A 144,179-nucleotide genomic window follows, 5' to 3' on the forward strand; every position below is an offset into this window, starting at 1 on the left:
ATATAAAAAGAGATAGTAAATGTCCACCCATAGAAACTTACACATTTTGAGATTAATCTCAGAAATCTTCTATTAAAAGAAACTTGGATATTATATATATATATATACTGTATATACATCTATTTTCTAACAGCCTTGTCCTATCTCAACCATGCACACACTCGTACCTAGGGAGAATTTGGAGAGACCACCAAACAGTCATGTTTTTGGACTGTGAGAGGAAGCCGGAGTGCCCAGAGAGAACCCACGCATCCACAGGGAGAACATGCAAACTCCGTGCAGAATCGAACCCAGGACCTTCTTGCTGCAAGGCAACAGTGCTACCAACTGTGCCACTGTGCAGCCCATTTATATATATATATATATATATATATATATATATATATGAATTTCTATAATTTTATAGACAAAACCTTTCTTTTAAAAAAATGTACAGAAAAGAATCCCAGTTTTTTATCGACATAAAAGTTGATAAAAAATTATTGACTTTTCAAGCAATAAATTTTTAAAAATTAAAATAATGTTAAAACTTCTGAGATTTTTTTCTTGCAAATTTTAAAACTCGAAAATGTCAATTTTTTCTACATTTCTGAGAATAATCTCTAAATTTCTGAGTTTCTCACATTTTTAAGTTTTTAAACTCAAAAACTCAAAAATTTCCAATTTTTTCTAGATAATAGATAATTTCTGAGATCAATCTTAAAATGTCTGTTTTTTGTCTCAGCAAACTTTTGACTTTTCAAACAGAAATTTTCTCGTTTATTTTAGGAAATTTACTGCATTTTTTCTATCTACAATGGCCCTAACATACACCGTTGTACCTTAACCCTTATTTTCTGACTAGTCTTTATGTATGACTAATAGTCAATTAGTGGTTTATTAGTTAGAATCAATTAACTGTAATGTCGGCTTAGACGTAATTTCAGTGCTGTAGTTTGGCCGCCACGCAGCAGAGGGCGCCGCTGGTCATTCTTAAGTGGAGTCAGCGATGAGCCATACCAGAACGGAAAAGAGAAACAGTCGACCGGAGTCCGATGTGGGATGAAAAATTCACATTTTGCGATTATGTTTAGAAATATAAACTCTCGACAAACTGCCTTAAGTTTCACTTTAGTAGCGCTTCATTCAGCCGAGCTGCGTATGAACATCTCGGTCTCACACATTTCAGTTCTTTTCGTCTTTTTTGAAACTTAAGTAGCAACCATACTGCTTTGCATTAACAACATTTTCCTTCCTAAACTTTATTTTGAGTAAAGTCAAAGAACTTTTGTTACAGTTCGCTTTAATAATGTTTTAATCTGTTTTCTTAAGTTCTCCACCGAGTGTTGCTTTGAAAGCCGGTAATTATCCGTCCACCAGGGCCTCATTTTGACACAACGTCCCATTAACGGAGCCCTCCAAAGATATCTGCCTGCATCTAAAATTGGCAGAAGGATCCATTCTTCCTCACCTCCACGGCGGAGGTGACGAGGGACAAAGTAGGCCAAGGACTCAGAAAGTAGGCTGAGAACCACAGAGGAGCTGGATCATCCGGGGAAAGAACAGGAAATGGGAAAGAATGTGGGCCAGCGCTGATCCTGGAAATTTAGACAGAGAGAAATCAAATTACACAGGAAAACCAGCGGGGAAGAGACATCTTTAAGCTTTTTACCAATAATATGTTTATTTTCTTGCATTTAATGTTAGAGTTGGGCATTCTTACTACGCAGTACTTTTTACTTTTACTTGAGTAATTTTATTATGAAGTATTTCTTCTTTTGCTTGAGTAAAATTTATGGATTTTCTACCCACTGAATGAAAAACAAACATGTTTTAATCAAAAATTCACCAGACACACCTGCAGTTTTTGTTAAAGTTTCCTAAGTTTTTTTATTGAAAGAAACTGGTTTGGACAATTTTTCTTTTGCCTGATTGTCATTTTTTGTTTTGTATAAATTGTCATTTTGGTCCTTAAAATATCAAAATATCCACATAATATAACTCGATGATGTAATTTTAAATATTTTGATATTTCAGTACTTTGAATTAACTTTTTACCAAATAATTTTTTACTCTTATTTGATTAGTAGTGCTACTTTTACTTGAGTACATTTTCTGGGTACTCTACACACCTCTGATGTTAATTCAATTCAGCTCAGGTCAGTTTATATAAAACTGTCGGTATTATATACAAATTTAATTTAATCAACATCATTTTCTTCATTTATTAAGCAACACATTAAAAAAAAATTAATTTCAGGAATGTTTTGTACTCCAGAATATGTAAAAATTTGCAATTATTTGAGTTTTGGTACCCAATTTCTTTTTTATCTCAAGTAGAATAGCACAACTTCAAGATATATTTTACTCAAGAAAAATTTTAAAGCAATCGCAATAAAAAATACTCAAAGAATAAAAAATTTTTGGTAAAAAGGCGACTCAGGTACTCATCAAAACAGTCAATATTTAATCAGGTATTTAAAAAAATGTTTTTACAGTATTATTCTCAAATTTTGTCTATTTTCAAACCCATCATGAAAAAGAAAAACAAACACTTTAATTTTGAATATTTAAAATGATTTGTTTTGGTTGCACTGCCCCCATGTGGTTACAATCTGTTACTACACAATAATCAGAAAGACACAATCATTTTGAAAACAGTCGCACAACCTTTATTTACAGTTACTTGCATGAAAAAACAAAACCATTAAAATCAACAAAAACAGAATAAACACATTTTGATGAGGTACAAGAGTTACACCCTCATTCTATGGCAGGAAAACTCCAAACAAAACCAGGAGGTTCCCTTTAACCAAGAATGCTGTGGGAAGTTTATGACACATTTCACCTCATTTAGGATTAAAAACAAAAAATGAGCGCTGTAGTGCCAAGAAGAGAAAAAAAACAAACAGATTTCCATTCTTTAAAACATCCAAATGACCAATAAAGAGAGAATCTTTATTTGGGGAAACAAAAAAATCCTGGACAGATTCAGGAGAATCTCAACCAACATGGGAATAGTCTGTTTTTTTTTTTTTTTTTTACAAAAACTGAACTCATTTTGTTCAAATAGGGCTCAGAATGATGTAAACACACATTTTATTAGGTAGATCAGCTTGTTTACTGTTGAATTAAAGCATTAACTACTAACTTTACTGCTAACAAAAAACACTCAGGTCAGGTTTCGTTTGGTTTTCTAACAGTCAAAACAACAAATTCAACTCCATAAATTAGAATACAATCGCAAATTTATCAGTTTTAAAAAGTGAAACGGTTTAGTTTTAATTATTTCTTATATTTTAATAATTGTGTTGTACTTTCCTTTATTTTATATTTACTGTTCAGAAAATGTGTGCTAGTTTGGTCATTTTAATGTTATTTTGTGTAACTATTGTTTGTTTTTAGCAGAACAGATGAAAAAATAGCCCTTTGGCTAATTCTAGTGCATTTACAGACATGCTAATGTGTACTGCCCCTGCCAAATAAAGAAATAAAAATATATATATATATGATTCATCCTTCAAGATTTATTCCTGCTTGTTTATTACATCAGAGCAATAAAAGAAGATTTTAATCTTTTAGTATGTTATCAGAAATCCATCAAACAAGCTACTAAAGCTAACTTGCTAAAGAAAACAATTGCTGTATTAACATATCAGTGGAAAGTTGAGTGGAAGGAAAAAATCCAACTTATACGTATTCGTGAGAGGATGAAGCATTGGAGTTTTTTTTGATGAATTACTGCGTAAAAACAACAATAAATAGATTTGATGTAATATTTCAAGCTATAGTCACCAAACAATCTATACAAGTTCCACTTTTTAGAGCTGAAATAAATCAACGTTTCAATCATATTCTAATTTAAAGAGATGAAAATGTTTCTGGAATCAAAAATAATTATTTTCTTCACTTTGACACAAGAGACATTTTTCCCAATGATGCAAAAGGGAAAGAAAATAAAGAAATTGCATTTTTCTGGTGAAAATCAACAGCCAAGTTGCCTCATTTAGATCCAATAAACAATAAAAAAAGTTTGGAAAACAAGTTTAGAAAAAGCCAGAAAAGAATCTTGATTCTAATCTCTTCTCCGTCTTTTGTTCTGGGATCAGATCTGCTGCTGATCCTTGAGAATAAACTGAAAAGCCTAAAATTAAAAATAAAAATTGAAAAGTCTAAACAAAATTCAGCTCTCCACTGACTTACGTGGCGCAGCAGGAAGTGGCTACTTCCGTTTCACAGCAGCAGCAGAATCCTCTTCCTTCAGGACAAACTTTTTCCTCAGAGCTTCAGAAATCAGCGTGGCGGAGTCTTCCTCTCTGAGCGACGTGCAACCGCGGCTGTACCTGGGAGACAACGCATCGGAGACAACGCATCGTCAGCGCAGGCGGCGGCGGCGGCGCGGGAAAAAAACCTGATTTTATTCATGCAAGACTCATTTTGATCCACCTGTGTACCAGATCTTATTGTAATTTTTTTTCATACCACGTCCAATTTTGATCTTTTTTTTTTCGTACAAGATACAATTTGGATCGACTTTTATTTTTTGTGCCAGACCTGATAATTTTTTTTTCATACTAGATACAATTGCAATCAATTTCTTTTGATCCCAGATTTAAATCGGATCTTGTACAAAAAAAATTGATAGAATAAAATTTTTTGTACCAGATTTGATTTAATCATTTTCATCCCAATTACGGTTTTAATCAATTTTTTTTTACACCTAATCAGATTTTAGATCCGTTTCTCATAAAAATCCGAATGATTTTTTTCGTACCAGATTAGATTTTAATCGATTTTCTTCCATCTAGGTTTGATTTTAATTATTTTTTTTCTGGTTTCTTTTTAAGAAATAAATTAGAAGTGACAGAAAATATTTTCTAAAACTTTTTTTAGTCTCTCCTGCTGTTTGCTGTATGACAGAGTATCAGAGCCCTGCAATGAGAATTTTGGTTTAATTATGAGAAAACAGTCATAATATCAGAATAAAGACAATTTTACCAGAATAACATCTTAAAATTATGAGGAAAAATGTGTTTTAATGAGAAGAAAAGGTTTGATAATGAATTCAGTAAATTTTCATGTTGGACTTCCTGCTCATTATTTTCTAATATTAAAGTTTTATTCTTGCGTTATTTCACCTGTATCGGTCTGGTTTTATTCTGGAGAACAAACAGGAAGCTGCAGGTGAGCTCTGCGCGTTCCTCACCTGTCTTTGCTCATCTTCATCTTGTTCATGTCCTTCAGGATGTCCATGACGTCGGCGAAACTCGTCGACTTGGACAGCGACACCGTGTCTTCCTCCGCCTCCCTGAACTCCATGCTGGGCCGGTCCAGGTCGAAGGTCGCCGACGCCGTCATGGAAACCGGCGGCAGCGGGTCGGGCAGCAGCTCCGACACGACGGAGACCACGTCCTTCTCATCTTCCTCCACTGGCTCTTCGTCGTCCTCCTCCTCTTCCTCCTCAGTGACGTCGCTGATGACGAAGGAAGCGGGAGCGGCGGCGGCGGCCGCCGGCTGGAAGGAGGCGGCCTCGAACGGCGCCATGGAGAACGCCATGCTGGTGTCGTCGGGGGAGAGAAGTTCAGGGGTCAGCGGGTTGGAGTCTGGAGGGAGAAGATCAGATCGCGCCGGTTGGTCACTTATTACTGATTAGAGGAACTTTAAAAAGATCAAAAAAAATTTTCACATATTTCTGTTTCTACTAAAAACAACAACACAGGTATAATTTTTGGACAATAAGTTTTAATGTTTTGTAGATCGGGTTAAAAAAACCTCTGGAATGTAACCAATCAGCAGGCGCTGCGCCGTTACCTAGCAACCAAAGCAGAACTCCAGCATGTTTGGTCAGATTATTTGGATTTAAAGTGACAGAGACTCTAAAAAACAGCTGAAAATATCTAGAACTGGGCAGAGTAAAATCTCATTATCTAATCAGGATTTTGTGCTAAAAATGTAAAACATAAACTGAGACTAAGCTGTTCTAGGAAGCATAAAAGGTCAAATTTAAACCTGGGAAAATAAGACCAATTTAAGCTAAACGTCATTTATGGACAAACATTACTTTTTTGAGGTAAAAATTGCATATTTTTACTCATGGTGGAACTCAATCATAATTTTTCATTAAGTTAATTGCAGGGTCTGTAATTAAGGAATCAAAGACTTTGCTGAAAAGTTGCTTTTTAATTTAGTTTCGTCTTATTTCAAGTAAACCTAATATTTGTACTAGAAATTAGACAAAAATACTTGGCAAGATTTTGTGTTTTTGCAGTGTACTTAAAACTGCATTTAATCATATTTTTAATCACATTTTTGAATTTATTGACATTTATTGGTGCTCTCATGGAACAAACTGAAGACTTCAGATCAGATTTCAAACTTTGTTTTGATCCGATCCAATTTTAATCTATCTTTTTGTACTAGATCCATAAATAAAAATAACATTTTAGATATCAGCTTATTTTTTATTTAAAGTCATTAATTGAAATTTATTGAGTAAACAAAATCTAAATTCTTATCCTGATATGAAGTTTTTGATGATAAATGATAAAAGCCCAGCAATAATTGTCATTTAGTGCAATTAGAGGAATTTTAATGAGTACAGGCTTTAAAAAATAATAGACAGAAACTGGAAGAAAGCAGGTAAACAAGCCGACCAATGAATGGAGATACGGATCTTTTTAGGACAAAACTGGGAATATGATACGGAAGTACAAACATTTTTCCTAAAACTTTTTTTTCTGGAACTGAAAACTAAGTCAAATTCTTCCAGGAACCTTTTATACAAATCAACCAGAAAACTTTGAAGAGAAAATGTTTTAAATTATCTGTCATGTGATGTGCAGCTGCCACAGAACGGCGAGGATAATCTTCCATCGCGGACCTACAAACCGTTATGAGCCTCTAAAAACCGGCGCCGAGTCACCAAACCACCAAACGGCTTACAGGGAATCAGGGCGGCTGACTGGGCAGCAGCACAGAGAGTCACATGAAGGCTCAGCTACAGGCAAGAAGAAAAACTAACAAGAAGAAATGAGTTGTGAGCCTCTAAAAACTGAGTTATCAGCCTCTAAACACCGAGGTATCAGCCTCTAAACACCGAGGTATCAGCCTCTAAACACCGAGGTATCAGCCTCTAAACACCGAGGTATCAGCCTCTAAACACCGAGGTATCAGCCTCTAAACACCGAGGTATCAGTTTCTAAAAACTGAGTTATCAGCCTCTAAACACCGAGGTATCAGCCTCTAAACACCGAGGTATCAGCCTCTAAACACCGAGGTATCAGCCTCTAAACACCGAGATTATTTCATTTAACAAAAATGTTTTCTCAGCTTCAGTTTTTGTTATTTTTGCTAGTATTATTTAACTATAATAACTCTGTTCTGGAGTTACTGACCCGAGTCGCTGGCAACGATCTTGGCGATCTGCGCTCTGAGGCGGCTCAGCTCCTCCTGCAGCGCCGTGGTTCGGTTTAGCGCCGTCACGCCCGGCTTCCTCAGACCCTCCATCCGCTTCCCCTCCCGCCGGAAGTTCGGCACGGACGAGTTCCTGTGCAGAACGAGGAGCGGCGTGGGCCGCCACTCGTGTTTCAGGGGCCGCGAGTCGCTTCTGCACAGAGAACGGAGGTTACTTTTAAAAAGCAGCTGAAGACATGTTTGTTTTAATTTGTTTTACGTTCCACATACACTGTTTTATCTTTCCCTCTGTTTTATTTGATGTTTAATTTTTTGTAAAGCACATCAAAAAGGAAGCAAAGTTTATCACATAAAACCTCCGATTTAACGTATCTCAGTTGAACAAAGAAGTTCCAAAAAATGAACATTTGGTTGGCAAAAAGTTTGAGAGGTAGAGTTTAATTAAATATAACTTTACTGTCACAATATCAAGGTTTATAAACTTTCTCCACAGTAAAATTCAAACACTTTTCAACCATTTTCAAGATAAGTCTTCAAACTTTTCCATCACTGCACTTTGGAGATAAGAACAATACAAAATAATCTAAAAAAGAAAAAAAAAGACAGCTTAACTTCCTGTTATATATAATTTATTACTGCTGTTAATGATGCTCATGATGGTATTCTACAGCAGGAATGAGGTAAACTAAAGTTTTACATTTTAAAATGTAAAACACTCACACTCTGCACACCTGACTGGTCTGAGAACAAAAACACAAATTTGACAACTTTAACATATAAAAAATAATCCAACTTGTATTTCAATTGCACAAATCAATAACTAATTTATCCATTAGGATGATTAAATATTCAAAATTAAATTTAAAAAAAAGTTCTTGTTAAGTTTTCTCTCATTTAGCAAATATGAATAATTTTGGTACCTGAAGAAACATTTAGTCTGATTTCAGTTCAAAAATGGAGAAGAAAAATGTGTATGTCTTTTTCTTAAGTGTGTAAAAATATCTGGCTTCAACTGTAACATTATTAATTTGGGCTTTTAATCAAACATTAGATTGTACTATATTGCAAAACTGTGCAGTTTGAATATTAATATATACTCTAAACTCTGAGTATAGAGTTTCAAGGACTCTATACAGAAATCAATCACTTTCTAAATCTTGAAAACTTCTAATTTTCAAGGATTTTGTACTTTTATGCTGGTTTCTCAGAACCAGATTTGGATTTCGGACCTGACTCTGGCATACGTCTCCTCCTCGTCTGCGACGATCCAGGCGATGTCAGCCAAGGTCGGAACCGACGGGCCGTCGAGCGGACGGAGCGAGGGCAGACCGGGCAGCTCCTGGTGGAGCAAGACGCGCCATTTTTACTCATCCAGAAGTGGTTTTATTGGTTAAAAACAGCAAAACACAGATTCAATAAGCATCCCAATAATAAAGGACAATATTTTAGTTCTATTTTAATAAAAAAAAAAACCCAACTAAAAGAGGTTTTTAATTAATAAAAGAGGATCTCACCTGATATTACGCAGAATATTTGGCATATATAACAGATGTGGGAATTGGAGTTAAATATCCTGATAGAGGATCCAGTATGGGGAAGAATTTGACTGGAAATTAAAAGTTAGGTATTTTTACACCCCCTCTTATCATTTCTAATTTGTAAAGGAACCGTCGACTGCATGTAACTGGACAAAATGTGTAGAGATCAAAGACAATACGCACATATTCTGGGAATGCCCAGTTATCAAAAAATATTGGAGAAATATTAAGGTGGAGTAGAAAAAACACACAGTGCAACTCAGGATGTGAAGCGTACCTGAAAACATGCCCTCTGTGGAGGCTTTAGAGGAAGAGTGGAGCCTATCCTTCTGACGACGCTGCGGGCGGCTCCGTGGGGCTTATTCTGCCAGATGGGAATCATTTCCTGCAGAATTAAAAATAAATAAAAACACTCCTGATCTCTCCTCATCGTGTATACCTGCTTTTTGCACAACTTTCCCACAGCGGCATACTCTTACTGTCTCTGTTTCCATGGTGACGGTGTGTCGGCCTCATTCGTCGCAAACCAAATCTTGGTGCAAGTTTTGTCTGAAGAAGGAGCAGCTCAGTAAACTGATGTCATGTTGCTGCGAATGCTAATTCCTGGGATTAAACACAAAACTCGCTGAGGTCAAATTCAAACAAATAATTAAAAAAAAAAACTGTTACAAGTGTTTTCAGTTAAAATGATCTTTCCAATGTTTCATTAATCCATTGAAACTTTTCCCAAATGAGGCAATTTTAAGTAATTGCAGTATTTTTACAAAACAAAAAAAACTGCTTAAATGTGAAGTTTTATTTCAATTACCTAGGCATTAAAAAAATTAATAAAAACTATGCAAAATCTTTGTAACTAAGCTAAAAATATTTATATATAGACGGTTAATGTTTTTATGACCTGCAGACTGAACATAGTAACGATATATTCTAACGTGAGTCGCTTTCGGTGATGCCAGAAAAAGATATTCACCAGAGAAAAGTGTTCGTTGCGATAAATATTTCAACCGTTGGTAGAAAGTACCAACAGCCCCGGCCGGGTGGCTAGGCTAGCATTAGGAACCCACAGTTAGCATTCACCGCACTGACACCGAGAACCCGGTTGACCTAAAGGGTTTCTTTACTCGGTAAACTAAACACTTCTGTCTAAAATTTATTCTAAATCAAGAGAACAACTTACGGGATATAAAAGCTGAATCGTGAGAGGCTAACGCACAACTGCCTCTGAGAGTAACCGCTTCTCCTCTGTTGACGTTTGTTAGGCCGGAAACCTGCGTCTCCCTGTCCTGTAATCTGATTGGCTGCACCAGAGAGGTCTGTGAGAATCTGTCCCCCTTGTGTCGGGAGCGCGCATTGCAGCCAGAGAGGCGGATCTGGCCATTTTCACGGCTCTTCTGATCGATTTCTCATTAAAACAACTCAGTTAATCATGTCAAGGTTGTAACATTCAGTTTAATCGGCAGATGTTGTTTTAAAAAGAAGCAATAACAAAATTGTAAAATAAATAAATAAACGAGGTCTTTTTACCCTGTTTTGTGTTGTTATTTTAAACGCTAAGAGAATCGGTCTTTTTCCAACTTTTGTCACTTAAGTCTGACAAATAAAAGTAAGTCACCAAACACAGTTTTCCAACACGTTGTGTGTATTTATAATTTTTCATTGCTGATATAAGAGGATGGAAGCTGCTGATAGCAGGGCACAAAAATGAAGACTTCCTGAAAATATGAGAGTGTAGACTTTCTGGTAAATCCCTTTCTAATTTAAAATATGACAGATTACTGGAGTAAGGAACTTTATAGTATACTACATGCTATCACACATAACATTTTTTGAGAATTTGGAAACAGTTGCTCTTTATTTCCCAAAGTTATGGGGAAAGGAGAGGAGAGATTATTTCAGCTGCCTGAAATAATCCTTTCCCCCTCCATAACATGGGAACAAATTAATTTTCCAGAAAATCTTTAACTGTGCTTATTCCTCTCTTCATCAACAACGAATCCTGTGGATTTGAAAACATTTGCTTCTTAATTGACAAAGTTATGAGGGGGGAATCATATATTATAGCTGTCTGAAATAATCCGTTCCCCCTCCATAACATGGGAACAAATTAATTTACCAACAAGTCTTTAACTGTGTCTGTTCCTCTCATTATCAACAACAGATCCTGTGGATTTGGTGACATTTAATCATTATTTGCCAAAGTTATGAGGGGGGAACCACATATTTTAGCCATCTGAAATAATCCGTTCCTTCTCCATAACATGGGAACAAATTAATTCACCTGCAAGTATTTAGCTCTGTTTATTCCTCTATTCATCAACAATAAATCATGTAGGTTTGAAAACATTTGCTCATTATTTGCCAAAGTTATGAGGGGGAACCACATATTTTAGCTGCCTGAAATACCATGTTCCCCATACATAACATGGGAGATGATTATTTTTCTCACAATCTCTTTAACTGTTCTTAGTTTTTCTCTTCATCAGCAACAAATCCTGTGGATTTGGTGACATTTGATTATTATTTGCCAAAGTTAAAGGAGGGGAACCAAATATTTGAACCACCTGATATAATCCGTTCCCACTCTATAACATGGGAACAAATGAATTTACCAGCAAGTCTTTAACTGTGTTTTGGAAACATTTGCTCTTCATTTCACAAAGGCAATGGGCCTTGGGATTTAAACTATCTTTCCATAGCTACTTTATATTAAAGTCCTGTAAGGATAAATATCAAACATATTTTTCAAAATGTAATTTATTAACCATTATACAACATACATAAAACAACACACCACAGCAAACTCAGAAGCCTAAGGCAAACACGCAAAGCACTGATAAGTTTTTTCAATTGGTTTTATTTTTTGCCTAATAGATGACATTGTTGGTTTTTTTTGCCCCTGTTTTATTTATTTTTCTGCAGGCTGAGGTTGATGCTGCTGTCCAGCTGCTACTGCAGCTGAAAATGGACTACAAACAGATGACTGGTCAGGACTACAAAGCAGGATGTCCACCGTCAGTGAACGATGCTGCGCCGAACAACGGCCCGGCAGCGGATGGAGCCGGTGAGGACGACACAGTGGATCCATGGACCGTTTCAACCACCAACGCCACGGGAGTCGATTATGACAAATTAATAGGTGAGAGTCCAGTTAGCTTTAAGTCTGAGGGGAGGGATAATCCATTATGGCGGATTGATAAACATTGCTTTCTCTTATTTTATTTATTTTTAGTGAGGTTTGGCAGCAGTAAAATCGACCAGGAGCTGGTGGACAGAATAGAGAAGGTTTGTGGACAGAAGCCCCATCACTTCCTACGAAGAGGAGTTTTCTTCTCACACAGGTGTTTGTTCTTCCAACTAATAACTGACATATTAATCATATTAATACAAAACTTTTCACATTGTAATTATGAACTTCAGAATGCTCTATTTTATTGCATAATTTAGCATAATTTTTCACATCTTTTGGAAATAAAAATGATTTCCGATTGATTTCAGCTCCCTCACTGCAAAAGCACAAAATCTCACCAAGTAGTTTTGGTTTAGTTTATTGTGCAAACATCTTAGTGCACTTAAGATAAGACACAACTAACTTATGAGTAACTTTTCAGAAAGATAAAGGAGCTTGTTTTAAATCAGTGATTCCTTAATATTGATGAAAAAATACTAGTTCCACTGGCAGATTATTTCACTTATGACTGGGGAAAATGTTTTGTTGTAAATATCATATTCTGTCAATGGAACTAATAATTCTTCAGCAATTTTAAGGAATATCTTGCTTAAAAGTTGCTCATTAGTCAGTTTTGTCTTATTTTAAGTGTACTAAGATATTTTCACTAGAAACTGGTCAAAAAAAATACTTGGTAAAATTTTGCCGTCAAAATTCAACTTTACTGAGCCCAAAGGGAAATGAAACGTTGTTGTAACTCATGTAGATTTGGTTAATGATAACATTACCCAAACCACAAATTTCAGTAATTACATTCAAACTAATCAAACTCAATTTCTCAGAAAATAATCCTAAATAATAACTAATTAAAATTAATTTTAAACACCAAAATAGTCTAATTATGGTAAGGCTGAACAATATTACAATATCATGAAATTAATGTCTTATATCTGTATCAATAATTTTTTGTTAGTTTTTCTGTTTTAAATATTTGGAATACTTTCTTGTTTTATCCATAGTTTTCACACCACAATGCTTTTTAATGTCTTTTTTTATTTCTAAGCAATTATGAGGAATGCAGGCAAAACCAGAAACTGCTGCTGCGCAAGTGACTCAACATGCTGTTGCTAGGTAACCAAAGAATGAGTGAGTTGCTAAGTAACCAAAGAGTGAGAACATTATTTGATTCCACCAACCTTTCTTAGCTAGAGAGAGGTTGAGCCATAGACATAATAAAAGAATAGGCGCCTCATGGACCGCTCTTGCCTACTGTCACCGACGTGACGTAGGGCCGCCATCTTGGAGTGGTCGCCCGCTCCACTCAGCGTTGTACGTTTGACGCACAATTAAGTGTTAGCGCATTTAATTAATTATAACTAGTTAAATCCTAAACAGATTTTTATGCTTTTTTACTAGAAACCTTATTCAAACAACTACCATAGCTACATTTACAAGGAAAATATATTTTTTTAAGTATTAAAAGTAAGTGCCGATTTCAGCCTTGGTGATATATTACCAGCTGAATTTTCTCCAATAGCCGTCAGCTAAGCCGAGCTGCATTCGGCCGCAAAGTTTGTTTTTATTCAAACTTCAGCAGTTTTCTAGCTGTTCTGCTGAGGTAGTGACATCAATTTGTGACATCACGCAAACTGATGTCACAAAGACCCTCCGCTTTGTGGAGCTAGAATGCATCACAAAGCTGCATTCTTGAATTCTGGTCATAACCATTGCAGAAGAGAGCGAGAGAGCAACTAGAAGGATTTTTTCCCAACAAGAGATTGAAATCGAAAGCTTTTCAAGATAAAAAGACAAATCCTAACAAACAAATAAAAGAAAACATTGAGCAGTTTTTGGATTTGTTCATACAATAGGGATAAACAATGAGTCAGAGCAGTAAGGCATCAACTTCTGTTTCTGAGAATGAAAATATTCAACAGACCTTAGCTAAAGAGACACAGAAGCTCCATGGTGTCTTGAAAGAAATTTGCATGATGTCTATTGAGAGACAGACTCTAATTAAAGGAAACTGAGGAGCTGAAAATTCAAGTTATAAGCTTAGAAAAAGCTGCACTTGAAAAGGACAAGCTGCTCCAGGACAAAGACGAGGAATTACAAAAACTATTCGACGTGAACAGAACTATAAAGGAGGATAACACTACCCTGGAGCAGATAACACCGCCCTCAAGCAGGAAAACACCAACTTGGGTCAGAAAAACACTTCATTGGAACAGGAAAAAAGCGCCTTGGAGCAAAAAAATAGCACCTTGGAAAAGGAAAAAAATACTATGAAGCAGGAAAATACTGCCTTGAAGCAAATAAACACCCCTTTGGAGAATAAAAGCACCACCCAGGAGCAAGTAAACACCGCCCTGAAGAAGGAAAAAGCTATCCTGGAGAAGGAAAAGACTGCTCTGGTGGAGAAAAGCACCACCCTGGAGAAGGAAAAAGCTATTCTGGAGAAGGAAAAGACTGCTCTGGTGGAGAAAAGCACCACCCAGGAGCAAGTAAACACCACCCTGAAGAAGGAAAAAGCTATCCTGGAGAAGGAAAAGACTGCTCTGGTGGAGAAAAGCACCACCCTGGAGCAAATAAACACCGCCCTGGAGAAGGAAAAGACTGCTCTGGTGGAGAAAAGCACCACCCTGGAGCAAGTAAACACTATTATGGAGAAGGAAAAGACTGCTCTGGTGGAGAAAAGCACCACCCTGGAGCAAGTAAACACTGCCCTGGAAAAGGAAAAAGCTATCCTGGAGAAGGAAAGACTGCTCTGGTGGAGAAAAGCACCACCCTGGAGCAAGTAAACACCTCCCTGGAAAAGGAAAAAGCTATCCTGGAGAAGGAAAAGACTGCTCTGGTGGAGAAAAGCACCACCTTGGAGCAAGTAAACACTGCCCTGGAAAAGGAAAAAGCTATCCTGGAGAAGGAAAAGACTGCTCTGGTGGAGAAAAGCACCACCCTGGAGCAAGTAAACACCTCCCTGGAAAAGGAAAAAGCTATCCTGGAGAAGGAAAAGACTGCTCTGGTGGAGAAAAGCACCACCCTGGAGAAGGAAAAAGCTATCCTGGAGAAGGAAAAGACTGCTCTGGTGGAGAAAAGCACCACCCTGGAGCAAGTAAACACCACCCCGAAGAAGGAAAAAACTGCTCTGGTGGAGAAAAGCACCACCCTGGAGCAAGTAAACACTGCCCTGGAAAAGGAAAAAGCTATCCTGGAGAAGGAAAAGACTGCTCTGGTGGAGAAAAGCACCACCCTGGAGCAAGTAAACACCACCCTGAAGAAGGAAAAAACTGCTCTGGTGGAGAAAAGCACCACCCTGGAGCAAGTAAACACCACCCTGAAGAAGGAAAAGACTGCTCTGGTGGAGAAAAGCACCACCCTGGAGAAGGAAAAAGCTATCCTGGAGAAGGAAAAGACTGCTCTGGTGGAGAAAAGCACCACCCTGGAGCAAGTAAACACCGCCCTGGAGAAGGAAAAAGCTATCCTGGAGAAGGAAAAGACTGCTCTGGTGGAGAAAAGCACCACCCTGGAGCAAGTAAACACCGCCCTGGAGAAGGAAAAAGTTATCCTGGAGAAGGAAAAGACTGCTCTGGTGGAGAAAAGCACCACCCTGGAGCAAATAAACACCACCCTGGAGAAGGAAAAGACTGCTCTGGTGGAGAAAAGCACCACCCTGGAGCAAATAAACACCACCCTGGAGAAGGAAAAGACTGCTCTGGTGGAGAAAAGCACCACCCTGGAGCAAGTAACCACCGCCCTGGAGAAGGAAAAAGCTATCCACGAGAAGGAAAAGACTGCTCTGGCGGAGAAAAGCACCATCCTGGAGCAGAATACCACTGCCTTGGAGAAGAAAAATACCGCCCTGAAGCAGGAAAAAAATACCCTGGAGCAAATAAACACTGCCCTGGAGCAGGAAAGCACCGCCCTGGGTCAGACAAACATAGCCCAGGAGAAGGAACAAAATATCCTGGAGCAGAAAAACACTGCTCTGGAGCAAAAAAGTACCACCGTTGAGCAGAAAATCACCACCCTGCAGCACATGAACACCGACTTTGAGCAGGAAAACACCGACCTGCAGCTTGACGTGGAACAGCAGAACCAGCAGCCATTTGAAGAAGAAACCCACGAAGCCAGCCAGTGGGTTTCAGACCAGCCACGGAATCAGTCGCCTGTATGCAGTCGTGGGACCAGAGGCTTCTCCAATACACTTCTGAAAATGTACCAGACAGACACTCTCAGGTACTGGGTTGAAAGATGGTACTTCTAAATTAAGAAGTACCATGAGGGCTCCAAGCTTCATGCTTGATCATCAGTAGCAGAAAAGATTGAGGACAACAGGACTGCGGAGCTTGACACCTGGGGCCTGATGGCGGAAGAGCTTAACCCTTGAAAGTTGTTGGCAGGAGAGCTTGAGGCCCGCAGGACTGCGGTGCCATGGGAACTTGAGACCATCGTACTCAGATCTCCTTCATCACCAGACGATTCCTTTGTCGCCAGGTCATCAGACACTTATTTATATTATGAACTCTAGTTTTGTTTTTATTTTAGTTAGGCTTCGGATGAGGAGCTTGGGGCCAGCAGTGCCTCCCGGCCTGCCTCTAGGGCTTTGTGGCGAGTCCTTTGGTCTCCGGGCTGACCTCCAGGGCTTGGTGGCGAGTCCTTTGGTCTCCGGGCTGACCTCCAGGGCTTGGTGGCGAGTCCTTTGGTGTCCGGGCTGACCTCTAGGGCTTCATAGTGAGTCCCGTTGGTCTCCGGGCTGACCTCTAGGGCTTCATAGCAAGTCCCGTTGGTCTCCGGGCTGACCTCCAGGGCTTCATAGCGAGTCTTGTTGGTCTCCTGCTCGACCTCCAGGGCTTCATAGCAAGTCTTGTTGGTCTCCGGACTGACCTCCAGGGCTTCATAGCGAGTCCCTTTGGTCTCCAGACTGACCTCCAGGGCTTGGTGGCGAGTCCCGTTGGTCTCTTGGCTGACCTCCAGGGCTTGGTGGCGAGTCCCGTTGGTCTCCCGGCTGACCTCCAGGGCTTGGTGGCGAGTCCTTTGGTCTCCGGGCTGACCTCCAGGGCTTCATAGCGAGTCCCGTTGGTCTCCTGCCTGACCTCCAGGGCTTGGTGGCGAGTCCCGTTGGTCTCCCGGCTGACCTCCAGGGCTTCATAGTGAGTCCTGTCGGTCTTCTGCCCGACCTCCAGGGCTTCATAGTGAGTCCTGTCGGTCTCCCGGCCTGCCTCCAGGGCTTCATAGTGAGTCCCATTGGTTTCCTGCCCGACTTCCAGGGCTTCATAGCGAGTCTTGTCGGTCTTCTGCCCGACCTCCAGGGCTTCATAGCGAGTCTTGTTGGTCTCCGGACTGACCTCCAGGGCTTCATACTGAGTCTTGTTGGTCTCCGGACTGACCTCCAAGGCTTCATTGAGGGTCCTATCATCCACCGGAGCTTCGTCGTGGGTCCCATTGGCCTCCAGGTTCCTGCTCTTCTGACGGCAGGTACTTGCTCCTCTGCCAGTGTTGCCGGTCCCATCGACCTCCCAGCCAGGTCAGGAGGTCGGCTGGGAGGTCAACAGGACCTGCAACAAGGCTCAGGAGGTCAGCCAGGAATGGGACACATCCCCAAGGTTCCCGCTCTGCCGCCAGCGTCCCCCAAGGTTTCTACTCTGCTGCCGGCGTTCTCCTCAGATTCCTCTGTTCCTTAGTTGTTTCCATTTAACTCTGCGTTGTTTTCCACATCTGTTCTTCATTGGTGATTCAAATTATGTTTATTTCTTGTTTCTAGTTATTTTCGTGTGTTTTAATTAGGTTTCTTTAGTCTACTTACTCCTTTGTGTTTGTATTTTGGTTATTTCCCCTTGTGATCCTCCAGCAGTTGGAAAATAAGGGAATCTAAAATGATTGATTGTATATTATAATTGTAAAGACATATTTTTTCTAAAAAGAAAGCCTTATATTTTTGGTTTCTTTCCTAGATCCAGTGTGACATGTGCCTGAGGTGGTTCCATCAGGCATGTGTGGGAAGCCCACCAATTGAAAAAACTTATCAGTGTCAGGAACAGACACAGTTAAAGACTTGCTGATAAATTAATTTATTCCCATGTTATAGAGTGGGAACGGATTATATCAGGTGGCTAAAATATTTGGTTCCCTTTTTTAACTTTGGCAAATAATTTCAGGCATTATATGGATATTCAGCTGAAATATCCATTCTCTCCTCTCCTTCCCCCATAACTTTGGGAAATAAAGAGCAACTGTTTCCAAATTCTCAAAAAATGCTATGTGTGATAGCATGTAGTATACTATAAATTTCCTTACTCCAGTAATCTGTCATATTTTACATTAGAACGGGATTTACCAGAAAGTCTACACTCTCATATTTTCAGGAAGTCTTCATTTTTGTGCCCTGCTATCAGCAGCTTCCATCCTCTTATATCAGCAATGAAAAATTATAAATACACACAACGTGTTGGAAAACTGTGTTTGGTGACTTACTTTTATTTGTCAGACTTAAGTGACAAAAGTTGGAAAAAGACCGATTCTCTTAGCGTTTAAAATAACAACACAAAACAGGGTAAAAAGACCTCGTTTATTTATTTATTTTACAATTTTATTATTACTTCTTTTTAAAACAACATCTGCCGATTAAACTGAATGTTACAACCTTGACATGATTAACTGAGTTGTTTTAATGAGAAATCGATCATATCTTAGTGATTCTTTAATTTTCTAATGTATTTTTTCCATTTGCTTTTTATGTTGTGTGTTCTTTATACATGTTACCAAACATTAAAAATCATCTTTAGATGTACATTTGTGCAGGCTTAGTTCAACTTATTTAGTTATATATCACAAAATTACAATAACAACAACAAAAAACCTGACCTTGTTTTAAGGCCATATTTTATTAACTAATTTTATGGAGCCAAATATTTTAATTACTTGTATTATAATTGATTGTAATTTCTGTTTGTTTTTAGCAAAACAATCAAACAAAACAAAGAAGATCTCTAGTAAATGAGATCTTGAATCTTAAAGTTCAAAAAACAAAATCCTACAGAATAGACAAAAACTAATGTAAACATATGGGTTTCATGAAGGTAATTAGAAAAATAAAGCCAAAATTGTGTCTGAAAGTATTTTTTGTAAACAAGGGAAATGTGAGCGAGTGAATAAACTTAATTTGTCTTATCAGATAGCATATGCAAATATTAGGGTGTTTTTTGCTGTATAAATAGGAAACAGAATGGACTGAAACACTGAGCCTTGCAGTATTCCATAAATATCTGGTAAGACGAACAAACGGGACAAACATGAACTTATTTTCAACAATAATTTGTGAAATAATTTCAGTCACTGCTAAATTATGATTTATCTCGACTATTTATTTCAGTTCGTATAATATTCCACATGATTAGAACTTAGTGCTGAAACATTTAGTCTAAAAATAACCATAATATTAATTGTTTTCTTTCTTACTTTTCCTTTCAAAGGTATTTGAATCTACAAGATGCATCACTCCCATCTGCTTTAGTGCGCATGTCTAGAAGGGGAGGGGAACTATCTTGACAAATGGCGGAGTCGGCGCTCCTGACAGGGAGGAGCCTGAACTTGTTTCTGTTGTCTGCAGTGACATCATAACCCTGCAACATGAAGGTGCGCTCATGTGACAGCCGCTCATCCCGTCCTCAGGCTGGACTCAGGTCAGTAGATCACGTTCCCTCTCTGTTCCCGTTTGTTGTCATTCTGCTCGCTGCTGGGTGTCGCTTGTTTCTGCAGCAGCTGCTCTCTAGATCATTCTGTGTGATGTCGTCTGAATTGCTCACTTCCTCCACAGCGATCATGTTAACACCAGCTTTTACAGGAAACAAGTTCTTGCGTGATCTCAACAGTATGACTGAAGAATGGAGGGAAATTACTAAGCGTGTTTTGGTTACACTCTGTTGCCTAATAAACCACCTCACAGAGGGATGTGACCCCGGAATACCAAATGAGGGCTGCAGTCTAATGTTTATTATATTGTTATTATTGGCTCTTATTTAACTGAACCATATTATTCGAAACATATTCGACGATTAGGCTTATGGTCGAGTAATGCTGTTGTTCAAAACAACAATGACTCTTCCATTAGCTCCACTTGACCCCTGAGGGTGTGCTGATGTTTAGGTTATGAGGTAGGGCCTCCCCTCACCGGACTGGTTTAGGCAGCAAATCCCTCACATTCTCGACTGGATTTATATCTGAGGAATTTCAGGGCCATGTTAGCAGTTAAGCTAGTTGTTGTGCTTTAGAAGTGCTAAAATTCACAGTATCTTTGCACAGGAGTTCAGCTACGTACTTTCTGAAGTGTATGCAGATACATTATAGGTAATTATATGTTTATAGCACAAGCAGCTGTAAAATGCAGACAACAAATATTTTTCCATCATCTGGCGCCCGCTCTAGTAGCGCCCCCTAAGCGTCATATAGTATATATATATTTTTTGCACCACTGTCTCTGCAGGATGACTTTTCTTACATGTTCCCCAATGAAGTGACTTGGTCATGTAACAATTAATCAAATTAATCGTGATGAAAATAATCCTCAGCTAATTACTAGTCAATTAATCGTTAACTGGAGTATAGAGACTCAAAAAAGGGAATTTTTCTGAAAGAACAACACAAATATAAACATTTTGCATTTAAGATGAAAACCCAGAACTCCTTACCTGGCAGTTTTAGCTTCACTTGGTTCAGATTATGTAAAAAAAAAAAAAATCTCCTATCAGGCACCTTTTGCTATCCAATTGTCAATGCATCAGCTCAACAGTAGTGATGCTAAGTCAAGAAGAAAGGGCTGTCTGTGCTACAAATGATCAAGCATTAACTAAAAGAATGCTATGCTATTGCATTTTAGGCAAGAAAATGTTTATTTTCTAATTTAAAAAGGAACTGAATGCCTTTATTATTGGCATTTTAACGTATTTCTAATGTTATATAAAATAATCTAAAGTGGTTAGCAAAAAAATGATTAATCGTCAGAATAAAATAATTGTTTTCTGTAACCCCATAGACATGCATGATATCTTTGTCAAAATACGATGCATACATTTAGGTACCAAACTAAAATAGTTTGCCCTGCGACAGACTGGCGACCTGTCCAGGGCGACCCCGCCTCTCCCCCGGAACGTAGCTGGAGATGGACACCGGCACCCCTCCCGACCCCATTAAGGGACAAAGGGTGAACAGAAAATGGATGGATGGCTGGACTAAAATAGTTCTGTAATTTTGCAGAATTGTTTTAATTCAGCCACTTTCTAGCATTTAAGGTCCTGTCATGATTTCAATCAGATTAATTATAAGCCTCCAGGATCTTACAAAACCTTCATTTTAGTGTTTAAGCCGTTCAGACGTGGATTTTCTGGTGCTTTGGATCATTTTCCTGCTGAAAAACTCCCAACTTGATGGTCAGACGTTTTCTCTCTTGATTTTCTGATAGAAATTGCAACAAATCATCCAGATTCTGGGTGATTTGTTGATGCATTATTTGAGTAACTTTGGTTACTCCGGTTAATCCTGAAAAGTTTCCCAACTGTTCTGTGTTTTTGTGGATAACGGTGCTCACTGTGATTGCTTGGAGATCCAAACCCTCAGAAAAAAGCTTTGTACCACTTTCAGAGTTAAAGAGTCACTGTCATCAATTTGATTCAGTTAAATTCACAACATTTAAAGGGAATTTTACAAGCAGAACCAGAACAAGTGGAGAAAAACTACAAAGAAAACAAAACACTGATAGTTGAAATAACAGTAAATAATACAAATTGTAGAGCAGAAGAAGAAGAAGAAGAAAGTGAGAATAAGTGTTCAGTTTGACCTCCAGTAGCCTCAGCTTATGGCAGCGTAATTACAGAGATAGATCAGAATAACTGAACTGTCAACTTTATCAAAAAGGAAAGAATTAAAGAGGAAGTATTATGCAAAATGATTTTTTTTGAGCTTTACATCGTGTTATACTGTTTCTCCCTCATTTAAAACAAACCTGGAGTGTTGCTTTGATTTTTTTCATGCATGTTTGAGGAATCCTTTAATCTCCATGGCAACCATTCAACTGTGCAAAACGCCTGGGTGGACCTAGCCCCGCCTTCAAGGATGAAACTCCTCCCCCACACAGCTCCTTCAGACTAGCCAGCAGTAATTAGGAAACGCCTGGTGGAGCAACTGAGCTCATTATAGGAGCTACTTCTCAGTGAAATGCTGATAAAAACATTGATGAAGGGTTAATAAAGGAGCAGTGTTGTTATTTAGATCAGGACATGATTGTGTTGCTTTTTTACCTGCTTCATGTTGTCACACAGGTTCTATTGAACTCATTTCTTTATTCTTGCAGCAGTCAGACCCATAAAATAGTTGAATCATGGTTCAAAGAAGGGAGCAGGTTGGTTTTTGCAGCGGCCTTGGGCTACAAGCTCATATTGATTGCCAGGCTTACGAACTAATGACATGGGATGATTGGCAGTTTTGCTGAATTGAACGGCTGCCTCGGTTATTCTGACGAGCGTCTGGCTCACGTCCTCCTGCCTGGTGAATGCAGGTAAAGATCAGCTCACATTGTCTGACTCTCCCATCTCCTGCAGGTGCAGTAACAGGGGCTAAACAGTTAGCATGGGGAACAAAAGGAGGAAGGACGCCAGCTGAGCTCCTGCACCAAACCAGAAAAACAAAAATGGCTCAATCAGTGAGACGGCCGGAGACGTTAGGAGCCGTCAAACTCAAACCTCAGGCGGATAAAACCAGGAGCGGCTACTTCTGCAACGTGAAGAGCAGGTATCTAAGACAACTGACTGGCTGGTTGAAACCCTAATAAATGTTTCCAGAGGTCATTAAAGGTCAACTAAGCCTGTCCCACGTTCCCAAAATCTAACAAAATTGATGCCAGTCAACTCAATTATGTTTTGTTTGTGCAGGAAACATTTTCGTTTGTGCTGCCTTTTTCTTTGAAGATATTAATGAAAGTTTAAAGGTCAAAAGGTCAGCCAGCCCCACCCACATAAACCAAATCTAACAAAATTGGTGTCAAGTGTTTGGGCTGTAAAAACGGTTTTGTTTGTGCTGCTTTTGCTTTGAAGATATTTGATCATATCTTATGGAAACCTTTTTATTAATACTTTTAAAACAACAGCAGCACAAATAAAAAAATTCCTGCACAAACATTTGACACCAGTTTTGTTAGATTTGAGGAGGGTGGGGGGCCGACTGCTCTGGGCCTCCATGCAGCATCATGTGGGTGAGAGGAGCCCCATCTTGGCAGGAAGTGTTCGGCGGCTCCCACTCCACTATAAATAACTCAGCAGACTGCGGATGCTACACTGCTCACACTTTGGTTCTCCAAGTCCGAAATCCTTGAAGCTGCGCCTCAAAATAAAATCTGTGAAAGAAGAGAGTCGAAAAAAATGAAAAGATACATGAAATCAAGCAAATATTGTCCAATCTTTGTTCTTTTTTGATGCTATTTATTGTAGATCCAAAACTTAGAAAGGATTTTCCACCGTTGCTGCATAAAAAATCGGCGTCTCGTTTTCAAATTCTTTTGGCTTTAAATGTATTTTCAGTCATAAGAACAGGATTTGGGTTTTCCTGGGACAATTTGTCATCCAGGAAAATTTGTTATCTTGACATTTATCAAAATCTTTTCATTTTTTTGCGTTCTCCACCTTTCCATGCTTAAGTGTACAAAATAAATTGTCCAGTTTTCCATAAATTCCCTTAATAATTTCCTCCATGAAACAGAAAACTCAATTTTCATCCTAATCAGCTCAGAAAATTAAGTTTGAAACTTGGACTACACCCTAAAAGTAGTCCAATGTGGATCAGAGGAAAGTATTCGTAGTGTAAATTTCCACAATGGAGCTTTATGAATGCAAACTAATTGTGTGGCACATTGCCCAGGTCTTGAACTGTTACACTGGTAACAGATCAATTTATATTGGTAATAAATCAGTTTATATTGGTAATAGATCCAGTTATATTGGTAATAGATCAGTTTGTGTCTCAGGTTAGGATCCAAGCTGCCTGCCGGTGTTTCTCAGCCTCCACGGTTCGCTAAGCCTCCCTGGGAGAATCAACCTCAATCCCACATCATGCAGAACGCCGCGGCCGGCGCTGCGCATAGCAATGACCCCGTCGCCATGGGCCGACCTCTCGACCACGTCCCCCACATCAGGAACCCAAAGCTGAGGCAGTACTACCTGCAAGGTGCTGCTGGGCCGCATGACTTCAAATTTACTTCAATTTTTTTTTTAAACTACTTTGAATAATTAACTGTATGGGTGGATAACTGAGATTAGTTGGAATGTGTGTTGGACGGAACCGAGATTATTATTATTACTTTTCTGAAAGCGCTTTGAGACGACATTAAACAAAATCCTGGTTTCAGCTTCACGGAGAGGAACAAAGCCATTGAAAAAAAGAAATTTGGACTTTTTACTCATAATTCTGATTTTAGATTAGATTTTAATTTGTCACTGTACACAACAATAATCTCAGAATGTTTTTTCTTTTGTTTTATTTTAGAATTTTGATTTTATTTTCAGACTTTTTACCCTTTTTTGGAATGTAGATTTTTTTTCAGAAATATGACTTTTTATCATATTTTAGACTTTTTTCAGAATTTTGACTTTTTTATGGAATTTAGATTTTTTTTCTGAAAAAAGTCAGAATTTTGAAATTTTTCTGAGAATTTTTTCTTTCAGAATTTTGACTTTGTCAGTATTGTGATTTTCTTTTCTCAAATTCTGATTTTAATCTCAGTTATCTCACTTTTATCTTTCTCCAGAATAATGTTAGAATTTATTTTTTTAGTGGACCTTATCCTCTTCCATACAGCTTTGTGGCCTAAGCACAGTTTTTACCCAGAGTATCTTTAAAAATTGAAACAAGTTTAATGTTTTCCCTCACAGGAACTGCGTGGGAGCTCAGCACCACCGTAGCGACTGCGGAGCGCGTTGGTTTACCAGCAGATGGCAGCACAGTGAGTCACCGTTCCTCATCACATCCAGTGGTTGTTACAGCAGCTCCTGATGAGCGAACTGATACCTGGGACATTTATGTAACATCTCTGCATAAATGGACTTTTGGTTTTGAAATGCATCTTGAGTTTTATGGGCCAGTAAGTGTTACATAGGACGTGTCCAAGGTTCAGAGTTACGATTCAGGTTCAGCAGTTCTGCGACACCATGGGGAGAACAAGTCTGTTTAAGAACTTCTACAGTAAATACAGTCGAAGGAACGCACTTTCAGGCTTTTACTCCAAGGTACCTATCAGTTTAACTTTTATAATATACTTATATTGTATTTATGAGTTAAAAATGGGAAGCTTGGATTGATTTTTTATGTCTGGTGTGATAAATCTCATATTCTCACACATTTAGAAATTGAATTAATAGTTATTAGAGCTGTAAAACATTATATTTTGCTTCTTTGAACCTCTACTGACCTAGCAGTAACATCTGATAACATCTGAAAATCTGAGCTATATCTTGCTCTTATAAAGCAAGATATAGGAGTTTGCTTTAATTAAATAACTAATTAAAATTGCAGAAAAAGTTATAAGTGAAATCTGCCAATAGAACAAGACATTTTTCCCATCTTATAGAAATACAAATTACTTTGACATACGCTAAAAAAGGCAATAAAATTAATATATTTAAAAACTACAAAACAGCTTAAATCACACTGAGTTTAAAAGTCTGTTATTATAAGTAAAATTTTCCACTGGCAGATTATTTCACTTATAACTAGAACTTTTTCATCAGTATTAAGGAAAACAAGGTTTTAAGGTAACAATAGTTGAAAAGTTGTTCAAAAGTTACTTCTAAGTTAGTTTTGTCTTATTTCAAAAGAACTAAAATATTTGCACTAGAAACTAGACCAAAAATACTTGTTAAGTTTTTGTGTTTTTGCAGTGCGTTGTATCGTTTACAGTTGAATGCTTTTGGAGAATAATTTGCAGGCACTTTGCGGCGCTCATGAATGTTCTTATTATTAATTATTTACCACTGCAGTGTATGTTGAACGGAGATATGTCATAAGAGTGTTGCAGGGCGGTAACTTTCTGTTTTAACTTGTCAGGGAATAGAAAACTGATTCACTGCATCAGTTAGTCACTGACTGACACTCACTGACCGCCGTATTTAAACCACCTGCAGATGTTTTACATTTTCTTTTTATTTGCCTCCCAGCACCAATGAATTGCATAACACTTCAGATAATGAATTGTGATGATTGACGACATTCACAATAAAAGATAATACATGACTTTTATTGTCTTTCAACTGAAAACGAACTGTTATTTATTGCATTAGCAAAGAGGAACATGCGAAGTGTTTGAACATTAGGTGATAAAAACCGACCGGAAACCATTTTGCTGCTGCTCGTTGCAGGGTCTCCCCGGGGACACAGTGTTCAGCGTTTCGTCTACGTTCAGCAGCGATGGATCCTCAGGAGACAAGAGCAAAAGTTCAACGCAACTCAGCTCTGATACCAACGTAATAAAAGAGGTATGAGCCAGCTGTTAGCATCTGATGTCCGCAGAAATGTGGCTTGTGTCGATTTGTAATGCAAACTAGCACTTCCCCCGCTCTTATGACTAAAATATTCAGCAGGAAGTTACTCCCTTAGTTTCCAGGCCTCACTCAGAACATTCAACTTATAAATAAAAGCTAGTACTATTTTAAAGGGAACATGTAATGCAAAATTCACATTTTGCACATTTTTGTGGTTCCATTCGGGATTCTACTGCTTCTAAAAACAAACCAAGCGATTAAAAAACCCACCCAGCTGTTTTTTGGTAAGAAATTGTTGCTTTTTGGTGATTTGAAAACAAACCGTTTCAAAACTTCTCAAATGTAACATCACAAATCAGCAGGCAGTGAGCTATGACCTGGTAACCCCAGGGAAGCCCAGCCCGTTGCCTGGCAACCCCAGCAGAGTTCTGCCCGTTACCTAGCAAACCCAGCAGAGTTCCGCCCGTTACCTAGCAACCCTAGGAGAATTCAAGGACATTTGGTCAGCAGGTTTTACAAAAAGACAAGGTCTTTGTTGTTGACTTTCCATCCAGAAACTACTTGCTGCATTCTTGTTGGTTGTGTAAGAGTATGGAGCTAAATTGGGGCCATAAAGAAAAGAAAAAAAAATTAAACTCATAAAAGAAAAATTTTACTGAAAATTATATTGAAACTGAAAACACATCTAAAATTAAAAAAAAACACTTTTGAATCTAAAAAGTAGATTTTAACTTTTTTTATTTTCTGTTTCAAAACGGTTTTCAGTTTCAGTTTCAATTTTATTTGTTTTTTTTTTTTTTTTACAAATTTATCGCTCCAATTTCGCTCCATACAGGAGGCTCCACCTCTGCTTTTCAAAGCAGAGATAGACGTTTGTGTAATTGCACATCTGTTTGCAGCCATTTTCAGGTGGGAGAGTAAAGTTGAGTAGGGGGCGTGGCCAACAGAAGCTTATTTGGAATTCAAGTGACAAGACGCCCTAAAACTTTAGGCAGAATTGTGCAGACTAAAATTTCATTATCCAAGAATAATTTTGTAAAAAATAATGTAATAAACATTTAATTTCATTTCAGCTTAGGATAGGTTTTTATTGATCTATCCCTAACCTGTTCAAGACAGCAATAGTTCACCTTTAATGTGATATTTTGGAGCATCGCAGATAAAACAGCCACTTCATTTACAGCCCTCATCTCCCTCCTGTAGCTCAGATGTGACTAGAAACACGGAAAGGAGGGGAAATGCAGAAAGAGGAAGTGATCCCTCCTATTTTCGTGGTGCACCGTGTGTCCATGTCAAAGTCAGAGTTAATCTTATCATGGCTTCCTTTCTGAAGCAGCTGGTCTCAAAGAGAAAGGACGCCTCTGTCAGTGGAAAATCCTCTCAGCTAGAACTGGGCTGCGGGTCGAAGGAGAAACTGGAGGCAGATGCAGATCAGGACTGTTTGGATTCGCTCCTGGCTCAGACTCCGTCTCCCTCACCGGAGGCTGAATATGACAGACTTCTTGTAAGTGAAAAAATTGCTGCATATTCTGCATTTTGCTGATAAGTGTCTACAAGTTGTAACCTTTTAGAAAGAGGTAGTTTGCACCCAGAGATTGTTTATTAGCAACCAATGCACCTGTTTTCTTACTTCAGAGATTTATTATTTACTTCTGATTAGGGTCTGAAACGATTAGTTGGATTAATTGTGATACACTAAAGAAACCTGCAGGCGTTTATGTTTCATATCTAAAATGATTTACAGAAAACAAACTTATTTACTTCATCAAAATATTGTGTTTTATAGTACTTGAATGATTAATCGGATTAATTGTGATTAATCGATTATTTAAATAGCCATCAACTAATTTAGTAATCGATTAATCATGAACATTTGTTGATAAAACGACACAGCAGTACTGAAGCCTAGACTACAAAAATATACACATTTTGCATTTAAAATAAAAAATAACTTTTTTGTCTGTAAATATGTTCTACCCAGAAGTTTTAACTTCATCTGGTTTCACATTCTGTTAAATAATTATCCTATTAAGCACCTTTTGCTCTCGAATTATTAATTGGTTAATCCAAAAATCAATCACCAGATCAGACTTACTCTGTAATGGTGTTAAATCAAGCAGAAACGACTGAGCTTGTCACATTTTTAGTTGTAGATGCATCTTTTGTATCTGCAACTAAGGATGAAAAGGGTCATTTTAGGTTAAAGGAGAAAAAAAAGAAAAAAGTATTTCTATTTTAAAATAAACCTGTTCATGTGACTGTGCTGCTGGCAGGATGTGGAGGCGGTGCCGCTGCCAGATGGGCACCTCTGCCTTCTGGCTCTCCCTCCGGAGTGCTGCCAGGGCGAGCGCCCGGCCGCCATGTTGTATCTCAAACTGTTCTGCCGTTACATCACCGACGGAAAGGTGAGGAACGACAAAATATAAACTCTGATTTCAGCTCCGTGGACGTCTGAAATCCCATCTCCTTGTCTCTGCCAGGGTGTGGTTTCTGGTATCCTGGTGGTGACGCCCACTAAAATCTTCTTCGACCCGTCCAAAACCCATCCGCTGGTGACGGAGCACGGCTGCGAGGATTACCTTCTGTCTTGCGCTGTTGACAGTTTGGCGTCCGTCTCTTTCTTCTCTGACGTTTCACACGTTCACTTCAGCGCCTCCCAGCAGAGGTCGGTGCTGTTTCACTGCTGCGCACAAATGAGACAAATGGGACTTACTATTTCATGTACAGTTGTGAAATTGAGCAAAGTCGTGAAACAAAGTGCGCCGCACCAAAAAGGATCAGTACCTGTTGAGTTCTCTTCTGATCAGCTATGCAATTCTTTCTCCATTTGTACTTAAGAATTGTTTAACTGTTGCAAACCCACAATATAAGCTTGTTTTACCGCTTGAAAAGTATCTTTTCCTGTGTAAAAAAAACATCCAAGAGAATATTTTTTTGTTGTTGTTGTTTCAAAATGCCAAGCTACAGTACAAAAACGCTTCTGATTTTTAAAGAATAATAATAGAAACGTACACTTTATTGTAAGCGACTTTAACAGCTGGTATACAGATGGAAACGATGAGTAATTTATTGTTGTTTCAAACAATTAATGGTTTATTAGTCTAAAATTAGTTCCAGTCGACTAACTAGTAACGTTTTCAGACGTACTTTAAGAGCTGTAGTTTGGCCGCAATCCAGCAGAGGGCGTATCTGGTCACCCTTTTTAATTATGAAGACACAAAGATGGCGGCTATATAAGCAGAAGAGAAACGGTCCAGAGTCCGGTTTCGTATATAAAATGCACTTTATGCGGTTCTGTTTTGAACCGACAAGCTCCTTAAGTAACATTATGGAAAATGCAAGTAAGGAAGGTTGATTTTGAGAGCTGTCGTGAGTTAATGCATCTCATTTAGCGAAGTTTTAACCTTCGGTCAGGAGCAACCGCAGGCTACTTCTGTATGAGCATCTCTGTTCATGAGGAATTAAGTGTTTCGCATTTTTTCTTGTCCTCTTTTATTATTCAACAACCTAAGAGGTTCTTGTTTTATTGTGAGAAAACAACAACTTTCTGTTTATTTGGTCAGTATTTGTGTGACAACGAGGTATTAGGGCTATTAGGGAGCAAATTTCAGTAAAATGTTATAACAAGATTTTTTATTTATGTTATGAAAAGATGGTTGATCTTGTTACAAGAGAAAACTGGTGGATCGATGAGCTCAGCCAACTTTACATTCAGTTATTAATTGATAACTTGCCTCCTTAGTTCAAAGAAAATCTAAAATAGCTGATTTTGTTGTTTTCATTGCAGAAGGAGAGAAAAAGCAAAGAACATATTCCAGAAGCTCAAATCCACTAAGAGTCATGGAGGCAAAAAGCCGGAGGATTCCCCCCCGGCGCTGGTTTCTGCGGCTCCATCGGCGCTGCCCAGTCCCACCCTGAGCCTAACCAACCAGGTTTCCCAGCAGGACGAGGCAGGACAGCAGAGACACGGACCATGTGGACGGGGGGCTGGACGGCGGCTCGCTCAGGGTGCTGACCGAGGATCCTGTGGGCGGCCTGGCCGTCCTGAGCAGCGCCGCCACTTTCTGCTGCGGCGGACCCGAGGGCACGGAGAAATCCTCTGAGAAGAGTCAGACTGAAGGTAAGGCTGGATGACATGGCGTTTTAAAACTAAAACCATGAAGCTCAGCAATCAAAATTAAAGTAAACCTAGTTATTTTTAATTTATCAGAATTTTGTCCTTGTTAAAAATAAAAATTTCTCATCTGGGCCTAACTGGTGGTGGGAATACCATCTGCTCTTTTACGTCTGCTGGTTTCATGTTGGCTTCTTCTTCTCTGGACGTCTGTTTGCTTTCCAGCTCCTCGAAGGCCGTCGGCGGGAAGCCTCGGGGGTTTGATGTTCGTGCGACTGCGGGTTCAGTCGCCTGCAGGGAAGAAGAGGTCAGCTAAAACTTTACCCAGGAGGGACACCTGGCTCGCTCTGACACAAGAAAGGTACAGAAAGGAAAAACAATATCTGCAGCAAAACCCACAGACAATACTACAAAATATGTAAAGAAATATAGACTTTTAGAATGGTTTTTCCTCAGTTTTAGTCAATATTTCTCACTTTCGGTTTATTATCTAGTTGTCATATTGTTGCAAAGCACTGTGTCCCTTTTCTTTATATATCATGCATACATTTAAGAATTAACTCGTAATATTGATAACTTAACAGCTAAAACCAATGATAGTCATCGTCAGCAAGCAGTTTTTTGCCCTCCAGCAGGAAATGGGACGGGATCCATGCGGACGTCACGCTGCAACTGGTCTATAAACTGTATATATACTGTATATATACTATATAACTGATGGTTAATGTTGAAAGAAGCAAGTAAAAACTGAAATATTTTGCTGTTTGGCTTTTGATTTTGTCAGATTTATAGTGAATTTGTTCTGCTTTTGGGGTTTTTTTTGCAGGGTATTCCTGCTGTTTTTACTAAAGTAAATGAATGATTCCAACTCATTTAAAGTCACCACTTGTTAACAGGTGACTTTTTAACATGCAGATTTGCTATTTTTTCCTCGTTCGAATAGGAGAGGAGCTCAGGAAAAGCAGAGCTGATATTAATTCCTGTTCTTCTCTGCATCAGCGTCTCCTTTCTGCTGCAGCTGTCGCTGTTGTTTGTCATCCCAGTAATCCTGACTCATCCTGCTCCCTCTGCAGCTCCGACGAGCTGCGCTCCTTCCTGAAGCTTCACCGGCCAGACCTGCGTCTCCTGGACGAGGAAGAGGAGCCAGACCACGATGAAGAAGAGTTCGTTCTCATAGAGGACAAAGGAGAGGAGGATGCAGAGATGTTTCAGACGCTGCGCGGCTCCGCAGACGACTGGGAGGTGAGCGGGACCCTTTCCTACCTGTGGATTAAAAACAAGAGGAGCTAATGTGGCTTCTGTGTTTCTTCTTTGGAGATGGTGTTGATGGAGGAGAATAAAGACAAGCTGTGCGCAGTGATCGACAGGGAACCCGAAGGGGTCGGTGACGTCGTGGAGAACAGCCACGTTCTGCAGGTTTCACATGTCAGAGAGGTGAGCGACACTCCGCCATGTGATCCCACTGTTGACACAAAGCACACATGCACTTTGAAAAGGCTCGACTTAGTTGAGCTCAAAGGTTTAATTACTGCTTTGTTGCTTTTCATTCACTTTAAAACTTAGTAAAGTTCTGATTACAAAGAGCTGCGACTAGTGATTAATCGATTAATCTATTTGTTGTTCTGTACAATATTGGAAATACATTAATGAAATGCAAATAAACAAATGATTTAATTCCTCTATGATTAATCAATTACTAAATTAGTTGTTGATTATTTCAATAATCGATTAATCATTCCTCCTTTATTGATTAATTATCTGCAGATCAACTCGTTTTACTCAACCAGATAAATATTTTCGCACCTTTTGACTTTAAATGCCAACATTGTAAAGTTTATGTGGGAGATACAGTCAAGGATTTATAATAATTAAACTTTTTCAGTATATTCTGACTTGTGTAAACAAATGTTGAGAATAATAACCAAATAAAACATTTACATTCTGCTTCTTTTAGACAACCTGGAAAAAAAAGAAGCATTTATAAGTTAAAATGTTTCACAGGCTGCTGATCTGTTGCATAAAATCCCAGTAAAACCCATTGAGGTTTTTGGTTTGAGTGGTAAAAAGTGAAATGTTTGTTTTTTTCCAGCTGTGTAAGGAGCTTCCCGCCAGGACGGTGGGCCGCGCCTGGCAGCTGGCGTACAGCACAGTCCCGGCATGGCGCCAGCCTCAAGTGTCTCTACAGGAAGCTCAGCAGCACCGACTCTCCTGTGCTGATTGTCATAAAAGATTCTCTGGATGAGGTAAAAACTGTAACAGGAACTATAAATGTGGTGCCGCCTGGTTTTATCGGCTATTCTTGATCGATTGTGAACTAATCCATCAGCTTTTTGGGGCCTTCCTGTCTGATCCTCTGAAACCCAGTGAGAAGTTTTACGGTACTGGAGAAACCTTCCTGTTCATGTTGCATCCTCGTTTTAAGGTAAGCTAATAAAAGAGAGGCTAAATGGAACAAACTCCAGCTTTTAATGTTTTCATTAAGGGAAAAACGTTTCCAAAATGACATCATTTGTGAGATTTCTTTATAACTTAGAGTAGATTAGTATGGAGGTTACCAAAGAGCATTAAGCAACAGGCAAAGCTACAAAAATATGTGAAGAAACATCAACTTTTAGAATGTTTTTACTCACTATTAAATAATTACTACATTCATTTTGCAAAAATACTAACCTCATGAGTCCTGTGGCGGAAAACTTTATTATCATTTAACATATTATAACAATAATATGTTAAATGATAAAATTGTATTTTAACACAATTTTTTGTATTATAATTGTTTTTAGAATACAGTTTTTATTATTAAAAATATATAATATTAATATTAATCACATCCATTTTTTTGTTAGAAACATTTTAGTTACATTTAAATAAGTTATTTTATTTAAATGTATTTTATTCTATTTTTTTTCTCCGTCTCTCCTCTCCACAGCGCCCCCTGGCGGCCCCACTTCGAAAACCACTGTATTAAGATGCCCTGCAAAGCAAAAATATCTGTGCCTTTTATTTTTTTTAAATCTTATAACATCAAACCGTTTTTATGGTTTTTTAAAACTTGTTTTTAAATGTTTCAACAGTCATGTGTTGTTACTGTTGCAGGGAAAATGTATCAAATGTCCATTTAACTCCTAACATTCTTCCTTTTTCTACTTTTTTTCTAATTTTGCTTGTCTTATTCTCATTTTATTTTCTCTAGTCCATCAAAGCAGCTGAAAATGAGCATGGCTGCTACAACACCAAAAAAAATGTATCTGCTGTCCAGTTAGGCGGATGCAATAAGCATTACATTAATTAATTTCATGATAAATTAAAACTAGCTCTATAATTCCCATTTGCATGATTTTTTTTCTCGTTCTGCCAAAAAACTGGATGATAAAAATCTACAGTCTTTCTTTGGTCTCTGTTTTTAAGGACAATTTTGTTTACAGAGACTTAATAGTTTGTACTATTTGTTTCTTTTGTTGTTTATTTATTTTGGATATTTAAGATGTCTTCTCTTTAAAATATTTTCAGAGCTTCAGGTGGACAGGAGAAAACTCCTTCTTCATTAAAGGAGACTTGGACTGCTTCGCTGTTGGCGGTGGAAGGTAAAAACCTTTTTTTAGGAGGAGATAATCCTTTATTAGTCCCACATGTGGGACATTTAGGCCGCTTGGCAGAAAAGTTGGGACATTCTGCAGGTTTTTCATTTACCACTTATGCCATTTTTTAAAATATAAGAAATACATTAAAATATGCAAATAAACCAATAATTCAGTTACTTTTTAAAATAAGAAAAACAACATTTTAGAATAATGTAAGAATAATATGTGGTAACTTGTATTGAAAATTGAAATCTACAATAAAGTATACCTTATAATAAAAGAAATATATAGAAAATACGTTTGTTTACTTGAATGCTCAGTTTGCTGTTCTGTTGACCTTTAATTGATTCTGTATCCAGATGTTAGCAATTAATCAATAACTATATTAGTCGACAATTATATCAAATCAATTAGTTTTGAATAATCAATTACTAAGTTAGTTGACAATTATTTTGATATTCGATTAATCATGATTAATTGTGATTGTGAGTAATGACTTATTAAATGAGTTGATTACTTCAATAGATTAATCATAATTAATTGATTACTGAATTATTTTACAATTTTAATAATCATGACTAATAAGTTGATAATTATTTTTAATTGATTGATTGATCATGATTAATGGATTACTAAATTAGTTGACAAGACAAAATCAATTAGTCAGATTTAATCATTACTAAATTAGTTAACAATTGTTTCAATGATCAATAAATTATGATCAAATTATTTTTTTCATTAATTGTGATTAATTGGTTAACAAATTACTTGACATTATTTCAGTAATCAATTAATCGTGATTAATTGGATTGATCCTGCTGCTCACCCAGCCTCTGTGCGTCTCTCTCTCGCCCCCTAGCGGTCACTTCGGGCTGTGGGTCGATGAGAACCTGTATCTGGGCCGCAGCAGTCCGTGCTACACCTTCAACAACTGCTGCCTCTCTGAAACCGACGATTTCCGCATCATGGAGCTGGAGGTGTGGACATTCAGCTGAGGACACGGCTAATTGCTCGTCTATATCGATCACATCTATATAGATGTATATTACTAGACTGTCCTCAGCCAAACTGAGTGCTCTTAATGTAAATTAGCATCCTCATATTGTTTTATAATTGAACATTAACACGTGTAAATACAATCCTGCCTTCTTAATGCATGACTAATGTTAAAATACGTACGAGATCTGAGGAGTTCATCTGCTCTTCATCATCATATCTGCGGTTTTTCGTCCAGCTGGAACGGAGACGATACGTTTTTCTGTTCTACGGTAAAACGCTGTAGAAACTGGAGGACGAGCGTCATCACTGCTGCTCAAGATTCTGACCGATCTACCTGACTTACATCATTCAGTGGATTAATTCATGGAAATCTGCACAATGTGAATTTGAATGGTTGTTCAATGGATCTACACGGCTGGTAAAACGTTTGCTTTGACTCGTCATCACCTGCAGACGCCATTTTGTTCAAATTTCCTTTTTTAAGTTGGAGTGATTATATACGATGAAGTATTACAGCCATACTAATAAAATAAAAACTAAAAAATTTAATTTATGAGAATAAATTCATAGTACTATGGCTTTACTATCAATACTATGAATAAAGTACTAAATTAGTTTATTATTTCAATCGATTAACGATTCATCTATTCATAATACTATGAATAAAGTCGTAATATGAGAATAAAGTCATATTTTGAAAATAGTCTTATTACAAAAATGAACTCAAACTTGAAATTCAAGACCAATCATGACTTTATTCTCATGACTGTTTTATATTGCAACTTTATTCTTGTATTATTTTGACTTTATTTTCAGTTTACTTTTAATATTAAGAGGCCGTTGGAAACAAATTACGAGACTCGACCCTCATATTTTTATTTTCTTAGCGTGGCCCTAATGCGCCATCACAATTATATAAAACAATTGGGTTTTTAAAGGCAAAATTTAATTCACAGCTTTGAATTTATTGATAATTTTCTCTACTCTAAACTCTACCTCCTATTATTTGGTTAAACATTTCTTATCCAGCTCCAGAGAAACCACACTTTTGCATGCCATCCATAAATCTGGATGGGATATTTGACTTCCCCTTTTTTAATGCTTATGACCAGAACTGTTTATTAGATTAAGGAGAAAAAAGACTTAATTTGTACAGAAAAAATTTGTATTTATTATGGAAAAATGGCACCAATAGTTCAGGGAATAACTTGTTTCTCCAAAAGGCTTTGTACAGGAAACTGAAATGACCTGGTTAAAGTTCTGGAAAGTTTGTAGTAACCAACTTGTTCTATACTCAAATGTAAATTAATGACGTAACTGAGGCATAAGATGAAAACAAAAAAGTTTCTTGTCTAATACAGTAAAACAGGCTCTATACCCAAAACATCTTTACAGTTAAAACATCAGTTTTGTCTCCTGTAAATATGAAGCAAGTGGAATAAATGTGAAACAATGCTCTTTGGTCTGATCACATTAATATCTGCACACTACACATTTTTAATAAAATAAATGAAAAAAAATAAATCTACATTTTATGTGCCAGAGTTTGAGTGTTTTGCTCCTCCAGCCGCATCGGCAACAACATCAGGCGTCCCCCGGCTCGGAGAGCTTTCAGGCTGACGGCGTCACAAAATGCACAAAACGGCTGGAGCAGCTCTGGGCGCGTCGAGACACTTCAGTACCGCTTCAGTAACACTTCAGTACCACTTCAGTACCACGCAGGCAAAGCCATGAAAAACACCCCACTGTCTGCAAAAAGTTACTTTAACTAGGGCTGAAACGATTGATCGTGATTAATCAATCTATGAAATAATCAAATAATTTAGTAACTGATTAATTGCTAACTAGAATACAGTGATTAATCGATCCGATTGATTAATCAATTGGATTAATTGAATTAAATTAAGTGCGATTAATTTCTGACATAATCGTGAATTAAGTAATTAATCATTAACTGGTGTATACAGAATTACAAAAGAACGTGTGCACAGCAGTGATTAAGCAAAAATTGTAAATAGAATATAGAAATTTGCATTCATTTCATTTTAGACAATAAAATGTTTGCTTTCTAATTATTTTCTTTTGATTAATGATCACAAAATGATTGAAATTAAGATAAAAATGTTTATTTTCTTATTTTTAAAAAATACTGCATTTTCTATTTTATCTTTTAATGCACTTCTAATGTTGAATGAAGGACGTTTAAGCAGTTAAAACATCACAATAATAGGGCTTTATGCTTCAGCTGATATTGATAATTGTTCATTAGTTTTTTTGTTTTAAATATCTGAAATACTACCAAACTTTTGGCACTTTTCTTGTTCTATCTATGTCTAAAAAGTTTTTATTTTTAAACAGTTATGAGTCACAGTGGCAGAACTTTAAACTGCTGCTGTGCAAGTTACTCAACAAGCTGTTGCTAGGTAACCATAAGTTACTCAACAAGCTGTTGCTAGGTAACCATAAGTTTCTCAACAAGCTGTTGCTAGGTAACCAATGAAGAGCAAGTTAGAAGATTCCACCAACTTTGCTTAGCTAGCCATGAGAGTTTGAGTGCAATTATTGAACATTTTATCAAATGTAATATCAGTTTATATTGATCTAACAAGAAATGTGTTATTGATTATTATCCAGCCCTGTGTCAGAATAACTGATTACTGAATTTGCAGCCCTAACTTTACCACAAAAAGTGTTTAAGTAAATAAAAACGAAGCGGAAAAAGGAGAAAAAAATACTTCTTTTGCTGCAGACAGATGAGAAATCTTCTCTAAATGCTCGCTGGTATCAGTTGCTGTGAAATACAGTTATTACTGGGTTATGTAGTCCTTCGCTTTCTCCAGTCCCTCCTTCAGGAAGCTGATGTACGTGGATGTGGAGGGGTCCTCAAACCCCCCAGAAAAGCTGAAAGTTGCCCCTTCGTCCTCTGGTTTCATTGCCGTTTGGTCGAGGAAGTAGTTAGCGTTGATGTGGTGGACCTGAGGAATACACAAGAAAGCCATTTCCGTTCTTATCTCATCAGGAAAGGAGGCTGCATATCTCTGAACAACAACTGATACCAAGAGTCCTAAAGCAAAAATAGTTCAGGGCTGTCTGGTTGCAGAACAATGAACAATTATCATTCTGAAGGTTATTTATAACACTGAACGCATGCAACCTGCTGCAGATTCTCCCAACATGTATTTACTAAATTAACATTTTGACATGAGTCGTATATAGAACTACAATATACTGTATTGATCCCCAAAGGGAAATAGCTTATTAGTTCACAAGCTACTCCATCCACAGTAGTTAAATATCAGTGAAAGTAAAAGCCATTGCAAGTCATTGCAATGAAAAATTACATTTACAGTAAAATCTACTTTCTAATAAAATAAATGCATAGAAACCAAATCAGTTGACTCAATATTTACAATGGTTCCATTGGGTAACGCCACCAACATCTCCACTGGGAAGCTGTACTTCTCCAGATGTAACTGGGCCTTTTCGCTCAGCGCAGGGTTCTGCTTGTCAGCCTGAAACAGAAACAAACTGAGCAGTTGTGTGGCTGCACAGCGGGTAAGTGTTTTCACTGGTTCTCCACTGCACTGGGCGCTCACCTGCATGTTCTCCAGCTCTTTGACCAGAGACCAGCTGCTGATGAAGCTCTGGTTGAGCAGAGCGAGGACGGGCGAACTTTCCAGGACCGTCTCCCGGAGAGTTCGCCCCGAACCTGCAGACATTTAAAGACAAACTGAAGGTGAAAAAAGTAGAAAAACTTGTAGAATCAAGAAATAACATCAACCTGTCTGACCAGTGTTGGGTATAATTCTGCTAAAGTGCTAATAGCAGAGCTAATTTTTGAGCTTACTGCTTTAGCTTTGCATGTTTTCTGACCAAAGTAGTCAGCCTAGGTAAAAATTAACAATAGTACTCAACAGCTATAAAGCTGAAACCACGAGCAAAAGATGCTAAGTTTAGCATGGTTAAAAATACTGCTTAAGAATTAGCTTCAGCTAAATAACGTATTGATGTAGCGCTTCACTGTTAGCAGAACTAGTGTTCATGATTAGAACTTTGAGGTTGTGTGCTAACTCTAACATGGTAAAAGTTAGCACTTTAGCATTAGCTTCCACCTAATACCATGTTGGTGTAACAGCTTTAGCATTAGTAGAACAAATGTTTATGATTAGAGCCACTGGGTAGTGTGCTAACATGTGAGCCAATGTTAACATGGTTAGCATGGTTAAAGTTAGCACTTGAACGTCAGCAGAACAAATGTTTGTGATTAGAGCCACTGGGTAGTGTGCTAACATGTGAGCCAATGTTAACATGGTTAGCATGGTTAAAGTTAGCACTTGAACGTCAGCAGAACAAATGTTTGTGATTAGAGCCTTCAGGTTGGGCGCTAACATGTGCGCTAACTTAGTGTTTTAGCATTAGCTCTCCTTACTGGAAAATGTGGGCGAAAATTCCTCACTCATTGACAGTTATCATTAAAGCTGGATGGCTAATTCTGTAAAATTAGCTCCTCATTAGCGACATTACCTCAGCAGGACTGATCATCTAAAGCTCCCCAGAGCAGAATCGAATGGACCAGCTTCTTCTCCGACTCGGCTCGCTCAAAAGCCTCTGCAAAAGGCAAGTAGGGAACCTGCAAACACATGGTAGTCAACAACAACCCACTGCTGCCACTTACTGACAGTTCAGCCTCTCTAATGGACGTTTACCTTCTTAAACGGGTAGAAAGTGACCTCCAGGCGGTGGGAAGCTTCCTCCTGATTGATCACTGAGGTCCAGCGAATTTCCTCAAAGACGAACCGGATCGGTTCGCCGCGTCCGTCCCGGCTGTCGATGACGTTTCCATCCTCGTCCACAATGACAGAGGGAGTGGAGGGGCCTGCAGACTGCAATTCCAACTGCCAACAAGAAGGTTTTCTACTGACACACTGAACTACAGTGGATCTAAATAGGGGCTGTTAAAATATCCCTGACTTCAACCGTTTTTCATATCTATACTCAGATCTGCAGGGGGGAAAGTGCAAGAATCAAACAATTACAATAAGTTGGTTACTTTAGTACAGAACAAAATTAGGGCCACCGAAAAAATTCAGACTTTAATCTCAGAATCCAACTTTTTTCCCCAAAATTTGACGTTAAACTCAGATTTCCAAATTTATTCTCAGAATTCTGACATTTATCTCAAAATTTTGACGTTAAACTAAAAATTTTATGTCAGATTTCTAACATTTTCTCAGACTTCTGCCCTCTCAGAAACTCAACTTTTTCTCAAAATTTCAAATTTAATCTCAGAATTCTGACGTTTTTCTCAGAAATCCAACTTTTTCTCAAAATGTGGAGTGTGAAAAGTGCAGGTTTACAAATCCTTAGAAGAAACAATGTGAGGTCTAACAACATCATACCCAAGAATATTTGGTCTCTTTTTTTATTTCGACACACTGACAGAATTATAGTTCTTAGTTTAAGGTCAAAATGCTGAGAAAAAAGTACATTCTCAGTGAATGAATTTCATAACAGAATCAATATTAAACAAATGTGTGTCAAATATATTTAAAAAAATGCTTCATAAGAATACAAAAAGTTAATTTCTATCAATTTTGTTTGATTTGTGTTGAGGGCAGGACAGATCTTTGGTGACTGATGGAAACTTGATATACTTACTATAAATAGTTTAAATAGAAGTTAAACTAAAGACAAAATGGCGATAAAACGTTGCTTGTTTGTGGTCTGAATTAAATAAGAAAAAGAAGTAGTCAGGTTAACTTAAACAATGAAAACTTTTATCTTCTCTGCTCAGCGGGGAAAATCAGTAGATTAACTCTAAGAAATCAGACAGTAATTTCTATTGTTACAGAGGCAAGAAGTGATGTAATGATTCCGGGAGTAAACGTTCATGCACACCTGTGGCAGGTAACCGATGTCCACCTCCATGTTGCTGCTCTCGCTGGCGCCATACAGCCACTCCATGTCCACGTTCAGAGACCTGCGGCACAGCGGGACACCTCACACTAGCTGCTCACAAATGAGCGCAAAACTTGTGCTGATATTCCGCTAATGTCGAAAAAACATAATTGCGGCGTTTCCATTAACGTAAAAACGCAATTAAAACCACGCGTGAATAGGTTTGTTTGCGCCGCCATCTTCCTCCTACCGCTTCAGGTCGTCTTCTTCGTGGTTTGCGCCAGTAGAGACAGCCGGTTGCTGATCACGTGACTCGTATGACGTGAAAACGTATTTTGCGAAATACATTTATTTCAATGCGGCCAAAAACCATCGCGTCCTAGCGTCAAAAACTACAATTTATTTCGAAATTCACGTGTTTTATTTAAGCTAATTTATTTTCGAAATATCAAATTGCGAAATTATTTGATCGATGGAAACGCAGCTACAGTAGCCGACACCGACGTCTCCTGGCATGGCTGACAGATGACGGTAATTGTTAATATAATGTCATGTAACTGTTTACATCAGTTTCTAATGACTTATCGCATGAAACAAGCCAATTCAGATGTGACTTTAATTACATTTCTTATTTCATGTAAACACCGCTAGCGTGGCCGAGCAGAGGGAAAACACAGCAGAAGCTTTTACCTGTTACTGGGGACATAAAGGCGGAAGTGACGGACATGGGAGGCATCCTTAGAGATGACGATGTTTCCGGTGAACTGACCCGGGGTGAACCAGAAGGGAAAGTTTGGTACATCATTGAGCTGAAACTCTGCGTGAATCCTGCAGGTGTGAACACTAATGAGAGTCTGAGCTTTTCATTACACTCAATTCAATGCAAGAGCGACGTATTAATATAGATCTGTGACGTCCAGAGTTTGACTGTAAACTTCAACAAGTCTAATTTCTCCCCTTTTATTAGTTTACAATTACGTGTTAAGGTTTCAGGTTCCGGAATTCTAAACAAAACCAAAAAATTATTTCTCTAAACTAAGAGATTAACACCTAGTCCACACAGCTGGATATCTGGCAAAATGAATACAATTTTATGCATTTTAGCCTTTTCCTCCACACAAAAACCCAGCTTAACATCACTAAAAATAATTAGTTCATAAAAACCCTGAACAAAGTGGAGATCTGAGAAAACTGAATTTGTGTTTGCATGTTTAGATGGAAACAGATGCACAACAATGTATTGTGGCCAGAGAGAGACAGAGAAAAAAAGAGTAAATTTCCACCAAAAAAAAAATTTGAGATTACTCAGAAATTTGCTAGAAGAAAAAAAGAACATTTTGTGCTTGAAAAGTTCAACTTTTGCTAGGAAAAAACTCAAATTTTATAGAACTAAAATGGGAAATTTCAGTCTTAGAGAAGTCAAAATGTGAAAAACTCAATTTTTCTAAAAATTAGAAATAAAAAAAATATATGGAAATTTGTGAATTTTGAAACTCGAAACTGTTCTAAAGTAAAAAGTTTGACTTTTTTCCAGAATTCTGACTTCAATCCGAATTCTGAAAATATAAAGTTGGATTTTTAAGATTAAAGTCAGAAGGTGGAAACTGCAGCTAACAAGCTAATTAATTAGCTTCCTACCATACATGCCTATGCTATATAGGCATATAATTAATTAGCTCATTAACTACCACTGCAGCTGTTAATTGGCTAATTTAAAAACCTGCTCTACTGATGATCTGTCAGAGTTGGTGTGTATGTCGCCTTTTTATGTTAACTGAACCAAAACACACCACATCTACATGTTAAAATCGTCATAGTCAAGCTAGCATAACTGACATACTTCCCTTTCACTCACTACGTTTTAGTACTTAAAACTTTTTTTAATTACAAAAAGTAATTTTGTAATTAAACTAAATTAATTCAGATAAGCTGCGACAGCTTGTTATCTAGCTGTCGCTGTGTGGACAATTACTAGCAAAGCACTGCATCCCTTTATCTTTTATATATCAGACATACATTTAAGATTCAGCACATTATGTTGACAACATGACGCCTGTTATGCTCCTAACAGGAAGCACATTGGAAAACAGAAGCTGCTAGCTTCCTCACCTGAAGACGATGTCATAGTAAAAGTCGCTGCTGGCTCGGATGCAGGCGACGGTTCCCTGCGGTGCAAACCTCGACTTGATGAAAGGCCGCGGGTGGAACATGCTCAGCAGGGAGTGGATCAGAACCTGCAGCAGAACCAGAATGTTGGATCAGAACAAACCCCAAACTAACTCAAACAGACCGAGCTGGAGCGCTGGATCACCTCTTTGCCCTTTGGGGTGGGAGGGTGGTACCGGTTGTTGGGCAGGTAGCCAGTGAAGATGTTGAGTTCGCTGGGAATGACCCACCATGCATCTCCCGGCTCCGTTTTGCCCTTTGGGGGCAGAAACACTCGGAAGTGTCCGGCGGGGAACGAGGAGGAGGGAACGACGGGGTGCGTCCAGGAGCGGAGGCCACTCAGCGAGCTGTGAGAAAGCTGCACAAAAACGATACCGGTTCGTACATTTCAACACCTTCTGGATGTTTTTTATTTAATGGTTTTTACCCCGAGAAAGCGGTCGCGGCTTTTTGTCATGGAGTCCAGCAGCAGAGGCTTCATGGTGGCCTCCAGAACCAGAGTCTCCCCGTTTGGGTCGTCGATCACATCCTCTTCCAGATCCACCGGCGCTGTGATCCCTGCAAGGAAAACACAGTTACAGCTCCTTGGAAAAGTACTTTCATCCCCTAAACTCAACACAACCACAAACCTGAAGGTGTTTCATTAAGATTTTATGTGAAATGTTACATTAATCTGATTTGACAAAAACCAGATTTAGAGTTGGACCTATTATATAAAATTTGCATTGTACACATCATACTTTCATTTGGGTCTCTATTGCTTCTGAAAACAGCCAAAGTATTAAAAAAAACAAAAAAAAAACAGCCATTTTTGACAATAAGTTAATGTTTTATGGCGACATGATAATTCCAGCTAACTCTGGATTCAATAAGTATTTCTTGAACTAAATTAAATTAACATCTTTTCACATTGATGTAATTTGGCAGTGTACAAATAAAAAACTGCTTTGATTTGACTATTATAAAAATAATATCTAAAGGGGACCTACTGTGCAAAACTTATGTTTTTATACTTTCATCTGGGTTTCTACAGCTGATAAAAATCCAACCATCAATTTCTTAGCAATAATTTAATGGTTTTGGTGTTTAGAAAACAAGCCGTTTCAAAAACCTCCTGATTAAGTCACATTCCACTGTGCCGTTGCCTAGCAGCGCCAGCCAAGTCCAGCCCTGTTACCTAGCAACCCAAGCAGAACTCCAGAAAGTCTTTGGTCAATTGGTTTTACATGAAAGCATAATAGGTCACCTTTAAGGTCCCAAATCACAGGGAAAGGGTTGAATATTGTAGATAACAGAACGACTGGTTAAGAAATGAAAACGGGTGAAAAGATTTGACCTGTGAGCTTCTCTGCGATGGGTCTGAACTCCTCGGGACTCAGGCAGAGGTCATGGTCCGTGTCCAGAGAGGAGAAGAGGAACAGGCCTTCGACACCCAGAGTCTGAACCGCCTCTTCCTGATGAGCAACACGGATATTTATTTACATAAAAACGATTAAAGATCACTAATGCTGAACCAAAAACTGGAACATGATGACTTAGACTTAGACTGACTTTATTGTCATTTTGCATGCACAGGGTGTATACAGAACGAAATTTCGTTGCATACGGCTCACTGTCACTGATGAGTCGTGACATCAGCTGAACTGAAATACTCCAGGGCACAAATAGTCACATGCTTAGATCATGGGTGTAAGCACACAAAAAATTTATTTACAAAAATTCATCAGTATTCTACGAAGGAAGAATAGAGCCACTGGGAAAAAAAAGAGAATTATGATTTTTATGCAGATGGGCATCTGGGAGCAATCAGCTAATGAAAGAGAAGGAGGACAGCAAACTTTCAGGAGGAATGCTTCAATGGATTTAAGGGATTTTCTCACATGGCTGAGAATGATAGAAAGCAGAGATTAACCTGATAATTCTGAGAAAAATGTCAGATTTCAGAGAATACAAGTCAGTAATCCAAGATCAAAGTCTGAATTTGAAGAAAATGTCACAATTCATAGATTGAAGTCAGAATTCTAATGTTAGTCTTAGTCCTGATTTTTTTCCCCCCAAACTTTCTAAAATTAAAATCAGAATTATGAGAAAGAGCCAGAATTCCAAGGTTTAAACTCTGAATTCAGATTATTTGTTTACCCCCAGAAGCTCTCAGATTAAAATCAAAACTCAGAATTCCAAGATTAAAGTCAGAATTCTGAGGAAAAAAAGTCAGAAATCCAAGAAAAGTAAAGAAATGTATTTATTTCCCCCCCCCCATCAGAATTCTGAGAAAATCAGAACTCGGATATTTTTTCAGAAAATTCCAAGATTGACATCAAAATTCTGAGGAAAAAAAAGTCAGAAATCTGAAGAAAAAAGTCTGGATACTGAGAAAAAAGTTTCAGTTTGGGGAAAAGCTTTAGAATTTGGAGAAAATAGTCAGAATTCCAAAGTTAATTCTGATCTTTATTTTTTCCACTGAATTCTGAGATCCTTTTATTTTCTCCACAGAACTCCAATATTAACATCAGAAACTTTGGGGGGAAAAGTGATAATTCTCAGTTTAAAGTCAGAAATCTGCAGCGTTCATTGTGCTGGATGGAGCCTGAGGATCATGATCTGCAGTCTGACAGCCTCCTGGAGAAGATGCGTGTCTGCCAGCAGCTCTACAATGGAGGAAGGACGGGCTGCAACAACAACCTGGAGCCAAACTGCTGTGGACTTCAGGCTTAGTGATGTTTTAGCAGCTGGCAGACAGACAGACAGACCTACCCACCCAATAAAACCACAGCGGGGCCACATAACTTGTCGGGGCGACTGATGTAAGAAAAACAGCGAGTAATTGGAGTAAAAATAACAAAAATCACGTTTTTATGATTAATCCCAGGTCATTAAACGTAACTATGATTAATCAAATCATGTCTTTAAACGCAACTGAGATGTAAATCCCCGAAAGTGGATCTTACATGACGCCTGAGTAGCTGGGAGTTCTGGTAGTATTTTATCCCAAAACCAGCCAGAGGAACCGCGCAGACCGCCAGCAGGGTCCACATCCATCCGCGGAACCAGGCTCCACATCCCGGACTCCTCTGCCCACTGGCCCCGGTGCTGCGCTCTCTCTCCGGGGTGCTTTTATCCACGTCTGCGGCCATGCTCGACCCCTCTTCAGGAGCTCATTGCAGCCTGATTAGCTGCTAAACCTGCTGCAGGCAGGGCTTCAAATAATACAAAATAAAACAACCGAAGAAGAAGAAGAAGAAGAAGAAGAAGAAGAAGAAGAAGAAGAAGAAGAAGAAGAAGAAGAAGAAGAGTTCGCCGGGAGAAGCGACCCTTTTCCAGCTGTTATTTCTCCTCCTGCCTGCACAGATTCCTGTTTCCACATCCAGACTGGAACCATATGGATGCGGTTACACGAATAAAGTTAATATCGCTGATCAACGCGATAAAAACCGGATGTTGTGCAAACGGGGCTACAAAATAAAAGCTCCGATGATCGAAAGACCATTATGGGTACACTGAAAAAAAGAGGATGGAGCTCCAACTTCATTTGCTTTATGTAATCGAATTAATTTGTCAATCTTACTTTATTTATGTTTAACAAGACAATTGACTAAACTTTAAATATTTATATAGATAAATGTAATTTATTGACAACTTAATTTACAAGTTAATTGAGTTAACTTGTAGCAAATTATCAAAATTGCTACAAGTTAGATAATTTTGTAAAGTTAGATTACATGTTTTCTTTTTCCAGTATAGAAAAAAATAATTGAGATTAATTTAAGAGATTTGTTAGGAAAAAACTTGGAAATTATCTGAGCTACAAAACTGGTAAATTTGTCAGGAAAAAATTAGAAATTTTGACACTAATTTCAGAAATATTAATAGAAAGAACAAAATTTACTAAGCAAAAGTAGAAAATATTCAACTTCAGATTTTTTTTTACCATTTTTCCTAGAAATATGTGAAATTTATGACAGAATTTTTTCTTTTTTTATTTAATTAATTATTTTTGCAATCATTTGACTTTTGTAGCTCAGAAATTTTCAATCGTTTTCTAGAAGATTTCTGAGATGAATCTATATTTGGCAGAAAGTACTCCTTTTTTCTATCTACAAAAGCACTAATGTGCCATCGATAGAAGACTTCTTAGGGTTTCTGACAGTTTAAATTATTTCATAACATCGCTTTTACATGAGCCATACAATAAATAAGCACAGTGAAATAATTAAACAAATTTTTAAATAAAGGTTTTCTTTAAATACTTTTATTTAAATTCGTTATCTAAATATTTATTTTTAATTATTTCATGGGACATTTAATTTCTTGGTGTATTTATTTATTAACTTATTTAATTTAATATGTTTAATTATGTATTGGTAAATTTAATAATGTTTTTGACAATTTTATACATTTAATTTGTTAATGGTGCATTTATTTATAGAATTTTGCCAACTCTAGCACTCCATACATCTCAATCAACTGACTCAATATACCTTCTTGCTGCATTTTTTTTATTGCAAATACGTGTCTTGCCATTATTTGCATTCTTATTGTTTGCAAAGGTTTTTTTTACTTTGCATATTTAAATCCATGTATGTCTGGTCCATATATTTTTCTCTAAATTAACCTAAATTAATATCAAGTTTAATTCTAGTATATTTTTGAAAAGGCAGCTTGGTATTAATTTTCTTATGTTGTAAATTTGTCATTACTGTTTAGTTTCTTATTCTTTTTATTGCTTATTGAACACGAATTGTCCCACTGTGTTACAATAAAAACGTTGAGTAAAATACAAAAGGCAAGCTGACCGCGTATTTATTTTGAAAATAAACCGGAAGCTTTCGCCGTATGACTCATAAATATATGCACCTTGACCTGCTGGCTTGGGACTCCCATTTAAAGGGGCAGGGTCCCCTTGACCATCCAAAGAATGTCTCCCTAACAAGAGTCAACTACACGTTTTTGTGCCAGAAAGAAAACTGCTGTTATTTTTCAATCCAAACCAACCGAGGTGGACATTTGCTTTTCCATCAGAACTGGAGAAATAAACTCTCCTGAAATAACAAAACCAGAGTAAATAACTACATTTTGCTTACATGAAATCAAAGTAAAACACATTGAAGTTTATAGGTGTAATGTGAAAAATATCAAGATTATAAATTTATTAGGTATTGCAGTTCCGCATTTGAACTGAATTTTTAAAATACATTTTTAATATAAGTTAAATAAGGAATTAATTTGATTGTTTAAAATCCTGTAACTTTACCAATTAAGTTAGCATAGCCACCAATGACATTGGATAAACAGATATGGTTAGTCAAGAACAAAACACTTGTCTTTTCCAGCAGCCATTGTAAAGCGCATACAGCAGGTAAAACCACCTGACCAAATGCTGGAACTCAGTCGGAGTTGCTCGGTAACAGAGCTAGGCTATGCTAGAGGTTACTAGGCAACAGGCTATGCCTGCTGATTTGTTACATTGCATTTCTAGACACTAGAAAACATGAAATTATTGCCAGAAATCAGCCCTGGTGTTTTTTTAAGCACTTGGGATGTTTCTAGAAGCAGTAGAGAAAAATGGAAGAAATGTGCAAAATGTGAATTTCGCATTTTAAAAAAATCCCCTTTAAATATAATTTTATCAGTCTTACCAAATCAGTTTTTATTTGTATACTGCAAAATTACATCAATTCAAAATTATAATTAATTAATTACCTTTAGGAATTATTCTGTGATTTCAGAGAAAGCTAGAATTTTAACATTTTAATATGTAGTTTTTCAGTTTATTATTCCAGGCCTACATGGATATAGATGGCAGAAAGTTACAAGCTGTCATAAAAATAGCAGCTTTGTAATCATAATAAATAACAGAAGGATTCTGTTAATGAGAGTCCGTCCATTAAGCAGCGTTCAGTCCATGTTTTCCTCCACTGGTTGCGTTTTCACTTCTACGGTTTTCGGGGCGATGTAGGATCCCATCCCTGCGGCGCGCTCCGCCTCCGCCTGCGAGTACGGCTCCTCCCTCAGCTGCTTCAACCTGCAGACACACACAGGTGAGCCGCCACACTCCTGCAGGTACAAACGCCTCTCCCCAGGATGATGCTGCCACCTTACCGCTTCTTATGCACTTTGGTTTTGAAATGCTCCTTCAAGGATCGCATGTCGACAAAGTATCGCCTGCAGGAGAAGAAGAAGTCAGACACATAGCAGAAGAGCTAATTATCGGTGCCTTTATTTTGACTTTGCTTTGTGATGTTAATGAATAAATGTGTCAATAAAGGCAACAAAAGTTTCAGCAAATATTTCTAAAATCAAACTTGTTAGCCAACATTTACTAACAAACTCCATACTGATTTTAAAATCTAAACAAACTTCTGACTCCTTTCTACCTGTCCAGAGGAAACACTCACGCGCAGTGTAAGCAGTAGTGTTGTGCGCATCCCGTTACGTCATAGTCCACGTCCTGACGCAGCAGCTTGGCCGCAGGTTTCCGGCTTCATGTCCGAGTGGATCTGGTCCAAATCTTTGGTCCGGCGCTTCGTCTTCCACTTCTTAGCGATGTTCTTCTTCTTGTCGCCCTTATGGTTTCCGGTCTGTTTGGACTTCCCCATGTTGGACCGAGCAGGACTGGAAAACACGACATCATTACAACAGCTGGATCGAAGAGCATCTGACGTCACATTCAAACACAAATGCGTTTAAAGGACTACAAATGAGCTTAATGTCAGATTTAACTATTCAGAACTATCCGCTTCTCTCCGAGCATCACAAACAAACCAGAAGATAATCAATAAGTACAAATAGAACCCAATTATGTCTAAAAACCCCCGAAACAGACCGACTTTCAGACTTTGCTTACCTTCTGCACGTGCAACCAAGGAAGATAGAATGTACTTCCGGGTTATCGCGGCAGTTAATTTGCTCACCTCGAGGGGGCGCCAAACATCTATAATTAAAGTGATGAGAGAATAAAGTAGCCAAATTGGGGCCTATAAAGTTTGAAAGAAAAAAAAGAACTTAAAAAATAAGGTTTGAAACGTTTTCACTGTTACTTAAGTACATTTCTTGGACGGTTACTTTTATCTCTACTTGAGTAAAAATATGTTAGAGTTGTAATACCTTTTACTTTTACATGTAATTTTTAGGTCCTCTGCCTATATCTGTTCATTAAATATAGATCTATTGTCGAACTTTCAAGTTTTAATTTCATGCAAATTTCAGACACAGAAATTAAGGCTTAATTATCTGCAAGCCTTAATAATCAAGTAAGAAAGTAAGGCTTGAAACAGTTCACTCTCTCTGTAATTATATGAAGTTCCATCATGGCCAAAAATATATTTATGTCAGTCTGTTGAAAAAAAATCTTGGTGGGGTTGATGTGCCTTTATATTTCCCTCCCTAGTCTCGTATAAGGATTCAAAGGAATAGCAAGAAAATTACTTGGGGATAGTTCCACAACAACACAATTTTTTTAAATCACTGTTAGCAGTTAGCACTGAATCAGACTGCATTGATAATAGGCTATTTAGCTTCAATTCTGGGGCACAATTAAAGTCACACATGAGTTAGTTTGTTCACACAATGAGTAACCTGTCCTCCAACTACTTCCTGTTGTCTTCTTCTTCATGGTTTGTGCCAGTGGCAACATTGGTTGTTGATCATGTGACTGGTGTGATGCATAAAAACATGTTTCAATTGCAGTTTTGCAAAAATAAACCAAAAAAACCCACCTCATACGGTGGTAAAATTTTTATTGACAAATGAGAGGGTTTTTTTTTCTCCAAATTGGCATGTTTCCATTAAATAAAGTTATTTTTAAAATGTCAAATTGCACAAACATATGGTCAATGGAAATGCAGCTTATGTAAGGTAAGTATGTATGCTTATGTAATGTAAGACATCTAAGTGCATGTAAGCAGGCATGTAAGAATATTTTGGCACTAATGGAATCCTAGATTTGGAATCTATATAAAACATTGTCACTGCCATAAAATTACAGCTACAACTAATTTTATGCCAAAAGTTGATTTAAGTTAAAAAAATTTGTTTTACCAAAACTGATTTTGGCATTATTTTAGGAAGGTGACAATATGAGTTTCACTTTCTGAAATGAGGGAATCTATGTCCAGTATGTGTAGAATGATTTAATTTTATTACAGTACATCTTTTGTTATACATGAAATGGCAGAAGGTTGTAGCTCAAGGACAAATTTTCTATGTCTTTGGGTGGTTTTCCTACAGGTGAAGTTCCTCTGATGTGTTTAAAAATTGAAACGAGAGATTATTTTGCTTTTTGTCTTAATTGGCATGCTTCCTTTAAGCAAAGTTATTTTCAAAATGTCAAATCACACAAATACTGTATATGGTCAACAGAAAACACAGCTTATGTAAAGTATGCATGTATGTATATGTAATGCAAGGTGTCTAAGTGCATTTGTAACTCAGACATGTAAACATATATTTGGCACTAATGGATCTCATATTTGGATAGTATATTGTCACCTTCCTAAAGTAATGGCTTAAGTAAAGTGATTTTGGCAAAAAACAAACAAACAAAAAAACACAAAAAGAAAGAAAAAAGAAAAAGAAAGACAAAAAACACAACCTCTTTTATGGCAAAAGATAATTTAGGTTTTACTAAAATTATTTTTGACCAGAAAAAAGATTTAAGCCATTGTTTTAGGAAGGGGAAGGTATGAGTTTCACTTTCTGAAATTAGGAAATTTCCGTCCAACCTATGTAATTTAATTACAGGACTTTTTTTTAATTATAAATGAAACGGTGTTTGTACAGAAAGTTCTGCTCACATTTAAATTTCTAGTGTTTTTGGTTGGTTTTCCCACAGGTAAAATTCCTCTCACATGTTTAAAATTTCGGACGGCCCCTGAAGGCAGCACCAGGCTACACTGCATACGCGCCGTGGCGGAGAGCGAAGATGGCGGAGAATAATGTCGAAGCGGAGCACGATTGGAGCGACTGGGCCCTGGATGCGGCCGAGGACACTGTCATCGCGATGGAAACCCTGCTGGCCACGCTCAGGGCTTTCGAAGACGTTCTCAGACAGCAAGAAATCTCCGTGGCATCTTCCACGGAGTACTGCGACAACTTCTGTCAGGTAATGTGTATATCGTAGCTATCATTAGCTTCACGTTAGCTCCGCTAGGACTGTGTGGGTCTTTTTTCATAGAAAACACGAAGAGCTGCTGCTGCTCTTCTCCCCGTTATTTAGAAAACAGCTGTGTATTTGCTAATATTCCTTAATGCGTTCAGTTGAATATATCGCATCCCTACTGGAGGGGAAATTCACATTATTTGCAATATGTTTTATGTTTTGTTTGCTGGTTCCGCTTATTATGTTAAATTAGTTTTAGCTGTACCGTTACCTCAGTTGGCTTGTTTTTGTTTCGAAAATAAATATGAACATGCAGAATTAGCTCATGACATCGCTCCAGTTTGCACTTGATGCCTTGCTGCATGCATGTGGGGCGGGGCAGCATCGCGGTGTGTTTACCCCAAAATGTCAAAGGTTCTGCACCTTTACTGATAACTTGATCCAGCGGTCCCCAACCTTTTTAGTCGCGCGGACCGGTCAGCCCTTCGCAATTTTGCTGCGGACCGGGGGGGCGTTAGGGATAACCCCCTCGTTTTTCGCGGCGGTTACGTTCCGAAAATAACCCGCGATCGGCGAAATCCGCGAAGTAGGAACCTTTATTTTTTACAATTATTATATAATAAAATACTCCATAATACATTGAAACCAAAGAACAAAACCTTTTTACAGGCCCAAACATTTGTTTAACAAATAAGGGTACTGTATAAACAAATTTTTTTTTTTTTTTTTTTACAAATAACTACTGTACTGTAAAATAATAATTTTAATATGAACTGAAGGCGGATTCCCGTGCCCGAATTGCGGAGATCAGCGCCGCCCCACCGCGACCCGAGTTATTGGATTAGAAAGGGAGAAAATAAAAAATTATTATGAAAAAAAACAAAAAACAAAGTACAGTAGGACAAATAGTGACTCCCGTGTATTTCACTGCTCTTCTGACTGAGCCGCTGCATCCTGACTCCGCTCTGCAGCGGTTTTTTTTTTTCTAAAGCCCGCGGTGCAGGTGTGTTTTTTTCGAGAGAAGAACATAGTTATCGGTAGTTGTCGCTCTTTTTTCTTCTGGAAAAAGATTCTTATAAACCGACATGCCACCATCGATTATGTTACATTTGACAAGCTGTTTTACGTACGTGTACATATTAAACCGCAACGTTGTTGACACACAGGTAGAGAAGAAGCGGAGAGACTGTTTAGCCAATCACAATGCAGAACACAATGCACGATAGACCGTGAAAGGTGAACCGCGAGGATTCACTGTACTCTGATGTTGTTTTGTTACTCATTCTGCTGCAAGTTGGCTCAATTTTGACGCTCAAGACGTAACCGGTAAAATCCGGTTTAGGATTTTCAAAATAAAAGATCCGGAAGTAGTTTATTATTTCTTGCGCGGACCGGTACCGGTCCGCGGCCCGGTGGTTGGGGACCACTGACTTAATCTGTTTATGATTTCCAAACCGATCACCACCCAGTTTGAGTGGTGACCGGACTCTCTGCCATGTTGTTTCTGAATGATAATGACCTTAAATCACCATGGAAACACTTTGATGCACAATGTGAAAGTGTAACCAGGACCTTTTGTTTTATTTCAGAAAGGTTTTGAAAAGCGTTGCACCAATTGCAGTTTTCAGGCCGGTCACCGATCTTTGAAAATCCTTCAAAAGTCGCTAAATGTAGCAACAAAGTTACTAAGTTGGCAGCAGTGGGAAGACCATTAACTGCAAATATACATTTCTCACAGGAGAGCAAAAGAGGACAGTAGCTATTTTTTAAATAGCAGATATAAGATCTACTTCCCAAAATTAAACCAAAATCTTCTTTTAACCATTTAAAAATATAAAATGAAAAGCAAAAGTCATGTTGAGAGAGTTTGGGCGCCACTAAATACTGGTTATTCATAAGGAATATTCTTAATTCTTAGGCCTGTGGGTCGTCTTCTGAAATCAACTCAAATGCCAAAAATTAGGAATGTTCAAAATATTGACATTAACATCTGTATCTGCTAATAATTTTTTAACATATCGGGCTGAATATCGGCTATTGCAGCAATATTTATATTGAATACTGGTGCATTCCTACCAAAAATGACATCATAGCATCTTAAAAATATTGTAAAAATATTATTTTCAAGATGTGAAATACATTCTTGATATTCTTCCAGGATTTTTATGTTTAAGATAAATTAACAGGTAAAGTAAATAAAGTAATATATTTTTAATCAATTTTTCCTAAAAAAAAACCCAAAAAACTTATTAGAGGGCATTAATGAGAGTGTTTTATACCAAAGCATAGTTCTGCTTTAGTTGTTTAAAAGAATACAAATTAGAGGTACATTTAGTAAATAATTAATTTCTTTTTTAAGTACATCTTATAAATTTGTATCAGTGATGATCTTTGTTGACAGATTATTTGAATTAATAATTTGTAAAAGTTTGGCTCAGATGAACCTCTTTCTGTCTTCAACCAACTTATGCATTTATTTAAAATAAAAATGACAAAAAAAGTTCTAATTAGACAATCAAGCAATACTTTCAAATTAATCAAATATCCTTTTGAGGAGGCAAAATATTATAATTTATATAAATTATTATTCTTTTGTTTCAATAATATTTCCTAGGTAATATTTTGTTTACGAAGGTGAAGAATTATTGACTCTACAATCTTCCAGCTGTGCAGCTTGACTGTTTTTAATATTTTATAATAATTAATTGGCTTACAAAGACAAAATATTTCAAAAATAAAAAGTTTCTGTTGAAAATGAAGCTGCAAATTTTTCTTGGCTGCAGCTAAAAGTCCCAGGTGAGTTTTTCTGTGTTCTGGGAATAAAACGGGTAAACAACGTTTTCAGAGTTCACGTTTTAACTTCTGGTGTGTTTCATCAATACAGTGTAGAGCTGATCTGTTGATTATTTGGATTAATTGACTAATAATTTGATAGCAAAATATGATGAATGTTTTTACAGAATTTTAACCAGGTGAAGCGAAATGAACATATTTACAAACAAATATCTTTTATCTTAAATGCAAAATATAATTTATTTTTCTTTTTTACAATTTAGTCTTTATTTCTGCTCTTAGGATGTTTTACTTTCTTTAGCAAATTGACCTTTTTGACTCTGTTTACTCCAATTAACAATAAATCGATTACTAAATTAGTTGATGATTATTTGATTAATCACGATTAATCGTTTCAGCCTTACTGTTGATTAAAACTTGTCTCTATTCATTTTTAATTACTAAACAATATGCCATTTAATCATTTTCTTTTTTACATTTTGTTTAAACTGTTGAAACTTTCCATTTTTTAGTTGGTAGAGAGACAAACAATTAGGTGTCATTGAGTTTAAGTCGGAAGCAGTTCAGAGTTAATTAGTCTGTGGATGCAGGTCTCTGGAGTTGGGACTTTATTCCTGGCTGCTGTATATTTAGACAGGGGGGAATTAATTCAGCAAAAAGTTTCTCCTGTCTGATAATTGAGACTCCTGAGATGTTCGTTGTGTCTGCACGCAGGTGAAAACAGGTGAAAATGTTGGATCCTTCCCTCTGTTTTGTTGTTTCTGAAGAAAACGCTGCTAAGGATGAAAAATATTAGATTACTTTTCAGTTTGGTGTCATGTATTTTTTTCTGTTTCTTAATTTTTACAAGCAGTTTTTTGCTGTTATTCCTGGTTTTGTGGTGCAGATTTAGGTGTGCCAATTCCCCGCAGGCCCAATCAAAAAGAAACCTTCAGTCTGTCAACTGGGATCAAACAGGTGCAGACTGGTTTTTCCCCATGGAGGAAAACCCCCAGTATTCCAGACAGAAGGTGTGTTAGGTCCAATTCAGATGGGGGAAAAAGAGGAGTACATTTATTAAAAAATTCAGTAATTTAGAGATCAATCTAAGATCTTTATGAGAAAAAAACATGAAAATTTCTGAGCTTTCAGTTGACCTAAATTTGCTTGGATAAAACTCAGAAATTTTTAGATTTATTGAAGACGTTTTCTAGAAAAAAGTATAAAAATTTCTGACTTTGAAAAGTTGAAAAATTGCTTGGGGAAAAAAAATCCTCAAGTTTTGAGATTTGTCTAAAGTTTTCTAGAAGAAAAATGTGGAAATTTTAGAGTTTGAAAAGACAAAAATTTGCTAGAAAAACTCACATTTTGAGATGAATCTCAGAAGTCTAGAAAAAAAAGGGACATTTCTGAATTTGAAAATTTGCCAGAAGAAAACAAGAACATTTAGAAATTAGTCTCAGAAATTTCCTAGAATAAACAAGAATATTTCTGAGTCTTAAAAGTTGAAAATTTGCTTGAAAAATCTCAGAAATCTTTAGAAAAAAAATTTCTAGAAAAAAGTGACATTTTCTGAATAGGAAAAGATTAAATTGAGAGAAAAAAAACTCATGAAGTTTTTGTTAGAAATTTTTTTCTTTCTATGTAGAATGGCCTAATGCGCTGTGGCACCAGGCAGATTTAACCGAAACGTTTCCTGACTGTTTTGTCTTCTTCTGCTGTCTGTCTGCAGGCGCTGATGCACTATGCTGGGAGCAGGAACTCCATAGAGCACGGTCTGCCTCTGCTGGAGGTTTACTGCCTGTCCATTAACTGCTTCGCTGCGGCCAGATCCCACCTGACCGCAGACTCCGACAGAGTGGGGCTCGTTTTGAAGAGGCTCGCTCTGTACGTAATGAAAATAATCCTCAAACATGAAACTTTTAGACCGGAATCAGTCACGCTTTTTCTTTAGCAGATATCACACTAAATAAACACAGTATTTTTATCTAGTTTTCTAATGCAACCCTAACCCTATCTCAGTTTCGTAGTAAGTTACAAGTAGCTTTTAAGTAAGATATATGAGTTTGTTTTAAGTCAATAATTCCTTAATTTTTACTTTTAAAATCCACTTGCAGATTTTTTTTCAGTTATAAGACATTTTTTCAGTGTTAAGAGTAAAAGGACCTTTTTAAAAATCTAATTTACAGAATTAACTTAAAACAAGCTCCTACATCTTGCTGAAAAGCAAGTTGCTGAAAATAGTTGCATGTTAGTTTTGTCTTAATTCATGTGTACTAAGATATTTCCATAAAAACTACACAAAAAAATACTTGGTGGGATTTTGTTTTTGCAGTCCAGACAATTCTTTAATTAATCGTCCTGATGGAAAATTTGCACGACTGTTTTCTTTGTTCTGCAATCTTTGAATATTTGTTTCAATAATTTTTTTAATTTACCACTTATGTGTAGTTTAATGGCGATCAGTATCTGCAACCTTTCTTAAGCATTCAGTTGAAATATAAAGCAAGTGTTAGGCATAAATGTTTTAGTTATGCCATCAGAAATAGAAATATGTTCTTGACATGCAGAATTTTCATGTTTTGCACTTTAAGTCGTGTATCTTTGAAGATATTTTGTCCCAGCAGGCCTTTGTGGTTGCGATGGATTGATAGTAAGATGACGATATTACTTAAAAAAACCCTGCAGATCTGATTTTTGCTAAAGCAAGTTTTCGGTTTGTCCCCTCCAGGCTTTGGTTACATGAGAAAATTTGGTTAAAATGTAATTGCAAATCATATTTTCACATTAATTCTGCAAAATCTTCTACATATTCCCCAGTTCACATTTAATTTAAGACGGTGCAAAAAAAAAAAAGTGTGTTCTTTAAATAAATCTAACAGCTGTGAAGAGGAAAATATTGCCTGAAAATGAGGTAAAAATAGATCGTTAGCATCTGGTTGGATACATTTTTTTATCTTTGTTTCTTTTCTTTGTCTCTGTCACGAAGAGGAAAATACAGGAACTCTGACCAAATGTTCTAGATCAGATCTGCGTCTCCATTTAGTGTCAGAAATAAAGAAAAGAGAAATTTTTTAATTGAAACACTGCAAAACCATAAAATCTTACAGAATATTTTTGATCTAGTTTCTAGTGCAAATATCTTAGTACACTTGAAATAAGAGAAAACTAAATTACAAGTAACTTTTCAGCAAAACATAGGAGCTTGTTTTAAGTAAATAGTTTCTTGATATTGACAGAAACATACTTGTTCCATTGGCAGATTATTTTACGTATAGCATGTGAAAAATGTCTTTATTTTAAGTGAAATGATCTGACAATGAAACTGAAAACGAGCTAAACTAAAAATAGTTAAGATTTTGTGTTTTTGCAGTGAATGTTATAATTTTTGTAAACATTGATGAATTCAACTGGGTTTGTATCCAATTTAATGGGAGGTGAAAAGCTTCAATGCTTCCCTATATGTGGAGTTGATTATTTTAACTTAAAAATAACCAATAAAATGATTTTTAAAATGATGATTAGAGATTGCCTTAGAAATATTTTATACGTCCATTGTATTTCAAAGTATTCTTACTGTAAAAACAAGCCCTGTAAGTGAAATCCAGGCGGTTTTGGAGATGATTGACGGCCATCTTGTTCTTATTTCATGCAGGAGCTGCTTTGAACTGTTGCTGTCGGTGCCTGACAATGAAATCCCATATGAAGCCTGGCTTCAGTTCCACCACTCTGTCCAGGTAGGAACCTTCAAAGCTCTGCCTGTTGATGGATTACAGATGGAAATCATATGGTGGAGGTTTCCACCCAACCAGTTCCAGTGTTGAACTGGTGTTGGTGCTTTATGCTTTCTAAACTGCTGGAGATTGGTTCATGGAGACCAGCGACCAATCAAAATGTTCAGGCTGCCATGATTTGTTTTGTTTTTGATTGGAATCTGAAATTCAGGCTGGAGGTTTTTTTGCATGGAGTTTGCATGTTGTACCTGTGTGAACTCCACGGTCAGGCTACAAACAGTCATATTGGATTTAGGGCTGAAACGATTAATTGTGATTAATCGATTGTTTAAATAATTGTTACCTAATTTACTAATCGATTAATCGTTTAAGCTGGAGCAAACAGACTCAAAAAGGCCATTTTCTAAAAGTACAACACAGTCAGAGCAGCACATAGTTTGGAATGCACATATTGGGTTTAAGTCTGAAACGATTAATCATGATTAATCTATTATTGAAATAATGAAATAATGTTTGAAATAATTGGAAATTAATTAAGTAATTGATTATTTGTTAACTCAGTTTGCTGGAACAGCACAGTCAGACTAGCAGATATTTTCAAATACACATTTGGGTTTAGGGATGAAATGATTAATCATGATTAGTCAATTGTTAAAATACTCGTTAGCTAATTTAGTAATAGATCAATTGTTAACTGGAGTAAACAGACTCAAAAAGACAATTTGCTAAAAGAACAACACAATCAAAGCAACAGATTACAAATACACATTTTGGGTTTAGGGCTGAAACAATTAATCATGGTCGATTATTGACATAGTAGTCAAATAATTTACTAATTGATTAATCATTAACTAGAGTAAACAGACTTCAAGGAATTTGGATTTGGATAACTAAAGTGTGAATTACTCTCTGTACATCTGAAAAAACTGCTTTGGTGTAAAAACTGTAAATGACAGTGACACTTGCTGACCCAGTCGTGAAGTTGTGGATCAAATTCCAGATTATATCCTCAAACACTGAAAACGTTGCTTAGAATAATTTTAGGGATCTTTGTGAAAAGAAAAACGGACAAAAATTATAATTTAAGGGAAACAAACGAGCTACAAATATTCAGAAGAACTTTTAGGAGACACATTTACCTTGTCATACATAATATGGGCTTCAGCTGGTTACAGTTATCAAGCTGAACAGAAGTTTTAACCTTAAAACACCTTAAAACGCTTTGGCTCCTTTGGTTGCTGGATATACTAGCAACCAAACATTTTTTTTACAGTATTGGTGATAATTATTGTTTTTATTTTGTTGTTTTAAATAAATGAGATTATTTCATGTTATCAAGTTTTTGTTAAAATTTTGATTTAAGTTAGATGATAATAATGTAAAAACGGTTCTTTTGAGCATTCTGAACCAATAAAATGGACCGGTCCAATATTTTATCCAATCCAGAATTTAGCAGTTTAAAATCTTATTATCTGAGAACAATTTTGTGACAAAAAAAAAGAAGAAATGAACGTGTTTGGTATCACCCATAGACCAATCAAGGAAGTGTAATAAGTCACTTTTAATAAGCACAAAGTGACATTATTACATATATTTTTAAGTCGATTTATTTCTTAAAAATTCAATTTTATTAGTTAATGTCATCATTTAAAATGTATAGTTACTTATTTAATGTTTATTAATTTGATAGTTGAATTACCTTATAATATAGTTATTCATTTAGTTTTTCCCTGTTTTGTCCTTCCATGCACCATCATGATTAATCAAAAAAATAATCTACTGACCCCACATTTTACATAATTTTTTTTTAGATAAAAAGAAGATGGTGCTTTTTTAAACAATTTTTATTATTCTCTTTTTTTGATGGCTGAAGCTTGTTTTTGCAGTGTAATGTATTGTGTTTATATTGATTGCATCCTGATGGCCTACAGATGAAAACTAGCCTGTATGGTAATGCTAGCTAGTGATGTGATGTACGTTATCGCTTTTTGAAATAAACGAACAGCAACTTTAATTAATGGACCTGAATTTGTTTCTGTGTTTGCTGCAGATTGCCCATGACACACTCATCCAGTATGGCAGCACAGACCTCCAAGCACTTCTGCAGATAACGGGAGAAGGTGGAGCATGGAGCAACCCGATCCTGAACGCTCTGCTCACCGGCCAGACCACCAGCCCAGAGGACGGTTAGGCTCCGCCCCCTTTCTGTTGGCCGCCTTTACTTACTCGATTAATTAAATTTTTGTTTTTTTGAGTTTATTTTTGGAAAATCAGGATTTTTCCACCAATGTTGGTTTTCATAGTTCAGCGATGTCAACATGATGAGGGCGGCCATCTTATTTGACAAACGCATTTCTATTTATTCAGACTTTGAATTCAAGTCGGAATATTAAGACCAGGGTTATAAAACAATAATTTTAGGACAATAAAGTAGTAATTTTATTAGAACGTCCAACAAAAAATTTAAATAACAAATGTTGAGCATCTTTGGCCTAAGTTTTGCAGATAATACTTGATCTTTTAAAACATTATTATCAGATTACTATCAGTAGCAAGACTTTGAAACGATGGTGCAAAAAAAAAAAAACTCGCGTCAGATCATAACTAAGCTTTATTTCTTGTTAAAACAAACTTTTTCTAGAAATTTTAAGACTTTTTTTCTAGTAAAATTGCATTTTTCTGCTAATATTATGACTATATTCTCATAATTGCCAACTGCCATCACCATCTACAATAATTCTGATGAATTTGAACTAATGTGAGTTACTTTGATATTTAATTTCCCTTTGAATCAATAAAATATTTTTAAATTTGAATTTTGAATTGAATTTGAAATAATTAAACAAATTGGCCCTAATATTCTGTCGCCCACTTTTTGAAAATATTTTCTGCCATTTGCAATTTGTTTTATTTAGAAACGAAAGCAAGAAAAAAAACTACCCAGGTCCAGTTACTTTATCCTCTAGTCATGAATATTAATTCCTGTTCTGTGTTTGTAGTTAATGCGTACATTAGCCTGGAGGGCGAGGGCTTCATGGAGATGCGGGTGAAGCACCTGGAGAAGATGGGCGAGGTCGCCAAGGCCGGCGTGTTGGCCAAAGCCTGCGCCGAATGCAGCCTTATTTCCAACCAGGGAATGTTCCGGCAGATTTACGTCTCCCAGCTGTGCATGCTGCTGCCCAACGAAGAGGCCATTATGGAGGCAAGGCACCTCTTCATTTAATTTTATTCAACTTTTATTCTTTGCTTTCAATTCACTGTTAACCTGTCAGAAGTTTCCAAAGCTCTGACATCATCATCATAGTTTAAAGATGGTACATTTCTGAATTTGAAGACATTACTAAATAAATCTCTGACATTATTGTTTTGCTTAGCAAATAGAAATAATTTTGATAATTTCAACTCATCTAAAAAAGGAGAAGTTTGGTTTGATTTGACTTCAGACAGAGACAGAAAACTGTATATATGTCGTTTTATCCAGTATGTAAACTTCTGGTTTCAGCTGTATGTTTCCTTAAATTGACACATTTCAACTTTTTTTTTTTTTTTGATTTTACAAGGGCTTTTGAAATTATTTTCTTGTCCATTTTTTTGATTTTTCCCAATATTTAAAGATGTAACCATTTTATTACTTTTTTTTTTGCAAAATCAAAAGCTGAGAAACGAATGTAAAATCAACCTTTTTGAGCTTAACATCATGTTATGTTATTCCCTCATCAAAAATGAACCTGGAGTGTTGATTTGATTCTTTCGTGCCTGTTTGAGAAATCCTTTAATCCCCATGGCAACCAGTCAGCTGCAGAAAACGGCAGGGTGGACCTAGCTCCGCCTTTGAGGCACAGCTCCTCCTCAGAGCTGAAGTTTTAAGCTTCAGAGCAGCTCCTTCAGACTAGCCAGCAGCAATTAGCAAACATCTACTGAGCTCATTATAGGAGCTGCTTCTCAGTGAAACGCTGCTATAAATGTTGTTGGAGGGTTAATAAAAGAGCCATGTTGTGACAACGTCCTGAAGGTGGAGTTACAGAAAGAGCAGGTTTTGTTGTTTTTTTAAAGAGATAGAGACCAGATTTTAAGGTGTTAAATTATGAAGTAGAATTTCTTTCAAGTCATATTTGATATATGGAGAATTTTTGTTACTATTTTTGTAACTATGTGCCTGGAAAATACATGATACTGGCCCTTTAAGAGAAACGTATTCAGCAGGGGTTTTTTTTTCACGTTTTCAAGGAGAGACTGTTTCAAAACACACCTAGATAAGATGTCCTGCTCTGCAAAATGAAGTCTATTGTTTTTCCGAGAAGAAATTGAGGAGAATTAAATGATTTCTACAGCGTACTGAGCTCCAAACCAGCAGAAAAAGAGAAATGCTTTATGTGAACTCCTGTTCTGATAGTCTGAAAAATAAAGTAACTGTACATGTAGCCTTTGTTTTACCGTTTTCTGGCCCTCCTGCAACAATAGTTACTTTTTGTCTTTGGTTCTGTTTGCTTCTTCAGATTTCCAGGCTGGACTGTAAGGACGTGCTGGACATCACATCCAGTTTGGAGTCGGAGGGAGAGGAGTACACGGCCTTCATTCTCTGCACAACTTTCCTAACGCAGCAGCTGCAGCAGCAGAGTCTTTACTGCTCTTGGTGAGCCCAGACGCCCCATCCTAATGCAACTAAAGTCTCCAATCAGACTTTCTTTTCTTGTATATCTTCATTTCATGGAGCCAGACATTATTTTTTTAATCAGGAACATTGTTAGACATAAACAGAGGTTTATCTATTTCAGGGATCTGCAATGCTTATAACCCAAGGAGACATTTTTTCCTCTTGGTTTAGATAAATTAACTGGCTTAGAGTCGCAAATATCACATAATCTTTGGAAAAAAGACAACTTTTAATCTAACCAGTTTCAGTCTGCATCTTAACACTAACAAATTAAAAACCTTTTCATAAATTTGCACCAATTAGAGATTTTATGTCCAGTTTTTATCACCGATTTTGGCTTTTAGCCGGCTTTAGAACTCGCTTTACTTTCCTATTTGAAAATGTTCTTATGTTTCTTGATTGAAAGGGATTTGATATCGTTGTGGAGTAAGCTTCAGAGAAGACTTGACCCCTCGCTGACCTCTCTGCGAGAACGATGCCTTCAGCTTGGTGCCATTGCCAAAACGGTCCAACATCTGCTGTACCTGGTCCGTGTGATTCAGGCAGAGGTTCGTTCACCACTTTTCACATGTGCACTACAGGCCAGAAGAATCAAACAGGGTCAAAGGTCACAAATATGTAGGTTTACTTACATCAGACTAAATACGGTTACTACTGTATTAAAGGAGATGCTTACTGAAATACATTTTTACTATGTATTTCTTTTTTACATTCTAATTTCTTTAAAGTTTCACAGCAGCATGGCTTATACGCGATACTGTGATTTATTGTTTTTACTTTTTAAAATGTAGCTTCCAGAATGACTATTGTGCTTTTAGACACTAGTTAAAGTTGCAGTTTCACGTTTTTCAGTGTTTCTACTTCTATTTTATGAACATCTGCTTTTAGTGCTTTCATAAAATTAGCAGAAATAAATCCAACTTGTGTTGGTAATGTTTGGTAATGGCACCACTAATGCAACAAGTACATAAACTAGGAGGGCCAGAGCACCAATATTTTTTATTATTATTTTTTGGCTTGGGCTGGAATGATTAATCATGATTATTCGATTATTTAGTTATCAATTAATCATTAATTGAAATATACAAGACCGTTTGCTGAAAAAAACAACATATTTAGAGCCGCGGTTAAACCAAAATGTATATAAATTTGCATTTAAGATTAAGACAGCTTTGTCTGTAAATATATTTTACCCAAAAATCCTTAAGTAGCAAAGTTTTATCTTCACCTGGTTGAAATTCACTAAAGGAATGCTACGTTATTTCATTTTAGACGATAAAAGGACTATTTTCTTATTTAAAAAAATTTATTGAATCCTTTGTTTACATTTCTGATGTATTTCTAATATTGTATAAAAAAGGTTTAAATAGTTAATTTAAAAAATCTGTTGAATGTGAAACTGGAACTCAAATTGGCTGAACCAGAGCACCGACTCTTTGCTTGGGTTGAAATGATTAATCGGATAAAAAAACTGTTTTTAATTAATACATTTTTTTAAAAAGTCAACTAATTTACTTAGCGGTTAATTGCTAATTGGAGTATACAAACTAACATGTCTTATATTATATAAAAAGGTCTAAGTTGTTGAAGGAAAAATCTGTAGAATGAGCCAATTTGTTTATCCGATTAATCGTCAGAATAATCGATTACTAAAATAATCATTAGTTGCAGCCCTACTCTGCATTTTAAAAAACAAACAAATTTTCTACAAATTTGTTAATTTTAATGTTTTTCTCTTTTATTTTCAGGCAGAGGAAATTGGAATACTTTCCTCAGTGGGTCTTTGTGTCAAAGCCCTTCAGCTTCCGAAGCAGGATGACTCAGAAACGAGGACATCCATATGCAAGATGGTGTCCTCCCTCCTTCCAAACGACCTGGAAGTTTTGCGTGCCTGCCAGCTGACAGAGTTCCTCCTTGGCACCAGCCAGGAAGCCTTCAATTGCCTGAAGGAGCTCTACATGCGGCCAGACCAAAAGTACGACCAGGAGGGGGAGGTCATCCCCAACTCTCTCCGCTGCGAGTTGCTGCTGGCGCTGAAAGCCGACTGGCCTTTTGATCCTGAGTTCTGGGACTGGAAAACTCTTAAAAACCACTGCATATCGCTGCTAGGGATTAGGCCGGAGTCAGAGGAGGAGGAAGAGGACGAGGAAGAGAAGGCGAAGCAGCAGGAGCCACAAGGACTTCAAATAAAGGTAGAACTGGAACCCCACAACAGGATAAATGGGGGTCTTGATGTGGATAAAAATCAGATCAATAACCACCTGGGCATTAAGGGAGGGTGTGAGATGAAAAGGTCAAAGCTGCGGTGTCAGATTTGTAAGAGATCCATCACAGACATACAGATAATTCATCACTCCAAAAGACACTCAGAGAAGAGCAATCACCCCTGCCCGGTGTGCTTGGAGGACTTCCAGAGCAGAAAGGACCTGATTCCCCACCTGAGGAGACACATCCCGAACCACGAGCCTCCAACTCAGCACAGCATAAAGACCGAAGACACACAGAAGCAACTGGATGAAGACGATGACGTCGAACCGGGCGAGATCACCGTCGACCCCTCGTTGATGCTGTACTACGAATCTACGCATGACCCGGACGTGTTACATCATATCGTTGAACAGGCCAAGAACAAGGAGAAGCAGGAGGACGGCGACGAGCACATCACCTTCGACTACATCGACAAACACTTCAAGCTGCAGAACCGCGAGGTGTATCCCTGCCCGGCAACCAAATGCACTCGTATCTTTAAACACTCCAAGTATCTATACGTCCACCTAAAATCGGAGCACAAGGGAGACGAAAATGTGAAATATTTCCATCAGATGCGAGACAAAAGGGAAAAATGTGTCTTCTGTAGGCGCCACTTTGTCTCAGCTTACCATCACCGCAAACACAGGAAGGTTCACTACGGCGACCGGCCTTACATGTGCGTGGTCCACGGCTGTGGCACTCGTTTTGGGACTTCCAATGAACTCGTGATGCACAAGCACACTCACGGCTTTCAGCTGAACTACCAATGCGAGCTCAAGGGCTGCTACATCACATACTCCGACCTGGGGCAAATCTACCACCACGAAGCGCAGCACTTCAGAGACGCCGCCTTTACCTGCAGTAGTGGTGAATGTAAAAAATACTTCTTATCCAAAAAGGACTTCCTAAAGCATCTATCCACACACAACATAACGTTCACCGAAAACGACTTTGAGGCGCAGAAAAGGGCTAAGCGGAAATTCTTCAAGGCTGTCCGTGAGGTGATGGTCCGCCCTGTGAAGCCTGCGGATGTGAAGGATCCTATAAACGGCGATATTCTGAACTCTCAGGCGATCAGTTCTAGCTCCTCTTTGCAAGAACACGAGTTCAGTGAGCCCAAGGCGATGATAACGCTGGTGGCTGTGTGCTTCGATGGAAGCAAGTTCACATGCGGCTTTGAGAAGTGTGGAATGACCTTTACCAGAGCCAGAGACGTCCAGAGGCATCTAAAGTGTGCTCACCCGGAACATCTCAAGCTGGAAAACAGAGATCAAAAAAACGACAAGGAGGAGAACCCGCCGATGCTCAAAGACATCAAGACTGAAATGGAGCAAGAGATCGATGAGCGTGGAGAACAAGAGCACTCTCCATTGTTGCCCGTTGAGTCAGGCAAAGAAAACAATGTGTCCTTTGATACCACACCAAATGAAACAACTTCCTTAAGCCTTAACGCAAAAACTGACGCTCTGAACGAAATCCTTATCGGACTGAGCAATCTAACCCTTGGCCCCTCGTCGTCTCACACTTCGCAAAACTCAGACTTTATATTGTCTCAGTCGTCTCTTCACCAGGCGATCATAGCGAAGCCTCCAGTCGTGTTGCTCAAGAAGAGACGCCATTTACTGGAGCAGAGGGTAAAATCCGAAGCAGAGCAGTCACCGGTAACAGCGGAGGAGGATGACTCGTTAGCTTCAGCCAAGCCATATCTTTGCGAAATCAAACGTTGTGGCTTTCGGACTGCAAGGAGCTACAGCTTGCTGCGGCACTATGTCTCCATACACAACCACACGTTCGATGATGCCAAGCTGATGACTTCCTCATTCAAGCCTTACAAATGCCAACTTTGCACCAAGAGTCACAGAGAGAAGAGAGTCCTGAAGGCCCACTATCTTCAAACGCATAACATGACTGAGGACTATTTTGAGAAACTGAGCTTTGGGCCTGTGCCGTTTGAAGGAAACAAAGGCTCTCCAACACCAAAGCACGGTGAGAAAGTTATAAAGGATGCTGAGGGGATGCTGCAGCTGGAGGCAAAGGAAGAGACTGGGACCAGTGAGAACGGAGAAAATGGCAGCAATCACTCCTCAATGGAAGAAGGAGAGGATGAATCAGAGAACAAAGATGAGCAGAAAGAGGAAAACGAGGAGGATAAAACACAGCAGATCCGAACAAGGCGTGTCGTGGCCAAAAGCAACCTGTGTTACATGCTGGATAAACTCAGTAAACCGTTCCACTGTGTGGCCAAAAACTGCTATGCCTCCTTTTCCACTCAGGGAGGCCTCGTCCGCCACCTGCAGTTGGTGCATCACTACAACCGTTCCCAACTCCTTTTGGAGAAAGACGGTGATGCACATAGCAGTCCTGAAGCCAAAAGGGAACCTGCAAAGAAAAGACCTCTCACAAACTCAGATGAACCTCAGCCCCAGTTCAAGTGTCACTTTGCCAAATGCTCAGCCTCATACCACCTTAAAAGCAGTCTGGTGAGGCACACAAGAGATGTTCACTCCCGGCCTCCAGAGCTCATACGATGCAAATTTGACGGTTGCTCAAAGGTCTTCAGCCACAACGAGGACCTTAAGAAACACACTCTTTACAGCCACTTTGAGTACTATGACTCACTGGTGGTACGGCTGCAGAGCACGCACAAAGAGTCGGTTTCCGGCTGCCAAAAGAAGGTGATAGTTGCACAAAGGAGTTCTCGGAAGGACGAAACTTCTGAACCCACCACTGAGAATTCAGAGTCCGAAGGGACGACAGAGTCGGAAAAAAAGGACGACAGCGACGTTGATGGGAAAAAGGCGTCGAGCAAAAACGAGAAGCCAAGGAGAAACACTTTTAGTGACTTTGTGTTGAGATCTCACGAGGAAGCACTACAGATGTGTCAGGACCGCTGTCTGCGCGTGGCGTACCCGTGTATGGTCCAAGACTGCGACTCGGTCGTCACCTACCTGCACAGCTTGCACCGTCACTACAGGGGGGTGCACCGCATGGAACAGGAAGAACTCTGCAAACATGAAGACAAGCTTGTTTTCAACGCAGAGCAGCTGGAGGTTTTGATCCAAAGGAAGTCCGCCAGGCCCCCAATTATGGGAGAATCGTCACCTGCAGTGGTTCAGACAATGGAGGTCAAAGCTGAAGTGGAAAACACAGAGGAGCAGTCTCCGCCTCAAAGTCCTCCTGCAGTTGAAGCCAAAACGCAGGAGGAGGAAAGTCCTCAGGCTCTGGAAATATTAGAGAAAAAAAACAAGGAGGTTCCACCTGAGGTTGCAAATGAGGCGCCTAAAGAGGAAGAGAGCAAAGAAGAGCCTCGTGAGGAGCTTCTTGAAGTTACAAGACCAGACAGCGCTACAAAACAGGATGAAAGATCGATACTAGACAAATTCAAACCACTTCTTCGTCCCGTCACTGTGGCTCTCTCACCCCCATGCTCGCTTCATGTTGCTTCTGAGGCAGATGATAAAGTAACAAACACTGCGCCACCACAAACACCTCCGCCGCCGGCGTCTCCATCACCGCCGCCCACTGCCCCCATCCGCCAGCCGCTGAAACGGAAAAACGACCTCTCTGAACAGCCTCTCGGCATCCAAGAAACCAAGCCTAAAAGCCCCTCTCCAACCTCTTTTGACATCGGCACCTACAAGCCAATGGGCTTCGAGGAATCCTTCTTGAAGTTCATTCAAGACTCAACTCCGGCAGAGGAAGACGAACTGGCGAAACGCAAAGACACTTTCAAACGGGGATGCTCCTTGAAGGAGAACAACCAGTTGGGGATCTCTCACACCCGCAACCGGCGCGCCCACTCCCCACTGGTGAAGCCCCACGCCATGACTGGAGACTTCACCTCAGTACAAAACTTGAAGTCCATCCTGGACAAAGCCCTGGCCGGGTGTGGGGACCTGGCTATCAAGCAGCTACAGTACCTCAGACCAGGTGGTGGTGCTGGGAAGGCCTGTATCCAGCACCACTACGCCTGACCTCTTCCCATCAAAGACTAACGGCAAATTGCTTCTTGGAAGTTAGTTTCACTGAGCACCTTTTTTTTTTCTTCTGCTAAGTGGCAATGAAAATAACTTTTTTCACCACACAAAAAATTTCAGTATTTTAATTTCATCCAAAACATTTTTTCTAAGTTAACTGACCTTTTGTAGAAATTAGAATAGTAATGAAAAAAAACAAACCTCAGAGGTACACATCAGAACAATCTGACAGTATTTTACATTTATCAGTCAGATAACATCCAGTGTGTGAATTCAGTCACTAATGTATATTTACTCCAGCCCTCTCGGATACATGTATAGCTTTTCAGATTGTTAGAGATGATCAGTAGCAAAATGCCAAGCCTTTTCACTCTGGTGAAAATGTGACTGAAATGTTTCCCTTCTACTTCAGTCCAGAGAAAAGTATGTTTGGCTATTTTTCACCTCCATTTATATAAAACCAGTATTGGCAGCAGTTCTTGGACAACATGTATGTAATGATTTCTAATAAAAAAAATTACATGTGGAAATACGTTTAGGGCATTTTATAATCAATGAAATTTTTAGTTTGAAGTTTGGTGGATTCATTAAGTGCCAATAATAATAATTGCATTTTGGTCTGTTTCTGATTTGGAAAGAAGGAAAAAAAAAAAAGCTTTGTACATTAATATCTGTAAAATATAGTGTCATGTTTTCAGTTGCATAATAATATTTACATAGTCAGAAGACTAGTAAAAGTAAATCATGTATTAAAGTCACAGAAAATCCAAAGAAGAAATTATGCAGAATTATTTGCTACATCACTGTTCACAAGCTTATCAAAATTATCTAAAATTATAGACAATATTTGATTATGTTTCCAGATGCCAAACATTTTGGGTGTGGTACTCTTTCAGTTGGAAAAATGACGCCCCCTACAGGGTTACATTTTACAGTATCTCCATGCACAATTAGAGGTGGTATGATGGTTCAAATTGTATGTTGAAGGTTGCCGCCATATTGTGAGTGGCATTTCTTTAAAACGTACTAAAAGTTGTTTGATTTTAAGTGTGTGAGTGAGAATCCACTTGGGTTTATTTTTAGAGCACATTTAATCAGCATTGCAATTCAAAGTGCTTTAACAAACAAAACAGAGAGGTAATGAAAAGTTATAATCTAGAACAATGAACCTATTTTTCATGCGTTATTAGCCTTGATTTAAAGGGACTCAGTGTTTCAGCTCTTTTGCAATTTTCTGGAAGTTTGTTCCAGATTAGTGGTGCATAAAAACTGAACTCTGCTTTTCCATGTTTGGTTATTTAATGTATTAAGAATACATTAAATCAAAACTAACGTATTTTGAAGTCTATTCTGATCTACAGGGAGCCGGCAGAACAACGTTACAACTCTTAATCAGGACGACATAACCTTGAATGTAACCATGTGGTTCCTCCAGGCGTCCTTAAACCCGCCACAGCTGAGTGAAAATACAATGAGCCTCTCTTAAATGTGGCTGCTGCTACAAGAAGCAAACTGAATATTAATCCTGGAAATGTTCTTTAGGTGATAAAATCCTGACTTTGTAATTATCTTTATGTGGCTCTGAATGTTCAGGTCAGAGATCATCTTTATACCCAGATTTCAGGCCTGATTTCTAGTCTGTAATAACTGAAGCGTTTTATCATTCCTCTTTAGGTTAATGCTACTTTTCAACATTTTAAATGCGTACATATATACTTTTATTATTGTGAAAAATAGTATCTGTTTGTTCTTTCTGTGATTAACCACCAAAATAAGACTTTCTCAAAATACATCGAGATTACTTAATGTAACATTCATAATGTGATGTTCTCATATAACAGATAATTTCTCTCAAATTGAACACAAATATTTACATTTACTGTAAAAAAAAAAAACCATCAAACTTTTTTTTTCTCACCACCTGAGATTGAATCAAATTAAACTTGAGCATTTTTTAATCTTAGTTAGGATTACCAACATTTGTATTTAAAAAATATAATGTAGTATTAATGTTAAGATAATTCTAGTCCATTCCATTAAATAATTCATGTCCACCACATTTGTTTGAGGAAAATAAATATCTGAACTAAGTAGGGTTTAATGATGCCGTTTGAACAATGTTATTAAACTATACATATCATGTTTTCATTATAAGAATGTGAGGACGCATTGTTAAAACATCAAATAATTGTTAGAAAAAGAGCGACTTTCAAACGCCCAACCAAAAAGGGACTTATTAAGGACTTATAACTTAACTGTCCAAACATAGGAAAAAATACTGCTATAAAATAAACTGTTCACGTTGCAACAAGATTTTTTTTTCATTTGTTCTACAGTACAAGTCCCAAATTTTCTCAGGTAAATTAAGTTTTATGTAGAATAAAAGACACATAATTAGCTTTATTCACCATGTTTTGTGGTTTTACTTTGGGTCATTTTTGCTCTCAAGATAGACTTTTAAAATAATAAAAAGGAAGGAAAGTTCAGCCCTGATGAACTGTTTCAGTTTGATGCTGTTCTGTTTTCGAGGATGTTTCCAATCGCAGCGATGGACGAACAATGACCCAGTAGAAGATGAGCAGCAGGTTGTACGTACTTTATCTCTTCTTTTTACATGTTGATTTACAAATATTTTTGTCTTTATAATGAGTGCTGGTCTCTTAAACTGACGCACCAAGTTATATGATGTGTAACGGTTGAAATCAGGTGAGATTGCCACTCGCAATATGGCGGATGAACTAGCATTGTTACTACTTTGTGGGTTTATTTAATTGAGTAATGCCATTTGTTTACAACTTATTGACTCATTTCGAACGAGTTTAGCCCCGGTTTTAAAAATAAGCCGTTAGTTTTCTTGCCAACCGCCAAAAGAAGAACAAAACAAGCGGTCAGCTCGAAGAAACGACTTGGTTTTAATGAAGCTAACTGCGCCCCCTGGTGTCAGAAATATCACCATCTCGGAATTCGGTGCGCGGCGGAACTAACGTTAAAGCCGTTTGATTGGGGACAGAAAACGTTGAAACACTTCACCGACGGGCGCTTTGGGAATCTTACATGAATGGGAAAAAAGGCGATTGTCGCAGTTTTGGGAATGAAAGCCGGATGTGTAGCTTTCGTTGTTTAGTCGGTGTCTGTCGGATTATCGCAGGGTCGTCTTGTTCTCCGCTGCGGGAAGTTTGAAGCGCGTGAAGCGGAAGCGCAGTAGCCATTAGCCCGAACCTGTCAAGTCAGTTAGTCAGAGGAGAAAAAACCCAGAGAAAAGATGTTAAAAACTCTTTTTCTGCTGCCCGTTGAGACGCAGATATTTTATTCAGTCCTGGTATTCTCATGGACGGTTTATCTCTGGGAGGCATACCTGTCCTGCAGACAGGTGAGTAAATGTGTTTTTATCTTTCTGTACAGAAGAAAAAACCTCAAATAAAGATTAAACGTAGCTCTACCTGTTGTAATATGAAATAAACACATATAAAATGTTGAATTATGTTATTATTTTGTCTGAAAGGTGTGTGTTTTAAGGCATGTTTCATTTATTTAGTGATGTTATAGAAACAACATGTGATTTTTAGTATTGTGTGATTAGATAAACACGAAGTTATGTATCATTATGAAGTGGGGGACAAATGTACAAAACGTTTTACAAATATATTTTAAATAAAACACCCAATAAGTTCTGCTCATTTATTAATATATATCTGGTTGTTTTTTTTTTGTGCTAAATATCTCAAGGAATATTACAGTAAATGAGTCACACTTCTGATTTTTTTGAGTGTGAATAATGATAAAAACCTTATTCCAATACCAAAAAATCCCCCCAAAATATAACTTTCCAATGAGACGTTTGAGGTTTTTAATGTTACAAAATGTGGAGAAGTTATTGTTATTATTAATATTTATTTATTTTTTCAAGAAATGTTTGAGGTTGGGATTACTAGATTTAATAAAGATATGCTCTAAAAATAATCAAATCAACACTTATTTTAATCCTGAGTTAGAAAATACAGTTCTTACAAGTTGTTATGGACTTCATAACTCATCGCTGTTCTGGCTTGCACAACTATTTTTGTGGTAAATGTCGGTAAAGTCACAGTGAAACGGCATTTAGGACGTAGATAAAGATGCGAGTCTAGTTCTCCTAAAACAAGAAAGTGAGATTAAAGTTAACATCTGTTACAATTTTATAAACCAAGAACTTCCAACATTTATTTTCTGCTTTTTATGTCTTCAGTTTATAGAGTATCAGATTTAACTACAAGAAATTATGGATTACTGTTAAAAACAGAACAAAAACAACCTGTCATCTCTATTTAAAAATAATCACCTATCTGAGCATTAGATAAAGACATTTAAAACTTTAATAGGGTGAATAAATTGAATTTTATGGTTTCTAACTCTATTTTTCAACCCTTTTCTGCCTTGCAGAGGAAAATATACCGGACGACCATTCATGTCCCAGAGGAGCTTGGAAAGATCATGGATCCTGAAACCTTTGAGAAGTCGCGTCTGTATCAGCTGGATAAAAGCAACTTCAGCTTTTGGTCGGGGCTGTATTCAGAGATCGAAGGAACAGTAAGAAGAAAATCAGAGCGCTCAGTTTACAAATATATTTACAGTTCAGCTGCTCTAAAGCTGCAGTATGTAACTATTATTTTAAACTGTTGTTTTTACATATTTGTTTAAATTGTCAAGTCGTGTCTGTTTGATATGAAGTAAATAATCTGTGAAAAACTGAAATCCCCTACCCCTCTCTCCATGTGGCGCAGCCACAAACGACAGCGGGTTAATGCTTTTCCTATAACTGTAAGTTGTTTCTCCACCATCTGCACATTTAACAGCACTTGATTGACAGCACTAGGCCCCGCCTCCTGGCTCTGATTGGTTGTTTTTGGCTCAGCTCAGGAAGGAGGTGGAAGAAGTTGATTTTTTTTCACTAGATCAGATGTCTCATAATAAACTGTCACGACATGTTTAGAGTTTTAAGAAATATGTAACAAAAAAAACAAAAACAACTTTTTTCCCCCTAAAAGTTAGATACTGCAACTTTAACGTAGTGATGCACCAACCCACTTTTTTCACTTCTGATACCGATATCTGAGGTTTAGATACAGAAAAAACTGATGAATTGATGTAAAACACTGCAAAAACATAAAATCTTACCAAGTATTTTTGGTTTAGCTTTCTATTACAAATATCTAAATATAAACTTGAAATAAGACAAAACTAACTTTAAAGTAACTATTCAGAAAAATATGAACTTATTTTAAATCAATAATTCCTTAATATTGATGATAGGGCGTGCTGTGGTGGCGCAGGAGGTTAGCACGCCCCACGTTTGGAGGCCTTAGTCCTCGACGCGGACGTCGCGGGTTCGACTCCCGGTCCCTGACGACCTTTGCCCCTCTCCTCACTCTCCTTCCTGTCTGCCTACTGTAGAAAAAATATGAGCCACTAGCAGCCGCAAAAACTCTTCGGAGAGAAAAAAATGGAAAAAAAAAAATATATATATATTGATGATAAAGTACTGGTTAAACTGGTGGATTATTCACTTATAAAATACTAAAAATATCTTGTTATTAGTAAATTAATCTCCCAGTGGATCTAGTTCTTCTTGATCAATATTAAGGAATTAGTTGCTTAAAACAAGCTGCTATCTTGCTGAAAAGTTACTTTAGTTAGTTTTGTCTTATTTCTAGTGAACTAAGATGTTTTACTTGAAACTAGACTAAAAATATTTGGTGAGATTTTGTGTTTTTGCTGTGAATATTTTTTTTAACACAGACATAAATGTAGTGAATTACAGAACAGCACAATTAAATACACCAGCAGCTTCACAACTTGGTCTAAACATGTAGAAACAAAACAGATTTTATGTCTTTACTCATTTAGATTATAACGGCTAATGTGAAATAAACAGGTAAAAATAAACGGCAACAAACCTTTCAAATGGTTCAGAAAGTGAAATTAGGAAGATAAATACTTGTAATGTAAAATAAACAATAAAGCATAGAATTAGACTGAACAGATCTGCATAGATCTGGAATGTTTTTAACTATCAGGACCGATACAGATATTGATATGTGATCGGTGTATAAGTAAACTTAACGTTTTGTTTGTGGCCCTTTCAGCTGATCCTGCTGCTGGGCGGAATCCCGTTTCTGTGGCACTTGGCCGGTTCTGTGACGGCTCGGTTCGGGTTCGGCCCGGACTACGAGATCACCCAGTCGTTGGTGTTCCTGAGTCTGGCCACGCTGTTCGGCGCCGTGACCGGACTTCCCTGGAGTTTGTACAGCACCTTTGTGATTGAGGAGAAACACGGCTTCAACCAGCAGGTTTCCCACCTGGAAAAACTCTTTTTCCTCTCATTTCTAAAGACTAAAAGCTTTTTCTGGCAGATTTAACGTCTAATTTCTCTCCTTCCTTCCTTCCGCCCAGACGTTGGGTTTTTTCCTGAAGGACGCGGTGAAGAAGTTTGCAGTGACCCAGTGCATCCTGCTGCCGGTGAGCTCGCTGCTCCTGTACATCATAAAGATCGGAGGAGATTATTTCTTCATCTACGCTTGGCTCTTCACGCTGCTCGTCTCTCTGGTTAGTGAGGAGATCTTCCGCCATTTTCTTCTGTCGGTTTCTCTCGTTTTGATTTTAGGTGACAGACAAACAAAAAGTTTTTTAAAGTGGAAAAAAATTATGTTTTTAAAATGTTATCGTAGGTGCTATTTTTTCTAGTTGAAATTATGAGAACAAAATAATTTTATCACAATGAAGTTTAATGAGAGCAAAGTTACTGAAATCAGTTTGTTTCTTTCATCGTTTCAAATTCCTGCTGGTAATAATTTAATGCTGATGTGTTAAGAGACAAAGTATTTCCCTATTTTATAACTTTATTAATATTAATTTGTTCCACATTTTAATTTGTAGGTGTTATCATTAAATTACTATTTGATTCTACTAATATTACAACTTTAGTTTTGAATATTTTTTACGACTTTTTTCTCATAATGTTGACTCTTTGTAGTATGATTTTATTTGTTAGTTCAACTTTTTTTGTATTATTACAACTTTATTCAACTTTATTACTTTATTGTCATTATATTGACTTTTTATCAAACAGATTTATTCTTGTTGTTACAAATGTTCTTGTATTATTTCGAATTGATTATCATAGTTTTTTTTACCTACTGTCATATTATTTTACTCTCATAAAATTACAACTTTATTTTCATTTTTTTCTGGACTTTATAAATTAATTTTTGTCATACGGCTTTATTTTCATGCTGTTACAACTTTTCTTGTATTATGAATGATTTTATTCTCATAATATGATCGGCTCTTTGCTCTGGTATTTGAAGGTTCTTGTGACCATTTATGCCGACTACATCGCTCCGCTGTTCGATAAATTCACCCCGCTGCCGGAGGGCGAGCTAAAGACGGCGATAGAGGACATGGCCAAGAGCATCAGCTTCCCTCTCACTAAACTCTACGTGGTTGAAGGTAGAAATGTTATGTTTAGATTGTGAGAAGTCTTGAAGTCTGGGAGGAAATGCGTCCTGGATAACTTTGTTTTCCGTCCGTCCAGGTTCGAAGCGTTCTTCGCACAGCAACGCGTATTTCTACGGCTTCTTCAAGAACAAGCGCATCGTGCTGTTTGACACGCTGCTGGAGGATTATTCCCCTCTGAACAGCGCCGGAGAGCCGCAGTCAGACGCACAGTCAGAGACGGAGTCGGACCCGGAAGAATCGTCCAGCGAGACAAAGCAAAAATCCAAGGTGGCAAAAATCAACATTCAAATCCTCCTCACACAGGAAGTTATGAAAGTGGAAACACGACGGAGTAATTTTAATTTTCTTCACAGAAGAAGCAAGGCTGCAACAACGCGGAGATCCTGGCGGTTCTGGGTCACGAGCTGGGGCCACTGGAAGCTCGGTCACACCGTCAAGAACATCGTCATCAGTCAGGTGATCAAAACTAAATCAGAAATGGATCGGTTTTTAATTCGCCATCACTATAATCTACATGCTTAACTTTCAATTAGCTGTTTTCAATGTTTCATTTCTGTGAAAAGTCCTTCAAAATGCAGTTTTGTAACAAAGTGCATTTAAATACTTAAATTTAGGAAAATTGACATACACCAAATAAAAAGATATATACGGTATGTGTTTTTTTTAATCATTGACAGTTAAAGCTGAGTAAACGTCTATTTTTAGGTCAGTTCGAATTAGCAAAATTATTTCTTTTTCCTAAATTCAAGAAAACTTAGCAAGAACATTTTTATTTAGAGATTTTTTACATTTTCTTTGTATATTTACTTTGAGCAGGAAAGTAATTTGTTTTATTTATTATTCCTAATTGCTCAGTGACTTATTTACCTGTTTGATTAATTGAAGTGTTGGCTTATATTTTATACTTTAAGCGATGTTATTAAAGTTGGATGAGTTTTTGTGTTAAATTAAGTGTTTTGTAACATTTCAAAACATACAATTTTTGCTTAAATTGTCCCTGCTGCTGTGCTGGAAAAGTTTGAGAAGTTATTTTACATTTTCCTGTGGGAAAAGTGAACCCTGAATCAAACAGGGCTTACTGGAGCAGATCTCATTTATTTAAATCTTTTTGTGTCTGCAGATGAACTCCTTCCTCTGCTTCTCCCTGTTTGCGGTTCTGATCGGGCGCATAGAGCTGTTTGTGGCATTTGGATTCACTCAAAGTCAGCCTACATTAATTGGCTTGATGATTATCTTCCAGTTCATCTTCTCTCCTTACAACGAGGTAATTTGGGTCACCAAGCTGTTTACTTTCCGTTGTTTTAAAGCTGAAAGTGATCTATTAATGAGTTAATTTAAAATTAGCTGCTTGAAGTGATCACCTCCGTAGCAAACCGGTCATTTTTAAATGAAAAGTGGACGCCGCTCCGTCATGCAGCTCGGTTGAATTAATGGTATTATTTTAATGTTTTTGAGGAGCTTTGTCGAGAACAGAACCGCATAACGTGCAGGGCTCCATTTGGACCGTTGTTGTTTCTGGGCGCCATCTTCGTTACGGTATCACTGGCGTTGCTTAAGGCGCCCTCTGCTGGCTGTCGGCCAAACCACGACACTGAAAGGAAGTCTAAATGGACTTTATAACTTGTACGTTAATCGATGAGAAGTTGACTGCTTGAGTTCGGCTGAATGACTGCTGTTAAAGTAAAACTTAAGGAGCTTGTCGAGTGTTTATATTTCAAAACAAAACCGCATAAAGTGCATTTTGAATCCCAAATAGGACTCTGGACCATTTCTTTCCCATCCGACATCCTTTTATGTAGTTTAAGGATTAAGGATGACCGGCGGCGCCCTCTGCTGGGTGGAGGCCAACCTACAACACAAAGAATTTCTACTTGCACATTTTGAGTTAAATCAATTTGAACTAATTTTAATCTTCTAAACTGTTAATCAGCAGTTAAGTGTAAGTCGATTAATCCACCTTCTCCTGCTCTGTTCTGCAGCTGCTGTCTTTCTGTCTGACGGTTCTGAGCCGCCGGTTTGAGTTCCAGGCGGACGCCTTCGCTCGTGACATGGGCAAAGCCTCAGAGCTGTACTCTGCCCTCATCAAGCTCAACATGGACAACCTGGGCTTCCCTGTGGCGGACTGGCTCTTCTCCATGTGGCACTACTCCCACCCGCCCCTGCTGGAGCGCCTCAGGGCGCTGGGGAACATCAAGCAGGACTGACGCGGCCGGACGGGGCAGCGGCGGGCGCCGCCTCCTCCTGCGGGCCTCCGCAGACCCCTCCTCGCCCTGTGACGCTGCCTGGTCTTTTTTTCTTCCCACCTGTCCTCCAAACATTGAGTTTTACCTTATTTTAGCATTTCACTGTCCAAACATTCAGCAAAACCAAAACATATCAGCGAAAAGCGTTTTCTCAGTGCGGCTTGCTGTGAGGAATCATCTGGACAATGTTTGTTTAGAAAAAGATAGCCAGACTACAGTTTACGGATTGATTTGGCAGTTTATTTTGTTTTCAACTTATTTATTAATTACATTCTGTACATATTTTAAAAGGAAAAAAAAGACATTTTAGGATTATTTTCCAGTATTAGGATGTCAAACTAGTGAGGAATTTCTTAGAATAGTTTATGAATTAGCTATTCCAGTTGTTTATTGCTTAAGTAGAAGAACATCTGTAATTATGGCGATGCTTTTTACTGATAAACAGGCCAGATTCTGATTCGTCCTGCAGCTGCTAGCCCTTCAACTGTCAATATCAAAACTATTTCTTTTGTTGTTTTTAATGAACAATTTGATTCATTTTAATTTTCTTTAGGGGAGTAATCATCACAAACGTGAGTGCCTCTGAATGTCTTTCTGTTCTGATAGTGATGTGAAAGTTTAGTTTAATTTTTTTTCTACATGAACTGATGAATTGTTTTTGTTTTTATTCTTATTTGCCTGCAGTCGAGGGTCCAACCAGCCCTGTACATAATGTCGTTGGTAGTGAAAGTGGTTGGAAATTTTACGTTTAGTTTCTTCCTGTGTTACCTGGCAAGCAAAATGTAAAATATTTTTGGGGACGTTGGGAGGCAAAAACTTTCCTTCAGCACACAAGGCAGAGTTTGGTTTGCTAAAAAAAGGGGATTGGAGCTTTCTTTGCTGTGTTGAATAAAATTCTGCAACGTATTTCATTTTCCCATCTGGTTCTGATCATAAAGTTATTATAACTGTGTTAATTTAAGACATATTTGAAAGAATAGCTGCTCAGATATTCGAAAACAATTTTAACCAAACCCAAAAATGAGGCAGAAATAAGTTAAATGTATTTTTTAAATACTTTCATTGAATTTAATTCTTAATTACATTTTTTAAATCACAAACTTTTTCCTTTCTTCTTATGAGATTTTATCTCCTAATTATGACAAATTACTCCTATAAATAACAGATGAATTTTCAACTGAAATTTTTATTAGCTATAAATATTTATCTTCTAATTTGTAAATAAATACCCAATTTTATGACATATTTTCCCTCAAATTCTGTAAGAATTAACTCTGTCATTCATTTATTTCAGTAACCTAATTAACCAAGTGAAACAACATTATCTAGCTTAATTCTACACAAGGCGATGTTTTTAATCACAGAAAACCACAGTTAAATAAAAAATAAATAAAAGCAAAATGAAAATAAAATCTTGTTTATACCTAATTAAATTCTGATGTAATTGAGAAAAGTTTGATTACAGGACCTGTTCCATTTTTTTTTTTAAGATTTACAAAAACATTTTTTAATGCTTTTTGTAACACGGCATTTATAAATGTAAAATTTTCTACTTAAGCAGAATGTTATTTCTAAAATGTTTAACTTTTTTGTTCCTTATTGAGATTCCATATTTGATCCATTTCCAGGAAAAAGAGTAAATTTAGGATGAAACGTTACCTTGAAAGCGAAAATGACCCGTATCAACGTGGGGTCAACAGATACGTAAATTACGTAAGATGTTACGCTGGGGGACGTTCCATTACGTAAGTTGAGCTATTTCATACTAAATACCGTTTATCTCTTCAAATTAAAGTTTTACAAAGTTACTTCTCGAACGTATTAAAGAATTTTTCGCCATTCGATATAAAAAATATTATTTTCTACAGAGTTTAGACCAAAAGAGCAGGCGGACTCGCCCCTCCGTTTCGCTGCTAATGGTACGGTCCGCTGGCTGGTTTCTGTGGACAAGGGCAAACAGTCAGTGTCAGCGTTTCTTTTGGTACCTGACGGTCAAACATGGCGAGGCTGTTGAGGTTAAACGTCAGGAGTTTTGTCACATCCCAGCTGAGAATGTCCTCCGATCAGGTAATAAACGTCTTTTTCCTCCTGGCTGCTTTAAAAACCAGACCGCAACCCTGTCATTCAACAACATGTTGTTTTTTAGCTAACTAAAACCAAACATGATTGGAATAACATCGATTTTAAATAGCTAGTAATGGTATCTAGAGTATATTAGTGATTTGGGTAAAAAGTGACTGGTTAAATCTGACCTATAAAAGGTATTAATTACCAGCTGCGTCATAACAGAGGATCTGTGAATTGTTTTTACCTATTGTGATTGTTTTTGCTCAGGTTACACAGTAAAACATATCAGTATGTTGTGTTATGTTACTGTATAATATTTTTTAAGATAATTTTTCTTATTATCATTAATATTTAGATGCAGTCCTTCTGCTTCTATCAGAAGTTTTTCACATCAGACCAGAAGTAAAAAATTAAAACCCACAGGAAAACCTCATTTCCTGCATTTTCAAGTTTGAAAGCAGCAAACTTGAAACATGTCCTCTTTGTTTGACTTTTCATAGTTAAGATTATTTGAAACTAACTGAAGTTTGTGTTAGGACAGTTACATTTTTTATGTTTACTGCAGTTTCAGTTTTGTGTTTAATTTAAATTGTATTTGCTGTACTTAATTTGCTTACTGCTGTGATGGCGGAAATCACAGACATCCCTGAGCAACAGAGTGTCTTCTTTCAGAAGCTTCTTCAGAACTGCTGTAACAGAGACTGCTACAGAAGCATCTACAACTCTTTGAAAGAAATTAAGAATTACAAATGTTTTAATTTCCATCAGGGATTATTAAACTATTTTTTATAGCATTTTGAAAAATTAAATTTAGATAAATTAGTTAGTTAGTTTTTATGTATTCAATGCATTTTATTATTTGTGAATTTAGTTTTAAATCCTTATAAGCATTTTAGCGTGTATTCATTTGTTTAACTGATATTTCTTTAATATTTCAAACCAATGTTACTTCTGTTAACTGTGCATTTCTGTTTCATGTCATTGTTTATAACTCTTTTTTTGTCCCATATATTTAAAAAAACAGGCTTGTTTTGTTTTTAACACTTAAATATTTTCATATCAGTCAAAAATTACCTGACTAAATGCAAGATGAATGATGATTTAAATTATTCATGGTGGAAAAAAGGAAGAAGACATTCAAGCTGACCTGGCCCTATGTGATTAAATACTCACCTCTCAGTCTTAGTGGTCGCTCTTTGCTCTGGGATTTCAATCCAGGCTTTGACTAGGCCACTCAAAAGAAGTCAAGCCTGCAGTGCGTCAGACGGTTAAATAGTTTTTGGTTCTTCTGGGAAGGTTATCCATGTTTTTTGTAGATAATGGCTCTTTTGTAGTTCATTTTTTAATTTCTTTAAATGGTAGCACGTCATAATGTATTGTGTTTTTTTTAAATATATTTTATTTTAGATTATTTTCCTTCATGCTGTCAAACATGCTGTTTTATATAGTTTAGACATTAATCAAACCTGGGTGTGTTAATTTCACAGTAACGTGATAAAAACTTTTAACTTAATCTTAATCAAAAGTTGCTAGGAAGTAGAACATGTATCTGCTGACCTTTAGATGGGAACATTTATCATTTAAATCTCTAAAAATGATCATAAAACAGAATATCAAAATACACCAACAAAGCAAATGCCTATTTAGATCATATTTAAATTACTTACAATATTACATTTTGTATATAATATGTTGCTTATGATTATATTTGTATTACTTGCTAATATTTAACACTTTGGATGAAGTAATAAGCGATTTCCCCTCGGGACTCAGCTCAGTCTTTTTCTTCTTTGAATCTCTGTCTCACCCGTTGCAGCTGGGTGAGCTGGGAAAAGGTGCGGGAAAAGGCGGAGGCGGCGGCGGCTCCATCAGGGAGGCGGGCGGCGCCATGGGAAAGAAGCAAGCCGCTGAGGAGGAAATGTATTTCAAGTACGTTTTTTTATTTGTATATATTTAAACCAACAGTAGCTGTGTTTTTTTTATTTGTAACAAAAACTAACTCTGCTAATGTCCAGAAAACCCAACTTTGCTGTTGTGGTGATTCAGTTTAATAAGAAATTAAATTGAAATCACATGTGACTACGCTTGTTCACGCAATAATCCTAAAGATCATGGGAGCGACGGACGTAAATAGTTACATAAGACAATATTCTAGCGCTAATCATCCATCCTAGGTTGAAGTCTTGTTACAGTCGGCCATTTTATAGAAGAGCCTTGGATGTCCTTCCCCAAGTGGAGGAGTTCAAGTATCTCGGGATCTTGTTCACGAATGAGGGGAAGAAGGGAGCGGGAGATCGACAGGCGGATTGGCGCAGCGTCTGCCGTCAAGCGGGCGCTGTACCGGTCCGTCGTGGTGAAGAGAGAGCTGAGCCAAAAAGCGAAGCTCTCGATTTACCGGTCGATCTACGTTCCCACCCTCATCTATGGTCATGAGCTTTGGGTCATGACCGAAAGAACGAGATCGTGGATACAAGCGGCCGAAATGGGTTTTCTCCGTAGGGTGGCTGGGCTCTCCCTTAGAGATAAGGTGAGAAGCTCAGTCATCCGGGAGGGACTCAGAGTAGAGCCGCTGCTCCTTCACATCGAAAGGAGCCAGTTGAGGGGCATCTGGTCAGGATGCCTCCTGGACGCCTCCCTGGTGAAGTGTTCATGTCCCACCGGGAGGAGGCCCCGGGGAAGACCCAGGACATGCTGGAGGGACTATGTCTCTCTGCTGGCCTGGGAACACCTCGGGATTCCCCCGGAGGAGCTGGAACAAGTGGCCGGGGAGAGGGAAGTCTGGGCCTCCCTTCTGAAGCTGCTACCCCCGTGACCCGACCTCGGATAAGAGGAAGAAAATGGATGGATGGATGTTTTCATGAAGCAAATTTATTTACATAATTTCAATTGACACAATTTTATTGGCTAATGTGGAAACACAACTAATGTGGTGGATTCATTATTAAAAATTTAACATTTGGTTTTGTCCCTTTTTATTTTTTTGTGTTTGTCTGTGGAACGGCACAAAAGACGGAAAGAGCAGGAGCAGCTGGCGGCCCTGAAGCAGCATCACCTGGAAGAAATCGATCACCACAAGAAGGAGATCGAACGCCTGCAGCGTGAGATTGATCGCCACAAGGGAAAGATCAGGAAGCTGAAGCATGATGACTAAGTGAAACAGTCCAAAAAATAAAATTTACTTTTCTTTGCCTTTATTCTTAACACCAGTTGCTGCATGCATTTACCAGCCAGAACATGAATGTGTGGAAGTTGCTTTTGAAAGATATTAAATCTCCTCCTCTACTGGTGTTTTGGTTGTTTGCTGCAGTAACAATCAGCAATTTCAGACTGAAGTTCATCAGTGCATTTTATGTTTCAGGTCACAAACTGTCATAAAGTACAGTAAAAACTGTGTTTGTTAACATGAGCTTTTTGCACCGTTTAAATAGATAAAATTGTGCATTAAACTGCAAGTTTGAAACACGAAAAGCTGGTTTTCTTTGTTTTATTTCAACTTGTTGGGACTCTGGGACTGCTCTGATATACCAAGGTGGTTACAAATTAAAATTATTTTTCTATGAAGACAAAAAAGCTGTAAAAATGCTTTCAATAGTTAATTTTAAGCAAAGTAAAGTTCCTTAAACCAATGTTACCTTCATAGCGCTATTGGAAGACGATTCAATAACCGCTGCAGTAACATTATACTTTTAACAAATGTTTCCACTTAATTAAATACAGGATATTAAAGCATAAAGGCTGACTTTAAAATATCACAAAATACCTTCTAAGCTGATACTTTCTGCAGTTTGAATGTAGAAAGGGTCACTGGTCTGTTAGAAATACATGTTTGCTAATTATGTGAAGATCTAAAAATATTTCTGTACAATGGCGATCAAAACTAAAAGAGAAAGGGAATGGCTGTCATTTTCAAATTCTTAATATCACTGGCAGTTCTAGATTAAAATGAATTGTTTATTTTTGTCAACATGTTTTTTTCCCCTGACTGGAGGTGATATTAATGTTTTACTGTCAAATTTCCAACCAGAAACAAATATAAAGGTGGAATAACAATTATTTAATTTTCCATATTGTTATTACTAACTATAACAATTATTATTATTATTAATACAAATGAAAAAAAAACGTAGAAAATTACATTTAGAAAAAACCCTTTGACTCTTTCATACATAGATGGCGCTATAGCAAAACGCACATAACGGAGAAATCTAAGTTTCGTCACTTCCGGCTGCCCCTGCCTTTTACCGCGAGCAGCCCCGTTCCTCTTTCTTTTCGCACATCATGGCGGACCGGTTCAATAAGGTGAGCAGCCGCTGCGGACCTATTTACTTTGCTAATTTAACTTTTGAGTCGTCTTTTGTCAGCCCGTCATAGCAAATATGCTGAAAATAATCATATTCTATCGATATAATGCCTCTTTGATTCTCAGTTTTCTGTGAGACGATGCATTTTTAGGCCAATGACAGGCGGTTGGCCGTAGCTGTGTGAGCATGTCTTCCATCATGGCAGCTTCCCTTACAACACGTTCAGCTTCACTATCCGAACTGTTTCTGTTGTATTGGGAAGCGGTCTTTTAAGCTTAATGTAGTTAAATAGTTTATAGACTTGCACAGTTATAGCAGGTTTCAACGCTTCTCTGAAGCGACTCCATCGTGTTGTGTGGTTGATGCTAACGTTAGCTTAGCCGCTCGCAACGCTCATTTACCGACTCCGTAGCAAGTATGACTAAGTTTTACAAACGGTTAAACTTTAAAACAATTTAATGTAATAATAAAAAGCATAGTTGCATGTTTAAAATAAAACCTGCTGCGTTTTAAACTAATCTCAATTTTCATAGCTTTGACGCAAAGTGACAAACGTATTTTAGGGTGTAAGTTATATATTTAAAATTAAAAACGGGACTGAAGGTTCTGCTTTTGAAACAAAAGAGTATGTTATGGTTGTGATGGTTGTTGCATCATTAGTTTTGTTTCACAAATACTTTTCTTTTAGGATTTAGGGATGTTACTCGATTTATTTTTTCTTTTCTATGTTTTATGCTAAAGATTTTGTCATTACAGCCCAGGCTTTGTTTTTATTAAGAATTTAAACTTTTAAATTGTGGATAATTCAGCATGATTTCTTTTTTCTTAGGTCCTAAGTGGGTAGCAAAGTGTGATACCAAAAGTAATAAATAATTGGAAAAAATACCTGCATTTTTTGATGTATTCTTTCTCCAACTCTTGGATCTAATGTGTGAAAAATGACTGAAGATTCCATCTGTTTTTTTTATGAAGCAAAATGCATCTAAATAAGGAAAAATCTTAATTTTTGTGTTTTCGCTGACAGGTTCTGCTACTAGATGGCAGAGGCCATCTACTGGGCCGACTTGCTGCCATTGTGGCTAAACAGGTCCTCCTAGGTACGATTTAATTAGATTTTTTTCCCACTAATCAAATCAAATTTGACTTAATCTTTAACTTGTGTTGCTTTGTCAGGGCACAAAGTGGTGGTGGTGAGATGTGAGGGCATCAACATCTCTGGCAACTTCTACCGTAACAAACGTGAGTTCAGTCCGAATTTTCAGTGTTTTTATTGGAATTTCTTGTCAGTGATGTTTTACCCAATGTTGTTCGAGTTTCATTGACCATGAGAATACTTTACATGCACTACCATCTGAGACATGAGCGCAGCAGCAGCTCTAGTTGTTGTTTGGTTGATTTGATGTGTAACCAGATGTTTATTGTCCAACAGTGAAGTATTTGGCTTTCCTGCGTAAGAGGATGAACACCAATCCGTCTCGTGGTCCTTATCACTTCAGAGCTCCTAGCAGGATCTTCTGGAGGACTGTTAGAGGTAAAAAGGAGACTTTAATTAAAAATGATGATAAATTTGGCGTTGCTCAACAGTGATGAGGCTTTTTATCCCGAATCTGATCCTCAGTTGATGAGCCAAACATCAGATCTGACTGCTGAGTTGAGCATCACCAGCTGCGTTTCCATTCATTGTATAATTTATCAGTTTGACACTTTGAATATAAATTTGCTTTATGGAAACACTGCAATTTGAAAAAATGTTTTTGATCACATGAGTCACATGATCAACAGGATGTTACTACTGGCGGAAATGCCAAAGAAGACAAGAAGTAGTTAATTTAATTGAAACGCCGCAATTGCAAAGTTGTATTTTGGATTAATGACAAAGATTTACAGACATTTTTAATGGACATTTTTAAGCTAATGTTACATGTGTGCTCAGATACTAAAAAGTTTTTCTTTTTAAAGAATAATGTTGTTGTGTTTAGGAATGCTGCCTCATAAAACCAAACGAGGCCAGGCGGCTCTGGAGAGGCTGAAGGTGTTCGACGGCATCCCGCCGCCCTACGACAAGGTGGGGAAAATGTTTCAATCTGGCTTTTATTTGAGGTTTTTTCGTCTGTGATGATGTTTATTCTTAACTCCCTTAGCTGAGTTTCAGATGAGAGAGAGAAAAAAAATCCCTGAGACATTTAAATCTAGGAATAAATGGATGGAAAATTAGTTTTTCTTTTGTTAATTTTGGGTTTTGTTTTGCAGAGAAAGCGCATGGTCGTCCCAGCTGCTCTTAAAATCGTGCGTCTGAAGCCGAGTCGTAAGGTGAATACATTTGCTTTAAGTTTTTTTAAGCTAAAATGTGAAATTTATTGAAGGCTTTTTTTATTTAAGATGTATAATTTTATTTGATTTTTTCATGTTTTTAAGTCTAAAGTGTTAAATTTAATAGTTTTCTGTCTTTAATCTAATGTTTAAGCTAGAATGTTAAATTTCATCAAGTTTTTTTTAAGCTAAATGTTAACTTAATTATGTTTTCTCTGTTTTTAATTTAATATATTAAATTAATTTGATGTTTTCCATGTTTTTTAAAGCAAAAATATTACATTTAATAACCTTTTCTGCTTTTTTTAAAGCCTGTATGTTAAATTTAATAAACTTTTTCATGTATTTTAGCTAAATTTTAGTGCTGATTTCCGTCTTTCCCTCCTCAGTTTGCCCTCCTGGGCCGCCTGGCCCACGAGGTCGGCTGGAAGTACCAGGCGATCACGGCCACCCTGGAGGAGAAGAGGAAAGAGAAGGGGAAGCTCCGCTACCAAAAGAAAAAGACGCAGATCAAGCTGACCAAGCAGGCGGAGAAAAACGTCGAGAGCAAGATCGCAAAGTACACAGACGTTCTGAAACAATACGGCGTTCTCGTCTAAACTGGCTTTCAGTGGCTAATAAAAATTTAAGTAAATGTTTACAGAACGCTTCTTTGGCTTTTTCTGGTCATATTTTTCACTTTGAGTGTCTTTTTTCGTACCACAGTGTACTGGTAAAATTATAAAGTCTACTGGATGGTTTTCTATCAGATGTTTAGTTTTATGTTTATCTCTGAAAAAGATAAAATATTTTATTTTCCAGAGTCACTCATCCAATCATTTTATCTGCTTCCCTCTGGTCTAGTTTTTACAGGTGTAATAACAAATCTGTATTTATAAATTCAGTGATTCTTTATTGGGGCCATTGGAGAAGGGGGCTAATTTATGCCAAAAAAAAAAACAAACTTAGAAATTTACTATGTACTGGTAGTTTCTGGGAGCAAGAGGAAAATTTTCAACTTTTGCAACTCAGAAAATTTCAGTATTTTCTTGCAAATTTAACTTTAGGAACTGAGAAACTTGCAGTTTTTTTTTTTTTTCTAGAAAATTTCTGAGCTTTTAGAGCTCATGAAATTTCCATGTTTTCTAGAAGTTTTTAATTTAAAAACTTTTAGAAAGTTTTTTTTTTTTATCCGCGATGGCTCTAAAAGCGTCTAGTTTTTATTTTTAGTTTAGAAGTGTGTTCCTAAAATCCGTCTCAATGTGCAACTCATTTTGTACCAGCAGAGGGCAGCAGCAGTTTACCTGAACAAACCAGGAAATTTGAGCTTCAAAAGTATTTTTTATTTTTTTTCTAGAAAGTCAGAAATTTTCTAGAAAAAAACCGAAAGCTTTTGGCTCGAAAAAAGTATATATGCATTTTTTTATTTTTGAAAAATTTCTAAAAAAATCTTCAATTTTCTGAGCTCAGAAATTTTGAGTTTTTCCTAGAAAAATATTGGCCTGAAAATGTCAGTTTTCTGGTGAAAATCGTCTCATTTTTCTGTCTAACGGCAATAATACTTATATTTCTAGAGAGAAATGTCTGACCGCCATGTTCTTTAAATCCGTCTCTGTGTAATTTCTCCTTTCCACCAGCAGAGGGCAGCATCGTGCTTCACGTGTACAGCGCCGCTCTCTGCTACTTCAGTACTGATTTTTCTAAAATCCTATAAAATACAACCAATCCTTGGTTCAGTGGGTCGACTACAGTATCTAAAAATTATTCAAATAAATCAAAATCCTTTCTGCAATTAACCTTTTTACAGTAAGTATTTAAATAACTGTAGCAGCTCTCCATTGAATATCAATTTGTGTTGGAAGTATTTGGACTCTGCAGACTGAGGGGTTATTAGATATCTCTTCAGGACAGCTCGGTGTTAATTTGAATTTCTTCTGCTTGTGAATCTCTTGGGACGGACTGGATGGCTTCCAGCTGAAATTAGGACAGACTCTCAGGCTATTACCGACCAATTACATCCCATTAATCACACCTTTAAAAAACTGAAATTAAAGATTCAGAGAACTAAATGGCTTTGTTGAAGCTCAGATAGCGTTAATATTTTCTGCTCTGTCGGAATCAAGGTTGGTCTAAAAGCAAGAAGGTGTTAAAAGTGGGGGGCGGGGGCCATTTGCAGACCCTAAATTGATTTTGTGCGGCCCAAGAATAAATTTTGACAAAATTGCAAATTTTAAATGAAAATCTACTTGGATGTAACCAAAGATGGGCAAAGTAGTCAAAAATTACACTTGAGAAGTAAGAGGAAACATAGTCTGTCTTAAGTAAAGGTAAAAGCCGACCAAGAAGTTTGTCAAGAGTGAAAAAAGTATTTGGTAAAAAGTCTACTGAAGTCCTGAGTAACTGATCAAATCATTTAGTATTTAAAAATAAAAAATCTAATTTCACATCATTCCCCAGCAGGTCCATCCATGAACAGATGCAAGAAAATGCTAATTTAAGTGGAAATTTTGGTATTTTAAGAATGAAAATGACAATAATTCATAGAAGTAATGAAAAATAACAAAATAAAATGTTTCCAGATCAGTTTGTTTTAATGAAAAACTTATGAAACTTTAAAATCTGCAGGTGTGTGTCTGGTGGATCTTTGGTTGAAACATGTAGAAAATCCAGAAATTTTACTCAAGAGTAGAAATACTTTATAAAATTACTCAAAAGTAAAAGAAAAAAATGTTTTGTTATAAGTGAAATAATCTCAAAGTGGATCTAATACTTTTTTATCTATATTCAATAATGATTCACTTAAAACAAACTCCTATATCTTGCAGACTTGTTAGTTTTGTCTTATTTTAAGTGAACTAAGAGATTTGTACTAGAAACAAAAAAAATACTTGGTAAGATCTTGTGCCTTTGGTTTCTAGCTCAGTTTATTTGAAATAAGTCGATGCCAGTGGCCGTTTTCCAGCTTCAAGGCTTGAAATCCGTATTTAATCCTCTTTTGTGAGACGTTATTTCCTCTCTGGGACTTTTAGACCTGAATTGGCAGCAGTTAAGTTAAAACAACGCAGAACAAACTCACCTTACGGTATTCCCCAGCAGGTGCAGCAGATTGATTTGGGGATTTCCCGGGGCGTCTAAACGGAGCAGCGCCTTCGCTGCCTGGTTTGTGGCAGCTAATGATGACGTCTAAACGAAGCAATCTGTCAGGAGTAGAGAGGAAAATTGATCCTTTAAGAAGAATAAAGTCAAACAAAAATAAGGTAAAATTACAAGAATACATTTGAATTAGTTGGAAAAGTTCTACTTTTCAAATTCAGAAATGTCTTTGTTTCTTCTAGAATATTTCAGAGTTTCTTGGCAGAAATTTACTCCTTTATTTATTTATTTTTCTGTCCATTAATCAATCAATCAATCAAATTTTATTTGTATAGCCCATTTCAGCAGCAAGGCATTTCAAAGTGCTTTACATCATTACAAACACAGAAACACAAAGCAACATAGAATCAATAATCAAAACACAGCATTAAGTCAAGTTCCATCAATAAATTTGTAATTGATTACATTTCAAATACAATTCTAAACAGGTGGGTTTTTAGTTGAGATTTAAAAGAAGTCAGTGTTTCAGCTGTTTTACAGTTTTCTGGAAGTTTGTTCCAAATTTGTGGTGCATAGATGCTGAAAGCTGCTTCTCCTCGTTTGGTTCTGGTTCTGGGGATGCAGAGCAGAACCAGAACCAGAACCTGAGAGGTCTGGAAGGTTGATACAATAACAGCAGATCTTTAATGTATTGTGGTGCTAAGCCGTTCAGTGATTTATAAACTAACAACAGTATTTTAAAGTCTATTCTTTGAGCTACAGGGAGCCAGTGGAGGGACTTTAAAACTGGTGTTATGTGCTCTATCTTCCTGGTTTTAGTGAGAACGCCAGCAGCAGCATTCTGGATCAGCTGCAGCTGTTTGATTGATTTGTTGAACAAACCTGTGAAGACGCTGTTGCAATAATCAATACGACTGAAGATGAAGGCATGGATGAGTTTCTCTAGATCTGGCTGAGACATTAGTCCTTTAATCCTGGAAATGTTCTTCAGGTGATAGAAGGCCGACTTTGTAACTGTCTTTATGTGGCTCTGGAGGTTCAGGTCAGAGTCCATCACTACTCCCAGGTTTCGGGCTGATCGCTGGTTTTTAGTTGTAATAACTGAAGCTGTGCATTGACTCTAGATCTATAACTCTAGATCGTTCCTCTTTAGGTCCAAAAATAATAACTTCAGTTTTGTTTCTGTTCAACTGGAGAAAGTTTTGGCACATCCACACATTTATCTGTTCTAAGCATCTGTTCAGTGATTGCATTAAAATAAAACGCCGTCGTACGATGGCGACTCCAGCAAACATTCACAAGTTGCTTTGAAAAATTCCTGTTTTATAATTCTGTAGCTACTCGGTAGCATTTTAAATAATTTCAGACTGTTGCTCTGTAATTTTTTTCTCACTGTTTTTTGTTCTGGAGTGTCGATTTTATTTCAAACGGGCAGCAGGACAACTTTTACCACCTCTGTGGGTTTGTTCAGGGCAATAAACGCTTCAGAAAGCAAAACAAACACACAGAACCTGGTTCAGGGATCCGGGCCAGGTGAGAATGTTTAACTTTAAAGAGTTTCCAATCAGTTTATTTTCCTCTTTCTGTTGTTCGGAGGCCCTGAACACCGACACGCCAATCATTATAACAGAACAGCAGCAGCTTTGTGCTGTTATATTTGACTATGTTTACTAAAGCGTGATGCTTGTAGCTGCGGACCGAGGGCCAAATAACCCTCATGTATTGTTCAGGGCTGAGATGGGACAAACAGATTCATCTGTGCTGAAACTTTAACGCCATCCGGTTTGTGTGTGTGGCAAAAGCAAAGAATGCAACAAAAACAAATCAGAAAAAATGTTAGAGAAATAAAAACGACTACAACTGCAGCATAATCTGCTGGGTTTTGGAAAATGCTGTTTTTTGAGTTCAGTTTGCAGTAAAAACTTTAAAGTAAAGCTATATTCCAGCATGCATAATTTAAATGATCGCCACAAATACTTTAAGAATAAAAATCAGCTTTAAAAAATTTACTTTGCCTCACCTTTTGCTTACTGTGTGTTTGTTTTTTTTATCCCAGACTTTTCAATAATGGTTGTAGAAATATTGTCTATGTTTTAATTTTCAAAATGAAATTATTGTTTTGTTTTAACCTCAAGCTAAAAAAGAAACTAAAAAGTTGGAAGTAGAAGTGATTTCTTTACAAAATGTGCACAAAACTTTGTTTATGCCTCACTAGAGTCGTGTTTCCATTAAAAAAGAAATGCAGTTCAGTTAAATTCAAAATCAAAAATACTTTATTGATCCCACAGGAAAATTAAATAAATGTTGTAACTCAAATTGATTAATTCAAATGCTTCAAAGAGTTAATTTAGATAGTAATGACTGACCTGTAGCAGTCTGTGTTACAGCGAATTTGAAGAAGCCTCTGACTGAAGACTCTGTTTTTATGTTTTATGGAGAGGATGATCAGGATTGTTAGTAATTTTCCTGATTTTTAAATCAAACATAAATAAGTCTGTTCGCACATTAAGTCATTAAAAAACATTTTCCTACCACTTCCTGTCGTCATCTTTGTCATTTCCGCCAGCAGTAACATCCAGTTGATCCCATGGCTCCTTCTATGGACATCCTGCATGTTTTTGTTTAAATCCAGGTATCAATTCTGTAGGGCAAAAAGACGATTCTTTTACTTGCCATCCATTATATCCGCGCTGCCGCAGCAAAACGATTCCGTTAAATGAAACCTGGAGATGCAGGTAATATTAATTTAGTCCAGTGCGCCACAGCAAAGGGAAAAATAGTCCAGAAAAACTGTTAAAGAACAACTCAAACCACTTTTTCTTTGCTTTCTGCGTCGGCTACGCTACACGCAGACTCGTTTCCATAGCAACTGACAACAACGTCACTTTATGTATCAGGATTCAACACCAATAAAGAAAACACTCAAACAATTCCCACACAAAGAACAGAACATTCAGTCCGTTACAGTTTTATGTTTTTAGGCTCAGTGTTTATTTTTGCCATTATCAATAAGTGATCGGTGTGATAGATTAGCTACCACTGCTAGTAGCTAAGCTAACACAGCTGTGGTCGATTAGCCAGTTTAAACACCTGCTGTACTGATGATCAGTCAGAAGTTGGTTTTTAGGTCGCCTTTTTTTTAACTAAACTGAAATATAGCTAATTCTGCAGTCCAATTACATGTTAAGGTTCTCATAGTCAAGCTAGCATAACTGACCTACTACCCTCTTCCTTGCTCATTTTTTTCTTGAAACTTTTTCCTGACCTTGTTATCTAGTTGTCAGTAGTGTTGACAAGTTAGTGGCCATGCATTATTTAAAATTTTATTTTAAATAATATGCGTACATTTAAGATTTAGAGCGTTATGTTGACAACCTGATAGCTAAAACCAATGCTAGCCATTGTCGGCTAGCAGCTTTTGGCCCTTCAGCAGTGTGTTAATATCTTGCTGATAAGTTACTTGTAAGTTAGTTTTGTCTTATATCAGGTGTACTAAGATATTCGCACTACTATTTAATATTTGTTTGTATTATTAAACACCGTTGTATTACCTGATTTATGCTAGCAGAACCTTTTGTATCTCAATGATTTCTCTGTACAGAAAGAGCCTTCCTATTGCAAATTTTGTCAAAACAATAAAAATATGGGAATCTGTGAAAGATCCTTCTGTGGCAGCTAGAAGATGTGAACTGAAGAAGAATGGATGTTGTAATTTATGCAACAAAACAGATTGTTGCATCTTTTAAATGTGTCTCTAAAGCCACAACAGGTAGCCAGCGAACATAATATGTAATTTACCATTCTAATAAAGAATACTCCTCTGAGAACAGCAAAGAAAGAAAGAAATCTATTAATAAATCTAAGCAGCAGATTGTTGATTATCATCACGTTATTACTGCGTGTTTTCAAACTGGTGTGTTTACGTCGTGTTTCCATGTCTTCTTTTCCCTCCTGTTGGCAAACTTTAAAAGCGCCACAATTTATTGCAGAATCTGCAAAAAGTCCGAACAAAAGAGTAGAAAAAAAACTAACTTTAAACGAGAAAACAATTCTCTTCTGGGGTTGAAACTTTGTTGTGCATAAATTGACCTGAAGGGTCAAAGGAATCCATTTGAGGGGCGTCGATGTTCTCATCAAATTCAGTCCATCAAAGTTAAAGTTGGGCTTTTGCCCAGCAGGAGTTCAAACTGATCCAGTGTGAAACGAGGCACAAAATGAGAAACCAAACCTGACAAAAAAGGACAAAACACAGATTTCACTGTTGGAAGACCCACAACCCGCATCTTCTTTTTAATGGTATCTAAAGATGAAGCTAGAAAAAATTTTCATTTTCTTTTTTTCTCACATTTAAAGGGGGCATATTGTTTTTTACTTTCATTTGAGTTTCTACTGCTTCTAAAAATAACCAAAGTACTAAAAAAAAGTTATGGAACTAAAATATTTCACATTTTTTTCAAACATTTTTTAGATTAATCTCAGAATTTCATAGTATTTTTCTCAAACATTTAAACTTTTCAAACACAGAAATTTCCAGGGTTTTTTTCTAGAAAATTTCTGAAATTAACCTCAAAATCTTTGAGTTTTCCTGGGAAAATTTACTCATTTCTTTTTGTCCCTACTGTGCATAAAACAAAACCACCTGAATTCTGTGTATTTATTTACAAATCATTATACAGTATAATGCAATTGCACAATCATCTTATTAGCATGATGGCTTATTATAGCCTGCTGTAATCAGAAAAAGAGGAGTTAATGTCCACTAAAAAATCTCAGATGTTTTTTAAAACTCTGAAATTTTGGGGTTTGAAAAGCCAAAACTTTAGAGAGAAAAAACAACTCACAAATTTTGAAATTAATCTAAAGAATTTTCTAGAAAAAAATAGAAAATGTCTCAGTTTGAAAAGGCAAATAGTTCTGGCTTTTGAAACTCAGAAAATTTCCAAAAGTTGAACATTTTCGACTTAAGATACTCAGGAATGATTTCAAGAAAATTCTGAAATTAATCTAAAAAGCTTTTAGTTTTTGGGCAGAAATTCACGCCTTCATTTCTTTTTGTCACTAATGTGTTGCCATACTTGGACTTTCTGCATTTATTCATAAATCATGCTAAATTGAAATTGCGCAATCATCTTATTAGTATTGGCAATGTATTAAGAAATTTGAACATTTGAAAAGTCAAAAATTTGCTAAAATATTTTACATTTTGAGATTCATGTCAGACATTTTCTTGTTACAAATCTTGTTTCTATTTACAAATCATGCCAGAATGAAATTACACAATCATATCAAAATGTTCACTGAGAGAAATAAACATGTTCCGGATTATATTTTCGTATTAATTTTAAAGTTTTAAGCCTAAAAATTATAGCAGTTGCGTAACAGAGACTCCCGTGTTCCTGTCCTGAACTGCCGAGTCCTCCGTGGGTCCACAGGGTCTTAACAACCTATTGCCTCACTCCTTTCTCTCCGTGTTTTTTATGTGTGTGGGTGTAGTTTCTTTAACTGGTGGAGGAAGGGAGGGGGATGCAGTGTGTGCGCTCCCATGTAACCAAAACTAAACCTGAACCGCAGATCTAGGCGCTACCTGGTGAATTTCCTCTAACAGTAACGTGGAGTGGATCTTCTGGTTTCGTCGCACGGCTGCGTTTCGCAACATGACCCACTCAAGTTCCGTGGACTGAACCCGGACCGCGGCGCCGGACTCTGAGCTTTCCTCCGCGATGTGAAGTAAACCTCGGCACCGACTGCACAGCTGGAGCATCCGCAGAAGCTGCTGCGCTGAATGACTCCGAGCCTCGGCGTCCCGTTTGTGCGTAAATTCAGGACGCCGCTTCTGTGCGGTTTGCCACGTTTCTCCTGCGCTCCGCGTTTAATCAGGAAGCTTTTACTGAGCCGGGACGCGCACACGGTAAGTGGAATAACTGTTTAATGTCTACAGCCATTCTCTTCACCATTACGCACCGGTCTAATCTGTTTTACTCACAAACATCCTCGAAAATAACCGGAGAAAAAAAAAGCTGAAACAAATCTATAGAGATTAGCGCTGCCAGGAAGGAGATAAGGTCCAAAAGGTTCCTGAAAATTAGAATGTTAGAGGCATCATTTTGATGAAAACCTAAATGTTTTGCATAATAAAGTAGATAAAAGCAGAAGCTCCAGCTCTGTAAGGGATCTTGAACTCATATGACATATTGCTCAGCTTTTGTGTCAGACTGCATCCTAGTAAAAGTTTACAGGCTCCTTAATATGAACAACCACATTTAGGAGTTTGTTAATTCCTAAATGTGGTTTAATCTAACCTGTCTGTGCCATTACATTCTCTGTATCATAAATAATAAGAAGTCATTTTTCCGCCACCTCTGGCGCCCCCTCTAGCGCAGCGCCCCTACAGTTCTGCCCACTTTTTGCGCCAACATTCATTTTCCTTTGAGGCCTTCGCCGTTTGTCAGATTTTTGCTGATTCAGTTGTTTTAAAGGGCTTGAAATCAGAAAGTTGTGGGTTCGATTCCAGCTTCCCTTTGAGCAAATGAATGTGCTGCAAGTTTTAAATCCAACAGAAAATGAAGGAACTCATTTATTTTCCTTGTTTATGCATCAAAGCGTGACGTTTATCTTATTTTAATTAAACAGAAAGGAACATGAAAGCACCTGCTAGTGCATGATGTGATTCTTAGAGCAATAATGGAGCGAATTCTTGATTTTTAGTGAATTTAAATGATCTGATCAGGTTCAGAGAAGGTTCCACTTTAATATCTGGGTTTACATTTGCAGCTGATTTTATGTCTAATATGAAGAAAGAGAGTTAAAATATTGTCATTAAAGTGAAATATTGTTGAATATTTGTGAGGGAACAACAGCAGAAATCTATAACTTAACCCAATCCTCTGGCTGCCTGAGTTCTGAGGGACGTTGCATTGAGAATATTCTTCTCTGCATTAACTGGTGAAAAAAAAGGCAGTGAGCAGCCTCCAGTCCAATTCAAGCTGGGAGGAAAAATGGATCTGTCGTCTGTGCTCTCAAGCTTTTCAGAAACCCACACTGGTGTCTCTTCTCGGAGCGAGAGCCGCATTTCTGCTTTAAGTAGCCGGCTGATGCCAGAGATATCAAAAAAAAAGGATGAGCGCTCTGATGGAGGGCAGCAAACGTCCCTCCATTTCGTTACCACATCTGGATTTTCTTCTGAATCAACGAAACAACACAACTCTTACAGATGAGACTTACAAATTAAAATAATATTGCTGAATAAGTGATTTCCCCAAAGAGCGATACAGTGTTCTCCCTTAACATCATGACGCAGCACATCATAAAGAAGCCTCATTACCGTCTCCTTATGCAAATTGTAAAATTAAGTATTAATATTTAATGGCTGTTTTAACTGTCCACCATCAGTGCATAGAGGAAGGAACCTCTAAAATAAATATCTGTTTACCTGAAGAGAAGAAAGCAATCTGAAAGGAAGGAACAGTTGACATTGATTTGCAATTCACTAAGTCGCCTCAAGGCAGATTATAATTTCCCCGACAGAAAATTGAGCTAGAAGTGGATTTGTCGATCCACAGCAGGGGATGTAATTCAGATATGAGGGAATTCCAATAACAGAAATATAAGGAGAAACAACATTCAATAATGACAGAGAATATTAAAAAATAGCACAAACAATGCTTACAGGGGGTAAAATCGGCTTTTTAAAAAATCAAAAACACACCTGGGGTGTTGCTTTGATTATTTCTTTCATGTTTTAGAAATATTTTAATATATTTCTGTCTCAGAGTGCGATTCCCTCACTCAGCTCCTTCAGACTAGTGGCAGGCAGCAGCAGGAATTAGCCAAGCTCTTTATACGAACTACTCCTCAGTCCAAAGCTCCTAAAGTAGGAGCTTCTTAAAGAGACGGAAGCCCTATTTCAAAGTCAGATGTAACGTTAGCTGCCTTCAAATGGACCATATAACTGTGCAATTTGGAGCTATGAAAATACATTAGCTTAATGGAAATATGACAAAAAACACCACTTTTTTAAATAAAATGTTTTTGTGCCAGCATTTTCGCATCACACGAGTCATATGATCAACAATTGGACGTTACTACTGGTGGAAACCACAAAGAAGACAACAGGAAGTGGTTGGAAGATGATGGTTGTTTTTAATTACTCATCCAGTGAACAAACTTATTCCTGTGTGATTTTGTTTTGCGTTTCTTATTAATTGGAAACACCGCAATTGTTTAATTGTGTTTTTTTGGCATTTGTGGAATATTAACATGAGTTTTGCTCACATTTGTAATAAAAACGCAGCTACTGTTTTGTTATTGTGCTATAAAATGGCACCATATGTCTGGAATAGACACATAGTAGTTCAGTAAATTTAGTTCAATCTGGGACCAAAATTGCAGAATTTGTTACATTTCCAGGTGCTGCAGTTTGCTTTCTCACTACACTGAGTCAAACAATCCAAGCTAACTGAAAAACCTATTCTTCTCCTCGCCTGAGGGGGGCGCTGCACCAAGAACCGCTGAAGGAAACAACACAAAAACCTCTGAAGAAGACAATTCGGTAAAAGACCTCAAGCCATTTCTCCTGCTAACGCTAGGCTAACACATTTGTTTTGGTTGTATTTACCCAGAATGCCATGCGCTGTAGTCCACTTCCTGCTTTTGGTGCGGCCTCTGGTCCACTTCTCGTTCACATATGCATTTGAACCGAACCAGAGTTCACTTCAACAAACTGAGACCGAGAGTTCGCTGTTTTGGTCGATTACACATTCACACTTCCTCAAATGAAGCGGACTTTCTAGACAAACGATCTGGAGTGTGATCAAATCGGACTGGACTGTGCTGGTGGGAAGACAATTTCCTTTTATTTAAGAGGTCAGATTCTTGCTACGTTTTCTGCTTTTCGACGTTTCCAGGTGTGTTGAGAATAGGTGGAAATGCATCACTATCTGTTTCATCGTCTCTCTAACCGTTAATGTGACGCGAGGTGAGCGGGGAAAGCTCGATCGATTGTTGACCCTCGGATTCGGGAGGAGCAGGTTGAACTCTGACAGCGATGCCCCGTCTCCCTGATCCTGCTAATGGACTTCATTGACAGGATCTCAAGGCTGCAGCCCAGAACAGGACGCTGCTTTTTGCAGATGATGTGTTTCCGTTTGCATCTTCTGACCTCCATGAACCAGATCCTCTGAGTCTAAGGCAATTGGAAAAATGTGAATTTCACTTTTTATTGGAGGTCAAACTCTGCCTATTTTGATCTTTAAGTTATGATTGAAGGAGTGGGAGACGGATAGATGGATTTAGGGCTGCAACTAACGATTATTTTGGTAATAGAGTCTGATGATTAATCAATTCATCGAATTTAAAAAATTGGCACATTCTGCAGATTTTTCAATTAACCATTTAGGTCTTTTTGTACGTACAATATTAGAAATATATTAAAAGATGCATATAATTCAATAATAAAAATAAGTTTTTTTGATAAAATACAACAACAGCATTCCTTTAGTGAACACCTGATCATTTGTTGCAAACAAATATTAAAGCATCTGCAGTTAAAACATCTAAAATATTCACAAAGATTCTTTTGTATCTTAAATACAAAATGTTTATTTTTTGTAAAGTTTTGGCTTCATTACTGTCATTCTTTGAGCAACTGACCTTTTTGAGAATACTTACTCCAGATGATGATTAATCGATTATGAAATTAGTTGAAAATGATTTCAATCGTTGATTAGTAATGATTAATTCGATTAATCGCTTCTTTCCTAGAAGAATCGATGCCCTATTTGCATTTCTGAGTGTGTTGTTCTGTGAACAATTAGCCTTTTTTGAGTCTATAAACTCCAGCTAACGATTAACTAATTATTAAATTAGTTGATGATAATTTGAATCATCCTTTAATCATAATTAATCGTTGCTGTTGTAGATTCGGTGCCCTATTTGTATTTCTGAGTGTGCTGTTCTTTGAGCAATTGGTCTTTTATTGAGTCTTCTACAGCTAAGAATTAATCGATTACTAAATTAGTTGATGATTCAGAAAACTAACCCTGGTTAGTCATTCAATGTTTAAAGTTGACAGGAAATTTGAAAATATCACTTGATAGTTATGCATTATTGGAAGACTGGAAGATTAATGCATAAACACCAACTATAAAGTCTTAAAAATGGCAAAAAAAACCCCAAACTAATTTAAATTAACAATGCCAAGCCTGGTGGGGGCACAAGTAAAGCCTGGTGACCCACCAGTCTTACAATACACTGAGAGAAACACTGTGATTATTTCAATCATTGATGAATTGTTTCAGTCCTAGAAGAACTGGTGCTCAATTTGCATCTCTGAGTGTGTGGTTCCCTGAACAAATGGCCTTTTTTGAGTTTATACACTCCAGTTAATGATTAATCGATGACTAAATTAGTTGATGACTATTTGAATCATCGATTAATCTGACTAATCTGATGAATTGACACCCTGTTTGCAGTAATGCAGGCATTTCTTAAGTGTGGTGAGGAGTACATGAGTCAAAAAGCAAAGCTGAACTCACTGCAGGGACTATGCAGTAAATACTCCTTCTGACCTGAAGGGAAAAATACTGTATAAAGTCTGAAGATAGAGAGGGTGTGTCCATGGGGAGCAGGATGTTTGAGTCTCCCTCTTGGATCTATTATCCCCATCAATCCGATCTTGGACAAGTGAAAGCCAATGGAAGGTTGGTCAGCCTCTTCATAGAAACCAGAAAGGATGAGATAAGATAAATAAATAGACACAGATAAACTTTTCCAAATCTTTATGACTCTTTCTCCCACAAAAACTATCCTACAGCCATCAGTGGAGGCCTCAACTCTTTTATTCTCATCTTTCTAAATCAGTCATTTCAGTCGTCTTACTGTATTTATTTCACACAAGACATTTTCCTGTCAGGTTGTAAATGTTCAGGTGGAATTTACAATTTATTGCACTAAAAAACGTAACAGTTGCAACATTTTGAGCAATCATATATCAAGTTGAATACCCCGTCTTACACGCCTGTAGTTCTGAAACTGCAAGGATTTTGGGAGGCAAGTTGTTTTTCCAGCGGGGTGAAAAAATAAGTTTATACTGAGGAGGATTGACTAGCTTAGCTTAATGTTTTCAGCTCAGCCAGCTGTAGTCATGTATCGACATTTCTCAGGGTTGAAACGATTAATCAGATTAATCGTGAATAATTGATTATTGAAATAATTGTCAACTAATCTAGTAATCGATTAATCTCTAACTGGAGCACACAGGCTCCAATAAAGGCCAATTGGGGAGAAAAAAAAAACATATTCAAAGAAGTAATTAAGTCAAAACTGTATAAAAATAAATACATTTAAGATAAAAAATTTTTATCCAGAACTCTTCAAACGTTATAGTTTTAGGAATCCTACAGTTTTGCATTTTAGGCAATAAAATGTTTATTTTCTAATTTAAAAATAATTTGTTTATTGCACCTTTTAATGTATAAATAGGCTTAAGTGACTCAATGTAAAATCAGTAGAATGTGCCATTTTCTATTCAATTAATAGATTAATCATCAGAATAATTAATAGATTAATCGACTACTAAAATAATAGCTAGTTGCAGAACTATTCTCCGTATCAAATGTTAAGAAGTCACATCAGCTTCAAACAGTTTTTACTGTCTTTTTATCTTTTAAACAACTGATAAAATCAAGAGTTCTTGTCCCCACTGATTTATTCAGACACTTAAAGAGTAAATCTTAAAATTTCAGTGACTTTATAGAGACAAACACGCCGAGGCGAAGCTGCTGTTACGGCCTGTAAAAATCCTGATGTAAAGGTCTCTGCACTGCCTTGTGGGATTTGAATAGCCCAGTCTGTGTAATGTTCTGCATATTTCCTTGATCGTTGGAAAGCATAGCAGGAATTTCATGGGTGTTAGACCTGGAGGTATGTTGTGAAAGCTATGAGAACAAAAAGCAGATCTAGCACTAAATTGCAGCTTTGTTGCACGATTTATTGTTTGTCTTTACTTAACGTAAACTGTGCTGTTCTGACATGTCACCTTTGCAGGATACTGTAGCAAAAATATCTTAAGTTATTTATCACTCTTTTTGTGTAAACGTGTCCTGCGGCGCTTTGCGGCGTGTTATTCGGCTGATCATGGGGCAGCATCTGTGAGGATGAGCTAAGCTGTTAAGCTGTAAAACAAAATCCACCCTGCGAATTCAGCAACTGTCTGCAGCAGCAGAGGAAGCAATATCCACATGTTGTTTGCTACGGTACCGATGAACTGTCAGAAACGATCTGGAGAAGCTAGAAACGCAAATAAAAGGTCTGCTTCAGCTGACTCAGCTGCTGACGTGAGTGAGAGAAAGAGGAGAACAGCAGAATAAAAAACTTTTTACTGCAGGAATTCCTCAAGCAAAATAGTCTTTGAAATAGACAATCTTAAAATAAAACACAAGGTTTTGTTGAAAATCTGCTGAACATGCAGCTGGACGTCTGAGCTAATGTTTAAAAAATAAACAGCATTCAGTTTCTAGGAAACTGCAAAAATGCTGAAACACTGATTTCCTTTAAGTTTACACCTGCATTGATCATTATAGTTGATGTTTATTTGCTTGTTGATTTTGTTGATGGCATTTGGAAAAGTTTTGTGTCATAATGATTATTTTGTTTGATTATGTTTTCTTCATTGACTTCACTTCATTTAAGTGCTTCTTAAAATATTTGGTTGGCACAGAAAAAAAAATTGGATGCTAATTTCTGTCTTTTTTTCATAACTATGGCTTTACAACTATTGAAAAAAAGAAATTCAGTGTCTCACAACATTTGAGACTATGGCTGAAACAATTAATCACGTTAATTGATGATTCAAATAATTGTCAATTAATTTAGTCATCGATTATTCGTTAAATGGAGTACACAGACTCAAAAAAGGGCAATTGCTCAAAGAACAACACACTCAGAAATGCAAATAGGGGACCAGATTAGCTAAAGCTGAAACGATTAATCGTGATGAATCAATGATTCAAATAATCGTCAGTTAATTTAATGATCGATTATTCGTTAAATGGAGTATAGAGACTAAAAAAAGGCAAATTACTGAAGGAATAACACACTCAAAGCAGTAATTAAGCCAAAATTTTACTAAAACATATTTTGTATTTAAGATATATAAAAAACTTTTTGTAAATATTGCAAAATTTTATGAGATATGAGAAAAGAAAATCTCTTATGAAGCATTTTTTTTGCTATTTTTGATTAATAAGTTAATCCAAACAATGATCAATTGATCAACCCGACTCTGTTTTAATGGGCTGAACTTTTCACATGTTGATTTTAGAAGAAATTTTAGCTGCAGATCTTTTTCTACAAAAGAAATGCTGTTATTGCATTTTAGGGAATAAAATGTTTGTTTTCTAACTTAAAAAAGGAACTGACTTATTTATCTGCACTTTTTAATGGTATTTCTAAAAGGATATAAAAAGGCTTCAATTAAAAATCTGAAGAATATGCCAATTTTTCATTTGATTAATTGATTAATCACCAGAATGATTGAATAATCGATAACTAAAATAATAGTTACTTTCAGTTCTGTTTGCAAATTACATCAGACCAGCAGAAAAATAATTTTTTAACAGAAAGGTGGGTCCACTAAGGCAACTGACAAGACATTTTTCCCATAAGTGAAATAATCTGCCAGAGGAACCAGAACCTTTTTGTCAATATTAAGGAATTATTTACTTAAATAAGCTCTGAAATCTTGCTGTAAAGTTAAAAAGTAAGTTTTGTCTCATTTCAAGTATAGTAAAAATATTTGCACTAAAAACTAGACCAAAAATACTTGGTAATATTTTGTTTTTATCCTTGTTTCTGCTGCTCTTTTCCTTCCAGTAAACGTTCCAATAATCACTTGGAATACTTTAAGCATTTTTTCAGCTTATTCTCCGAGTGGAAATATTTCTCATCATGATTGTGTTCTTTATTAAATTGGTGAGACATAATCATCAGGATCTGCTATTTGAATTTCGCTCTACATAAAATTATAAACATGATTATAAATCATGAGTTTCGGTCTTTCTCACGCTTCTCACATGTTTGCTGCATAAAAGACGATCCGGGTCCTGCACTTCTCTGTCCTACTTATCTGGTAACATCTTAGAAAAAATTAAATCCTGCGAGCTGAAATCACTTTTCCTTTGAAGAGCCGCTGCCTTGATGGTCACGCCTGTTTGGAAGATGTGAGAGCTCTCAATTAGCTTCATAACTACAAAACGCCTGATGTCTTTGTTTCCTGCTAAGTAAACACAGTAAAGTAAATTTGCCATCTTTGTTATGTGTTATCCATTCGGATGTCCTGGGGCTTTCGCTGTGATTATGGAGCTGGGATGTCTCTGCCTGTTGGCAGCTGGAGACCAAAACATGGAGGCAACAAGAAGCAGGATCCTAATGGCTCCCGACTCACCTGCTGCCCTGCGATTTATGCCCCAGGGCTCCCTGCCACTATCATAAAACTTCACATTTTAAGGCGGCAAAGTAAAGCTGTACTGTTTCTACATTAACTCACAACGACTTAAAGGGGATCCATTATGCAAAATAAAATGTTTTGCAAGTCTTTGTTCTTTTAAAAACTCCCCAAGCACTTAAAGAAAACCATGGCAACAATAGTTAATGTTTTTGGTGTCTGGAAAATGAGCTGTTTGAAAAACGATTGTTGAGAAGCCAAAAAAAAAGTTTTTTTTTGCATAAATAAGACTGGTACTAGTAAAAGTAAAAAGTAGACATACAAGAAATAAATCAAGTAAGAGTTCAAAAGTATTTGATAAAAAGTCTACTCAAGTACAGTAACTGATCAGATTATCAATCATTTAATATTTGAAAATTACATCATCAGATGGACCAAAATATAAAGTTATTTTGGTATTTTAGTGATCATATGACTAACATAACTTCAAAATAACAAAATCAAGCAAAAAAAAAAAAAGTTTCCAAATCAGTTTCTTTCAATAAAAACTTAAACAAAAACTGCAGCTGTGTATCTGGTGAATGTTTGGTTTAAACATGTTTGTTTTTCATTCAGTGAGTAGAAAATCAAGAGAAGAAATAGTAAAATTACTCAAGTAAAAGTAAAAAGTACAGCGAAAGCATAAATACACCTAGAAATATTTTTTTCCTCCAAACAGTTACTCAAGTAAATGTAACTAGTTACTACCTAACTCTGTTGATATTCTGGGGCGCTGTGCCATTACCTAGCAACCTGCAGCCAAGATGGCGGCTAAGCTGCGGCCTCAAGAAGGCGCTGCAGCTCTCGTTAGGTTACAGGGAGTTTTAATTTTCCCAGGAGAAGAAGAACCTTCCCATTTAAAGTAATTTATTTAATTAGTGCAGCCTACAAAGCTACTGTTTTTAGAATGAAGTAACTTTAATCTAAGTTAATGTCTTTAATATGGTGGTTTTGGCCCAATGCAAAATTCAAAAATACCTTCTCAAACCCAAAGGGAAATTAAATGTTGCTTTAACTTGTATTAATTCATAATCTTCAAAGAGTTATTGTAGATGGTGATGGCTGATGGTAGATTTAGGGGAGGGTCAGGGTTGTCCATAACTTTCTTGAATTTAATGTAAAATCCCTCCCTAACATTTGGTGTTTCCCACATCCCAGTAAATCTGGTTAATAATGAGATATCCAACCTTTTCTTCTGCCTCAAACGCATCATCTCATCTATGAATCCCATGCGATAAGAAGTCTCAAAAGTCCTAAGCATGGAAAATCTGCATTTACCAATTTGAATGCGTATTTTATTACTAATTGTTCACTTTATGTTGTACACTTACAAATCTTGCTAATACGCTTACGGATCTTATTGTACGTATTCAACTCTTGTTGTCCACTTTCTCAATCTTTTTGAGATTAATTTAGCTCCTTATGTCCAGCCTCGTTACCTAGCAACCCGAGCAGAGTTCCAGTAGCATGGCTGCTGGAAAAGACCAGAATTTGGGATTTAAAGTGACAGAACGCCTTAAAATGGCTCAAAGGAGGCAGAACTGAGCAACTCAAATCTTATTATCTAAGAAAGACTTTGTGCAAACAAAATGTAATGAACATGTGTTGTATAGACCATAGACTTATCCTAACCTGTTCAAGGAAGAATAATAGGTCGCCTTTAAAAGGCTCTGTCTTTAGCTGACAGGCTGAAAATACCAAAGTGCAGCCAAGAGCCTTCCTAGTATTTGTCTTTTTTTCCTAAAAAGCAATCGACTTTAGGATAAAGATGATCCTTCAGGGAGCAGAGACAGATCTGGTCCAGGGAAATGACGGTTTTCAGATGCTGCTAATGTTGCTGCTGCGTGTTAATGATGTTTAGGTGTACATAGGTGCTGCAGCAAACAGTTTCTGGGAGACGCAAAGAAGGCAGATGATCTCAGCATATTTCACAAAAAGCACCAGAAACACGTTGAAATGAAAAATATAACGATCTAATCTACTGCACTGCAAAAACAGAAAATCTTACCAATGATTCTGGTTCTAGCAAATATCACAGTAAACTTGAAAAAAGACTAAATTAATAAGTAACTTAAAAAAATCAAAAAAATTACCAATTAGTGGATACAAAGAAACATTATAGACTCACAGAGATTTTGCTCTACAAAATAGCAAATAACCAACTAGATAAGAAAACAAACAATAAAAAATAAATAAAAAATAAACAACAAAAAAGTTGATACAAAACGCAACATAACCAAGTGGCATCATAACAAAATTGGAATTGTTTATGTGGATTAGGATCCTTTTTCTTTTAATCTTGGCAGTTATTTTCTGATTATTAATATAATTTTCCTTTTTACTAATATTCCCGTTTTAGCTAATCTAGAGTCACAAAGATTCAAGTAACTTTTCAGGAATTACTGAATTCTTTAGATCAATAATTACTTAATAATGATAGAAAAGTACTAATTATAAGTAAAATAATCAAGAACAAATCATTTTTTCCTGGATTATAAGTTATAATATATATAAATATTATAAATTCAGTGGGTTTGAAATCAAGGACAGGTGTAAGTTTAAATATAATAATAAAGAATGTAGCATTAAGCTATTTTTATTGAAGTATTTTTGTTTTCATATTCTGTTTACCTACCCAACCAAATGAGATTAAACTGGGTTTAGGAACAAAGTCTGCACATTAATGCACTTAAGGGAATTTTTTCTGACTCATCAGGGTCTGTTTCTGCAGCTGGATGCATCTGCCTGCTTCAGCTTCCACTAAAACTCAGTTGTCATCACCTAAGTTGAAGTACTTCTATACTTCAGGTCACTTCAGCATTTAAAAGCCATTAAAATCTCCCCATCGGCTTTATTTTTTAAAAATAATGGCATCTCATTTCATTTCTACACAGATAACTCTGATTTATCTGTCCTCTGAAGGTTTTACTGGATTGTCTGGAGGACTTAAATCCATGAAGGGCTTTAAACTTTATTTATTTAAAAAACAAAGTGTGTGACTCTCCACTATTTAAGCCTTTTGAAGGTTTCACTGAAAACATTTTGGCACAGTTGGCAACCTAATGCAGATAAAATGTGTCACTTAGACCATTAGTGCTTCTGTTTAAGCCGTTTCGTTAAGAAAACTATGCAGCTAGCGAGGCTACATATTGATTAGCTTTGTGTTTAGCTAGCTAGCTAGCTTAGCTGCTGCGCTATAATCTGCTAAATAACTAAAGCAACGGTTAATTTCTTCACATTAACTTTCCTGTACCTCTGTTTCTGTCACGTTTTTCCTCGCCTTTGATCGTTTTTCTTCCACGGCTGCCAGGCGACGTGCGGCGTTTCGCAAAAACAATAAAACTTTCTGAAGCTACTTCTGCTACAAACAGGGTTGCCAGATCTGACAGATTCCAGCACAAACGCAACGTAAAAACCACACAAATGCAAAAACCCCAGCCCAAATCTTAACCTCTAACATAGATAGATAGATAGATAGATAGATAGATAGATAGATAGATAGATAGATAGATAGATAGATAGATAGATAGATAGATAGATAGATAGATAGATAGATAGATAGATAGATAGATAGATAGATTATTTTATATATTATTTTTGTACTTTATTCACATATTATTTTGACAATTTATTCCTATTATTTAGATTTTATTCTTGTGTCACTTTATTCTCATTTCAACTTTTTGGGCCATACAGCTTTATTTTGTAATATTATGACTTTATTCTCGTATGACTTTATTTTCATAATACTATGATAATGTTTTTATAATTCCAACTTTATTTGCGTTTTTTTTCCTCAGTGTGGCTATAATACTTTTTGTTTTGCTAATCCATAGTATTTAACTGGTCTGAATATCCAAAAACATTATTTAGTAAAAGCAATAGAATAATAATAAGACAGGATTAGATTAGATCCTTTAAACTGCGGCTGTGTGCAGACAGTCAGGAGCAGAGCGTGGAGAAAAGCATTCTGTAGCAGTCGAAGCGTTAGCAGACGCTGCTTGTGTGGATGGTGCCGATGTTATCAGGCTCCTGAATGGTTTGTGCTGATTGCTCAGGGCTGCATGGCTTTCCTGTCAAGATGAAACAATGAGATTACATTTATGAACATAAGAAAATTAAACTCAAGCTTTTCAGAAAAGTACAAAGTTCTTTCTCTTAATAATTCACAGCATTAAACCAAACCTGCGTTCTTGAAGGAATATTACATTTTTTTCTTTATCCATTAAATCATTTCTGCTCCTTATGTAAAGCACAGAAACATTTTTTCAGTTTGAATTAAAATAACCTTATTTTGATTATGGATGTGGAAAGCTTTTTCCTTAAGCATTTCTTTAAGGATATAAAATAATGCACAGACCTTTGGTGAGACATCTGCAGCTTTCATGGGTAATGTGGATTATGTTAGTGCAGTGACCCTGGAGGTGTAGAAAATCAGATAAAAAGTTATCTAAGCTTCTTGCAAATAGAATAAAATATATTTTTGCTGAATTTGTGTTTCTTTATTTCAGAGAGTGTATAACATCGTCCAAACTGAATGTAAAATTTATGTTTTTGGCCTGTTGGAGGTGTTTCTTGTTACCAGAGGGCTGCTGCTCTGATATGAAAAGCCTTCAAATAAGTATTAAAGGGGCAGCGTTATGTGTTTTCCAGTCGTATAATGGCATTTTATACCACAATCAAGTAACTGTGTTACCTTCAGCTGTTATCAAAATGCTGTATATGTCAAATATCACTTTAAAAAATGTTACTACCTTGAAGTCGGGCCTTTGTTTCTTTAAAAACGCCTGCTCTTTCTGAAACTCTGCCTTCAGAAAGTCCTCACAATGTTAGGTGGTTAGAAAGGGATTTATTAACCCTTTAATGAGCTCAGCAGATCTGCAGTTCCTACCAGGTCTTTGCTAATTGCTGCTGGCTAGTCTGAAGGAGCTGGAAGGGGGAGGATCTGCGTCTCAAAGGTGGGGCTAAGTCCACCCAGCCGTTTTGCAGAGCTGAATGGTTGCCATGGAGACAAAAGTATTTCTCAGACATTCATGAAAGGGTCAAGGTAACACTGCAGGTATGGTTTAGATAAGAGAATAACATTATAACACGACGTAAAGCTAAAAATAGTTGATTTTACATGATACCGCCCCTTTAAATCTTTTCTAATTACAACAAAACCGATTTATTTTTAGATGTTTTCTGTTTACACTGTGTCAGTTAATTAGAATATATTAAAACTTTTAATTTATAATAATGTTCTAGTTTTACTGGAGCATGAACATGACTCAACTGAATTCATCATATTTATATATCACCAATTCAGATTTACAAACAATTCAATTACAATTTAATTACAATTTATTCTAGTTATCAAATATTGCATTAAATTCAGGCTATTATTCAAAATAGTTTAAAACGTTTCTATCTAAGGAAACACATCAAGTTATTGACATTCGCAGCGTTCACTACTCCTGGACGTAGCGACAGTAAACAATCTCTTGCGTTGTGTCATTGACTTTACAGCAGTTGCTAGGTAACGGGTGGAGCTCTGCTTTGGTTGCTAGGTAACGGCGATCAGTGCCTGCTGATTTGTAACATTACATTCCGTAGATTTTTGAAACGGTTTATTTTCCAGACACCAAAAAAATATTAATTTACTGCCACAAAAAAACTGGATGGTTTTTTTTAAAAAAATGCTTGATCTGTTTTTCAAAGCAGCATAATGTGAATTTTACATAATAGGGCCTCTTTAAGTCCTAAAAATCAAACTTCTTCACATTTTTTGTTATAGGTTTGGTGTATTGCTCAGTGCTAATTGTAAAAGGTCAAAACATATTTGACAAAAAATAGAGAAAAACAGTATTTAAAAATTAGTAAGTCTGTTGTTTTTGTAATAAAGTTCTATTTTATAATATGAACATAGAAAAATAAATGATGCACATCAAACGCCCCCATACACTTCTTGACAACAGATCCTGTCATGAGCTGGAAGCAAAATGTGGATAACTAAACCTAAGAACTTCTTGTTTATTTATTTATTTTTTTAAATTCTCCCAACATTTCAATGTAATTTGCAAATTACAGACGGATAGATGGAGACTGAACTCCCTCAGCTGCGTGGAAACATGGACATCTTTCAACGAGTCAGTCAATCACAAAATATAGACCACTAATGGCTCAGGCGGCGGCAGCAGCTGTGAAAGTGAGGAACAGAGGTTTAATGCGTATAGATCCGGACATCACGACCCCTGCTGTCATTTTAATTGCCAGATTGTCAGGATCTATGATAACAACTTCCAACTGGAGGGCCCCGTCTTCGGACAGAGCTCTAATTATGCAAACAGATTACTCCGAGGTTGGGCCAGGAGATACTGAAGACACAACGGGAAATTACAAGAAAGAAAAAGATGAGAATCTGAGCTGAAAAAAGACAAGAATAAACACCTAAAATGGGAGAAAACCGAAGGTTAGATCCTCCTGATTGAAGACAAAACACAATTAGCATTGCCCTGAGACAAGCACAGTGTGCTGGATTGTCCCCTCCAGTGAAACAATAGTGTGAAAATTGATGAAAAGAGAGGAGAACCTGACATTGTACGTTGAGAGACACAAACTGGTTTTCTCACAGTCCGATTCCTTGTGAAGACTCCTGCTGTATATCCAATAAAAATACAACAGAGAGTCTCAGTTTCCTGAAGTGGTGAAAATCCACTCTTAAACAAAGACCCAGCAGGACAAAAGCTGACAAGAGACGGCAGATAAAAGGCGTGCCTTGATCTAAAGATGGAGACGGCTGAACAAACTGGAGGTATTTTTGGTTCACGTTATGCTTTTTGAATTGAGGTTTTTAAGTTATGTGCATTTATTTCCCCAAAACTCAACTGAAGATGATTCTCTCCAGAAAATCTGAGTGAGTCACCTACATTTGTTGTTTTTCAGAAAAGAAACATTTCATAGCAAAAACAAAATTCTTTATAATTTCTTGGAACATTCTGTCCAGCTAATACCAGTACAAACATTAAAAACCTGCAGCCGCAACCCTTAAGTGCCACTGGACATGACAAGGAGGCAGCAATGGGCACTGCTAGCTAAAATGTTAGCTATGCTAACGCTAAATCCCTAATCTTAAACAGTAAAGCACTACTAACAAGGTATTTAGTGGAAGCTGTTGAGGAAAAATGATTATTTTTAGTGCTTAATACAGTTAATCTTACGGCATGTGTAAAAGGTATATTGAACATTCTTATTTTGAACAAATTTCTTAATTTTGAACAGGTTTGTGTTAAGGATTTAAAACTAAACCATTGATGGGTAAGTATTTAAAAGTATGCAAACAACAGAAACCAAATGCAGATCAAATGGAGAATTGTTTGAATGAAAATGTTTTGTTTAGTATTAGAAAATTGCTCAGGATTTATGCTAAACTGGGTTTTGTGAAGATAACCTTTCCTTGAACCACTGGATTTAAGTTTTTCCTGAGAATTTATGTAAGGAGAGATAACGGGAGAGACTCCGGATTCCACAGGTATCTGTGAAATCTTATCTCATGTTTTTCTTTGCTCAAATGACCGTAGAACCCAGGAGGCCAGGACGCAGCTGTTGGCTCTTTTGTTTTACCAGAGAGCCAAATGGCCTTTGATCCTTTGGCGTAAATTAGGGGGAGTTCTAAGTTTTCTCTGAGTGTCCAAGGTAGCTTCCAGTTGGTCAAGCCAGAGGTACGCCTTAATTGAATATATTAAAAAGGAAAGACACACCTTCAGTATAAGACTTCGTGCACAGGACTAAAAATTCAGAGAGCTGCCACTATTTTGCTTTTTTGCATCGGCTCTCTCCAAAGACGCGTCTTTGTTTTTTGTTTGTCTTCGTTTTTGTTGGTCTGTCTTGTCTGTCTTTGTCTGTATAAGGTAAAGAATGTATATCTCTGTTCCTCTGCAGCTTTGTTGTTGATTCATACGTTGCTTTGTATGGGATTAAACTCTGTAACTCTGTGACGTCAACACGCATTGTTGTTTTCCTTGTGGCCGCACGTCGCCCGCTGAGAGGACCTGGGAGTTTGAGGAAGAGAGAGAGCTAAACTTTTTTCTAAAGTTAATTTTAAATTATTCTTCCTTAACAAAGCTAATGCTAGATGCTATGCTAAATTCAACCATGTTGATGCCCACGTTTCGATGTAGTATATCGCCCCCAACAGGGTGAAATTTGTTATTGCACACCTACCACCTATGGTGGTGCTTTGCTATTTCTTACTAATTTGCTAACCATTTGTTGTATGACTGATGCATTCTGGGTATAAAGTAAATATAATTTCCATTTCTCAAGAGGAGAATGTCAGGAGAGGAAGCAGAACTTTTGCGTAAACAGTCTTCATCCACTTCAAAATAAGAGCCTGAATACAAGCTGCTTGAAGAAATCTTCCCCAAAACTTCAAAATGTTGAGCTTTATTTTACTGAAAACTTGCAAAGCAGCCAAGTAAATTATCATTTCAGAATTTTAATTTATTCATTTAAGCTAGGTGTGCTAAACGTTTTAAATGTTAGCGAAATTGCTACATTGCTAGAAGTGAAATAAGCTGCATAATTAGTGGATTTTTAAGGAATTGAGTCTGTTTAGCAGCACCTTCGGGATGATTTAGAGCTGATAATTTGAGGTTAGTCCTGCTTGTCCAACATCAGTGTCTGACCTTACAAATGTACTCCTGGAAAGATGGTAAAAACTCCCGTAAACACACTCTTCAACATTGTTGAAAGCTTGTTATTCCTCCAAACCTGTTGGTTGACAATCTTTAAAGTACATAATTATCAACCCTGAGTGAGTTATTCATCCAAATGTATGTCCTGCTGCGCATCTAAACACGTTTTCACTGGCATAAAAGGAGACTTTTCACCTTTTCTCATAACGTTTTCAGTGTATACAGGAAAACCTGGCTTCCAGCGATCTTTCATGTTATCCTCAGTGCTGCTCTTGTTAAACATCGGCTGTTATCTGCTGGATGGATCGTTTCTTTCCAACCTTCAGTGACTCACTGGCCCTTCGCCTTTATGACTCACACACACAACAAAACAGCGCACTGCTGTTGGTCCTCATCCATTGAGCTAAACTCTCACTTCTCTCCCTGCATCTTTCTCCCTCTAACAAACATTACTTTTTAAATACAGATGTTTAATCTCAGCGTAAACAATTTCTCTACTACAAAGTGTGATTTATGGGACCCATGCCGTCTTATCAGTTTGTTTAATTATAACAACTGGGTAAAAATAAAGAACGGGAGCAAATAAGAACGATACTTACTCCTAGTGTATGATGTTGAGTCTCCATTATCTTCATTGGTTTCCAACACTGAGAGAAATAAGGGTTCTTGAAGCTTAACTTGTTTTATTTTCAGTGCCTTGCACATATATTTAGTGTACCCTCCACCTATTCTCAGTTCAGTATTATTGGATTTTAATTCATGGGAAATTAGTCTATTCAAGGTTTTTTTTTGTAGAGCGTGTCTAAAATATTCTCAGAAAATGCATTTTTAAACGTTGAGATACCGAGATGAAATGCTACTCGACACGCTACTGGCTGGCATTTGCATAGCAGTCAATGTAGTTAATTTTCCTTGGCAGGGATTGGCTGAATCCCCCATCAGCAACCATAGGAAAACAGTAGAGCTAGCTTGAGCTGTAGTGCCAAGATGATTTCCATTTGCAACGTTTTTGTTCCTCCATTTTGGGTCTCCACTGCTTCTAAAAAGGCCCAAATGCTTAAAAAACCATCCAGCCATGTTGGGGCAACAACTTAAGAGTTTTTTGTTGTCTGTAAAACAAACTATTTGAAAACCTCCAGATTGTTAAGTCACATTCCATGGGCACTGAGCTGTTACCTAGCAACCACAGCCAAGCCCAGCCCCGTTACCTAGCAACCCGAGTTCCAGCATGTTTAGACAGTTAGTTTTACCGCTGTATGCGCCTTATGAGCAGACAAGTGTTTGGTTGTTGATTTACTTATTTGGATTTAAAGCGACAAGACGCCCTAAAACTGTTAAAAAGTGGTAGAACTGAGCAGAATGAAATATCATTGTCTAAGAATGACTTGGTGTAAAACATTTAATGAACATTAAATGTTCATTTAATGTTGGTATAACCCATAAACCTGAACTGTTCAAGGAAGCACAACAGGTCACCTTTAAGGTGTATTTGGTATCTGAACTATAAAAATAGGTAGTTTAAGAAATTTTAGACAGTGTTTGAAGTATTTTCGGATTTCAGCAACTCATATTTGGTTGTGATGTCACAACCAAATATCAGTAATATATTGAGTTTGTATGTGATAGTCCAACACAAAGTAATACATAATTGTAGAAGTGAAAATAAAACAGGTTTTCTGATTATTTACGATCTAAAATCTAAAAAGTCTCTTGTTAAATCTTAGGATAATTGCTTTAGAACCTACCCTGCTTTAAATCTTCTATTGAGATCCATCAAATGTCCAGTCCAGTAGTTTAGAGACAATTTTCACAAAATAAAGTAGGAAAATATTCACTAGTAGAGAAAAGTGCAGGTTCATAATAACTAGAAGCAAAATAAATGTTTACACGGTGTAATTGATCAAAATAAAACAGCAAAACAAGCTTTTTATAATAATATAGTGTCTTTAAACTTTACCACACGTTTTAGTTTCCACATATACAAAGTACAGACACCAAACCTTAAAGCTTGACTCCAATAGGCTGAAATACACACCACTGAAACCTGGATGGACCTCAAAAAAGCATTACAACTAAAGTACCAGATAAAAGTGGAGCTTTTTGCAAACAGGACTGGTGAAACTCCCATTTGTGACGTTCCTTTTTCTCTTCTACAGGAGCTATAGACGAGAAAAAGCCGTCTTTCCTGAAATATTAAACAGTGGCTTAATGTTTAATATCGCGCCTTTTGGAGAGGCATCCCTGCTAAAATCAAATGTTGTGCCTAAGTGCCGACGGTTTGCGGGAAACCTGAGAAAAATTTACTTGACAAATGAAGATGCGGTGTGATTTCCGCTGCAGCTGAGAGTCGTGTGCGTAAACCGTGAGTGGAAAACAAACTCGGCACAGCAGAATACAGAGCAAGATTATCGTCTCAGGTTAGAAACAGCCAAACACAAATCTGGCTGTCAGTTCAGCACATGATGCCCTTTTCAGATTCAGGTGGTAAAATGGTTCAAACTGAAACAAATCAGGACAAATAAATGCAGCAAATAATGATTAAAACAGGCTGGTGAAACTGGACACACTGGTTAAACTGGACACACTGGTGAAACTGGACACACTGGTGAAACTGGACACACTGGTTAAACTGGACACACTGGTGAAACTGGTGAAACTGGACAGGCTGATGAAAGTGGCCAGGCCTGTTAGATGAATGGATTTCATTGGGATTTGATGTGATAATTTAACACATATTTACGAAATGAAAGGAAAAAACATGTTTTTCTTTATATAGCTCAAAAATCTGGAAAGTGTGGTGTGCATTTGTCTTCAGCCTCCTGTTAATTTCAGACTAATGCAACCAAAGGCCTCCAGACATCAACTAATTGGTGAACAGAGTGTATTTTAATCTCAATATAAATTCAGTTTGCTGAAAATAAAATTGCATTTAGTCACAATTAATTGTATTTAATTATATTTACTCATCTTTAAACATGATTCATTGTATTCAATCATATTTAGTCATATTTAATTGTGATTAATTGTAATTAATCACAATTAAATACGATTATTGAAATAATCGTCAACTAATTTCATAATCAATCCAGGCTCAAAAAAGACAATTTGCTGACAGAACAACATATCAGAGCAGAAATTAAGCCAAAACTGTACATATATATTATATATTATATATTATGTTACATATTATATATATATGTATTATATTATATTATCTTATATATAATATATTATATATCTATTTATATATATATTCTAATATATATATGTACAGTTTTATATATATAGTGTCTACAATTATAGAAAGAAAAATTGGTAAAACGTTCCTGTGAATATAAAGTAATTTTTTTTACAAAGCACAACTTGCACTACTGGCTGTACAAAAACAAAAATAAATTTATTTATATGAGTAGTAAAAGATAAAATATTTAATACATTTATAAAATAATGTTTAAAAATAGAAGTAGCAAAGAATTCAACTGTATTCACTGAGAAACCAAATAGTTTGGTTTTGATGTTACGAGCAGCTTCTACGTGAGTTGATCATTTTTTCCACAGTTTAAAAAACTTTAAAAAACAAATTTTATTCATTTACACACTCAAGCGCTAAACAGTTTTGTTTGTGGTTTTAACAGTGAGAAATGTGGAGAAATTCAAAAAGTTTTGCTTGGAAACTAATAAAGAAATTATCTTTACAGTAAAGCAGTTTAAGCTTTAATTTCCTTTAAAATGTAAAATCAAGAATTGTGCAACTCAAAGTGTCAATAAATTGGAGGAGTTTTATTTTCCTTTGGGATCAATAAAGTTATATTTAGTTATATTTTTATAATTGTTTATTCTGGTGTTTCATTCATATAATGATAAAAAACATAATTTAATCTGGTTTTAATAAACAACATAATAATCTGACCCACAGCAGGACTTTCACTGGGAACAAAACTGTATTTTTTCCTGCTAAGCAGCTAAACTGTCTTGTTTTCAGCAATCTGTTCCCTTCGTATTTAATCCCAGAGATTATCCCTCTGTGCCGCCGTAATGAACGCTGAGGTCTGAACTTGATTCTGTCACTTTGCTGCGCGTTAATTTCTCTCCATAAATCCTCAGAAACCCGCTTCGCCTGTAGGAACTGATTGTTCTGAACGTCTTTTTATTGCGGACGGGTCCAGATGCGCCGAGTGCTGCGTGTTTTTTTCTGCAGCCCACGCAGCTTGGCTGCAGCATCTCTGCTGCAGCACGGCGAGAACATGCAGAAATAAAAGATGATGATGGCTCTCTCTCCAATCAGACTCGCTCTCATAACAGCCGTGCTTTCTTCCTGTTGGAGGATTGGATGAATTGGACTCAATTTCATTCATCACTATTTAATAATATCAACAGATTTAAACAGATGGACACATTTGCTGGTAAAAAGCCTTAATATTTCATATTGCAGCAGTTTAATCTCACAAAATTTTAAGAAATTAATTACATTTATTAATTGATGGACAACACTGCAAAAACACAAAATATTACCAAGTAATTTTAGTCTAGTTTCTGCAAATCTCTCAGCACACTTGAATTAAGACAAAAATAACTTATAAATAACTTTTCAGCAGGATATACAAGCTTATTTTAAGACAATAATTTGTTAGTAATAGTAAGAAAAGTACTAGTTTAGATTATTTCACATATAACAAGACCATTTCTCCATGTTATAAATTAAATAATCTGCCAGAGGAACCAGGACTTTTTCATTAATATCAAGGAATGATTGACTTAAAACAAGTTGATCGTGCTGAAAAGCTACTTGTAAGTTAGTCTTATTGCAAGTCTAGGAGGAAATTTGCACTGGAAAGGAAACTAAAAATACTTGGTAAGATTTTGTGTTTTTGCAGTGAATTATTGTCACTACTTTCTACAACTGGTTTTTATCAAAAGGACAACATTTAGTCTTTCCTTCTGACATTGTACAAGGTTGAAGAATCCAGCGATACGGAGATATTTGACACAAGTTGCAAAGCAATTACAGCTGAACTTCAGTCTGTCGATTTATATTTAAAAGTTCTTCATTTCCTTTTTTGCTTAAAACCATTCTTAGATAATTAGATTTTCTTCATTTGGGGCTGTTTTGGGGCCTCTTGTCACTTTAAATCCAAATAAGCCGCTGCTCAGCATTTTACCCACATGAAAATGGCTGCAAACAGAAGTGCAATTATACAACCGTACATGTCTGAAAAGCAGAAGTGGAGCCTCCTGCACAACCAACAAGAATGCAGCAAGTGGTTTCTGGATGATAAGTCAACAACAAAACACTTTTTGTCTTTTCCAGCATCCATTATACAGCAGTAAAACTAGCTGGGGCTCAGTTTGGGTTGCTAGGTAACGGGCAGAACTCTGCCGGGGTTGCTAGGTAACCAAACAGTGCCGATAAACTGGGAGGTTTTTGAAATAGCTAATGTTCGAGACACCAAATAAACATGAACTTATTGCCACAAAACATCGGGGTGTTTTTTAAGTGCTTGGTCTGTTTTGAGAAGCAGTTGAAATCCAAATGGAGATCCATCCATCCGTCCGTCCATCCATCCATCCGTCCGTCCGTCCGTCCGTCCATCCATCCGTCCATCTGTCCATACATCCATCCGTCCGTCCGTCCGTCCATCCATCCATCCATCCATCCATCCATCCATCCGTCCGTCCGTCCGTCGCAGAAATGGAAATATAAAAATGTGCAAAATGTGAATTTTGTGTAATAAATCCCCTTTAAATTGTCAAATTAAACAAACTTAGATGAATTTGGATAAACTTAATTCAATTACTTCTCACGAATAGGAGAATATTTTAAGATGGATCGACCAGTGAGATTGGTTTAGATTGAAAACTGCATTTCATAATTTCTCAGTTTATGTTGTTCTGCTGATCTGAGACATTTAAATGATAAATATTGGATGTTTTACTGCATGCAGCAGTTCATTCAGCCCCAGCTGAGCCAGCGTGAGTCACTCAGACCGTTATAGGCTTGTGATGCATTAGGTTTTTATCGCAGACAGCTTTGATGAGCCCATCAACATCGTAATAAACTCAACCCATCGCTCATCTTGGGCGCAGTGGCTCGACAGAAACACCGACTGCAAAATTAGGATTATTTTAAAATGCAGCCACCTTACTGCTGCCTCACTTCAACATCCATCTCTTAACCTGACCGCTCTCCACCCTCACAAAATCAGATTCATTCATTCCACACTTTAGCAAACACCGGCCATTAGCCGACAGCGGATGGCTCTGCCTCCTCTGAGGTAAATCAATTATCCTATCTCCACCGGGCCCTGATGGGTTCAGAGGGGATTACAGTTTCAGACCAGCAACCAAGCATCAGCATGGCCTTCAAATTAAGAATTTACATTTCTTTGGCTTCTTTTCTATTACAATCCTGCTTTTCTATTTTTGTTGACGAGGAAAAATCATGCTGTAGAGCTGTACTGTACACTGCAAAAACACAAAATCTAGTATTTTTGATTTAGTTTCTTGTGCAAATATCTTGAAATAAGGCAAAAGTAACTTACAAGTAACTTTTCAGCTTATTATTGAGCAAATAATTCCTTAATTTTGGCAAAAAAATTTACTGGTTTCATTGGGAGATTATTTCACGTATAACAAGGGTGAATAAACTTTTTGCCATGTTTTCCAAAAAATTAGTCGTTGAGCAAACAAACATAAAATCAAGCAAATACAGTACGCTGATATTTATGGTAGATTCAAAACGTGAAAGGGATTTTTACACTAATGTGTTTTAAAAAAGAACTAAAAAGAGTAAAATTCAACCTAAAACTCTGAAAATTTCTGGATAAACTTTGAAATTTTCTAGAAAAATTGTTGGAAAAATGTCAACATTTGATATTTAGACATTACCATGTGACATTAATCTAAAATTTTTATTTTTTTCTCCCAAAATAAAAATTTTCCTTGCTTTTTCCAGAAAATTTCTAAGATAACTCAAAATTTCTGTGTTTTCTGGCAGAAATTGACTTCTTATCACTTTAATTTTGCATGTTTGCTGTATTAAAACAGACGTCTAGTTTTGAGTTTCTTTTGGTTTTAATTAAATACATTTATTTTCAGTAATAAGAGCAGGATTTGGGTCACTTTGTTTCAAAATGTTTGCTATATTTAGCCAAGTTTAATAAAGAATAAAATCTGAACTGGTTGCACCCGAGTCGGTTTTTCAGTAAAAGTCTGTTGGTTTTACTTTTTGTTAAAACTTGGTTAGAAAAACACAAATACTTTGTTTATATTTTACATTTTCCTGTGTAAGACAATTATGTTGTTGACAATTTTGACCCTGATTACAAATTAAAAGTCTCCATCTGCATCTATTAGCCAAATTTGCATTATTTTTGTATTGCAGTTGGGGGCCTCACAAAATCAGTCTGAGGGCCACAAATGACCCCGAGCCGCATGTTGGACACCCCTGATCTAATCTACTAATGGAACAAGCAGATTTTCATCAATATTAAGACATTATTTACTTCAAACAAGCTCCTACTATCCTGATGAAGTTACTTATAAGTTAGATTTGTCTTATTTAAAGTGTATTTGTACCATAAACTAGACTAAAAATACTTGGCCCTATTTTGTGTTTTTGCAGTGTGAGCCACGCCTCGCTGTATTAGATCTTCAATTTCAAGGCCAGATGTAGCCGTAATATATTTTACGAGGGGCAGCGTCCAGACAAATCCTTTCCTCTCGTCCATTCATTAAGACGCTCATCAGCTGGTTCTGTTTGTTCCCCGGTCCATTTGGAGATAAGCCTTGTTTTGGCCTTCTTTGATAGATGGCCAAACAGTTTAATCAGTTTTCATCAAACATGCTAATGCACATGCTTGTGTGTGTGCGTGTGTGTGGAGGCGCGGGGTGTGTGTGTGTGTGTGTGCAGGAAAACACTGGAATCATATTACAGGGCAGCTGCTTGAAACCAGATCAAGAGACTTGATCGACTCTCCACAACAATCTTATTGCTTGCTGACCACGCTGTGAATTCAATAAAACAACGCTGGGCGCTCTTAACAGACACTTACCAGTCTCTTCTGATGCAATGAAGTGTGGCTGTTAGTCATGCTGTGCAAGCTGTGTTGATGCTTAGCCTGTCAGCAGCCGAAGACGTCTACAGTACGGGTTTCATGGAGGTTTTTATGGCTACAAAACTTAAATATTCACAATTTGTTCCGGTGGATCATCAAGATGAAGATTGAGCTTTGAAGCAAACTGAACAAGGAAATCTACATTTAAATTCAGGATGTTAATTTCCTGATCAAATGTTTATGACTATCAGCATGTGGTTGGCACAACTGCTAATGCGCTAATAGTGTAGCTAATGTTTTGTTTAGCACTTTTGCTATCTTTGAAAGCCATTTAGCGCCCTTAGCTTCCTCCAAAATTATTTTTTCTGGACAAATTCTATTGTGCTAATTTACCTAGCTGTTCTGCAAACAGTAATTTTTGTTTAGCGCTTTTGCTAACTTTGAAAATATTTAGCCTGCTTAGCCTTCCCTAAATAATTGTTCCAGCGCTAATTTACTTAGCTGTTTTGTAAACAACTAAGTAATTTTTTGTTTAGCACTTTAGAGATTTTGCTAACATTTAGCGCACTTAGCTCCCCCTGCATTAATTTTTCCAGATAAGTCCTAAAGTGCTAATTTACTTGCCTGTTTTATAAACTTTCAGTTGAATAAAATTTCGGTTATTGACTTTTAAGAATTTGTCATATAGTAAGACATTAATATTCATACTCTTATTTTGAAGAGCGTAAGTTTCATTTCCTCTTCTCACTTTCTCTTCTCTCCTCCCCCTCAATAACTTTATTTAAAATAACAAACATACATGAACAAAGTAAAACATCAACAGTAGAAAACAAGATAACTATAATATTTAAGGAGATTACCAAACATGAATGTCAAAATAAGGGTTGCCGTCTTTCAATGGCAGATACAATTAGGACTGAAGTTAGTGCTTTAGCTTTAGCTTCCATTAATTACCATAATGGTGAAGTGTTTACAATTAGTGCTTTAGAGTTAGCACAGCTAACATTTTAGCCCTCTTTGGCCCTCGCTGCAATTAGCCTTAAATTGTAAAAGTCGGGTTACATGTTATTTTCTGTCAGGCGTTTGCATTGTACCGATTCCCAGTTGAGGAAAAAAAGGCTTTCTGTTTTTATTTTACTGTGGCAGGATTGTTGAGCTGCACAAGAATCGCCCCATCCCTGAAGAGGCTGACGCAATAAAGCAGTTATTTTAAGTTTCTTTAAAGATACTGACGGTTATATAACAAAGAAGTTAAATGGTAGGCCAAAGACATTTCACTTGCTTGAGGATCTGTGGAGGCAGATCCTTCAAAATTATAGATTATAGCACTTAGTTATGCCGTCTGGAGCACAATAACCATACAAAGTATGACTGAGAAAAGCTAAAACAAAAGTATATATCTTCAACAATCCAGTTTCCTCATGCGCCACAAAAATGCTGCTTTAAACTGAAAGGGAAAAAGTAATTTTGTGCGGTCCTGATGGCTTCAGTGTGAGAGATTCAACTGGAGTCCTAATGTGTGCAATGAAGACTCGATCTTTAAGGAGTATAACACTCAATTTCTCTACTTCTTCCAGGAGAATAGGATCCTTATTACCATCATTTAAAAATGTTTTCATACCTGATAGTCCAGTGAATTTGGTTTGATTTCAACAAATTGCAACATTTGTTACATTTTCAGCTGCTGCAGTTCTCCTTCAACCTGTTCCCCTCCTTGCCTGTAGGGGTGCCGCACCAAGAACCACTGAAAGAAACGACACAAAAACCCCGGGGGAAAAAACAGAGCAAAACTTCATTCATAAAATGTAAACAGAAATGGAGTAGCGTCAGATATAGGATTTCCCTTTTGTCTTTGGTGAAAGCTGCCAGGAAAGCCATTTTACACGCTAGTTAGTGTGTTTGTTTTGATTGTATTTACCCAGAATACCCTGCATTGTAGTCCACCTCATGGTTTTGGAGCAGTTTCTGGTGCGCTTGGTGTTCACATATGCATTCGAACCAAACCAGAATTCACTTCAACTGAACTGAGGGTTTTAGGCAGACAAGATCGACTTTGTGTTGTACAAGTTTGATTACACGTCCACACTTCCCCACATGAACCGCACTTTCTAGGCAATCAAACTGGAGTTCAATTAAATCTCATTAAAAACATTTTGAGATGGCAGTGAAAGTCAAACACAGGTGGAAATGAGTTTCAGGTCATAGAGTGATGGTGCGGTGCTATTTTCACCGCACCATCACTCACGTCTACTGGACAATCTTTTTTTGATGTCTGGAAAATGAGGCGTTACAAAAACCTCTACAGGCACTGTGCTGTTACCTAGCAACCCAAAATGAGCTCAAGCATGTTTGGTCAGCTGCTTTTACCGCTGTATGCGCTGTACTAATGGCTGCTGGAAAAGACAAGTGTTTTGTTGTTGACTTACCATCCAGAAACCACTTGCTGCATTTTTGTTGGTTTTGCAGGAGGCTCCACTTATACTTTTCAAAGATGCACAGTTGTATAATTGCCCATGTGTTTGAAGCCATTTTCATGTGAGTGTAAATTTTGTGTTGGGGGCATGGCCAGCTCATTTTATTTGGATTTAAAGTGACAGGACGTCCTAAAACAGCTCGAAATAGGCAGAACTGAGCAGATTAAAATCTCATTATCTAAGAATGATTTTGTGCAAAAAAAGAGATGAACATGTTTAGTTTCACCCATAGATTTATCCGAACCTGTTTAAGGTAACAGGTCACCTTTAAACCACATTTTAAAGGTTTTCACCAAAACTTCTGAACTGTATTTGTATAATAGTTTTTATTTTATCTCTTGTTGCTTCTTTTTGAGGCAAATGCAAATACTTGTGTATTTTTCTCCAGTTTCAGAGTTTTGTTCAGGAGTGAGTAACAATTTAAAACACAGGCAGGCGTCTAATCTTCCTGGATGACTTCCTCATGGATAAATTAGTTGGACGGCGGCTATTATCTTCATAACGGTGCCACTCAGTGCCTCTGGTTTAAAAAGAAAATTATACCCTATACGTTTCTTCTGAATTTTTAACTAAGCTGAAGTGCTGGGGTAAGTAACACAATCATTTGAGTGTCTTTTGATGTCAACCATGCATTCGCCTGCGTTGCGTTGATCGTTTCCCTCTGGCCTTTTCCTCGCTGTCACACAGCACACACAGGTCTTTGATGGGAGACAACCAGCAGCCATTTAAATGCCACGGAGCAAACTGGGAGCAGGAGAGAGTCATTTTTTTATATAGTGGTCTGAGGTGGCTTTGAATTTATACATCTACACTGCAGAAACACAAAATCTTACCAAGTATTTTGTCTAGTTTCTAGTCCTAATATCTTAGTTCACTTGGAATAAGACAAAACTAACTTACAAGTAACTTTTCAGCAAAAAATAGGAACTTGTTTTAAGTCAATAATTCCTTAACATTGATGAAGAAGTAACATTGCAAGGGCACTGCGCCGTTACCTAGCAACCTCAGCCAAGCCCAGCCCGTTACCTAGCAACCCCAGCCACGCCCAGCCCGTTACCTAGCAACCCCAGCGGATCTCCTGCACGTTCAGTGAGCTGGTTTTTCTTAACTGTATATGTTGGAAGAGACACTTGCTTTGTTGTTGACTTACTATTCAAAAATACAAAATCTTATGGAGTATTTTTGGTTTAGTTTCTAGTGCAAATATCTTATTATACTTCAAAGACTAAACTAATTTCCAAGTAATTTTCAGCAGGATATAGGAGCTTGTTTTAAGTCAATAATTCTTTAATATTGATGAAAACGTTCTAGTTCCACAGTTGATTATTTTGCCTATAAAGTAGGAAAAATATTTTGTTATAAGTGAAATAATCTGCCAAAGTAACCAGTACTTTTTTCCTGTTATTAATGAATCATTGACTTAAAAAAGCTCCTATTTCTTGCTGAAAAGTTACTTACTATTTAGTTTTGTCTAATTTAAAGATCAATAAAATATTTGCACTAGAAACTAAACTAGACTAAAAATACTTGGTAAGATTATTTGTGTTTTTTGCAGTGCTGTCCTTCTATTCATTCACTTTGTGAGTTTAAGCTGCTAAATATAAGATTTTAAGACTTTTTACACGTTAATCAAAAATATTTGTCTGAATCTATTTACATTTGTGGATATTAATAAATATTAATGAATAAAATCAAGTGTCATTTATCAAACCATTTATCAAGAAGAACAAAACTAATAACCTTTCAACACGATATGGAAGCTTGTTGATGAAAAACATCGGTTGTTTTGACGTCCGTCATGGCGGAGCGGCGAAGTTCTGAACGTCACGGGTTTTATTTCTGTTCAGCTGAAAACCGTTGTGGCACATCTTTGGTGTTGATGCTGTTTAAATAACCTGCTTTTTTTTGTTGTTTTTTTTGCATTTTCATAGGGTGTGGGTCTCACGTGTTGGTGTGATTTTAGCTAAAACTTCACGGAAACTGATCAAAAATTGTTTCCCAGTGTGAATCCTCTGAAATGATCAAATATTTCAAGACAAATTTGACCAAAAAATGTTTTGTTTTTATCTCTTCGCAGATAAAATTTTGTTTGAGTTTTCAGTTGTGATGCAATTAATGAAGAACAAATAACAGCAACATTTCTGTCATTTTTGTCTTCCAAACCCCAGCTGGAGCTGAAAGAGGGAAAATTGGTAACCAGGTTAACTGATTGGTTAGAAGATCCCCTAAAACTGCTGATCAGATGAAGCTTCATGGTTTTATAATAAGTATCTGCTCATTTGGACTCGGTCCAAGTGAGCATCAGGACTAAATCCTGTCTGAAAGTTGGCGAGGTTAGTTGAGATTCAGTGAGCAAAGAGACCATTAACTCAAATATCCTCCTTTCTTCTGCTTTGCTGAATAAAACATCTCATCCATGCTCTTTCTAACCTTTTAAATTAAAAAAAGCGTCCATGTCAGGAACACCGAAGACAAACAGCAGAGTCTCCATAACGAGTTAAGCTCAATTTTTTCACATTTTATCACAATAAACCCTCAAACTTAAATGTGCTTTCTCACTTTAAGTGACCAACAAGTAGCAGCAAAGAACTGTGAAGCTGAAGGAAAATGTTTTCACTTTGTTTTTTAGTAAATAAAATGCAACATGATTTTGGATTAAAAAATTTAATAAAGCTTGTAAACGTTACTTTTCCTTTATAATATCTTTCTTCTTACCATCAACAGATATTAATTAAATCTAGTTTTTATTTGTATAAAGCCTGTTAAAAACACTTCTAGTTTATGTTTCATTTTGTGTTGGTCTGAGACATAAAATCCCAATAAAATACGTTGAAATGGGCAAAAATTAAAGGGCTGCTGCTCAGAAATTTTCAAGGTTTTTTTCTACAAATTCCTCAGATTATTCTCAAAAAAAAAATCTGTCTCAAATTTGACATTTCAAATGCAGAAATTCATAAGTTTTTTCTAAAAAAAAAATTATCTGAGATTGTTTTGAATTTTTTTAAAAAAATAATCTTTTTTTTAAACTTATTCTCAAAATTTCTGTTTTTTCTTTGCAAGTTTCTGACTTAGTGCCAGTTTATTTATTTGAATAAAAATCATAAATATTGATAGATTAATTAACAAGTAAATGTCATCAAAATTGCTTTCTATTTATCTAAAAATGCCATTTATTTTATTTGCCAACTAACGAATACTTCTGTGTTCGGTTTATCTCTGTGTGTATTCACAGAAGTTCACACACATAATAGGAAAAGGAAACAATGTCTAATATATTTTTTTCTGCTTGTTTCATATAGAAGATTAATGCATCGCTGGATTAAAGTCACTCTAAACATCATAATCCCAACGGACGCCACGGCTGAAACTTCCCCGGATAATCAGTGCAGTGAAGAGGAGAAATTAATGGACAAACATTTTACTCTGGGAAAGTGAAAGAAAACCTTTTCTTATCATCTCATTCCAGCGAAGTTGTGCATAATGGCCCAGAATCCCAGCGGACGCTGAAGAGACTCCGAAACCGAAGCAGTTCTCACATTAATCATGCAACTCTGATGTTTTTGTCTTCAAAGCGTCGCAGAAAAAGTCTGATATACGGACCTAAAATCAGGAAGAAAAAAAAGATAAAAGTGAAACGAGTGTCATCATCTTCCTACATCCAATTCTGAGTTTTGTTGAAGAGGAGAAACAGATTTATGGCTGATAAATTGGAAATTATGACGACGTTACAACCTGATCGATTAGGATTTAACATCAGCGATGAAGCAAAACGGAAATGTACTAATTGATTTGGTTGAGAAAATACACAATAATTAACATTTTTATTAATCAAACAGCCAATCAAGTTGATTTGTGTTGCACATTTCAGCAATATTACAGTTTAAAAACATCATAAACACATCAGATAGTCAACAGGTTTGAAAACAAATAAGTGGATCGAATATGTTGGTTTAAAATCACAATTAGAAAACAGACTAAAACAAAAGTTACACAAAACAAGGTTAAAATGACTTAATTAGACACATTTAGTCAATAAATACAATCAGAACAAACAGTAAATATAAAACAATTATTATATAAAGTACAAGAGTTAATAAATCTAGATGATTTTGATGTTTTTTATGTATTTATTGTGGATATTTAAAACGTCTTCCAGTTCCAGTGTTAAATATTCATTAGATATAGATATTTATTATTTTTTTAGATTATTATGCCATTACCGTTACGTTACTTGAAAATGACGTCAAAACAATATTACCGCTTATGGCGATAACTTCCGGGTCGATTTGGAGAAAGTATTTATGATTCGAAATGTTGACAGATCTGATGTGTTATGAACCAGTTCTTTTAAAAATATTATTCGGTTCTTCTCTGGATCTCATTATGAACTGAAATCATGGAAAACGTCACGGAAAACAACGCGACAGCGGCGCCCTGGACCGAGGCCAAGCTGCTCAGCCTGCAGGTCTCCCTCTACGTGCTGCTAGGCGTCGTTACCTTGGTAACCGCGCTCTCCAACGCCTTCGTCATAGCCACCATCTTCCTGACCAGAAAGCTCCACACGCCGGCCAACTTCCTGATCGGGTCTCTGGCCATCACGGACCTGCTGGTGTCCATCCTGGTGATGCCGATCAGCATCGTGTACACCGTGACCAAAACATGGTCGCTCGGTCAGATTGTTTGCGACATCTGGCTCTCCTCTGACATCACCTTCTGCACCGCCTCCATTTTGCACCTGTGCGTCATCGCGCTGGACCGCTACTGGGCCATCACGGACGCGCTGGAGTACTCCAAGCACCGCACGATGCGCAGGGCGGCCATGATGGTGGCGGTCGTTTGGGTGATCTCCATTTCCATTTCCATGCCGCCGCTCTTCTGGCGGCAGGCCAAAGCGCAGGGCGAGCTGACGGAGTGCGTGGTGAACACGGAGAAGATCTCCTACACCCTGTACTCCACCTTTGGTGCCTTCTACGTCCCCACTGTGCTTCTCGTCATCCTCTACGGGAGGATCTACGTTGCGGCGCGCTCACGCATCTTCAAGACGCCGGCATCCGGGAAGCGCTTCACCACGGCGCAGCTCATCCAGACCTCCGCGGGGTCTTCGCTCTGCTCTCTGAACTCCGCCTCCCACCAGGACGCGCACCTGCACGCTGGAAACACAGGTGGAGGCGGAGGCGGAGGCTCACCTGTGTTCATGAACAGCGTGAAGGTGAAGCTGGCGGACAGCGTGCTGGAGAGGAAACGCCTATGCGCGGCGCGGGAGCGCAAAGCGACCAAGACGCTGGGCATCATCCTGGGCGCCTTCATCGTCTGCTGGCTGCCGTTCTTCGTCAGCACGCTGGTCAACGCCATCTGCACGACGTGCTGGTTCAGTCCGGTTCTGTTCGACCTCTTCACCTGGCTGGGATACCTGAACTCGCTCATCAACCCGGTCATCTACACGGCGTTCAATGACGACTTCAAGCAGGCTTTCCACAAGCTCATGAAGTGCAGACGGAGCTTTTAGGCCGCGACAAACATAGAAACTGTTACAGTGAAATTTCTGTCATTCAATTCATGGAATATTAGGGAAATTATAGGAGCAAATCTCCACCAAACAACTCAGAAATTTTTAGATTAGTCTCCAAAATATATAAGAAAAACATGGAAATGTCTGAGTTTGAAAAGTTGAAAAACTGCGAGAAAAAACTTGCAAATTTTGAGATTAACTAGAAATTTTCTAGAAGATTTTTGTTTAATTCTGGAGTTTCAGAAGTCAGTAAAATATTTGATCTCAAAATTTCTCATTTTCTTCCAGCAGATGTTTGACCTGAGTCATTGAACACGAGGACACTGATGGCATAGAAAATCATTTCTTTCTCTAAAATTATGAGATTAATATCTGAAAAATTTTATGATTTTTTTCTGACTTTTAAAAAATGTTTGAGTTTCAAAAGTTGAAAATTTTCAACTTGAAACAGAAATTTAAAAAAAATTCTGAAAAGAATTCTCAGTTTTATTTTCTAGAAAATTTCTGAAATTAATTTCAAAATTTGACTTTTTTTGTGCAAATTTTCCACTTATAGAACAAAAAAAAATCCCCAAAGTAAAATTTTTTCGACTTTTCTCAAACTTTTCAAACATTTTCATTTTTTTCCCTAAAATATTTCTAAAATTAATCTAAAAATTTCAGATATTTTGGGGGTGGAAATAAATTTTTTTCTATCAACAATTGCCCTGCTGCACATCATACATATAAACAGATTTATTGCAGTAAGAGTTTCTGCGGCGCTTTGAGATTAAATATAGTTTAAACTTTTTTAGCATTTATTTTTCTTAGTTCTGATGATTCTGACTGAGAGTCAAAGAAAACCCAAAAGCAGCTCCTCAGAAAATATCTTTGCTCTTGTCGACCCGTAGCCACAGCATTAGGGGCACGCAAATAAATTTTAAAAAAATTATGAGAATAAAGTCTTAACCTTATGATTTTATTCTCTTAATATCAGGCTAAATATTTAGCTTGTAATTAATTATGCTACTAATTATTCAGATTGAAGCTCAGGGCTTAATATTTTGATTGCTAACTAAATATTCAGCTTCAAACTAAATATTTAGCAGCTAGCTCTAAGCTAACCCGGTGATCTGTCGTATTGATACCACGGTTAGCTTGAGGCAGCTAGCTCTAAGCTAACCCGGTGATCTGTTGTATTGATCCCACGGTTAGCTTGAAGCAGCTAGCTCTAAGCTAACCAGGTGATCTGTCGTATTGATCCCACGGTTAGCTTGAAGCAGCTAGCTCTAAGCTAACCTGGTGATCTGTCGTATTGATACCACGGTTAGCTTGAAGCAGCTAGCTCTAAGCTAACCTGGTGAGCTGTCGTATTGATACCACGGTTAGCTTGAGGAAGCTAGCTCTAAGCTAACCTGGTGATCTGTCGTATTGATACCACGGTTAGCTTGAAGCAGCTAGCTCTAAGCTAACCAGGTGATCTGTCGTATTGATCCCACGGTTAGCTTGAAGCAGCTAGCTCTAAGCTAACCTGGTGATCTGTCGTATTGATACCACGGTTAGCTTGAAGCAGCTAGCTCTAAGCTAACCAGGTGATCTGTCGTATTGATCCCATGGTTAGCTTGAGGCAGCTAGCTCTAAGCTAACCCGGTGATCTGTCGTATTGATACCACGGTTAGCTTGAAGCAGCTAGCTCTAAGCTAACCCGGTGATCTGTCGTATTGATCCCACGGTTAGCTTGCAGCAGCTAGCTCTAAGCTAACCCGGTGATCTGTCGTATTGATCCTGATATCTTTGGGATCGTTACAGCAGATTTGGTGCCGTTGTGGACGGGCGCCAAGTTCTGGCGTCTCGATTCAGTTTGTCAGCAGAGGGGAGGATGAAGAGATCTTAAACTTCCTGGCTGTGCTGCTGACTTTGGGCTTGATAAAACCCACTGGACCCGAAACTGCGCCGCAAATCATCACCGACTGTCGACCTTTAGGAACTTAATTTTCTACTCTTACTTCAGATCCTGGGAGCTTCATTTAACAAAAGATAAAACATCTGAGGACACTGCAAAAAATGCTACAGAATATTTTCTGTCTAGTTTCTAATTCAATAAGGCAAAAATAGCTTAAAAGTAACTTTTCAGCAAAATATAAGAGCTTGTCAGGTAAAATTGAAGTTTCCCTTTTTAAGGAGACATTTTTCCCATGATTGAAATGAACAAATCTGCCAGTGGAACTATTTTAATCAGTATCCAATAATTATTTACTCAAAATAAGCTAATATATGTTGCTGAAAAGCTACTTGTAAGTTATTTTTGTTTTATTTGAAGTGTACTAAGATAGGACATAGTAAGATTTTGTGTTTTTGCTTTCCAACTTTCCACCTTCTTTCACATTGCTGAACATCAAAGCCATAACAAAACATTTATTTTTAAAAATCACTCTTTATTCGTCTTATATAGTTTTTATACCTATTGAAGAAGGGAGTTTGGGGGTTTTCTTTAGCTGTAACCCATAATTATAAATCCTAAAATATATTGTTGGAGCTATTTATTCTTTATTTCTTTATGCATTTGAATTTTGTTAGTTTATTTTTACATTTCTAGTTTTTGTATTATTTGCAGGTTAATAATTGTCAATTCTATTTATCTTTTGTTTTTATTATTTGTTCTTATTTATTCATTTTCTAAAGACAGGAAGTGAGGTGGATCAATCCACTTTCTATAAGTGTAGGGGCCTGGTAAAGGACCAGCAGGCATTTGGGTTTGGGGCCTATGGTTTTTACCAGAGCAACAGAAGTAGACAGAAGAACAAAGGAAAGTTTGAACTTTATAAGTGTTTTGCTGAAAAGGAAAATAAAAGCAACCAAGATAATCAACAAGTTTGGACATTAAACTTCTTGTGCCTGCATGAAGAATCTGGACCCCAGTACCTCATAGTGGCGGATGGAACCTTTTATTGGATGTTTGGTTTGACAAACAATCGCCACTACATATATTACTATGAGTTTTTGAATTATGGAAACTACATCTTTGTTGGCACATTTAGATTTAAAATCTTCATCTTCCAAAGAGGTTCGGATGATAACAGGTTATTTTATTTGGCAGATTTGTTTGGAAACATGCAGGAAAGCCGTCTTAAAGACTGAAGCATGCATCTTTCAAAAGAAAAGAGAGAACTACAAAAGACTAAGATTAAAAAAAATCTAATTTATCCATCAAAAACTGTTTGTTTTTTATTTTTTCTGGATGATGGGAACTATTGTGAAAGGATTTTTTGTGACTTTGTGGAAAAAAACCAAACCTGAAGCAACTGGACTGAATCCTGCAGAGATGTAAAGCCATTAAAATGTCTGTTTTCTCTCCGTCTCTCTGCCGTTGCTCCCATGTTTCTCTGTGCCAGAGTAAAAATAATAAGCAAGACTACAAACGCTTCATTTGCATAAAAATAAAAGGGCTGGGCTGAGGTGTACATGTTGTAGCTACAACAATAACGCTGAAGCAGCAGAACAGGGTCACATTGATATTACATAAACAGCAAATATTGATTTTAATGGGTTTTATATGTGCTTGTTAATTAATGTGTTCATGTGAGAAAAGGTTATTGGCAGATTGAATGGACTTGCAGGAAAAGTTCGATTTAAATCACATTCCTGGAAGCCCTGAAAACGACGGACCATAAGCGGCGCATTCACCAGATTCAGTTCACTTTGGGTTAAGTTATTCTTATTATTATATTTAAAATGTGTTGAGAGGACTGGATGAATCTGTTTTAAGGAGAAATGAATAAATAAAAGATGAAATAATGAAAATATTCTGACATGTTGTGGAAATCAATATGGCTTCTTATCTCTGCTTTTCAAAATGTCAGCTGAATATAAAACAGACACGTCTGTGTTACTGTAGCACAAAAACAATAAACTGATATGAATTATTAAGTTTTGGATGAAAACAGCCAACAGTGTAAAATACCTTGGAATATTCCCACTTTGTTATATCACAACATTAAACTTTGGTGGATTTTATCTGGACTTTTTTATGAACTGGGAGGAAACTAATAAGTGGTTTTCATCAATTTTTATTAATTAAATTACTAATTATTTTATAATTAAATCCGACTTCTGAAAGTCTGGAATTTGCACGTTTTTTTAAAAGAAAATTTCTGAAATAAATCTCAAATTTAACATTGTTTTCTAGCTAAGTTTCCACTTTTGAAATACAGAAAATTTCCAAAGTAAAAAATGTTTTTGTTTTCTGAACTTCAGACATTTTGAAGTTATTTGTAGAGGCTTTTTTAGATCAAATTTCTGTGTTTTGTTTCTGGCAAATATTTGACTTTTCAGTATTTTTTTTCAATTAAAAAAATGTATAAATCACTTATTTCATTTTAATTGATAAATAACTATTTATGAATAGTTATATATGAATATTATATATGAATATGATGCAAACCGACCAGGAACACAGAAACTAAACTGATCTGCTCAGACGTTCATCATATAATCTCAACATCTTGTTCCAATTCCAGCATTTCTGTTGTTTGTTTAATAAAATCTTAATTTTATTCCAAAGACGGTCAGAAAACATGAACCAAAACCGTCGCTGTCGCTGTAGATCAGCTTCGACGGGGAAACTGCTGCCGGTAACATTCGGCCGTCAGGAGCAGGAAAACCGAAAGGTCACGACGCATTTAACCTCAGAAGATGGGGCCTGTCACTTCTCGGCGAGCGTAAGGAGCGAGGCCACAGGAGAGCGTAAACAGAGTGAGTGACAGCTGCGCAAACAGACGCAGAAACGGATCCTAAGAGCTGCTGATAGCGGCGCTGAAGGGCAATAAGATATAACTCCAACAGACAAAACACAAATCACCGTTTGGAAATACAAGCAGCAAACGGAGGCATCCAGATTCAAACGTTTTATTCGTTCATTTCAAACAGACGAAAAGCAAAACAACCCAAATAGTGTGGGGCGACTGCTTCGGTCCAAATAAATAAACATATGTGCTAAAACGCCATATTCAAGAATTCAAGAATCACATAAAAATACAGCTGTGTAAAAACTAAGAGCCGCTGCACTGAACTGGAAACCTGACAGTTATTCCACCAAATACTGATTTCTGAACCCTTCCTGAGTTAAATCTTTATTATTATTATTGTTTATAAATTAATGTGTACTTGTTTTCTTGGCATTATTTGTAGTCTGAAAGCACTGCATCTTTTTCATAACTTTTACCATTTTTCATTCTCTGCAAATAAATGATAAATTTCTGCTTTGAATTTTGGAGACATGTTGTCAGTAGTTCATAGAATAAAAGAACAATGTTCATTTTACTGAAATATACCCATAACAGAAACTGGGACTTTGAAGTGGTTGTTTTTTCCAGAGCTGAGTTTATGTTTATTATGAAAGGATAAGAGGTAAAACGGATGAATCCTTAAAAATGCTAACAGTTTTATTTTCTCCTTTAATGCGTTAAAATGTTAAGTTTTGTTTTGCTAATTCAGAAGTTTTTGAATCAAACTTTTCTATAAATGTACAAAATGAAAAGTTTCAGCATATTTATCTAAATATGCTGAAGAGGGAAAACAACCTTTATGAACCTGGAAAATTGAGTTTTCAGCTAATTTGTTAACTTTAAAAGGCTGAAGGTGTGTGGATGTTTTACCGTCGTTCTGCTGTCGATGCAGTTTAGCTAAAACATGCAAGCACAAGAATCGGTTCGCCTCCCTCATTCTGCCATGAAAAATTATGATCTACTGTAAACTTAAAACATTCTGCCTCTTCTAACAGCAAAAAACAAGATACAAAATTTAACTCGAGTATTTTTAAGGATTTCAGTTTGAAATTTGATTTTGTTTCTACAGAGTAAAAAGGTTTAAGCATTATACAGTTACTTTAAGTTGTTTTTAGGAAAACTTTCAGGAATGTGTAGCTAAAATAAATTAAACCAACTATCAAATGAAACATATTTATCTTTTACTTCCCACTAAAAGATCATTTTCCTCCTTGTGCAAAAAATAAACACAAATACTTTTCTGTTTTATCTGAGAAAAAAAAAAAAAAATTTATGTCCATATCTTTGGTTTTGAAAAGAAGGGAAAAGGTTGGGGTTACATAGACAGCACAGTACATAAATTATGCAGATTTGAGTGCTGTGCATAACTTGCTGACATTTTGGTTAATGTATACATATGGGATGTGACAACATCCTCCAACGCAGTACTCCTGTGTCTGCAGCTCTCCGATACGGACTGTGGTTTATATTCCACAGACTCAGAGATACACAGGGGATAAAATATTAAAGAAACCGAACAACTGTTTCACATTTACACTCCAATCAAACACAGAACACAAAAATATCTTTCAATTGTTTGAGCTGGGCTACAAAAAGCAAAACAAAAACAGATACATTCAGATATTTCCACTATTGTTTAGAAAATGATGCCTTGCTGAAAAATATTCCTGCCCCTTTAATTATCGCAAACCTCAATTTATTTATTGGGACGTAATAGAAAAAAAAACAAAACAAAAACAGTGACTAATCGTCAAGTGGAACTAAAATAGGAATGATTAATGGGATTAATCATGATTAATCGATTGTTGAAACAATTGTAAACTGGTAATCAAATAAAGTTAATCATTAATTGGAATATAGCGTATTTGGAGCAGAAATAGCCAAAACTGAAAACATTTTGATTTAAGATAAATGCTATCTTTTCACTGTAAAAACAAAAAACCTTACCAAGTATTTTTGGAATAGTTTACAGACCTTTATATAGTATATATGCAAATATTTTAGCACACTTAAAAAATGACAAGACTAACTTGCTTTTAAGCAAGATTTATGAGCTTGTTTTGATTGTATGATTCATTATTATTGACAAAAATGTTTTATTTCCACTGGCAGATTATTTAATTAAGACATGACATTTGTCATGTTTTAATTACAGGCAGATTATTTTACAGGTAAAATAATAATAAATAGTACTTTTTAAAATCAATATTAATTACATAATAGAAGCTCCTATATCTTTCTGAAATGTTCAAGTTGTAAGTAAACACTTAAGCAAAACAAAAATATTTCCTGTAGAAACTCAAACAAAAATGCTTTTCTAAAATCATATTTTTGCAGTGTTACACTGTTATCCTTTGCTGTATTTTCTACAGTTAAATACCACAAAATGCCCAGTAAAACTACCATAAGACATCTTTACAAGTAGTTACTGTAATTTGCATTGCATTATGGGTATAGTACATAGTATTACAGTAACTTACTGTATGTTTTGAATTTGCAGTAATTTACTGTTTACACATTACAGTAGTGGTACTGTACTTATAATATACAGTAAGAATTATATTTGATTCCCAACGGTCATCATACACTGTTAGCCTTTGCTGTATTTATTACAGTTAAATACCACAAAATGCCCAGTAAAACTACCATAAATAGGGTGACCATATTTTCAGTTGGGAAAACCAGGACACGTTGTAGCGAGGGGGGTGGGGGGGTCTGAAAGCGGGGAAACTCTTTTGTAAATAGTAGGTAAACATACATTTGCGCTTTCGTATGTTGTTGGCGTACTGACAGCCACGCTATCTATCTTCTGATTAAGAACAGGGCTGCCCGCACTGACGCGGCTCAGGGATTACGTCACACGCAGGGCCGTGCGCAGTGCCCTAGTGCCTGTAAATATAATGGTCCAATGAAGGTAATTTAAAAAACAGGACATTTCCTCACTTTCTAAAAAAACCCCGGGACGCCCGGGACAGGACGTGAAATACGGACATGTCCCGGGAAATACGGACGTTTGGTCACCCTACCATAAGACATCTTTACAAGTAGTTACTGTAGTTTGCATTGCATTATGGGTAAAGTACATAGTATTACAGTAACTTACTGTATGCTTTGAATTTGCAGTAATTTACTGTTTACACATTACAGTAGTGGTACTGTACTTATCATATACAGTAAGAATTATATTTGATTTCCAACGGTCATCATAGCTGCTTCATCGTGGTTCCCTGTTTCTGTATTTTTACTCCTTTAGTGGTTAACATATTTTTAAGGCAGAAAGAGAGCATGTACTTTTGTTTTTTTCACATCCTAGCTAACATTAATATGCAGTTTATCTAGCTACGTCATCAAGCGTGGCTTCGCTTCCAACTGTTTTCTGATGACGTTTGTTTTAAACTCCGAAGCTTTTTCTCTCCAAGTGCAAGTGCAGCTCTGTCTCCGTGCTGTGGGCTCACACTGCTTCAGCTCTTCAAGACAGGTAAAAAACCACTTCTTAGAAAACTGTTTGAAGCCAAAGCCTAGTCTGGAAATGTACATTTTAGATGGAGTTAACGTAACTTATAGCATCATGCTATAATGCTATAACTTAGCATTATAGCATGAGCTCGTTTGTGCTGGTTAGCCTGGTAACATAACGTTACCTTTACTAACTCTGGTGTTTTATATAACTGGCATATTGCAACCTTATAAGTTACGTGTCTGTAAATGAGGTGAAAGATAGGAAAATATGATGGTGTTACTTTTTGAGCTGGTTCGGAATTAACATTAGCTAAGGTGCTAATTTTACCGCTGAAGGTTTTAGCTTGACTTTTACCGCTTAATCTTCCTCGGGCGGCTTTGGGTTGAGATGAGCTCAGTGCTGAGTGTCTGTTAGCATTGTTGCTACATCCTTTGTCGAACAATATAACCTTAACTGATAATTGACCCCCCCCCTTCTCTTTTTTTTTTTTTTTTACATCTAATGACTGTTCATTTGTTTAAACCATGATCTTGCAGATGTTAAAAGTGCAGATTAGCTATGTAGGTCAGCAAGGATGAATTTCTAACTTTGTTCTTTTTTTTCTTTTCTTCAGATGACCTTTTTTTTTTAACTCCTAAGCTTTTTCCCTCCAAGTGGCTGTGCAGTTCTGTCCTGCTGACTGCTAACATAGCTTCAACTCTTCAAAAGACAAGACAACAGGTAAAAAGACAGCTCTTCAAACATATTTGAAGCCACAAAATAGTCTGGAAATGTAGAGGAGCAGCTAACCTAATCTATAACTTTGAGCTTGCTACAGCTGGTTAGCCTGCTAAAGTACCATTACATCTCCAACATAGTGTATAAGAGTCTGTAAATGAGGACAAAGGTGAAAAACATTAAAGTAGTTTCTGTTATTTTTTGAGTTGGTTCAGCCACAGTGGCAGGTGGACAAAAAAGTTAATTTCCAACCCTGGTTACACCTAAGGACTGTTCACATGTTTAAACCATGCTCCTGTAAATTTAAAGTTAAGTCAGTACTAACAGGTGCAACTATGTACAGGTGTAAATTCTGCAGCATTTGTACTTCAGAATTTACAGAATTTTGTAGTCATGTGAAGAAACATCAACACACAGCTAATTATCGGTTTGCATGTGGAATAGAGCAATGTCCTGCTTCCTTCAGAACATTTTCTGCATTCAGGTCCCACATGCACAGGAGTCACCGCCATTGTAGAAGTCAGACTGAACACTTGTGGAATGTAATGCTTTAAAAAATGCATTTAGCCCCACAAACTGTCATTCACATCCGCTGTTTCAGAGTGGTAGCAGGATGTAGGAGTAAAATCTAGTCTAGTCTCCGGGATGAGGTTCTCAAAAACCTGTTGTAATCTGAGTGAACTGGCCCTTTAAATATAAATTACTACCAGTAATTCATATTTAAGAGAGTTTTCCTTTTATGTTTTAAAGGTATCTTCCACCAAGATGTCTGTTGAAATGGAAATGACCTTACCCACTACACCAAGGGTAATCATGCTTGGTAAGAGGAATATTTTCTATCACTATAATTTTTTCGTAGCAATGTATGTAATTGTTATGTAGTCTGTACTTTTACTCACTAGCGTTAGCCTGACAAGGGTTTGTCTATTTTAGGAAATAGCTTGATGTCTGCAACCCGGTGGATGGTCAGTATGGAGGAGAAGGTATTTTTCCAGCCTGAGCAACTACATGACTTTGCCAGCGTCCTTGCTGTCTTTTTTGGGTCATATTCTGTCTTCAATCTGGAGTATCAGGAGTCAGCATCCACCACGCTGGAGATGATACAATGGCAAGTACTCTACACCAAGCCATTTATGAATTAAATTTAATGACAGTTTGACTGATGATGAAGAACCATAGCTGATTGCTGTATTGTACGTCTTCATTAAAAATTACAATTAATATATTTTATTTCTGTTAAAAGATTCTTTGTGAGGATCAATCCAGATGTTGGTACCAAATGCACAGCCAAAGTCGGTACAAGCCGCAAGACGGGAAGTCTTGTCAAGAAGAAAGTAGTCAGTGTCAACTCCCAGATCACCACCTTCTTCCAACAACTTGCTGAATTTGAATGGAGGACTTCCAACTAGGTAAGTATTTTACCAAATGTAAATGTTTATTATTTTGTTGTCTTTTCCTCCTATCTTGCATGCTCTGACTTTACTTTAGCCTTTTTAATATGATTTTAATGATTATTTATAAATGCCATGTGATTCCTACACAATAGCCCTTTAGAGTAGCCTACATCTTTTCTGTGTCCGTGGTAAAAAGTGGATGTCGCTGCATCTCTTAATAAATCACAGAAATGTATAAGTGTGTAGTCGTTTAAGTGTGGTGTATTTTTATACTATGCAGTTTTCAGTTTATTAGGCACACCTTTGCAGTAATCCGTCAGCACCAACAAAATGACTAAAAAGATTGTTGTACTTCATCGTCCCCTTGGGGACATTTGTAGTACGTAATCTTTTGAATTACTGAAGACTGACTGACTGACTGCTTTTGCCATAAACAATCCAAAAACCTGAAGTGAAGCCAGTCCTGCTCATTCTTTATGCAGCTTCTATTATCACTTCAGTCCAATTGATTTTTTTTTAAAACAAATTATCAACTTAATGCTGCTTTATGACAAAGATTTTATGCATGTGAACATTGTCACTTCAGCTTAATTTGTCAACTTCCTGTCGATTTGAAAATGTAGATAACTTCCTGACCATCTCATGACCTCCCACATTGTCTGTCTTATTCTTTACAGTTCAGCTTCCACAAGATGGATCCCACTGATTTTGTTTGACGAATGGAATAAAAGTTCTTCTGATGTAGGAAATGTGTTCTATGGTTTTGTTGTTTTACAGCACATTATATTGTATTGTGACATTGTTTTTTATGACATTGCGAATATGTAAATGGATTTTATTTCTACAAATCTGCTGAAAATAAATACCTGTTATTCACAGTACTTGGACTAAAATTTCTTTTATGAAATTTTTCGGTTTATGGTAAAATATTCTTATCTTAAAGAAATGTAAACTTTAATTTACAGTAAAACTCTGACATTATGTTGTGAAACAAGTTTACAGTAGACCAGCTTTACTATAAAATACAATTACTGTATTATACTAGAAACTACATTTACAGTAATGCAGTTATAACTGTAAAGCACACTCACAGTAAAAATTAACTGTGAAATATCATAACAGTAAAGGTACTGTAGAATGGTAATTACAGTAACTTACTGGCAACACTGTTGCCAGTAAGGGTACTGTTGCCTTACTGGCAACAGTGTTGCCAGTAAGAGTACTGTAGAATGGTAATTACAGTAACTTACTGGCAACACTGTTGCCAGTAAGGGTACTGTTGCCTTACTGGCAACAGTGTTGCCAGTAAGAGTACTGTAGAATGGTAATTACAGTAACTTACTGGCAACAGTGTTGCCAGTAAGGGTACTGTTGCCTTACTGGCAACAGTGTTGCCAGTAAGAGTACTGTAGAATGGTAATTACAGTAACTTACTGGCAACAGTGTTGCCAGTAAGAGTACTGTAGAATGGTAATTACAGTAACTTACTGGCAACACTGTTGCCAGTAAAGGTACTGTAGAATGGTAATTACAGTAACTTGCTGGCAACAGTGTTGCCAGTAAGTTACTGTAAAATTACAATAAAAGGTCTAACAGTGTAGCTAAAATTCCTCAAGTGACTTTACCCGGTTCAAATTAACTAAAGAAATGCTATAAAATTGCTTGTTAGGCAATAAAATGCTTATTTTCCTATTAAAAATTGGAATTTAGTACTAAAAAATATAGCTCAAATGTTTTTTCAGTGTAACGCCTACAAATAAAATCACAATTTGCACATTTTTGTGCTAAAATTTGGTTTCTGCTGTTTCTAAAAACAACAAGGTGTTTTAGTGGCTTCTGAAAAATGAGGCATTTCCAAAACTTTCCAAAAGTAACATCACAAATCTCCAAGAACTGCCCTGACCTAGTGACCCCAGCGGAATCCAGACCCGTTACCTAGCAACCAAAACTGCATTCCACCCGTCACCTAGCAACCGGAGTTCCAGCACTTTTGGCCTGCTGGTCTCACCTCTGTATGTGCTGCAGTGACAGTTAGTTAGTTAGTGACAAGCAGGCTTTTCAAATAAGAACAAATAAGAAAATACTTTTATTTTTAACCAATGATCTTCCTCTGTGCCAAACACATCCATGTTGGGTCAAATTGCCACTATAATTTACTGTTATTCTATTATTCATGTTATTTTTCTTCCACAAGCTGCAATTAACTCAGAAGTTTTATCAATTTACTTAGAATATGACGCATTGTGACAAAATTTAAGTGTTTAGTATGCATTTTACATCGTTTAATTAGCTTCCCGTATAAAATCCTTCAAATTTGTCTTTGTTTTTCGTTTTCTTCTGTCTTTACAAGATCATTGACACAGTTTTTCCTTGTGCTCAGCCCTTTACTGAGTCACAGTGACATGGTTAAAGGCAATAAATGTTTAAAGAGGGATAAGAATAGAAAGATTACAAATGTAAGACAGTAAATTTTGACTTCTGAGAACTGGAACATTCTTTTGTGAATAATATTAAAAGATCACAGCTAAAAGTCAGATGTGAAGGTCACAAACGGAGCTAAATATTTTCTTTGCCTCATTGATTTACACCCTTGGAGTTCGTTTAGAGTTACTCTGTAATTTGTATTGCCAGGACACAGTCTGCATTGTTGAAATAATTTTGAGTGGAAAAGGTCAGGATACAGAAGCTAAGCACAGGTTTCAGTAGTAAGCAAAAACATGATTTAGAAAGCAGAGCATATTAACCAAAACAACTGGAAAAGACCACACACCTTACCCATGGCCGCACATTAGCACGTTTACCTTAAACGACAGGCAGATTGTCCACATATCCAGGGAGAGAAACATAACAAAATACAAAAATGGCTGCCATAACAACTCAGAAACAATGTTTATCATGCTTGGGAGCTTCTGGCAGAGAAAATGTGAGGTTTTTGGGGTGAGATGAGGGAGGGAGAGTGAAGGAGAGTTTGGAGAGAAACACACAAAACACTCAGAGCCGAGGGGTAGTCTGTTCCACTCAGTGATCCATCCAGTTAAAAGCAGATGAACCACAGATGAACCCAATAGGACTGAAGCATGGTGAACAATTTTCTTCAGTGAATTTTTCACAGTTTAAAGGGGACCTATTATGCAAAATTTGCTTTTTGCCCATTTTTATATTTATATTTGGGTCTAAAAACAGCCAAAGTGTCATGATGTGGCGATACGTTTATGTGTTTTGGTGTCTGGGAAACGAACCATTTCAAATTCCTCCAGGCTGTTAAGTTACAGTGGATGGGCACTGCATGGTCACCTAGCAACCCAAGCTGAGC

At 37.0% G+C, this 144,179-nt stretch overlaps 9 protein-coding genes and 2 non-coding genes across 15 annotated transcripts; 8 read left to right on the plus strand and 3 right to left on the minus strand.

Annotated features, from left to right (window-relative positions):
- Positions 1–1,221: 1,221 nt before the first annotated feature.
- Positions 1,222–10,230, minus strand: mtfr1l (mitochondrial fission regulator 1-like). 5 transcript variants are annotated; one of them, XM_032547751.1, is made up of 8 exons: positions 10,108–10,230; positions 9,410–9,533; positions 9,208–9,315; positions 8,622–8,731; positions 7,374–7,585; positions 5,186–5,582; positions 4,183–4,322; positions 1,222–1,577 (listed from the first exon to the last, which is right to left on the minus strand). In XM_032547751.1, exons 2-7 carry the CDS (start codon positions 9,422–9,424, stop codon positions 4,202–4,204), a joined length of 963 nt encoding a protein of 320 aa, XP_032403642.1. In that variant the 5' UTR covers positions 9,425–9,533; positions 10,108–10,230; the 3' UTR covers positions 1,222–1,577; positions 4,183–4,201. The 5 variants fall into 5 exon arrangements, with proteins under 5 accessions (XP_032403642.1, XP_032403643.1, XP_032403641.1 ...); XM_032547752.1 differs by lacking the exon at positions 1,222–1,577 and adding an exon at positions 2,626–4,114; XM_032547750.1 differs by lacking the exon at positions 1,222–1,577 and having other exon boundaries at positions 2,626–4,322.
- A 12,544-nt stretch (positions 10,231–22,774) lies between these two features.
- On the plus strand, positions 22,775–36,761 carry LOC116709209 (nuclear receptor coactivator 7). Its single transcript, XM_032547623.1, is given in 16 exon segments — positions 22,775–22,875; positions 24,104–24,303; positions 25,008–25,078; positions 26,490–26,606; positions 27,949–28,116; positions 28,886–29,017; positions 29,093–29,277; positions 30,557–30,732; positions 30,952–31,087; positions 31,800–31,968; positions 32,044–32,160; positions 32,816–32,878; positions 32,880–32,969; positions 33,053–33,148; positions 34,237–34,310; positions 35,167–36,761. Coding segments are annotated over 16 exon segments (2,031 nt in total). The 3' UTR covers positions 35,303–36,761.
- A 704-nt stretch (positions 36,762–37,465) lies between these two features.
- Positions 37,466–46,742, minus strand: selenon (selenoprotein N). The gene is made up of 13 exons (XM_032546399.1): positions 46,648–46,742; positions 46,319–46,593; positions 44,707–44,824; positions 43,798–43,928; positions 43,516–43,728; positions 43,314–43,438; positions 41,895–42,032; positions 41,205–41,286; positions 40,013–40,201; positions 39,831–39,936; positions 38,903–39,015; positions 38,717–38,818; positions 37,466–38,281 (listed from the first exon to the last, which is right to left on the minus strand). Exons 2-13 carry the CDS (start codon positions 46,502–46,504, stop codon positions 38,114–38,116), a joined length of 1,671 nt encoding a protein of 556 aa, XP_032402290.1. The 5' UTR covers positions 46,505–46,593; positions 46,648–46,742; the 3' UTR covers positions 37,466–38,113.
- Positions 46,743–48,488: 1,746 nt separating this feature from the next.
- Positions 48,489–50,228, minus strand: znf593 (zinc finger protein 593). The gene is given in 5 exon segments (XM_032546409.1): positions 48,489–49,392; positions 49,470–49,532; positions 49,766–49,839; positions 49,841–49,982; positions 50,215–50,228. Coding segments are annotated over 4 exon segments (390 nt in total). The 5' UTR covers positions 49,967–49,982; positions 50,215–50,228; the 3' UTR covers positions 48,489–49,265.
- A 2,032-nt stretch (positions 50,229–52,260) lies between these two features.
- Positions 52,261–70,384, plus strand: rlf (RLF zinc finger). Its single transcript, XM_032546396.1, has 8 exons — positions 52,261–52,470; positions 56,972–57,126; positions 58,895–58,976; positions 61,024–61,159; positions 61,973–62,175; positions 63,470–63,606; positions 64,034–64,175; positions 65,376–70,384. The coding sequence occupies exons 1-8, from the start codon at positions 52,291–52,293 to the stop codon at positions 69,849–69,851; spliced, it is 5,511 nt and encodes a 1,836-aa protein (XP_032402287.1). The 5' UTR covers positions 52,261–52,290; the 3' UTR covers positions 69,852–70,384.
- A 2,447-nt stretch (positions 70,385–72,831) lies between these two features.
- zmpste24 (zinc metallopeptidase, STE24 homolog) lies at positions 72,832–80,497 on the plus strand. Its single transcript, XM_032546401.1, is given in 10 exon segments — positions 72,832–73,224; positions 74,274–74,420; positions 75,977–76,180; positions 76,284–76,436; positions 77,198–77,339; positions 77,425–77,615; positions 77,702–77,755; positions 77,757–77,804; positions 78,469–78,612; positions 79,328–80,497. Coding segments are annotated over 10 exon segments (1,416 nt in total). The 5' UTR covers positions 72,832–73,116; the 3' UTR covers positions 79,553–80,497.
- A 993-nt stretch (positions 80,498–81,490) lies between these two features.
- On the plus strand, positions 81,491–85,126 carry atp5if1b (ATP synthase inhibitory factor subunit 1b). The gene is made up of 3 exons (XM_032546410.1): positions 81,491–81,658; positions 83,475–83,587; positions 84,668–85,126. The coding sequence occupies exons 1-3, from the start codon at positions 81,590–81,592 to the stop codon at positions 84,807–84,809; spliced, it is 324 nt and encodes a 107-aa protein (XP_032402301.1). The 5' UTR covers positions 81,491–81,589; the 3' UTR covers positions 84,810–85,126.
- A 718-nt stretch (positions 85,127–85,844) lies between these two features.
- On the plus strand, positions 85,845–88,911 carry rpl13a (ribosomal protein L13a). The gene is made up of 7 exons (XM_032546408.1): positions 85,845–85,957; positions 86,984–87,056; positions 87,133–87,198; positions 87,389–87,490; positions 87,939–88,024; positions 88,210–88,269; positions 88,659–88,911. Exons 1-7 carry the CDS (start codon positions 85,937–85,939, stop codon positions 88,866–88,868), a joined length of 618 nt encoding a protein of 205 aa, XP_032402299.1. The 5' UTR covers positions 85,845–85,936; the 3' UTR covers positions 88,869–88,911.
- Positions 87,239–87,320, plus strand: LOC116709667 (small nucleolar RNA Z195/SNORD33/SNORD32 family). Its single transcript, XR_004336928.1, has one exon. It is a non-coding gene; the product is annotated as a small nucleolar RNA Z195/SNORD33/SNORD32 family (small nucleolar RNA).
- LOC116709671 (small nucleolar RNA SNORD50) lies at positions 87,538–87,612 on the plus strand. Its single transcript, XR_004336930.1, has one exon. It is a non-coding gene; the product is annotated as a small nucleolar RNA SNORD50 (small nucleolar RNA).
- Positions 88,912–128,618: 39,707 nt separating the features above from the next.
- LOC116708533 (5-hydroxytryptamine receptor 1D-like) lies at positions 128,619–130,684 on the plus strand. The gene has a single exon (XM_032546406.1). It carries the CDS (start codon positions 129,420–129,422, stop codon positions 130,527–130,529), a length of 1,110 nt encoding a protein of 369 aa, XP_032402297.1. The 5' UTR covers positions 128,619–129,419; the 3' UTR covers positions 130,530–130,684.
- Positions 130,685–144,179: the final 13,495 nt, after the last annotated feature.

Source organism: Xiphophorus hellerii, chromosome 19 (genome assembly GCF_003331165.1).
Source record: "Xiphophorus hellerii strain 12219 chromosome 19, Xiphophorus_hellerii-4.1, whole genome shotgun sequence".
NCBI classification, from domain to species: domain Eukaryota; kingdom Metazoa; phylum Chordata; class Actinopteri; order Cyprinodontiformes; family Poeciliidae; genus Xiphophorus; species Xiphophorus hellerii.

What these genes read in the sequence shown, in the direction of transcription:
- LOC116708533 (XM_032546406.1), top strand. Translation starts at nt 129,420, where the DNA reads ATGGAAAACGTCACGGAAAACAACGCGACAGCGGCGCCCTGGACCGAG.
- atp5if1b (XM_032546410.1), top strand. Translation starts at nt 81,590, where the DNA reads ATGGCGAGGCTGTTGAGGTTAAACGTCAGGAGTTTTGTCACATCCCAG. An exon ending in TGAGAATGTCCTCCGATCAG is followed by an intron (nt 81,659 to 83,474) that starts GTAATAAACGTC and finishes CACCCGTTGCAG; the next exon opens with CTGGGTGAGCTGGGAAAAGG. An exon ending in GAGGAGGAAATGTATTTCAA is followed by an intron (nt 83,588 to 84,667) that starts GTACGTTTTTTT and finishes ACGGCACAAAAG; the next exon opens with ACGGAAAGAGCAGGAGCAGC.
- mtfr1l (XM_032547751.1), bottom strand. An exon ending in GAGACGTATGCCAGAGTCAG is followed by an intron (nt 7,586 to 8,621) that starts GTCCGAAATCCA and finishes TTCTCTGTGCAG; the next exon opens with AAGCGACTCGCGGCCCCTGA. An exon ending in ATGAAGATGAGCAAAGACAG is followed by an intron (nt 4,323 to 5,185) that starts GTGAGGAACGCG and finishes GTTGTCTCCCAG; the next exon opens with GTACAGCCGCGGTTGCACGT.
- rpl13a (XM_032546408.1), top strand. Translation starts at nt 85,937, where the DNA reads ATGGCGGACCGGTTCAATAAG. An exon ending in CAACTTCTACCGTAACAAAC is followed by an intron (nt 87,199 to 87,388) that starts GTGAGTTCAGTC and finishes ATTGTCCAACAG; the next exon opens with TGAAGTATTTGGCTTTCCTG. An exon ending in TCCCGCCGCCCTACGACAAG is followed by an intron (nt 88,025 to 88,209) that starts GTGGGGAAAATG and finishes TTTGTTTTGCAG; the next exon opens with AGAAAGCGCATGGTCGTCCC.
- rlf (XM_032546396.1), top strand. Translation starts at nt 52,291, where the DNA reads ATGGCGGAGAATAATGTCGAAGCGGAGCACGATTGGAGCGACTGGGCC. An exon ending in GTTTTGAAGAGGCTCGCTCT is followed by an intron (nt 57,127 to 58,894) that starts GTACGTAATGAA and finishes TATTTCATGCAG; the next exon opens with GAGCTGCTTTGAACTGTTGC. An exon ending in AGTTCCACCACTCTGTCCAG is followed by an intron (nt 58,977 to 61,023) that starts GTAGGAACCTTC and finishes TGTTTGCTGCAG; the next exon opens with ATTGCCCATGACACACTCAT.